This window comes from Saimiri boliviensis, chromosome 19, assembly GCF_048565385.1.
Source record: "Saimiri boliviensis isolate mSaiBol1 chromosome 19, mSaiBol1.pri, whole genome shotgun sequence".
Taxonomy (NCBI): Eukaryota; Metazoa; Chordata; class Mammalia; order Primates; family Cebidae; genus Saimiri; species Saimiri boliviensis.
Window position 1 is genome coordinate 30,366,703 of NC_133467.1, and position 135,959 is coordinate 30,502,661.

At 50.7% G+C, this 135,959-nt stretch overlaps 3 protein-coding genes, 39 non-coding genes and 2 pseudogenes across 43 annotated transcripts; 25 read left to right on the forward strand and 19 right to left on the reverse strand.

The window, feature by feature from the left end:
- Positions 1-14,505: 14,505 nt before the first annotated feature.
- Positions 14,506-26,262, forward strand: LOC101040447 (low affinity immunoglobulin gamma Fc region receptor III-A). Its single transcript, XM_003943373.4, has 5 exons — positions 14,506-14,639; positions 15,246-15,266; positions 15,599-15,856; positions 19,589-19,870; positions 22,096-26,262. Exons 1-5 carry the CDS (start codon positions 14,600-14,602, stop codon positions 22,272-22,274), a joined length of 780 nt encoding a protein of 259 aa, XP_003943422.4. The 5' UTR covers positions 14,506-14,599; the 3' UTR covers positions 22,275-26,262.
- LOC101051055 (uncharacterized) lies at positions 22,456-27,459 on the forward strand (annotated as a pseudogene).
- TRNAN-GUU (transfer RNA asparagine (anticodon GUU)) lies at positions 24,949-25,022 on the reverse strand. The gene has a single exon. It is a non-coding gene; the product is annotated as a tRNA-Asn (tRNA).
- Positions 27,460-31,257: 3,798 nt separating the features above from the next.
- Positions 31,258-31,329, reverse strand: TRNAD-GUC (transfer RNA aspartic acid (anticodon GUC)). The gene has a single exon. It is a non-coding gene; the product is annotated as a tRNA-Asp (tRNA).
- A 1,245-nt stretch (positions 31,330-32,574) lies between these two features.
- TRNAG-UCC (transfer RNA glycine (anticodon UCC)) lies at positions 32,575-32,646 on the reverse strand. The gene has a single exon. It is a non-coding gene; the product is annotated as a tRNA-Gly (tRNA).
- A 678-nt stretch (positions 32,647-33,324) lies between these two features.
- Positions 33,325-33,407, forward strand: TRNAL-CAG (transfer RNA leucine (anticodon CAG)). The gene has a single exon. It is a non-coding gene; the product is annotated as a tRNA-Leu (tRNA).
- Positions 33,408-37,085: 3,678 nt separating this feature from the next.
- On the reverse strand, positions 37,086-39,629 carry HSPA6 (heat shock protein family A (Hsp70) member 6). The gene has a single exon (XM_003943398.4). It carries the CDS (start codon positions 39,351-39,353, stop codon positions 37,422-37,424), a length of 1,932 nt encoding a protein of 643 aa, XP_003943447.2. The 5' UTR covers positions 39,354-39,629; the 3' UTR covers positions 37,086-37,421.
- A 426-nt stretch (positions 39,630-40,055) lies between these two features.
- TRNAG-GCC (transfer RNA glycine (anticodon GCC)) lies at positions 40,056-40,126 on the forward strand. The gene has a single exon. It is a non-coding gene; the product is annotated as a tRNA-Gly (tRNA).
- Positions 40,127-45,686: 5,560 nt separating this feature from the next.
- Positions 45,687-54,631, reverse strand: FCGR2A (Fc gamma receptor IIa). 2 transcript variants are annotated; one of them, XM_003943372.4, is made up of 7 exons: positions 54,527-54,631; positions 54,074-54,094; positions 53,496-53,753; positions 49,944-50,198; positions 49,082-49,204; positions 47,911-47,948; positions 45,687-46,342 (listed from the first exon to the last, which is right to left on the reverse strand). In XM_003943372.4, exons 1-7 carry the CDS (start codon positions 54,609-54,611, stop codon positions 46,169-46,171), a joined length of 954 nt encoding a protein of 317 aa, XP_003943421.2. In that variant the 5' UTR covers positions 54,612-54,631; the 3' UTR covers positions 45,687-46,168. The 2 variants fall into 2 exon arrangements, with proteins under 2 accessions (XP_003943421.2, XP_010329541.2); XM_010331239.3 differs by lacking the exon at positions 49,082-49,204.
- A 19,891-nt stretch (positions 54,632-74,522) lies between these two features.
- On the reverse strand, positions 74,523-74,605 carry TRNAL-CAG (transfer RNA leucine (anticodon CAG)). The gene has a single exon. It is a non-coding gene; the product is annotated as a tRNA-Leu (tRNA).
- A 548-nt stretch (positions 74,606-75,153) lies between these two features.
- On the forward strand, positions 75,154-75,225 carry TRNAD-GUC (transfer RNA aspartic acid (anticodon GUC)). Its single transcript has one exon. It is a non-coding gene; the product is annotated as a tRNA-Asp (tRNA).
- A 635-nt stretch (positions 75,226-75,860) lies between these two features.
- TRNAG-UCC (transfer RNA glycine (anticodon UCC)) lies at positions 75,861-75,932 on the forward strand. The gene has a single exon. It is a non-coding gene; the product is annotated as a tRNA-Gly (tRNA).
- A 300-nt stretch (positions 75,933-76,232) lies between these two features.
- Positions 76,233-76,304, forward strand: TRNAE-CUC (transfer RNA glutamic acid (anticodon CUC)). The gene has a single exon. It is a non-coding gene; the product is annotated as a tRNA-Glu (tRNA).
- A 3,903-nt stretch (positions 76,305-80,207) lies between these two features.
- Positions 80,208-80,278, reverse strand: TRNAG-GCC (transfer RNA glycine (anticodon GCC)). Its single transcript has one exon. It is a non-coding gene; the product is annotated as a tRNA-Gly (tRNA).
- A 1,592-nt stretch (positions 80,279-81,870) lies between these two features.
- On the reverse strand, positions 81,871-81,953 carry TRNAL-CAG (transfer RNA leucine (anticodon CAG)). The gene has a single exon. It is a non-coding gene; the product is annotated as a tRNA-Leu (tRNA).
- A 548-nt stretch (positions 81,954-82,501) lies between these two features.
- On the forward strand, positions 82,502-82,573 carry TRNAD-GUC (transfer RNA aspartic acid (anticodon GUC)). Its single transcript has one exon. It is a non-coding gene; the product is annotated as a tRNA-Asp (tRNA).
- Positions 82,574-83,147: 574 nt separating this feature from the next.
- On the forward strand, positions 83,148-83,219 carry TRNAG-UCC (transfer RNA glycine (anticodon UCC)). Its single transcript has one exon. It is a non-coding gene; the product is annotated as a tRNA-Gly (tRNA).
- A 300-nt stretch (positions 83,220-83,519) lies between these two features.
- TRNAE-CUC (transfer RNA glutamic acid (anticodon CUC)) lies at positions 83,520-83,591 on the forward strand. Its single transcript has one exon. It is a non-coding gene; the product is annotated as a tRNA-Glu (tRNA).
- Positions 83,592-87,507: 3,916 nt separating this feature from the next.
- TRNAG-GCC (transfer RNA glycine (anticodon GCC)) lies at positions 87,508-87,578 on the reverse strand. The gene has a single exon. It is a non-coding gene; the product is annotated as a tRNA-Gly (tRNA).
- Positions 87,579-89,180: 1,602 nt separating this feature from the next.
- On the reverse strand, positions 89,181-89,263 carry TRNAL-CAG (transfer RNA leucine (anticodon CAG)). Its single transcript has one exon. It is a non-coding gene; the product is annotated as a tRNA-Leu (tRNA).
- A 548-nt stretch (positions 89,264-89,811) lies between these two features.
- On the forward strand, positions 89,812-89,883 carry TRNAD-GUC (transfer RNA aspartic acid (anticodon GUC)). Its single transcript has one exon. It is a non-coding gene; the product is annotated as a tRNA-Asp (tRNA).
- Positions 89,884-90,518: 635 nt separating this feature from the next.
- On the forward strand, positions 90,519-90,590 carry TRNAG-UCC (transfer RNA glycine (anticodon UCC)). Its single transcript has one exon. It is a non-coding gene; the product is annotated as a tRNA-Gly (tRNA).
- A 299-nt stretch (positions 90,591-90,889) lies between these two features.
- Positions 90,890-90,961, forward strand: TRNAE-CUC (transfer RNA glutamic acid (anticodon CUC)). The gene has a single exon. It is a non-coding gene; the product is annotated as a tRNA-Glu (tRNA).
- A 3,915-nt stretch (positions 90,962-94,876) lies between these two features.
- On the reverse strand, positions 94,877-94,947 carry TRNAG-GCC (transfer RNA glycine (anticodon GCC)). Its single transcript has one exon. It is a non-coding gene; the product is annotated as a tRNA-Gly (tRNA).
- A 1,606-nt stretch (positions 94,948-96,553) lies between these two features.
- TRNAL-CAG (transfer RNA leucine (anticodon CAG)) lies at positions 96,554-96,636 on the reverse strand. Its single transcript has one exon. It is a non-coding gene; the product is annotated as a tRNA-Leu (tRNA).
- A 496-nt stretch (positions 96,637-97,132) lies between these two features.
- TRNAD-GUC (transfer RNA aspartic acid (anticodon GUC)) lies at positions 97,133-97,204 on the forward strand. Its single transcript has one exon. It is a non-coding gene; the product is annotated as a tRNA-Asp (tRNA).
- A 616-nt stretch (positions 97,205-97,820) lies between these two features.
- On the forward strand, positions 97,821-97,892 carry TRNAG-UCC (transfer RNA glycine (anticodon UCC)). Its single transcript has one exon. It is a non-coding gene; the product is annotated as a tRNA-Gly (tRNA).
- Positions 97,893-98,191: 299 nt separating this feature from the next.
- On the forward strand, positions 98,192-98,263 carry TRNAE-CUC (transfer RNA glutamic acid (anticodon CUC)). Its single transcript has one exon. It is a non-coding gene; the product is annotated as a tRNA-Glu (tRNA).
- Positions 98,264-102,167: 3,904 nt separating this feature from the next.
- On the reverse strand, positions 102,168-102,238 carry TRNAG-GCC (transfer RNA glycine (anticodon GCC)). The gene has a single exon. It is a non-coding gene; the product is annotated as a tRNA-Gly (tRNA).
- A 1,589-nt stretch (positions 102,239-103,827) lies between these two features.
- On the reverse strand, positions 103,828-103,910 carry TRNAL-CAG (transfer RNA leucine (anticodon CAG)). The gene has a single exon. It is a non-coding gene; the product is annotated as a tRNA-Leu (tRNA).
- A 541-nt stretch (positions 103,911-104,451) lies between these two features.
- On the forward strand, positions 104,452-104,523 carry TRNAD-GUC (transfer RNA aspartic acid (anticodon GUC)). The gene has a single exon. It is a non-coding gene; the product is annotated as a tRNA-Asp (tRNA).
- Positions 104,524-105,167: 644 nt separating this feature from the next.
- Positions 105,168-105,239, forward strand: TRNAG-UCC (transfer RNA glycine (anticodon UCC)). Its single transcript has one exon. It is a non-coding gene; the product is annotated as a tRNA-Gly (tRNA).
- A 298-nt stretch (positions 105,240-105,537) lies between these two features.
- TRNAE-CUC (transfer RNA glutamic acid (anticodon CUC)) lies at positions 105,538-105,609 on the forward strand. The gene has a single exon. It is a non-coding gene; the product is annotated as a tRNA-Glu (tRNA).
- A 3,321-nt stretch (positions 105,610-108,930) lies between these two features.
- TRNAG-GCC (transfer RNA glycine (anticodon GCC)) lies at positions 108,931-109,001 on the reverse strand. Its single transcript has one exon. It is a non-coding gene; the product is annotated as a tRNA-Gly (tRNA).
- Positions 109,002-110,595: 1,594 nt separating this feature from the next.
- TRNAL-CAG (transfer RNA leucine (anticodon CAG)) lies at positions 110,596-110,678 on the reverse strand. The gene has a single exon. It is a non-coding gene; the product is annotated as a tRNA-Leu (tRNA).
- A 547-nt stretch (positions 110,679-111,225) lies between these two features.
- TRNAD-GUC (transfer RNA aspartic acid (anticodon GUC)) lies at positions 111,226-111,297 on the forward strand. The gene has a single exon. It is a non-coding gene; the product is annotated as a tRNA-Asp (tRNA).
- A 619-nt stretch (positions 111,298-111,916) lies between these two features.
- Positions 111,917-111,988, forward strand: TRNAG-UCC (transfer RNA glycine (anticodon UCC)). The gene has a single exon. It is a non-coding gene; the product is annotated as a tRNA-Gly (tRNA).
- Positions 111,989-112,287: 299 nt separating this feature from the next.
- TRNAE-CUC (transfer RNA glutamic acid (anticodon CUC)) lies at positions 112,288-112,359 on the forward strand. Its single transcript has one exon. It is a non-coding gene; the product is annotated as a tRNA-Glu (tRNA).
- A 3,926-nt stretch (positions 112,360-116,285) lies between these two features.
- Positions 116,286-116,356, reverse strand: TRNAG-GCC (transfer RNA glycine (anticodon GCC)). The gene has a single exon. It is a non-coding gene; the product is annotated as a tRNA-Gly (tRNA).
- Positions 116,357-117,149: 793 nt separating this feature from the next.
- Positions 117,150-117,232, reverse strand: TRNAL-UAG (transfer RNA leucine (anticodon UAG)). Its single transcript has one exon. It is a non-coding gene; the product is annotated as a tRNA-Leu (tRNA).
- Positions 117,233-117,750: 518 nt separating this feature from the next.
- On the forward strand, positions 117,751-117,822 carry TRNAD-GUC (transfer RNA aspartic acid (anticodon GUC)). The gene has a single exon. It is a non-coding gene; the product is annotated as a tRNA-Asp (tRNA).
- A 684-nt stretch (positions 117,823-118,506) lies between these two features.
- Positions 118,507-118,578, forward strand: TRNAG-UCC (transfer RNA glycine (anticodon UCC)). Its single transcript has one exon. It is a non-coding gene; the product is annotated as a tRNA-Gly (tRNA).
- Positions 118,579-119,675: 1,097 nt separating this feature from the next.
- LOC120360300 (U4 spliceosomal RNA) lies at positions 119,676-119,814 on the forward strand. The gene has a single exon (XR_005576856.1). It is a non-coding gene; the product is annotated as a U4 spliceosomal RNA (small nuclear RNA).
- Positions 119,815-123,685: 3,871 nt separating this feature from the next.
- Positions 123,686-124,045, reverse strand: LOC120360156 (non-histone chromosomal protein HMG-17 pseudogene; annotated as a pseudogene).
- Between the last annotated feature and the right edge of the window lie 11,914 nt (positions 124,046-135,959).

Below are 135,959 nucleotides of genomic sequence, written 5' to 3' on the forward strand. Positions count from 1 at the left end.
GAGAAATGCAAATCAAAACTACATTGAGATACCATCTCACGCCAGTTAGAATGACGATCATTAGAAAATCTGGAGACGACACATGCTGGAGAGGATGTGAACAAATAGGGATACTTTTACACTGTTGGTGGGAGTGTAAATTAGTTCAACCATTGTAGAAGACAGTGTGGCGATTCCTCAAGGACCTAGAAATAGAAATTCCATTTGATCCAGCAATCCCATTACTGGGTATATATCCAAAGGATTATAAATCGTTCTACTATAAGGACACATGCACACGAATGTTCATTGCAGCACAGTTTACAAAAGCAAAGACGTGGAACCAACCCAAATGCCCATCGATGACAGACTGGGCAGGGAAAATGTGGCACATATACACCATGGAATATTATGCAGCCATCAAAAACAATGAGTTCATGTCCTTTGTAGGGACATGGATGAACCTGGAAACCATGATTCTCAGCAAACTGACATTGGGGCAGAAAATCAAACACTGCATGTTCTCACTCATAGGCAGGTGTTGAACAATGAAAACACATGGACACAGGGAAGGGAGCACTACACACTGGGGTCTGTTGGAGGGAAATAGAGGAGGGACAGCAGGGGGTGGGGATTTGGGGGGGAATGGCTTGGGGAGAAATGCCAGATATAGGTGAGGGGGAGGAAGGCAGCAAATCACACTGCCACGTGGGTACCTATGCAACAATCTTGCATGTTCTTCACATGTACCCCAAAACCTAAAATGCAATTAAAAAAAAAAAACTTGCCTCGTCACTGGAAATAGATCTGCTACAAGGCATCAGCAAACAAGGAATCATTTCTTTGGCTTCCAGTTAATTTCCTAAAAGCACAATTTGTTCAAGTCTAATTGCCCTAATTCTAGCGCAGATTTCTCCTTCCAGTTATCCAGCTGATATTGACCACTCACCTGCTGTGTCCACAGGTACCTCAAACCTAGAATATCCAAACCTGAATTTACCATCTTTCCCCAACCCCTTCCAGCTAAGCCTCTTTCCATCATATTCCCCACCTCAGGGAATGGCACCTCCTAAGCCAGGAATCTGGATGCCATTGTGATTCCCACCTTCTCTTTTATAACCCACATCCAATTGTGCCAGTTCTCCTTGCTAAATATCTCAACCCCTACCACCATTACCTTAGTCTGAGGCCATCTTCATCTACCGCCATGACTACCACAGGGGACCAATTCATCTTTTTGCTGCCAGTCTTACTCCTTCAACTTATTTACAAGCAGCAACCAGAGTAATAGTATTAAAGTACAAATTATGTTACTTTCCTTCTTCAAATAATTTGATGGCTCCCTACACCCTCAGGACAAAGCCCAAACTCCTTAATGTGTTCTGTAAAGCACTGTGGTAACAAGACCCATTTACTTCACTGCAGCTTCATCTCCCGAACTACAGTCTTCATATTTGGAATACAATAAACTCTGCTCTAGGGGAGACTCTTTTATCTCAGTAGACATTACCTACTTTAGAGGCCTGTTCTGGCTTCCTAAAATTGAAAGGTTCAAGAATGTTTAGCTATTTCCATCTTTAAGGTACTTCTGTCTTGATTTTAAGTCGTAATCAGAAAGGAAAGATACACGAGAAAAAGTCAGCAATATAAAATAAATGGTTTAAGACCTTCACATTTTTATGTCACTTCTTTTGTATCTCTTTTTGTTGGATTCTAAGGAGAGTTGTAAGGAGAGTCAAAAAGCAGGGAGCTAAAAGGCATTAGTAAGCCCTCTCGAGCCAGGCAAGTTGTTAAGCAGACAACTCTTCTCAGAATAGAAGCAAATCTGTTTCACAAGAATCATAGAGTGAACCACAAGAATCACGCTATCAACACACCAGAGGATAATAGAATTGAATCTTGGGTAACTGAAGGAAAAAGGATTTCTAAGTTTCGAATAAACAAAAAAGAAGGAAAGAAAAGAGACCAGGTGTGGTGGCTCATGCCTGTAATCCTAGCACTTTGGGAGGCAGAGGCAGGTGGATCACTGGAAGTCGGAAGTTCGAGACCAGTGGGCCAGCACGGTGAAACCCCTGTCTCTACTAAGAATACAAACTAAGTTTTCCTTTTGGTGTTACCTTTTATTGTTCTAGTAGATTCTGAAGATTTTGCACACGAGCAAAAGCATGAGTTTAGTTTTTATAACTTTTAACTCTTAGAAGTATAATTTCCTAGCTCTGCTAGAAAATCCTTTTGGCTTCCCAAAGCTGCCTCCATTAGGATTTTTAGAAGACAAAGCCTACTACGTTCTGCAATATATAGAAATTACCACTGGAAGCCAACATTCAGAATTAGAGAATATTTAATACGGAAAGAGCTAGATATAATTACCTCACTTTGCGAAGAGGAAACAAATTTAGAGAAGAGAAGTTCCTTGACAACTGACCCTTCTCAGACTGAAACCAAAACTGAGGTTTCCTTCCTCCTTGACTAGTATTCTTCCCATAACACATCACCATCACCCTGTTTTTGAAACTTTAAAAATTTGCAAGTTTGAAGGACATGTGTAAGCATGTCGCGATGTGAGATAACATAGGCAGGGCATTTGAAACTCACTCTTAGCTAAAGCATAAAATTTTGCAAAGTTCTTATATGTCAACAGGTCATCGTATTTTATAACCACTGTCAAAGTAAACAGGTGCAGCTTAAGGCCATCCCACAAAATCTGTTTCAGTCCCTTGCAGTTTTTTCCCTTGCTGTCTGTCTGTCTCTTCCTGCGTTTTTTGGAAGTGCTCTCTCCTTGTCCCGTGACTGCCTTTGTATGGTGTATTGTGAGGAGTGTCTGTTTCTAGGCCTCTCTGTATAGCCCTTACTCTGCATGCATTTTCCATCTGTTTTTAAGACTCTGCGTTTGTAAACCTGGGTGTCTCTCTCAGTTTTGTGGGTGTGTGTGTGTGTGTGTGTGTGCACGCGCGTATGTGTGTGTGCGTGTCTTTTTGTTTGTTTGTTTTACTGTCCCGGTAACTGTGTCTTTCTGAGTTTTCCCTCACTGGTTTTCCTCTACCCTCCACCCCACTCTGTGTCTTCGCGTCTCTAACTCCGCCTGTTCTCCTCCCTTTTCCTTTATATTGCCCGTTTCCTTTCCTATTTCTTTCCTTCACTTTACTAGACACATAATGGTGAATATTTTGTTTTGTTTTGTTTTTGAGACAGGGTCTCGCTCTGTTGCTCAGGCCAGAGTGCAGGAGCACGATCACAGCTCACTGCAGCCTCCGTCTCCCAGGCTCAAGTGATCCTCCCACATCAGCCTTTTAGTAGGTACTCAGTAAATACCTAGGGATGCATTAGGATGCCCTTTGGATGAAGGTAACAAGCCCTGACTTATGTTGGCTTAAACAGCAAGGAAATTTTCTCGAAATGTTAAGAATTAGAAGCTCAGTGATGTCACCAAGACCGTGTTTTATCCCTCCACTCTGCCATCCTTGGCATTGACCTCAGACCGACTGCCTTCAAAATCTTAATAATAGCTGCCAGCAGAACGGAGGACAAAATGAGCTCTTGTTCACATCCAATGGGAGAGAGAGATCCTGTCTCCCAAACATGGCCCTCCCCTCTACCAGACTGGCCCACTTAGGACAAAGTTCCCTCTTCTCCAACTTAACCAATAAAAGCCAGGGGAATGCTACCAGCTCCCCCCAGTAGCTTAGCTCAGTCAAGATCCATGTCTGCATATGAGGATGATTCCTGAATAGAATCAAGGTTATATTAGAAGGGAGGGAGAGGGATGGGTATCAGGTTAGTACATCATATTCTATTTGCTGTTAACTGAGTTATAGCAATTGTTGAGTTGGAAAAAACTCAGAACCTAATATGGATTCAAGTTCGAGAAATCCTTGTTTCCTACATGCAACAGCATTGCTCTGTAGCCCTGAGCTAAGATGGTGTCATGAAATACAGTCTTCTCGCTATTTATAATCGTAAGCAAACTCTTGGACCCGGGAGGGGATAGTTGGGTAATGTCTGTCTGGCATACTTCTTTCTAGTTAGTACCAACTACCTCCCTTCTTTTTGTGATTGTTCTTGGAATAGGATAAAAATCCTTTCCTTCGCTGTATTTTACAGTCTCCTCTTCCCCCAGGCCTTTTCTTTTTCTTTTTTTTTTTTTTTGAGATGGAGTTTCGCTCTTGTTACCCAGGCTGGAGTGCAATGGCGCGATCTCAGCTCACCGCAACCTCCGCCTCCTGGGTTCAGGCAATTCTCCTGCCTCAGCCTCCTGAGTAGCTGGGATTACAGGCACGAGCCATCATGCCCAGCTGATTTTTTGTATTTTTAGTAGAGACGGGGTTTCACCAAGTTGACCAGGATGGTCTCGATCTCTTGACCTCGTGATCCACCCGCCTCGGCCTCCCAAAGTGCTGGGATTACAGGCTTGAGCCACCGTGCCCGGTGCCTTTTCTATTTTAAAGGATTTTGCTCTAGTCACCACAACCCCAAAGAATCAAGAACTCTTTAAAATATATTAGAGTAGCTAGTTGTGGCTGGGCGTGGTGGCTCAAGCCTGTAATCCCAGCACTTTGGGAGGCCGAGGCGGGTGGATCACGAGGTCAAGAGATCGAGACACTCCTGGTCAACATGGTGAAACCCTGTCTCTACTAAAAATACAAAAAATTAGCTGGGCATGGTGGCGCATGCCTGTAATCCCAGCTACTCAGGAGGCTGAGGCAGGAGAATTGCCTGAACCCAGGAGGCGGAGGTTGCGGTGAGCCGAGATCGCGCCATTGCACTCCAGCCTGGGCAACAAGAGCGAAACTCCGTCTCAAAAAAAAAAAAAAGAGTAGCTAGTTGTGGCAGCATTAAAATGTAGCTGCAAATTCTTTGACACTCTCTCCATCAAGCTATGAGGCCTACATCGCCATCCTTTACCCTTGAATCTGGGTAGGCTTATAATTTCTGATGATTAGAGTACAGCAGAAAGTGAAGCTGTATAGCTTCCTAAATGTTAGAAAGTCTTAAAAGCTGGCCATGGTGGCACATGCCTGTAATCCGAGCTACTCAGGAGACTGAGGCAGGAGAATTGCCTGAACCCGGGAGGCAGAGGTTGTGGTGAGCCGAGATCGCGCCATTGCACTCCAGCCTGGGTAACAAGAGTGAAACTTCGTCTCAAAAAAAGAAAAAAAAAACTCCTGGCAAACCGTAGGACAAAATGAGCCCTCATTCACATCCAGTGAGAGAGAGAGAGAGAGAGAGAGAGAGAGACCCTCTCTTCCAAATACGGCACACCCCTCTACCTATATTTATGTAAATGTTATAGGTTAAACATTCCACAGCAAAGAAAGCACGGTTTAGCAACGAGAGGAAAAGAGACAGGAGAAAAGGTTAACACAACAGTCCACGAGGATCTAAGAAGACCGAAGGAGTCCTGGTCTGGCTCTGGCTGTCCGTTGGTCTTGCAAGGAAGACTCTGAGGTGGCAGAGCCTTCGCTGGCAGATGCAAATTATTACCATGAGTCACTGCAAGGCAGTGTCAGCTAAGACAACCGTTTCAAGCTGCTGAAGGCCTAATCTTTTAGTCACAGAGTCCTCTGGTAAGAACTGGAAGTTGGAAGAGTGTGCTTGTTTGTGGCCTTATTTGGTTGGATGCAGTCTTTATCTTTTATAATTTGTTTCTTAAAACATCTTATTTTTATTGGCCAAGTGCCCTATGAAGTATAAAATGGAGTCTTTTTCTAAGATGGAGTTAGTTATGTCAAGGGTGCTGTATACAGTCTTCATCCTTTTTCCTGGCATACAACTCCTAAAATCCTTAGAGTCTCCAAAGTGATGTCTTTTGGTGTGCTAATGAGGTGACTGATGGCTAGCAGCTCTTAGGCAGCTTCATAATAGGGGCTGGTCACAAGAAAGACCATGGCAAGGTCAGAGGGTTGGGGCTTTCAGCCCCACCCTCCAAACTCCATCTGCGAAGTGGAGAGGGTCTGAAGGTTGAATTGATTGCCAATGGCTAATGAGTTAATCAATTATTCCTAAGTAATAAAGTTCCCATAAAACCCCAAAAGGACAGAGGTTGGAGATCTTCCAGATAGCTGAACACATGGAGGTTCTTGGAGGGCGGTGCACCAGAGGGCATGGAAGCTCCAAGCGCCTTCCCACATGCCTTGCCCTATGTACCCTTTATCTGTATCCTTTGTAATCTTCTTTATTACAAACTGAGAAATGTAAATGTTTCCCTGAGTACTGAAAGCCACTCTAGCAAATTAATTGAACCCAAGATGGGGATTGTGGGAACCCCCATTTATACCTGGTCAGTCAAAAGCGCAAGTAAAACAACCTGAGACTTCATCCTAGAGTATCCGAAGTGTCTTGTGAGACTGAGTCCTTCACTTCTGTGACCTGATGCTATTTCCAGTTAGATAGAGTTGGAATTCAATTGAATTCGAGCAGAGGTCCCCAATCCCCAGACCTGTAGTGGTCACTGACCTCTTAGGAACTGGGCTGCACAGCACAAGAGTGGCGGGTGAGGAGCAAAGCTTCGTCTGTATTTACAGCCATTCCCCATAGCTCACATCACCGCCAGAGCGCCTCCTCCTGTCAGATCGGCAGTGGCACTGGATTATCATAGGAGCACGGACCCTATTGTGAACTGCACGTGCAAGCGATCTAGGTTGCATGCTTCGTATAAGAATCTAATGCCTGATGATCTGGCACTGTCTCCCATCACCCCCAAATGGGACTGCCAAGTTGCCAGAAAACAAGCTCAGGGCTCACCCTGATTCTACCTTATGGTGAGTTGTAGAATTACTTCATTAAATATTAATATAGAAATGGAGTGTACAATAGATGTAACGCACTTGAATCATCCTGAAATCATCCCCCACCCCCTACCGTTGTCTGTGGGAAAACTGTCTTCCATGAAGCTGATCCTTGGTGCCAAAAAGGTTGGGGACCACTGGATCCGAAGACACACAGTTAGTACCCACTGTTGAATTGCTTGCTTGCCGGTGGAGAGAAATCCCCACTATCTGTCAGAATCGTGTTGTGAAAGCAGAGTGGGAGGAACGGAGTTTGTTTATTTTACAGTTACAGCAATAGGTAACTGGAATTCTACTCCTGGACTATACCAAAGACTGCCAGGCCAGCCTACCTTTCTCCCAGTCCTCCTGACGCCCTGTCTTGGATAAGCTCACTGAAGGCCCACATACCTTCATTCTAGCATTTCCTCAATCCGGTTGAGCTGCTTTGGAGGTACCACAGGTCGTAGGACCTCCCTCCACTCCTGCTCAGGACTGCTTTCAGCAGGCTAGTCAGACAGCGGTTGGCACTGAGTACAATTGGGGAGATGTTACCGGCACTAAGGACTGCTCCAGCTACAAATCCATAGTGACCCACCTTAGCTGGGCCCTTGGCATTGCTTGGCAATCCTTTTACAATTGTTTGGAATTCTTGGTAATTCTTGTACATACAAACAGTCAGCTCCTTCTCCTATGCACCACAATGGTCATTCTCAACTGTGGTGTTCTCAAACCACCGACCACAACTGTTACCCACTGTTTCTCGACAGGTGTCTTTGACTCTTCCTTATCAGGACCATCAGATGTGGATGTCACTTAACATCTGAAAATAGATTTGCATATGTAACCCCACAGCTCCTGCCTTCAGGTCAGAGAGAGAGAGGGAATCCATATTCAGTTCACAGCCAACTCCCTGTCCATATCCCATTTCCATCTCCTGAGGACCCACACTTGCTTCACTAGGTATCCCATCCCTGTTAGGCATCCAACTTCTCCCACCTTGCTGGCTTCTTCCCAAAGACCTGTAACCAAGCTCAAATATTTCACTTAAAAGAAAACAAAAACTCCCATTCTTTTGAACCTGCCTTTGCAGGATTGTGTCTGAGACAGTCAGAGAGATGCTTCTAAACTCCAAGCTGTCCTTGTTCATTCTTGGGTATAGGCTGAACGAACTTTGGGAGAAATTTAGTTTATAGTTTGTGGTTTAAAGCAAAGACAATAACAGCACTTTTCCAGGGCAGATCTCCTTCTTTCCTGAAGACCAGATTGCCTTCGTAGGACTAACATTAGCCACAGTACTGGAAATTATGGCTTAGGAGTCATGCAGCTGGAGGCTACAAGATTCTGACCCTCCCTGAACACTAAGATCAGTGCTTGAGATATTTTGCAGACCTTGTACTTGATGGATCAGCTGGTCCCACCCAGATCAATAAACTGGCTCATCTGATCTTGTGGCCCCCACCCAGCAACTGACTCAGTGCAGGAAGACAGCTTCAACTCCCTGTGATTTCATCCCTGACCAATCAACACTCCTGGCTCACTGGCTTCCCCTCCCACCCACCATGCTGTCTTTAAAAACTCTGCTACCCGAATGCTCTGAGAAACTGATAGGAGTAATCGTGAAGCTCCAGTCTCCGGCATGGCCAACTCTGTGTGAATTACTCATCCTCTATTGCAATTCCCCTGACTTGATGAATCGTCTCTGTCTAGTTACCATCTTCCACTTCTCCTTTCTTATTGTGTCACTTAGGGCTCTGGGGGTTACGAGCAACTTTATCAGAATCTAGATCTATTAAGTAAAAGAAAGAAATGTATTGGATGGAAGCTGGAGGAGGTCAGCCCATCTCACTGCTGTGACGACTGGGACCCAACCATCTCCCTCTCCTAGAAGTGAATCGCCCTTTTGAGTAAACAGGTGTCACTTATTCAGGATTCAGCTCAGAAGAAACTCTAATGGGCTGAACCCGGGTCATGTGCCTATCGTCTATCTGCCTGTATCAGTTTGCTAACACTTGTATAACAAAGTACCACAGACTGTGTGGCTTAAACAACAAAAATTTATTTTATTTTTTTATTTTTTTTGAGACAGAGTTTCACTCTTGTTACCCAGGCTGGAGTGCAATGGTGCAATCTCGGCTCACCGCAACCTCCGCCTCCTGGGTTCAGGCAATTCTCCTGCCTCAGCCTCCTGAGTAGCTGGGATTACAGGCACGCACCACCATGCCCAGCTAATTTTTTGTATTTTTAGTAGAGACGGGGTTTCACCATGTTGGCCAGGATGGTCTCGAGCTCTTGACCTTGTGATCCACCCGCCTCGGCCTCCCAAAGTGCTGGGATTACAGGCTTGAGCCACCGCGCCCAGCCTAAAAATTTATTTTCTTACAGTTCTTGAGGCTGGAAAGTCCAAGATCGAGGTACTGACAGGGTTTAGTCTTCTTATCTTAAAAAAACAAACAAACAAACAAACAAAAACTTTTATTTTAGATGTAGGGGTACATGTGCAGGTTTGCTATACAGGCAAACTCCTATCATGGGGATTTGTTGTACACATTATTTCATCACCCAGGTACTAAGCCTAATACTCAACAGTTACTTTTTCTGATCCTCTCCCTGTTCCTACCCTCCACCCTCAAGTAGGTCCCAGCGTGTCTGTTGTTACCCTTTGAGTCCACAGGGTTAGTTTCTTCTGAGACCTCTCTCCTTGGCTTGGAGGTATCCGTCCTGTCCCTGTATGTGTCTGTGTCGCAATTTGTAAGGACACTACTCATATTGGATTAGAGTCTGCCTAATGATTTTATTTTAACTTAATTACCTCTTTAAAGGCTCTGTCTCCATATATAGTCACATCCTGAGGTGTAGGGGGTTCCACATGTGGACTTCAACATATGAACTGGGAGAGAGACACAGTTTAGTCCACAATGGTGCCCCAAGATGGGGAAAGGAAGATCTGGACCCTTGGGGTTCCGTAGTAGAAAGCAATCACTGCTTTCTATTAAGTGCTCACAGTGAGGCTTCTCCAGGGGAGAATGAGATGCTAATAAGAAGGGGAGGAGGAGATCCCGGACAGCCAGGACGTGTGCACTATTCCTTCATAACGGAGATTCTGAAGAGGAGAAGTACTTCATTCAACACTTTTCATTCCTGCTCCGTCTTCAATCAAAAGCTGTTAAGCGTCTGTTTCTCAGCCCCGACCCCTGAAATTGCTGAGGCAAAGGTAATTAACAATTCCTTGATTGCCACGTTTCAATGTGGCAATTGCCATATTTCAATCAAACTCTTGTTTGAATTTTTTTCTGCAACGTTAGTAATGTTACTGTTGTCTATGCCCTCCTTGAAGATCTGTTCCCATTAAACTTCCTTGTTCTCACTTCTTCAGCTCCGCCTACCCAAAATCCTTTGTCAGCTATTTTTCTTGGGCACACTTCCAAAATTTTTGCATACCAAGTTTCTGTTACTGACTCTCTCCTCTTCTCCTCTTCCTCTCAATCCCTCCTTCCTTTCCCTCACTGTCCCCCTTTATTTCTCACTTAATACTCTTACAGTTGGAGAGACCTTATCCATACTTCATCTTAACCTAGGATCTCTGGACGGGTTCAGATACAGCTTCTTAAATTATAGGAAACATAATTTGTATACTCGCATCCTTTCTTGGGAGAGGGCCCAAAGCTTTTGTCAGAAGTTTGAAACCTCAACCGTGTTGGTGTCTCCTAAATTGTGTCTTTTGTCAAGACCTGTCTTCTGAGTTCCAGGGCTATGTGTCTCACTGCCATCTTCACCTGAAATCTTTACAGCTACCTCAAACTCAATAACATTAAAAGCTGAGATCACTTTCCCTCCCAAAGCCTGCTCATCTTCCCATTTTTCTTTTGTCCATGAAAGGTACTGCCATCCTCCTTATCACCCAAATTAGAAATCTGAGCATCACCCAGACCTCTCCCTCTTCGTTACCCCCCATAGCCAATCATTCACCAAGTCTTGTGCATTCCTCCTTCCTAACTTCTCTCCTAGACACTTTCATTGCATATCCACTTGTTAAACAGAGTAGCTCTTGTCTCTTAACTAGAATGCTGAAATAATCTTCCAACTTTTCCCTCTGCCTTCTATCTCTCTCCCCTCTAACTCATTCCTTGGACTGCTATCAGAGTCATTTTTATAAAATGTAAAACAGGCCGGGCGTGGTGGCTCACGCCTGTAATCCAAGCACTTTGGTGGCCAAAGCAAGCAGATCACCTGAGGTCGGGAGTTCAAGACCAGCCTGACCAACGTGGTGAAACCCCATCTTTTTAAAAATAAATAAATAAAATAAAATGTAAAACAGATCTTGTGACTCCCCAGCCTAAAGCCTTTTTATTAGTTCCCATTAGCTTTTAGAATAAAATATGTACTGTTTATCCTGACATACAAAACTCTTCATGATAAATATTAATTGAGTTCCTAATACGTGTCTGCCCTTGTGCTAAATGTTGAGGGTACATTGGTAAACAAGGCGAATAGATTCCCTGCTCTCCAAGACCTTTCAGTCCACAAATGCGACGAGTTTACAAAGAAGAAGCACGAGCTCCGAAAGGAGTTGGGATGGGGGTGGGGGTCACAACCTAATTTAGAAAACTGAGGAAGGTCTCAACCTCCCATCTTGCATTTACAATCAGCAGTAATCAGCAGGTGTGGTACCAAATATGGAACCAATAATTTAATCTGCATCATCTCATTTAAGCCGTGAGTGCCGTTATTGTTAGCCTCACTTTACAGATAAGGAAACTGAGGCCTAGAAGGTTCAATAAGTGACGGAGTTAGGATTTCACCCAGACGCATGTGAGACCCAGACATCTGAACCCTTTTGGAGCCTGTGCTCCTCTGTCCTCACTACCCTTCTGGAACTACGCCCAGCTCTGCAGACACAGCAGCCTGTTTCACTCCAAGTCTTTGCTCATGCTGCTCCTCTGGCCTGGAATGCCTGTTTCCTCAAAAATCTTCCTGCTGAATCTTTTGTGACCTAATTGAAGTGTTCTCTCTTCCATGCACACTCCTCCCCCAGAGAGAATTAGCCACTGTCTTCTTTGTGCAGGCACAGCATTTCATAAATACTCTCACAGTCCCTCTAGCACTTCGGCTACTTATCTGATGTTCTCCCCCTAAGAAACTAGAAGTCCTAGGGGATGACAATCAACTGACGTCCGCAGTCAGAAACTTCTGCTGTGCCTGGCCTTCCAATGAGAAAAAGAGAGAAGAGGAGGGGAGGGAAGAAAAAGGGAAAGAGAAGAAATAAAAGCAAACACGAAGACAAGACAAACACTTCAGTATATGATATCTCAAGACCATCCGCTCCTTTGTAAAAATTTTGCTTTTTACTTTTTTTCCCCCAAGAGTCAAGGTCTCACTCTGTTGCCCAGGCTGGAGTGCAGTAGCATGAACATAACTCACTGTAGCCTCTAACTCCCAGGCTCCAGTGATCCTCCTGCCTCAGCTTCCTGTGTAGCTGGGACTACAGGCATGCACCACCCCATCCGGCTATTATTATTGTGACTATTTTGGTAGAGACAGGGTCTTGCTATGTTGCTTAGGCTGGTCTCAAATTCCTGGCCTCAGGCAACCCTTCCACCTCACCTTGGCCTTCCAAAGAGCTGGGATTACAGTAAGCCACCACAGGCCAAAATTTTGCATTTTATCCATCACTGTAAAATTAAACCTTACAACTCCAACAGCACTCAAAATTGTTCAACAACGACTTGATGAAAGCCCCCTGAAAGCTTCCCAGTCTGTTTCGGTCCCTCTCTCTCCTCCTGTGCTCTCTCTCCTCTTCTTCCTATCTAGCCCACCCTTTTGGCAGCTAAGAATTCCTCCCTTCATTGGAGAGCCACAGACAAAAGAGGAGTCAGATAAGAAAATAAGACCTCAAAGAGGGAAAACAAAGTGAAGGCCTTGCATCAGAGGTCATGTGGCAGAAAGCCACTTGGATATCTGCAAAGAGGAGAGAATTGAGAGATACCCACCTTTTGCCTCAGAGGCCATCCTTAGCCCTGAAGGCATTGTTTCTGCTTAAGGTTTCCCAGATAAGCTTATGAAGTGTTACAACAAGGAGCTTTCAGTTTCCAAATACTTCTCTGGGTTTTGCAAAATGTAAATGAATCACTCGAGAAGGAGCACTAGAACAGCTGCTGGTTCATTACCCTTGTCCATGCCAGCATCTAATCCAAGGGCCTGTGGAGGAGGGGCTGCTGCAAGACTCTGTGTCAGAGGAGAGGAGTGGGTGTGTGGATGGCAATGGGAGAATCAATTAACTCCACCCAGAAGCTAAATAAAACACACAAACAAAAAACAAAACCTGGGTAGTGGTTTTTATGTGATTCTGGTATAGAAAGAGCATTCGTCCAAAGCAAAGGTCAGCGGGCACCTGTGCCAGCCCCTGCCTCCATTCCACCCCTGACAAGCATCAGGTGCCCACACCTGCCTGCTGCCCACCTCCTGTGCTTTTCTAAGCTGGATGAGACCTGTCCTAGATGTCCAGGAACCCCCTGGGAGAGTGGCACTATCAAGCAGAGTCATCTGATTTTCTGTCTGAGACCCTCACTAGTGTAAGAGTAAACAATGTGTGGGTATGGGGGAGCATCTAGAGGGAAGAGAAGAGGTTAACAACCCTCCTGCTTCCTGGCCACCCCACTCCATCTTTTATGATAAGGAGCCCTGGAGCCCTGGCTACCAGGCTGACAGACCAGCCCAGATCCAGTGGCCCCGAGGGACCTGAGCTAAACTGCACTAGCGTTGCTCTGCAGGACCCAGGGAACAGAGAAGGTAAAGAGTTGCTGTCCTTGCCCCTCCCCACCCCCACCTTTTCTGCGATCCTTTCAGCCTTTCTTTTTTTTCTTTTCTTTTTTTTTTTTTTTTTTTTTTTGAGACAAGAATCTTGCTCCATCTCCAGGCGCCAGGCTGGAGTGCAGTGGCTTGACCTCGGCTCACTGCAACCTCCGCCTCCCAGGTTTGAGCAATTCTCCTGCCTCAGCCTCCCAAGTAGCTGGGACTGCAGGCGTGCATCACCATGTCCAGCTAATTTTTTTTGTACTTTTAGTAGAGACAGGGTTTCACCATGTTGGCCAGGATGGTCTCGATCTCTTGACCTAATGATCCGCCTGCCTCGGCCTCCCAAAATGCTGGGATTACAGGCGTGAGCCACTACGTCCGGCCCCTTTCAGCCTTTCACTGGTGACTCGCTCTCCCAGGGCCCATTTCTCTTCCCCTACCTGGATTTCTTCTAGCCTGGGAATCTAATAATCAAATCACCCTAAAAAGTCAGTGGCACCTGTGGATTACATATCCCGGAGCATATGCATTTTGAATTTTGAATTTTGAAAGAAACTATGGGTAGAGATAATACTGAGGAAGAGACATGGCTAATGGTCTGAAGATTCAAAAGGACCACTTTCTGCAGGCAGGCCCTCCGCTGGAGAGAGACGAGCCTGGGCCAGGCAGGAGAGTGAGAAGTTCTGGGGTAGAATGAAGAGAGCCCTCAGGGAATATTCCTCGAGTGGATCCAAACTCAGGAGATGGGGGCAATCATCCAGGGTATTCTCTGGCACATTCTGCATGTGCCCCCAGATGCTCAGCTGCAGACCTCTGGGGAGCAAAGAGGGCAGACCCACCCATCTCACCTCCAGGCTCTTTCCTTCCTGTTTCTGCCGTAAGGTGGGGCTCACTTGCCAGACTTCAGATTCACAAGTCAGATGATGTTTCAAGAAAAGGAAGCTGGTGGGTGATGGGTGAAGGGGTTAGGGGAAAGGCTATTTACTTCCTCCTGTCTAGTCAGCTTGGTCCCTTTAGGGCTCCAGATAACTGCAGTGACTTGTTCGCTCCAGTGTGGCATCATGTGGCAGCTGCTCCTCCCAACCGCTCTGCTACTTCTAGGTAAGTCACGGGTCTCACTGGTTGAGGGAGAAGTTCTAAATGCCTTGGGTTCAGCAGAGACCTCTTTTCAAGCAAGGGATGGGACCCCTCACCACATCTATAGCCCTGGATTGAGCTCCTAGGACAAGCCAAAATGAGGCTAGAAACGAGGAGCATGCTGGTTCCGATTGGTGCATGCTCAGGAGTGGGCCACTTGATCCCTCTGGGTCTCAGAATCTCTATGTGGAATTGAAGAGCTTGGACTAGATGGTCCATAGGGTCTGTCTCTTTCAATCTGACATTTCAGGGTTTTCCTCTATGATTGTTAATTTCTTCCTTTTCTGGTAGGGATGTGGGTTGAGGCTGTTTCTGTGGCTTGGTTCAGGGAAATTCAACCTGTACTCTTAATTTGTGAGTTTGCACAGGGAGCAAGGGGAAAGGGAACAGTGTTGAAATGGGGATTTGGGTTGACAGTGGGGCAGGAGCCATAGACACTGCAAACCAGAGAGCAGATAGCAGGAAGGTTTCCACCAGAAATATTCTGATTCCCTGGCAGGGGAGGGCTGGGGAGTTTTAAAATCAGTATTTGCTCTTACTCAGTATTTGATTCACTCTTTTTTCTTGCAGTTTCAGCTGGCAGGCGAGCTGGTGAGTCAGCCTCATGGTCTCAGATTGACTCTGTGAGGCACACATGGGGATGATGGCCGTAAGATATTGGGAAATGCTTGCTGCATGGGAAAATGCTGATGTGGGGTTCTCAGGGATAGTTCCTCCAACACAGCAGGGCTTGGCCCTATGCTTTTCTGGCCAGTTTTCCTCAAGATGCTGAACAGGCCAAAAATGGGACCAAGATGCTCTAAGACTGAGTGAGCAAGCGTGGGTTTACAATGGGCTCATTTTGGCTTTGAGGCTCCCTGGGAATGCCAGTGTAGAGCCTGCTCCTCTCCCTGTCCTCACCCCACATTTTCTTGGCTCCTCAGAAGATCTTCCAAAGGCTGTGGTGTCCCTGGAGCCCCAATGGAACAGGGTACTAGAGAAGGACAGTGTGACTCTGAAGTGCCAGGGGACCTCTCTTCCTGAGGACAATTCCACACAGTGGTTTCACGATGGGAAGCTCGTCTCAAGCCAGGACTCAAGTTATTTCATTGCCTCTGTCACAGTCAACGACAGTGGAAATTACATGTGCCAGACACGCCTCTCCACATGCAGTGACCCGGTGCAGCTAGAAGTCCACACTGGTGAGTTGGTGAAGGGGAAGAGGAAAATCACCAATAAAGGGTGAAAAAAAGGGACCTCAAATACTTGGGAAGAGCCAGAGGTGATATTCTTAGAGATGAAAGCTAACATGAGATGATCTGTGGTCCCACTGAGTGGTATCAGAGTTGTCGTCCTCTAAGCAGGCAAAATGTCAAAGCCTGTCAGACAGTAGATACAGGACTGCTGCATTGCAATATTCCAGGAATTGTATGAAATGCATACAATGTGAATGTGTCATCTGAAAGGTAGGCCATGGCATAGATGCTCAGTAATATTTATTTATTTATTTGTTTTAATTTATTTTATATTTTGAGATGGAGTCTCGCTCTGTCACTCAGGCTGGCATTCAATGACACGATCTCGGCTCACTGCAACCTCTGCCTCCTGGATTCTAACAATTCTCCTGCCTCAGCTTCTCAAGTAGCTGGAATTACAGGCACCTGCCACCACACCCAGCTGATTTTTGTATTTTTAGGAGACATGGGGTTTCACCATGTTGGTCAGGCTGGTCTCAAATGCCTGACCTCAGGTGATTCAACTGCCTCAGCCTCCCAAAGTGCTGGGATTACAGGCATAAGCCACCACGCTAATAATATTTATTGAATAAGTTAATGAATTTGGTTTTAGAACTTCAATCTCCTTCTCACTCTTGGGCATGTAATACCCTAAGCTACCTCCCAAAGCAATCCTAATAGCCTAGCATCATATGTTTCTCTCTCCCCATCAATGCCATACTCGTTTTTTTTTAAAGAAATAATTTTTACTTTTTTATTTTATTTTTAATCTAAAAATATTTAATACCATAGACTTCCCAATCAATGCCATACTCAAACTTATACTTAAGCATAAATTTGGCAATGTGATATCTCTTCCAATGGCGGTATATACATGCTCAGCCTGCACATTAATCATGCAATGAAAGTCTTTGTGTACTATTAACAGAATATAGCGGCCGGGCGCGGTGGCTCAAGCCTGTAATCCCAGCACTTTGGGAGGCCGAGGCGGGTGGCTCACGAGGTCGAGAGATCGAGACCATCCTGGTCAACATGGTGAAACCCCGTCTCTACTAAAAATACAAAAAGCTAGCTGGGCATGGTGGCACGTGCCTATAATCCCAGCTACTCGGGAGGCTGAGGCAGGAGAATTGCCTGAGCCCAGGAGGCGGAGGTTGCGGTGAGCCGAGATCGCACCATTGCACTCCAGCCTGGGTAACAAGAGCAAAACTCCATCTCAAAAAAAAAAAAACAAAAACAGAATATAGACATCAGACACAGGTGGGAGAGATATTTTGAAGGCAGGGGTCTTTCCTGGTGTCCCTGCAATCTTACCACACAGACTGGCCCCTGCAATGTCACCTGCAAACCTAACTCTACTTCCATGACGGCTCCATTCGTACGATGTTTATGGGTGGAACAAGGCTTGGGAAAAGAAGGGCATAAAGAGGTGGATCTGCAAGAGAGCTTCATGGAATTGAGCCTCTGAAACTAATTGTGGTGGCTCTTTTGCCTCTGACTGTACCACCCAGCTCACACGGTCTTCACTCTCTAGAGCTACAAGAAGGAATGTCCATTTCTAGCTAGGTAAGAGATGTCCACCTACAACCAAATAAAATGGGAAATTACCAAGAGGAAGCAATAGAAAAATCAATTCTAGGAGTTATTAGTTTGCCTTGAACTTGGCTCTAGAAATTGGCTTTAGAAGTATAGCCAATCAAGGCTATATTAAACCAAGGCTATATTAAACTGTGACCATGAGAATTAGCTTCACCAGGTAAACTTCTGAGCATTCTTTAGGACCCATTTCATTTATGTCTGCCTCTGAGAAGCATTTTTTGGTTTTTTTTTTTTTTTTTTGAGACGGAGTTTCACTTTTGTTACCCAGGCTGGTGTGCAATGGCGCGATCTCGGCTCACCGCAACCTCTGCCTCCTGGGTTCAGGCAATTCTCCTGCCTCAGCCTCCCGAGTAGCTGGGATTACAGGCACGCGCCACCATGCCCAACTGATTTTTTGTATTTTTGGTAGAGACGGGGTTTCACCATGTTGACCAGGATGGTCTCGATCTCTTGACCCCGTGATCCACCCGCCTCGGCCTCCCAGAGTGCTGGGATTACAGGCGTGAGCCACCGCGCCCAGCCCCTGAGAAGCATTTTTCACTTCTTTCAGGCAGAATGTCTTTATTCCAATCTAGCTGTCCCTGCCGTCCTTTCTTCTTGGCCTGTTGTAGCACTCATGATATTGTATTGTGATTATTTCTGAATATTTGTGTTTCTGTGTCTAGACTGTAGATTACTTAAGGCTGAGAACCATATGTCTAGTCATCTAGGTATCTCCAGTCCACACAGTGTGCCATACATAGTGAGTACTTGATGAAATATCACTTGAAGGAATATCTATATGGACATTCACTGAGTCCATGACAGGAAAGATTGGACCAAGAATGTTCTTCCAAAGGCCACCAGACTATATACTAACCATGACATTAAGCTAATAATGATTCATCTCTCTGCTGAAAAAGTGGATAGATAGGCACATGGCTTCTTTTGATAAATGATATGTCTTCATAGGTAATAAAAATTACTTTCTGTTTAGCAAATCTTTGTGGTAGAGAATCATGACCAACACATGTCCTACCAATTTTGTTTAGCATCAGGCAGTAGATTTTTAAAATTATAGTAATTCAACCTGAGAATGTAGATTTTAAAAAATAAAAAATAAAATGACAGTAAATTTTGTTTTGTTCTTATTACAAAAGTCATTTGGGGTCAATTTCAAAAATATATAAAAGTAAACAGGGGAAATTTTAAATGTCCTTCAGTCCCACTCCTTCAGAGAAAACCCCTGTTAATACGTAAGTACATATCCTTCTTTTATTCTGTGCATAGTACTTTTTAAAGTATTTTCAGTATTATGCTTTTTTAACTTAACATTGTCTCATGAATATTTTCTTATGCTATTATAATATTTATCTGCAATATCATTTTTTAAAAATTATTCAGGTCCTCTCCCAACCATGACTTCATGTCCTCTCTTTGGGAAATCTGATGATTGTGAGAAAAAGCTCTGATGATATATGAATTTTCTCTCTTGAAGGCATGCTCAGTAATAAAGATGGTATCACTGAGGCCCCGTGACACCTCAGAAACCACCAGTTGCCACGCTGAGCACTACCATGTCCTTCCCCTCCCGATGTTTACGTTGAATTCTCCTTCACAATTTCTGCAGCCACTCCGTGGCCATCATCACCTTATTCCTGACTGCTGCAAGAGTCTTTCAATATTCCTTCAATTGTCTATACCTTTGGAAATCTACCTTTTCTCTAATAGGGCAAATCATCATTTTCAAATGCACGTTTTACTCTGATCTAGAACTTGCTGTGAACCCTTATTACCTGCCACAGCAAATCTAAGTCTAGCACTTAAGGATCCTGCAGACATGCTCGGCACTGGTTCTCACTTAACATCATCACTTACTCCCTCTGCTCTGGGTTGATCTTATGTGTGTGTGTCCCTCTTCCCCATTAGACAAAGGTCTAGGTGTGACTTGAGTTCTCTTGCAGGGACCCATCAGCTCTTCCCCAAAGGGAGCTATGCAGGTTTGGCTCCCAATCTGGCTTTCCCTTATGTCCCAGGATCTGGGTGGTACATGGCCCCTTCACAAAGCTCTGCACCAAGAGCTGAGGCCTCCTGGGCCTGGGGTGTCTCTTTGTCTTTCAGGCTGGCTGGTGCTCCAGGCCTCTCATTGGATGTACAAGGACCAGGCCTCTCAGTTGGTTTACAATGAGGGAGACCGTATTCACTTGAGATGCCACAGCTGGAAGAACACTCCTCTGCATAAGGTCACATATTTACAGAATGGCAAAGGGAAGAAGTATTTTCATCAGAATTCTGACTTCTACATTCCGAAAGCCACACCCAAAGACAACGGCTCCTACTTCTGCAGGGGGCTTGTTGGGAGTAAAAATGTGTCTTCAGAGAGTGTGAACATCATTATTCTGGGTAAGAAATGTGCCATCCTGGAATGTCCAGGGACGCCTGTGTGTGGAGCCGGCACTCACATTGGGAAGATGAGTTGGAAGGAGATTCCCGATTCTTATACCCACTTCCTCATAGGTGGTTCCCTCCTGGTGATCAGCAGGAGGTCCCTGATTGCTGGGTAGGTTTGCAGCTCTGTTTCAGTCCATTCTTTTGGGATAGCTAAGAGGTGTCATTCACTCTGCAGTGTGACCACAGGAGCAGAAGCCACATTTCCTCCCCAATAAATACCTCTGTCTTTCCTTACCCTAATCACACCTGCGATGTCATAGGTTCCTATGCTGGCCTCTTTCTTATTCAAGCCTTTTAGTCATGATACAAACTGGCAGGAGCCCCTCACAGAAAAAGCCCAACACCTGGGTTCTGGCTCTGCAGCTAATTAACTGTCTGACCAGAGGTGAGCCACTTAGTCTCTCTGAACCCCAATTTCTTCTTCTGTAACAAAGATAAGCTGACATTTATTGGGCATCTTTCGGTGTGGCAGACTCTGCTAAACAATTCTTTTTGTTGTTTGTTTGTTTGTTTGTTTTAGTTTTTGAGATGGAGTCTCACTCTGTCACCCAGGCTGGAGTGCAATGGCAAGGTCTCAGCTCACTGCAATCTCTACCTACCAGGTTCAATTGAGTATCCTGCCTCAGGCTCCCGAGCATCTGGGATTACAGGCACCTGCCACCATGCCCGGCTAATTTTTGTATTTTTAGTAGAGACAGGGTTCACCATGTTAGCCAGGCTGGTCTCAAACTCCTGACCTCTGGATCAGCCCGCCTTGACCTCCCAAAGTGCTGGGATTACAGGCGTGAGCCACCCGCCCGGCCCCTAAACAATTCTTTACATGCACCTGGTTTGACTATCATAGAGGATCTTCACAACATGAGACAGGTAATATTGATTCCATTTTACAGATCAGGTAACTGAGAAACAAAAATAAATAAATAAGTTGTCCCTAAGGTCACATCAGACACTTCAAAGCCTGTATATTTAACCATTAAGCAAAAGATTTGAACAAGCACTCATATCCTGTGATCTCATTAAGTCATCCACAAATCCTCCCTAGGTTCTGCAGCACCAGCCTCCAGAATCAGAGCTCTGGTTTGGTGTGCCTGGACCTGCCGGTTTCACACAACTTCTATCTGTAGCTAGTCCAAGACATAAACTGTAAACAGTTTGCATGTAGAAAGGCAGAAAAACACCTTTTGAGATTTTGACATTACAATGCCATAATGTGTCCAAAAATAATTTCATTACACTTTAAACTGAAAGTAAATACTCTCAAGCGCAAACGTCTTTTGAGAGTTTGACAATACAATGTCATAATTTGCACAAAAATAATTTCATTACACTTTAAACTGAAAGTAAAGACTCCCAAGTGGTTAGGGAAAGAGAGAGCAAATGAAGCAAATGGGGTAACATGTAAATAATGAGTGGATCTCGATATTGAGGATATATGAGAGTTATTTATACTATTCCGGTCTTTTTTTTTTTTTTTTTTTTTTTTTTTTTGAGACAGAGTCTTGCTCCGTCACCAGGCACCAGGCTGGAGTGCAGTGGCATGATCTCGGCTCACTGCAGCCTCCTACCTCTCAGGTTCAAGCAATTCTCCTGCCTCAGCCTTCTGAGTAGCTGGGACTACAGGCGCTTGCCACCATGCCCAGCTAATTTTTCCATTTTTAGTAGAGACGGAATTTCACCATGTTGGCCAGGATGGTCTCGATCTCCTGACCTCGTGCTCTGCCCGCCTCGGCTTCCCAAAGCGCTGGGATTACAAGCGTGAGCCACCGCGCCTGGCCTCTGGTCATTTTTTAATTTGAAAATACATCAAAATCAAGAGTTGAAAAAATGGAAATGCAAAATCAACAAATGTGTCCCAGTTTCTAGACAACAGCATTGTCTGACAATTTCCTGACTGTCACACAAAACCCAGCTTACAACCTAACTTGCTAAGGCTCTCCGTCACATCTCTGTCAAGCAAGCAGAAGCCTTTACTAAGTGTTTGGTGAGCTGTACTCTGCTCAGATAGCACTAAGATCAGGAGCTAACGGGAGGAAGCAATACTTTCCCCCAGACTACTCCACCATTCTTACCGCATGGCTCTTGGCAGTTGTCAGACTCTCTGCTGGTGACCTCGTTTTTTGTTCCAAATATCTGCCTTGGTGACTGTCTTTTTTTCCTCTCTCCACTTCTCCTAATAGGGTCATCCGCATCACCAGTCTTTCTACCTGGGTACCAAGTCTCTTTCTGCGTGGTGATGGTACTCCTTTTTGCAGTGGACACAGGACTGTATTTCTCTGTGAAGAGAAACATTCGAAGCTCAACAAGGGACTGGAAGGACCATAAATTTAAATGGAACAAGGACCCTCAAGACAAATGACTCCCATCCCATGGGGGTAATAAGGGCAGTGGCAGCAGCTTCTCTGAACCTTTCTCTGGATTTGCAACCCCATCATCCCCATTAGGCCTCTCCACGAGCAGCAGGAAACATAAAACTCAGAGCCCAAGTCCCTTACCCAACTTTCGACTCTTCCTTGGTCTCCAGTGGAAGGGAAAGGCCCATGATCTTCAAGTGCCAGCAGGGAAGCCCCAGTGAGTAGCTGCATCCCTAGGAATTGAAGTTTCAGAGCTACACACCTTTTCTATCCCAACCATTCCCTCACTGTAAAGCAACGATACAGGCTACGGACGGTAATGTTGAAACATACAAAAACTGTTCCTATTATAAATTACCCAGTTTATGGGGGAAGAAATGAAAAATAATTATTCCTAAATAAATGAATAGGTAGAATTAACGGTTGAGGCAGGGCCATATAGAGTGTGGGAGCTGCTGGGGATCCAGGGAATTCAGTGGGACCAATGAAAGGATGGCTGAGAAAGAGCAGGGTAGTCCAGGATAGACTAAGGGAGGTGTCCCCACGCACCCAGAGATAGACAAGGCTGTCTTCCTAGAACATTAGCCATTGTGGAATTAACGAGGAATCGTAAGGGTGAGGTAGAATTGAGTCTTCCAGGGGAATCTATCAGAACTGAACCATCTGCTAGTTATAATGATGAGCCCTCTTAATGCCAGGAGCAGAAAATGGTCCTAGGAAGGCGACTGAGGATTGTAGTGGGGTGGGGTGGAAAAGAAAGTACAGAACAAACCTTGCGTCACTGTCCCAAGTTAAGCTAAATGAACAGAACGATGTCAGGGTCAGAGTGCGAAAGCCCGAGAAGAGCGAGCCACCCACAAGCACACAGGAAGGAAAGCGAAGGAGGTGAAAATGCTTTTTTTGGCCAGGGTAGAAAGAATTAGAGGGTAAGGGCAGAAACTGTAAAACCACCCTTTCTGCTTCAATACATAATTGCGGTGTAGCTTTGTTCATTTCATTTATTAAACAAATGTTGGATAACCAATGCTAAATGTACTACTGAGCTTCACTGAGTTACATTATGAAACTTTCAAATCCTTCATCATGTCAGTTCCAATGAGGTGGGGATGGAGATGGCAATTGTTGCTTATGAAAGAAAGCTTTAAGCTGTCTCTTCCTGTTTTGGAAGTTTTAAGCGCAACATTTCTCTGTTAGAATAAAGCATATTACAAGATCTTGCATGCCACTCTTAGACAGAAGACAGGAAAACCATGGTAATAAATTATAAATGATAAAATCCTTTCTTCTTCCCTTAGTCCAAGACTGTAACAGAGATTGATTTGGATTGGTGAAAAACACTCCCTCATCCCAGCAACCATCTCACCACAACTGATATGAATTAACCAGCTTGCTTTCCAAAATTAGCCAGCTTGCTGAGACAGTTGTGTGAAGGGGGCTTCTTACGGGAAGTGTGGGATAGGAGGGTGAATAGGAATTAGAGAGTTTTAGAGCATTAGGGCAGATAGGAGAAGACAGCTACGTAGTAGGTAGAGGCCTGGGCAGAGGTAGAGGGCCAGCCTGACTGTATGAACTATGAGCTATATACACGACGATTCGAGCTAGAGTACACACATAAATTAAATGTTAGATAAGATTCAGACATGAGACAAGTGCATTTGGAAACCTTGGACATTCAAGTCACATTTATTTACTACCGACAATGTGCAAGCTTGCGTTCAGGTGCTGAAGATATCAGATGAACAACACAGGGTCATTCCCTGGGGAAGCTTTATTTCTAATGAGAAAAACAAATAGGACGAGAGTGAAGAAAGAGCTGCAGAAAAGAGGCTTGATTTGGGGGGTGTGGTCATGAAGGATGAGTAGGAGTTTGCCAGGCAAAGAAGAGAAAGGGCCAAGGTCCATGGGCAAAGATTCGACAGCCAGAGTGTGAGTTCAAGAAAGCAGTTTGGTTCTGTTGTTTACAGCGTCGGTGAGGGAGAGGAAAGAGTTTTCAGGGCCAGATCATAAAGGGCATTGCCTTCCAAACTAAGGATATTGTCTCAGTCCGTGCAACACTTGAGGGAGTTTAATTAGATCAGGTTTGTACTGTATAGTATTTTAGAAGGATTCTCTGGCAACTACTTGAAGGATGGACGGGTCGGGAGAGTTGAAAACAGGAAGCCATCTAGGGGCAAGGTAAGATGCAGTAACCCAAAGGGAGCAACGAGGAAGTAACCGGCGTTGAGGCTGGAGAGGAAGGTGCCTAATCAGCAAGGTATTTAGGACGTTGACTCTCCAAGAATTGTCAGCCAGTAGGACGCCGCATGACTAAGGACCAGGTTTCTCACATAGTGCCCGTTTTCTGAGTTAGGAAATAGGAAGGCAAGGCAGGCACAGGTTTGGTGGAAAGATGAACAATTCATTTTGAGATTTTTAGTAATTTTCTTCCTTTGGTCGGTAAATTTTGTCAGTTTTAGAACATAATTGCAGCAGCTAAGCAGCTAAAAGTTCTAACTGCAACCCTAGTCGGCAAAACCAAAAACGTCGGAATTACCCGTGCTGCACTAAAGCGGAAGAGGACACTAGGAACCACCCATCGCGGGGGTCGGCTGTCAAGGTTCCCCGCGGTTAGCACTTAGCAACGCAAGTGGTTTTTCGGTCACGGTTTCAAAAGCCCGAGGTTCACAAAAGCATCCTCTCCGTCCCTGGGTGGGATCGAACCACCAACCTTTCGATTAACAGCCGAACGCGCTAACCGATTGCGCCACAGAGACGGGCGTTGACAGGTTTTGCTGCCAAGTTACTTCACTGAAGAGAAAATGTTCAGTGCACGTCTTCCAAAAAACAGACTGATGTTGAAATCTGTAAGACAATCAGCTTTCTGTGCTCCGGGGCGCCGCTCATCGCTCTGAGCGAGGCAGGTCTTTTCTCCGCGCTAGCACTTGCGTGGATCTGGAGCTTTCACCAGAAGAGGCTGAGAAAAGGAGAGCAGAAGAGGATGCAGGAACAAAGGATGTTTGGGGAATCCAAAATGGATGCTATCTGTGGGTTCGGGGGTTCAGTTGGTTTGGTTAGAGAAGTACGACTTTGAGGTGTTTTTTTTTTTTTTTTTGCCTGTGTAGACAATTGATGTATGCCTGTGCACACGTTTAGTGCTGACTCATAATAAGCTTATTATCGTGAACATTAAAAATATTTTCTTAGGCCGGGCGCGGTGGCTCACTCCTGTAATCCCAGCACTTTGGGAGGCTGAGGCGGGCGGATCACAATGTCAAGAGATCGAGACCATCCTGGCCAACATGGTGAAACCCCGTCTCTGTTAAAAAATACAAAAATTAGCTGGGCATGGTGGCACGCGCCTGTAGTCCCAGCTACTCGGGAGGTTGAGGCAGGAGAATTGCCTGAACCTGGGAGGCGGAGGTTGCAGTGAGCCGAGATCGCGCCACTGCACTCCAGCCTGGCGCCTGACGACAGAGCAAGACTCTCTCTCTAAAAAAAAAAAAAAAAAATTCTTATGTGTCCAATCACGTCCGGCAGAATGTGATATCTAAGTAAGGAAGTTTGGCAGAATGTGATATCTAAGTAAGGAAGTTCGGTATTACAAAATTAGTCTTCAATCCTTGCTGTTTTGAAAGGTTTCTACCGGCATATTAGACATGCAGACAAAACACGGAGCTTAAAGCCTGTAATATTCCAGCTTGGAAATAAAAAATAAAAAATATTTTTTAAAAATTGCCTACAACTTAAGGACTTTCATGCCGACATATCCAGATCCAAATATCTGAGGACAGAGCCCCCTAATTCCACCACCATCGACCTAGGGCACCTGGTCAATGCTGTGTCTAAAAAGCCATTTTCTGTGTTGCCCAAGACCCAGGCCCCCTCCGTATCCTCCACACAGAATCGTTTTTCTTTCTGCACTGCCATCCTCTCTCATCAGTGGACTCCAGTTTAGATGCAGGTGGAAGTTTTCAATGATGTTCAGTGAAATGAAAAGATACGCAAACATCAATATGCATATACCGAAATTATATGTGCATATGTTTATGTGTATACATATTTTATATTTAATGTGAAATACATATATGTGTATTGTATGTATAATAAGTAAATAAATAAATAAGTTTGCCAAATGACCTTTAGGGTCTTTTATTTATGTATTTATTTATTTTTGAGATGGAGTCTCACTCTGTCGCCCAGGCTGGAGTCCAGTGGTGTGATCTTGGCTCACTGCAACATCCACCTCCTAGGTTCAAGTGATTCTCCTGCTTCAGCCTCCCAAGTAGCTGGGATTACAGGTGCCCACTACCACACCTGGGTAATTTTTGTATTTTTAGTAGAGACAGGGTTTCACTGTGTTGGCCGGGCTGATCTCAAACTCCAGACCTCAGGTGATCCACCCACCTCGGCCTCCCAAAATGCTTGGATTACAGACATGAGCCACCACGCCAAGCCTAGAGTCATTTCTTCTATAGTTTAAATTTTTGTTTTTGCTCTTTTGCTCAGACCTGTGGAGTCAGCAATAGAGGCAAGTGTTGTGGACTGTCTACCACCTGGAAGCTCCATAGACACCGATTGGATCAGAAGTGGCATGGTAAAAGGTACAAGAAAGCCCATTTGGGCACAGCCCTGAAGACCAGCCCTTTTGGAGATGATTCTCATCCAAAGGGAATTGGGCTGGAAAAAGTAGGGATTGGAGCCAAACAGCCCAATTCTGCCACTGGAAAGTTTGCTAGGGTCCAGCTGATCAAGAACAGCAAGAAAAATCACAGCCTTTGTACCTGATGATGGTTGCTTGAACTTTATTGAAAAAAAGCTATGAAGTTCTGGTTGCTGGATTTGGTGGAAAAGATCCTGCTGTTGGTGATATTCCTGGAGTCCATCTTAAAGTTGTTAAGGTAACCAGTGTCTCTCTTTTGGCCCTATCAAAAGCAAGGAGGAAAAACCAAGAATGTCAGTTTTAATGGTGAAAACCCGATAGTAATAAGTTATCATTTGCCAAAAAAAGTTTTTTTTAAATGTCCTTTCTTTTTTAAAATTATAATGACAGATGATAGTTTTCACAGCTATTTGTTTTATGAATTTCCTAACTTGGCAAAATGAAAAGCTGGCAACCCTATAATAGTAACCAACTTTTTTGATGTTATTAGAGACAGAATCTTGCTCTATTACCTAGGGTGGAGAGTGCTGGCATGATCATAGCTCACTGCAGCCTGAAACTCCTGAGCTCAAGCAATCCACTCGCCTTGGCTTCCCAAGTAGCTGAGATTACTGGCTTGAGCCACTTTGCCCACTCAGCAACCAACATTATGGGGAAATTTTGTTCATCTGTGAAGTTCAAGTTTAGAACCACCACTCTGTGCTTTATCTCCATTTTTGGACTGGCAGCAGAAACTAAAAGTTATTAGTTTCCAGTTGATTGTGAATACACATAGATTTTCTATGCTTCATTTTACATGTGTGTGACAGCAATCCAAAAGCAGGAAAGAAAAAAAGAATTTTTTTGGAGTGGGAGTGGACAGAGTCTCTGTCACCCAGGCTGAAGTTTGTGGTGCTGTCTTGGCTCACTGCAACCTCCATCTCCAGGGTTTAAGCGATTCTCCCACCTGAGCCTCCTGTGTAGCTGGGACTACAGGTGCGTGCCACCACACCCAGCCTATTTTTGTATTTTTGGTACAGATCCACCCATCTCAGCCTCCCAAAGTGCTGGGATTATAGGCTTGAGCCACCGTGCCTGGCCAAGTCCAGTAAGTGTCAATATGTATCATGGAACAGTACTGCATGAAGCACATTTTCTGAACATAAGAAATTTAACTCCGAAATCAATGACAAAAATAACTTTTAAAATACTTCATATATTTGGAAATTGTTTTAAAAAATTGTGGAATGCAGTGAATACGGTTATAATGGGGAAATGTACAGCCAGTGGCTATTCTGATTGGTCAGTGCTGTATCTGTTAATTCCTCCACAAAAAGAATTATCTTCTGGGTTTTGCTTTTGGCTTTCCCTAGACATCCCAAAAATCCAGCCTCCATACATCAGCTGGCCACGGGGAACTGTAGGTGGCCACTTCCAGAAAAGCCACTCAGTACATCCCAACCTGAAGCATTAAATGAATTCAGCTACAGCTGGTGTTGGTTATAGGTCCCTGTCCCTATATGTCTCCCAAAACAGGAGAGCCTGAGCCCTGATCTACTTAGCGATTGCCCCGTGTCAATCTGGCCCCACATGGCTGTGGCTAGCCTCTACCAGTCAGTACTACCCTTTGGTTCTTCTTGCTTGTGGGACTGCAGCCTCCATGAGACCTCAGTACTAAGAGTCAGGAAATATCAGGGAGAACAAGCAGGCAGTAACAGGTTACACTGAAGGCATAAGCTAGATGCCGTGGCCTCCACTGGTACAGATGGTCCTCTTGTTACAGGATGGGGACTGTGGGGCAGATGAGAGCATAAGGGAGGTTTGGAGCTAAATGGTGGCTGAGGTGCAGATGTCCCTTCTTCCCATCCCTGTTGAGTTTCACCTCCATTTGATGGAATAAAACTTTTTAAAATCTCAAACATCATCCCACTATAGGCATTAACAACATTCATTTTAGCAATAAAAAGGAGAATTAAGCCGGGCGCGGTGGCTCAAGCCTGTAATCCCAGCACTTTGGGAGGCCGAGGCGGGTGGATCACGAGGTCGAAAGATCGAGACCATCCTGGTCAACATGGTGAAACCCCGTCTCTACTAAAAATACAAAAAAAAAATTAGCTGGGCGTGGTGGTGCATGCCTGTAATCCCAGCTACTTAGGAGGCTGAGGCAGGAGAATTGCCTGAGCCCAGGAGGCGGAGGTTGCGGTGAGCCGAGATCGCGCCATTGCACTCCAGCCTGGGTAACAAGAGCGAAACTCCGTCTCAAAAAAAAAAAAAAAAAAAAAAAAAGGAGAATTAATGCTTGCTCATTGCCAGGGACCATCCTGGCAATGTTTATATGTTTGTAATATATGTTTATATATTCATCCATGTGAAGATTATAATTATCATCGTTATCCTCTTTTACCGATGAGGAAATTGAAACAAAGAGAGCCAAGATTCAACCACAGGAAGCACAACAGAGCCGAAGGACTTAATCATCACACTGTGTTGGCTCATCCAGCCTGAATGGTTAGTATCAATCTAATTATAAATGTCATTCCAATAAATGACTTTTGTGTAATAGAAGATAACAGATATGGAAACCTTCAGACAATATTTTAAAGGTTAGAAAATTTGTGAATATAATTGCTGTTAGTTCATCCAATGACAAAGAACCAGTATCATAAACAGCATGTTACGAAAAAGTTTCAACTCATTCAGACTATAAGTCACCTAATGACTATCAGTTTTTGGGAAAATTATCAAAGGAGTTTGATTCCCAGGCAATTGAATCCCTGCCTCTCTCCCATGTAACTCAATTGCAAATCAAACTCTCACTCTAGTACATCTGAGCTTTTTGCCAGCAGAGAGAGAGGCCCGAATGGGTTGCTTACTATGAGGCCAGTTTAGAGGTTGTCTGGAAAGGGGAAAGAATGTGCTTAGTTTGTGGGCTGCTTTGGAGAATGTGTCATTTGGCCGGGCACAGTGGCTCACGCCTGTAATCCCAGCAATTTTGGGAGGCCGAGGCGGGAGGATCACCTAAGGTTAGGAGTTTGAGACCAGCCTGACTAACATCGTGAAACCCTGTCTGTACTAGAAATACAAAAATTAACCGGGCATAGTGGCGGGCGCCTGTATTCCCAGCTACTTGGGAGGCTGAAGCAGGAGAATCGCTTGAACCTGGGAGGGGGAGGTTGCAATGAACCGAAATCATGTCACTGCACTCCAGCCTGGGCGACACAGGGAGACCCTGTTTCCAAAAAAAAAAAAAAAAAATGAGAGAGAGAAAGAGAGAGAATGCGTGATTTAGCTTGGCCTGGGACCTTGGTCCCGGACTACTGAGAAAGCTTGCCTCCCGGCCTTGGCCTACGACCTTGGCCGGGAACTAATTAGGGGCTGAAGTGATGATTTATAGAGGCTGGGGAGATTGGCCCTAGACCTATTAATAGCAGAAGTGAAAGCTTGGCCTGGACCTTAGGCCAGGACCAGTTAGGGACTGAGTGATGATTTATAGCGGATGGACACAGTTTTAAAAAAGGAAAGGAAAGTGCTTACTGGAACCCACTGGAGCTTACTGTGCCTCTGCCTAGGGAAGAAGAAGCAGCTTTTTCCTGAGAGCCCGAGGACTGTGCAAAGGACAAAAGCATTTCTGTGCCAGGCTTTGTTCCCTTATCTGAGTACGCCGGAGGTTTGTGCAAGTTTTTAATCTAAGTCAGAGGTTCTCCTGTTTGTGCAGCCACCGGCATGTTCTCAGGCACAACTTCCCATGCTCATCCCCTTATGGGCGCCCGGAGCTTGACATTTTCCCAGGCCGCCTTTTTGTTATGTGAGAATGCGGCGCTGACCCGTGGGCTGGCGGCTCTCCAGAGACCCTTTCCTTGCTAACTAACTCCTTTCAGTCCCCCTTAGGAGTGGAGACCCTAACTGCTGTGAGGGAGATTGGGTGTCGATTTTTTTTTTTTTTTTTTTTTTTTTTTTGACTATTTTTTGTCGTGTGGGGAACAGCAACTAAGGTTTTTTGGAGGGGCAGGTTGAAGGGTTTTTGGAAAAAAGGGGTATTTATTCGTGGTTTTATTGCATTACCATTTGGAGCTTGATAGCCTTTAGGCGAGAGGAAACAATTTGGGTTACAGCATTGGGTATGTAAGACCTAAACATTAACACAAGCCATCTAAGAAAAAGAAGTTTCAGGAGCTAACTAGGTTTAAAATCAAGACTGGAATTTATTTTTAAAAAAAAGGTGGGGGGGGATTGTAGCTAACTGGGACTGGAGTTTGTGTTTCTTTTTAATATATTAATGATTTTAATTTGATTTTTAAGCACTTGAATTTTTTTTTTTTTTTTAACTTGACTGGAAGAGTCAGAAGAAAAAGAAAAAAGGAACTTTGTATCTCCCCGTCGGGGAATCGAACCCCGGTCTCCCGCGTGACAGGCGGGGATACTCACCACTATACTAACGAGGACGACTGGAAGTGTACGTCTGAAAATTTTCTTTTCGAAAAAGGTATTTCCAAACTACCAGCATACTTTGAGCAGAAGTTGCTGGCTATTAGCAAAGTGATGCTTTTATTCTCCAGACTCGCACACTACAATAGAAACATAAAAATTTGAGTCCAATATGTAATTTAAAATTTTCTAATAGTCACGTTAAAAAGTAAAAAGAAAGGGGTGATAATTTTAATAGCAAATCTTATTCTTTAACCCAATATATGCAAAATATTACATGTAATCAATATAAAAACATGAATTGGTTATATATTTTTTCTTACCTAGTCTTCAAAATTGCTATGTATTTATTTTACACTTAAAGACAGCACATTTCAACTAGGAAAGGAAATTCTCATCGGAAAAAAAAATCTGTTTTTAGATTTCATAAAATTTGCAATTGAAAAAGTAGATTCAATAGGTAAGTTGTTCCAGATGCTCTGAAACCTTCTCCAGGGGTTGAATTATTAGGTATCCGTTTAACATGTTCCACTTATTTACTAATTTTATTTATTTCAATTGGTTTATTAAACTAAATTTGAAAATGCAGTTTCTTAGAGAAACTAGCCAAGTTCAAGTGCTCAATAGTTCGTGGCTACCGTGTGAACCTCGCGATAAAGGCACTTTAAGAGGCCATTTCTGAGGCTAAGACTCATCCCAGGATTCAAATGATCCCAAAGATTACTCAAGAACTGAAAGTTTACAAAGGAAGGAAAGGAGAAAAGAAGAATCAGAATCTAATCCCGTCAAAAAAAAAAAAAAAAAAAAAAAAAAAAAAAAAAGCCTGGGTTTACAAGAGGTTAGGGGAAAGATAGGAAGCGAGTACAGAAAGTGAGGTATTGCGGCAGTTTTGTTGAGGTATAAAAAATGAGTTCAGGCCGGGCGCGGTGGCTCAAGCCTGTAATCCCAGCACTTTGGGAGGCCGAGGCGGGTGGATGACGATCGAGAGATCGAGACCATCCTGGTCAACATGGTGAAACCCCGTCTCTACTAAAAATGCAAAAAATTAGCTGGGCATGGTGGCACGTGCCTGTAATCCCAGCTACTCAGGCGGCTGAGGCAGGAGAATTGCCTGAACCCAGGAGGCAGAGGTTGCGGTGAGCCGAGATCGCGCCATTGCACTCCAGCCTGGGTAATAAGAGCGAAACTCCGTCTCAAAAAAAAAAAAAAAAAAAAAAAAGAGTTTAGCGCCCGCTGCAGGTCCCGTAGAAGAAAATCTAACTTGCGTTGGCCGGGAATCGAACCCGGGTCAACTGCTTGGAAGGCAGCTATGCTCACCACTATACCACCAACGCGGCTGAACAGCCCGTCTTAAAAATCTGTATATGAGAGAAGCAAAGCGCATGCGTTTCCCGGCAGTTTTAGCAGGGTCTTCTGCTCACGATACTAAGGTTAAGCATGCAAAGCCCTCACTCCAGGAGAACGATTCCGATTCCTTTGAATCGGCCCCGCCCGCCAACGGCAGGGAGCCGTGTACGCAGAAGCCATTGACTACCGGAGCCGGCGGGCGGGGCTGGCTCACAGCCCACAGAGAAAGCCGGAGTTAAGCACAAACGGGGGATTTTCCTCCGCCGTTTCTCTCACACTCGCTCTCCTCGCGTCCCGCCGCTCCCGGGTCCGCAGCTCCTCAAGACTCCGCACTGGATCCGCCGGGTGTCGGATTCAGCAACGGCGATTGGTGCCGAGGATCTGAGCGAGACGGGCCGACACAGGATCTGCCTTGACTTAGCTTGACCCCTCAACCTCGAAGAGTTGCCAGGGAAAATGGAGCCTTAAGGTTTCGTTTGGGTAGTGAGGAAGCAAGTAGGAAAGAGGAAAGAGCTGTCGGGGACTGGTTTATTTTTGGCGCTTTGCGACAGGGTTCAGAGAGAGTGTTTTATTTGAAACAATTAATAGGCAAGTTAATAGGACCTGACATGCACCGTCAGTATATGATAAAATTAGGGGAAATTAGGAAGGGTACTTCGGCGTGTGTCAGGATGGCCGAGCGGTCTAAGGCGCTGCGTTCAGGTCGCAGTCTCCCCTGGAGGCGTGGGTTCGAATCCCACTTCTGACAAAACGAGCTTTTTGCGTTCTTTTCTTCCGGATTTGAATCAACCAGCAACTGTTTGAATTCTTAGAGAAGGAATTTTTAATCGATCGACACTGCGTTTTATCCTGCGTATCTAAATTTACGAAAATTATTTGTGCTTCTCTGCACTTGTACTAAATCTATTTTTTCTGTATTGTAGGTTGGAGTCTTTGTTTATGAAATCAGGGAGCACTTGAGACTAAGATTTATCCTTAACTGGCATATTTTGTTGTTGTTAAACTTCGGACTCCAGCTTCCCAGTGTCAAGGTATTCATTCCTTTATTCGACAACAATGTGGTGAGCCCTTTGTGTGCCTCAAGCACTCTAACGCAGGCAGATAGCATCTCCTTTGACTAAACGAGAGAAATCACTCAACTCAGGATCTTTTAATTTGCCGTACTGTACTTAGTCTGAGTTTTTTAAGCTAATGCAGTAGTGTCAAACTTTGGTAAGGATCAGATTCTCCACCGCCTTGCCCCCAACCTTTTTTTTTTTTTTTTTTGAGACAGGATCTCACTGTGTACCCCAGGCTGGAGTACAGTGGTGCGATCTCGGCTCACTACAGCCTCCGTTTTCCGGGTTCACGCAGTTCCCGTGCCTCAGCCTCCCATGTACCCGGGGCTCACGCCGGTAGTTCCAGCTATTCAGGAGCCTGAGGCGAATCCCTTGAGCCCAGGAGGCAGAGGTTGCAGTGAGCCGAGATCGTGCCACTGCACTCCAGCCTGGGGTACTGAGTGAGACCCTGTCTCAAAAAATAATAAAAATAAAATAAAATCTGAACAAAATTTAGTTATTAATATTATACCAACGCCAATTTCTTAGGTTTGATTAGTATATCATGGTTACATAAGATTTTAACAGTAGGGGAAGCAGGAAGCATATAGAGTAACTTTATATGGTATCTTTGCAACACATCCCTTCATCTAAAATTACTGCAAAATTAAAAATTATTTTAAAAAACCAACAACTTGAAAGTGGTTGCCTGTGAGGAGTAGAACCTGGGAATGGGTCAAGAAACTGCTTGTACCAAGAATCGATTTTTTAATAATCGGCATGTGTTCTGATTTACTTTGCTCCAGTTTTTTTTTTTTTTTTTTTTTTTTGGAACTAGGTGACATCGTTGTGATTACAATAATGAAACTAAGACTATGTACAACGTAAGGATTTTTAGATGCCTAGTATACAAGAAACAGTCCCTAGAGAAACTAAAACAAAATAATCAACAGCCATTTAAAAGTAAGTGAAGTTTTTTAAATCTCTCTATAGAAAAATAGATTGCACTCAAGTGGGAGGATCTGAAATGTCACAACTAAATACGACAAAAATCTTTCTTCTTATATTCTGTGTTGGGTTTTTTAAAAGGGGAAAGAGGCATGCTATCAAAACACTAAGAAACTATATAAAAGTGAGTACCATCAATCCTCTTGAGAAGTACAAACAGGTCGAGGGTGTCAATGTCGGGAGCTGGGAGGAGATTCAGGAAAGGGAGACTGTAATGGAGGGTATATGCATCTCTCTCTCTCTCTCTCTCTCTCTCTCTCTCTCTCTCTCTCTGTGTGTGTGTGTGTGTGTGTGTGTGTGTGTGTGTGTGTGCAGTTTCTTTCATGTGAAGCCAGATTGCGTAAAACTTGGGCCAGGGCCAGGAAAAGAGGGTATTTAAAAATGGACAATAACACACAGCCAAGGACAAGTGTGTTATTAGTCTAACCTTCTCTCCATCTTTAAAAAAAATCAGCCTACGAAATGTAATGTATAACGTAGCATTGTTCTAGTCAAGCTCTCCCATAATTTCTGAGATAAAAATAAATTTATACTATGGACTGAATTGATTGGGCACTAACACAAATTTATCCTTTTGATTATTTTGTTTATACCAACAAAGCAAAGGCAAATATCCTTGCTTTTATATTGTCATTGACTCAACTGGCAGTAAACTTGTGACTAAGGATATTTCCCAGGTTCAGTCACTTGCTATAAAAAACACACAACTGATTACTAAATGAATAACGTAGATATGCAATAAAATGCACACTTTTTTCCATGGGGCTCAACATCCAACTGTATTCCAAAAGAAAATATCATATATATATATATATATATACACACACACATATATGTATGTATACACACCACACATGCACACACGTGCACACACACACACACACACATATATATGTATATATATATATATATATATATATATATATTTTTTTTTTTTTTTTTTTTTTGAGATGGAGTTTTGCTCTTGTTACCCAGGCTGGAGTGCAATGGCGCAATCTCAGCTCACCGCAACCTCCGCCTCCTGGATTCAGGCAATTCTCCTGCCTCAGCCTCCTGAGTAGCTGGGATTACAGGCACGCACCAGAGACAGGGTTTCACCATGTTGACCAGGATGGTCTCGATCTCTGGACCTCATGATCCACCCGCCTCAGCCTCCCAAAGTGCTGGGATTACAGGCCTGAGCCATCGCGACCAGCCCAATTTCAAAATATCTAAGGGAAGGTCTGGTAATAAGTGGAATTATATAAGGTGGAGTTATGTAAGGTGGTAATAAGTGGAGTTATGTGAAGTTATTTATAAGGTGGCATGCTCAGGCTCTAGAATCAGGCAGGACAGTGTTCTTCATTCCTGCCCTCCTTTCCCATCCCCGCTTAACAGCTATGTGTCCTTGAATAAATTGTTTAATCTCTTTGAACCACATAATCCTCATCTTCAGAAAGAAGATAGTATTCCATGATGCTGCAGTAAAGATTGTTAGATTGTGTATATCAAATACCTGGTACATAGTTGATGCTCAACTAACAACTAGTAGAAATTGCTAATGTTTGTTAATAGTATATTACATGCCTGACATTCTTCTTTGCCTCTTACATATATTAATTAATTGAACCCTCACAACAATCTGGAGGTTGGTGCTGTTATCATCATCATCCCCACTGCAGGGAAGGGGAAACTGAAGCTTGGAGAGTTTAATTTGCACAGTATATAAAGTGGCAGGGCTGAAAATCTAGTCTTGTTCCAACATCCTCATTATGCTACACTGTTGCTGTTATTGTTATTATTATCCTAGGACCCATAGGCAGAAACCAGATGGGATCATACTATTTCTCTGACATAGATAAAGTCAATAGTAACTTTAATCGTATCACCACACCTACTTCCTCTGACATATACCATCCTCCAGAGTCCAGGACTCAGGGTCTTTTCTCTAAAAGAACAGTGGATAAAGTGACATGATTAGGAAGAGCTAATAAACATGTAAACCATTTGTCAGTTTTATTAAAACACCTAGACTGACAAACCGACCAGGCTCCTATGATAAAAATATAGAATTTGTATCATAGGATCACACATGGAAACCTTGCCACTACTTAAGTTTCTCCTCATTCTCTGCTTTTCCAATTCCACGTCTCTCCCTCTCTCTTCCGGCATTGTAAGTCTCAATCCTCTCCTCTTTATCAGCGCTCACTCCAGTACTGTTCCAGTGTGTTGGCCTCAAACTCTTCTCCAAATCCTGCTTTCCCTTATAGAAATCATGTACATGGCCTCAGGAATATTCTTCACTTTCCTCTTCCAGCACCCACCCCAACATTTTCTGCTTCTGAAAGCCTAGTCCCTTCATGTACTTGTGTACTTTGATTGGTTGGAATCAAAAGCAAGAAGGAGTTTTAAAAGTTTATTTAGGTCTATAACTATATTTCACTTAACAAAATTCATACATGCAAGTAACAGAATACACAAAATATAGGCGAAAGCAATGTTAAAGTGCTACACAAATGTTAATAAATTAAGGACTTTTAATTTGAAGCAGAAGAGGATGAACCCCTCTCTCACCGAAAATTCAAGACTTCAGTTATGAAACATCCTGAGAAGAAAGCTCTAGCTTTGGGGGGAAGATTCCCCAGCCCTTCATCTATGAAGGGCAGGATCACAGAAACAGTCTAGAAGGCCCACATCATAGCCCTTACAGTCACAGCTGACTTATCACAAAGGGCCATTCAATCAACCTCCTCAATGATGGGGCCAGTGCTGGGGTCCCCCTGGCGGGCTTGAGCACCACAACTGCTGCCCCCAGGGACACCAGGCCCCCCATAGAGCCTGGTGAAGACCGGGCGACAGATTTGCTCCAGCTCCCTCTTCTGATTCTCATACTCCTCCTTCTCTGCCAGCTGGTTGTGCTCCAGCCAGGCAAGGACTTCCTGACATTTGTCTTGCACTTTGCACCTGTCCTCTTTGGGAATCTTGTCCCTAAGGCTTTCCTCTTGCAAAGAACCTTTCACATGGAAGACATGGGCCTCCAACGAGTTTTTGGCAGCCACTCTGTCCCTCTGGGCCTCATCCTCAGCCTTGTATTGCTCGGCCTCACGAACCATCCTGTCCACCTCCTCCTTGCTCAGCCGGCCCTTGTCATTGGTGATGGTGATCTTGTTAGCTTTACCTGTGCTCCTGTCAGTGGCTGTCACGCTCAGGATGCCATTAGCATCAATGTCAAAGGTCACCTCTATCTGGGGGACTCCACGTGGGGCAGGGGGGATGCCACTGAGTTCAAAGCGCCCCAGCAGGTTGTTGTCCTTGGTCATGGCCCTCTCACCCTCATACACCTGGATGAAGACCCCAGGCTGGTTGTCGGAGTAGGTGGTGAAAGTCTGGGTCTGCTTGGTGGGGATAGTGGCATTCCTCTGGATAAGCGTAGTCATCACCCCACCTGCTGTCTCCAGCCCTAGAGACAGGGGAGCCACATCCAGCAGCAGAAGATCCTGCACTTTCTCACTCTTGTCCCCCATCAACACGGCCGCCTGCACAGCGGCCCCATAGGCCACAGCCTCATCAGGGTTGATGCTCTTGTTCAGCTCCTTGCCGTTGAAGAAGTCCTGCAGCAACTTCTGCACCCTGGGGATGCGAGTGGAGCCCCCCACCAGGACGACGTCATGGATCTGGGCCTTGTCCAGCTTGGCATCCCGCAGGGCCTTCTCCACCGGCTCCAGAGTGCTGCGGAAGAGGTCCGAGCACAGTTCCTCAAAGCGGGCACGAGTGATGGACGTGTAGAAGTCCACGCCCTCGAACAGGGAGTCGATCTCCAGGGTGGCCTGGGTGCTGGAGGACAGGGTGCGCTTGGCGCGCTCACAGGCTGTGCGCAGCCTGCGCAGGGCCCGCTTGTTCCCGCTCAGGTCCTTCCGATGCTTCCGCCGGAATTCTTCCACGAAATGGTTCACCAGCCTGTTGTCGAAGTCCTCTCCACCCAGGTGGGTGTCTCCAGCAGTGGCTTTCACCTCAAAGACACCGGCGTCAATGGAGAGAACGGACACGTCGAAGGTGCCCCCACCCAGGTCAAAAATGAGCACGTTGCGCTCTCCCGCGCCGCGCCGGTCCAGCCCATAGGCGATGGCGGCCGCCGTGGGCTCGTTGATGATCCGCAGCACGTTGAGCCCCGCGATGGCGCCCGCGTCCTTGGTGGCCTGGCGCTGCGAGTCATTGAAGTAGGCGGGCACGGTGATCACGGCGTGCTTCACGGGCTGGCCCAGGTACGCCTCGGCCGTCTCCTTCATCTTGCTCAGCACCATGGACGAGATCTCCTCGGGGTAGAACGCCTTGTCCTCCCCGCGGTAGGACACGCGCACCTTGGGCTTGCAGCCCTCGCTCACCACCTGGAAGGGCCAGTGCTTCATGTCCGCCTGCACCGTGGCGTCCGCGAACTTGCGCCCGATCAGCCGCTTGGCGTCGAACACCGTGTTGTGCGGGTTCAGCGCCGCCTGGCTCTTGGCCGCGTCCCCGACCAGCCGCTCGGTGTCGGTGAAGGCCACGTAGCTGGGCGTGGTGCGGTTGCCCTGGTCGTTGGCCAGGATCTCCACGCGGCCCCGCTGGAACACGCCCACGCACGAGTAGGTGGTGCCCAGGTCGATGCCCACCGCCAGCTCCCGTGGGGCCTGCATGGCTGCCGCTTCCCGTGGACGCTCCGGGCCGTGGAGGCTGCCGCCGCTCAGCAGTCCAAGGGCGCCCCGCCGTGGGCCGTCCCGCGATTTCTCTCCAGCCAGCCAGGCGCGGATCTGCTCGGTTTCGCTTCCACGGGCTTTTTATCCGCTTGCGCCTCCTCCCGCCCGCGCCGCCGCGAACCTTCCCGCACCCTCCCGGCCGGCCGAGAGCCGCCCGCCCGCCCAGGCTGACTCAGCGGGACGGCGCCGCGCTGACGCCGGGAGAAGGTTCGGGCGGCTCGGGGCGCGAGCCCGGGAGCTGAGCGGCGACGCCAGCCCCGCCCGCCTCTGACTCAGGGCTGCCGAGAGAGACGCGGGGAAGGTTCCAGCTCCTCCCGGCGGGCGCCGGCGCCGCGCGGCTGCGGCAGAGGCCGCGAAGGCGGCAACTTGAGAGGAGGGTCTCTCCGGGGCTGTGGGAGGTCGGATCCCCGCGGCTCACCGGCCCGCGGGCTGCCTTGCAGGGCCGCTGCGAGTCCAGAGGCTCAGGAGGGCCGAAAACATGTTACCATGCCAAGACAGGTGTAGCAGACATATATACATGTATCTCAGAACAGTTTTATCTTGAACAAAATATTTTCGAAATCGCGATTTAAGCGTTGCTTGTCGAGTGGTCAGAGATCGTAAGCCTTAAGACATAACACTGCAAGGAGGTTTTCGGCGGTAGCATTGGTGGTTCAGTGGTAGAATTCTCGCCTGCCACGCGGGAGGCCCGGGTTCGATTCCCGGCCAATGCACGAGCGAAGTTTTTTTCCCCGATTAATTTCATTTCTTTTGCTTAACCTTTCCGATTAACTTCAGTTCTTTCTCCAATCTAGGGTTAATGACTCTTGAGTAAATGAAACCAGGTGGCCGAAGACTTTAGGTCCCTCAGTTTTGTTCTGTCTCCTTTTACCACTTTCCTCAGAGGAGACGTGAGACATCGCTGTAGCCCTAGGACGGGAGAGACCTCGCCGCTCAGTCCAAGGGAGAACGCAGCACCCGGGAAAGGAGGACGCAGATGTCCCTCGTGTTCTCCCCAGCGCTTGCATCCCCGAGGAGCCTCCTCTCCAGAGGCCTGGTGGAGAGGCACAGTGTGCGTTTTTCTCTGTGGCTTAAAGTGGGTTACAAGCCGGAGACCAGGACTCAGCTGGAGAGTAACTACTACAGGCCCCAGTCCAACCTACCTCCTAAAGGCTGGAGGACGCCATGGGTTCACTGGGCGGTAAAGTCACACTGTGTTCCATCAGGCCTGTGACTTTGTGAATTGAGGCTGTTTCCCACTTTAATCCAGCACATTTCGTTCAGATCTTCTGGTGTTCGTGTTTCTACTGAAAGCCAAAATAAGGAGTTATTTCTGAGACTTCTGAAGGCTGAAAAATCCTCACACAAACAATTTCCTGTCACCTCCCCGTTGGGGAATCAAACCCCTCTCTCCCACATGACAGGCAGAGATGCTCACCACTGTAGTAGCAAGGATGGCAACTGTAATGGTTGGCAGCTGAAGAGCGTGTGGTATATTTTGGTGTTATAATTTAGGAATGTATTAGAGAAAATTAAAAGTTGGCTTTTACTTCACATTACTTGCTTGATTCAAAGGAAACTTCCATTTGTAAAACAAGAAACTAAAAATCCTTACTCCATAGGTGACTGTTTTTTCCTTTTGACAGGTTAGAACCCACTAGGAAGTTCCAGGGACCCTATTAGAGGGAGGCAGGAGTCCAGAAATAGAGGTTAGTCCTGTTCCTGGGCTGGGTTTCTTGGTCAGTCCAAGAGCACCAGTGACAGCTGGTAGAGTTTGCTGCTTGAGAGATCAGCGGTACTGGTAAGGTGATCAGTCCAGGAAAAAAAAGGAATGTTTGAAGAAATGTGCAATAGATGACTTCCACAGTGGAAAATCAAACCGTCCTCAAAAAGGAGTAACCGATTTCATAACTCCAGGAGGGGAAGAAACTGTCAGATTTAAATTCACTCACCCTCAGTGTCAAAGTTGGCCACACCTGGATGCCAGAGTCAAGATGTTTGCCAACAGTCTGCAAGAGACGGGTCTTCACCTCAGCAGGGAAAAGTTGGCCCAGCCGGGGGATCTGTGCCCTGGCTTGTTCAGGGACTGCCTTAATGTGGGCTCCTCCAACCTTCTCTTCCAGCCCCCAGCCACCTCAAAACCGCACTTACCCACTCACCTCCAAGAATTACGGTTATAGCCCTAATGCAGCCTATGACTGTTACCATGGCATCATACAGGCATGCTGCCAATGTAATTCACTGCTTTTTAATTGATCTCTTCAGAGAGGTTCAAACATAGCATGGAGTGCTTATGCATGCAGTACAGTTTGGTTCTGTTTGTTTTCCTTAAAACAAAAGAGCCACTGCAGGATTGTTGGAGTTTTTTGTTTCATTTTATTTTATTTTATTTTTTCTGATTCACTCTGTCCCTTAGTCTGGAGTACAGTGGTGCAATCACAGTTCACTGCAGCTTTGAACTCCTGACCTCAATCAATCCCACCTCCATCCTCCAAAGCTCTGGGATTATAGGCATGAGCCACCGAAGCTGGCCTGGTAAAAGTTTTATACATACACTTAAATATATCCACTTATGTTTAGTAGCTTAGTTTGAATAGCTTTAAAAGTAGAACCAACCTTAAAGTAATGACTTAAATAGACATTGTAAAGTGATGCAATGCTCACAACTCAATATTGAGTACAAAAAAAAAGCAAGCTGTATATATTAGTCTGTTCTCACACTGCAAATTAAGACATACCAGAGACTGGGCAATTTACAAAAGAAAGAGATTTAATGGACTTACAGTTCCATGTGGCTGGGAAGGCCTCACAGTCATGGTGACAGTGAAAGTCATGTCTCACATGGTGGCAAACAAGAGAAGAGAGAGCTTGTGCAGGGACAGTCCCCTTTTTAAAACCATGAAATCCCATCAGACTTACTCACTATCACAAGAACAGCATGGGAAACATCTGCCCCATGATTCAGTTACCTTCTACTGGGTCCCTCCCACAACACATAGGAATTCAAGATGAGATTTGGGTGGAGACACAGCCAAACCATTTCACTGTAGAACTAAATTTATAATATAATCCAAACTGTATGTATATAAAGGTCAGTGACATCCACTACCTGTATGTCCTTGAACAAGTAATTTCACCTCTCTGGGCCACAGCTTCCTCAATTTTAAAATGAAGATATTGGACTATATTGTTTCTAAGGAGTTCCCAGTTTAAAAGTCTCTGATTTCAAACATTGAAGAATTTATTCATTCTGCACATATTTACTAAGCGCTTTATCATGCACCAGACACTAACCTGGGTTCTGAGTATGTGGTAATGAACAAAACAGACAAAGGCTTCTCCTGGAGCTCACATTCTAAGGAGAGGAACAGGGAAGTCAGACACAAAACAAACAGGTAAACATATATTAATAATACAATGGAGAAAAATAAAGCAGGAAAGGGACATTAGGTGTATGGAAGGGGAGATGGGTTATACTAAATGATCAAGGAGACCTCACCGATAAGGTGACATGTGAGTAAAGACCTATAGGACATAATGAGGCATGATGTGAGTCTGTGAGAAAGAACATTCCAGAAATAGGAAATGAAATAGGCTCTGGGCAGAAGTATCATTGGCATGTTCAAGGAAGAGCAACAGTGACCCAAAGCAAGCAAGGAAAAGCAGCAGGAGATGAGGTCTGAGAGTGAAGAGCAAGATCATCAAGGTCCTGTGGCATCTTGTAGAACATTGCAAAGGCTCTAGCCTTTACTCCAATTGCAAAGGGAAGCTAATTAATGTATGATTTTGAGAAAAGAAGTGACAAATGTGACACATAATTTTAAAAGATCACAACAGCTGTTGCGGTGAGGAGAGGCTATAGGAGGGCAAGGGTGAGTGCAGGGAGGCCAGTCAGGACGCTATTGTGGTAATTCAAGTAAGAAATAAATAGCGGTGGCCTGGACCAGGCTGGTGGGAGTAGAATATCAAGAAGCGGTCAGATTGCTGGGGGCATTTTAATGTAAAGGCAGGATTTACTAAGGTTTTGTATATTTGAGGAGTCTCTGTCCAGGTGATACAGTTTGGCTGTGCCTCCACCCAAAATCTCATCTTAAATTGTAATCCCCACGTGCCAAAGGTGGGGCCAGGTGGAAGCAATTGGATGATGTGGGTGGTTTTCCCCATGCTGTTCTCATAATAGTGAGTGAGTCTCACGAGAGCTTATGGTTTTATAAGCGTCCAGCACTTTCCCTGCTCGCACTCACTCCGTCCAACCACCATGTGAAGAAGGTGCCTGCTTCTCCTTTGCCTTCTGCCATGATTTTAAGTTTCCTGAGGCCTCCCCGGCAATGAGGAACTGTGAGTCAATTAACCCTATTTTCCTTATAAATTACCCAGTCTCAGGTATTTTTTCATAGCAGCATGAGAAAGGACTAATTCATAGAGTCTGGAAGCTAAAGGGTGGGTGGAAGCTCCATAGCCTCCTTAAAAATCAGTGTAAATTATCCAACAGAGGAAGCTGCTAAATTTCAAATGCAAGAAAAAGTTTGTGCAATGATGTTGTGTCCCCAGGAAATGGAAGGCTTTTTAAGGGCACTCACCAAACTGTCAAGGAAACTGTCGGTCATGTTTCTAATCAGCCTAGAATGGCGTCTCTGAGGTTACATTCATCTGGTAACTACACTGGGAAAATAGCAGAGCAGGACATGTCAGCTATCTCCACTGACCACTAATCTGAAGTTTGCCTTTCTGAGAACTTGTATTGCAAAACAAAGTGAGTGTTTTACTTGCCATAGGAGAAAAGGGAAGAAGACATGCAGACAAGAATACAAGTTCATTTGAAGAAGAGTATTCAGTTTCAGGAAGAGGGGCACTCACCCTACACTCCAAATCCCCACCTCTCCTCTCCCCCACATCCTATCCATTACTACCTTCTCAAAATTTTCATCAGTGAAAAGAAACTGACCCCAGATAGCTCAGTATACCCCAACCAACACAGCCCTGAAAACGTAAACAGAATGTTGTGGTTATAATGTTTTATTACAAAAATAATATATGATCATTATTAAAAAATAAAGAAAGAAAATAGGTCATTAATAATTCCATTACCTTGAAACAATCACTTTCAATTTGTTATTAGAGATTAGTCTATTTTAACATTTCTGAAATCATATAGACTTACATGATTGTTTTCATGTAACCTGCGACATAAGCATTTCTCATGTTGCTACGATCTATTAATTGTATTGGCTATGTGGATGTGGAACAGAAGATTCTTGATATCAAGAGGGCTGAGGCGCAGAAGGTGCACTCGGTCATCTGGGACCGTATTATCTGTGGCTTTCAGGACACGGAGCTTCAGGGACTCAGATGACTCTGGAAGAGTTCTTCTCTTTTGGAACTGCAGCAACCCCTCGTCTTCCCCAAGGGGAACTTAATCCAGGAAATAATAAATCCTCACCTCTCTAATTCTCTTCTAATTCTCTTCTCAAATCCCAGGCAAGACAGTGGAGACTTAATGTGGTTCTGGTAATTGAGCTGTTCTTCTGGAGCTTCGGACTGTATACACAGTGAATAGGTGATTTTGTTCTCAGCTTGGAAAAGGCAGAAACTAGCTGTAGGGTTCCACAGAGAGGGCATAGGAAAGAAGATGTTTAAGAGGCCAGGCATGGTGGCTGATGCTGGTCATCCCAGCACTTTGGGAAGCCAAGGCAGGCAGATCACTTGAGGCCAGAAGTTTGAGACCATCCTGGCCAACATGGTGAAACCCTATCTCTACTTGAAAAAAAAAATACAAAAATTAGGTGGGCATGATGGCACATGCCTATAATCCCAGCTACTTGGGAGGCTGAGGCACAAGAATCACTTAAACTTGGGAGGCGGGGTTTGTAGTGAACCAAGATAGCACCACCGAACTCCAGCTGGGCGACAGATTAAGACTGTTTCAAAAAAAAAAAAAGTTAAAGTAAAAATTTGAGGAACAATATACTTTTAAAAAGTAATTTGAGGCCGGGCGCGGTGGCTCAAGCCTGTAATCCCAGCACTTTGGGAGGCCGAGGCGGGTGGATCACGAGGTCAGGAGATCGAGACCATCCTGGTCAACATGGTGAAACCCTGTCTCTACTAAAAATACAAAACATTAGCTGGGCATGGTGGCTCGTGCCTGTAATCCCAGCTACTCAGGAGGCTGAGGCAGGAGAATTGCCTGAAGCCAGGAGGCGGAGGTTGTGGTGAGCTGAGATCGTGCCATTGCACTCCAGCCTGGGTAACAAGAGCGAAACTCCGTCTCAAAAAAAAAAAAAAAAAAAAAAGTAATTTGAGTAAGGAGCAATTCATGAATTGGAGTAAGGAGCAATTCATGAATTGGGCAACACCAAACCAAAAGAAGTTTAGTGTTCCAGTGGCAAAATGTCACAGGCAAGTATTTATTGGGAAAATGTGGAAGCACAATAAAGACATTTAATTGATTTTCAATTACATAATTGTTTGGGGGGGCGGGTGTCTTGTTAGAAAGTCCTTAGCCACATAATTATATCTTAGTAGGCTGCTTGTAATTGGCTGGGGTTGTCTTATTTCTAACATAAACAGTTAAGTTTTGACTATGCTTCTAGTATGACCCCAGTGAATTTTGCTTATGTTTGTAGTTTAAGCAAAGTTAAAGCTATTTCTAAGGCCCAGGTGGTTTTGTTTGCTCAGGAATTTTTCCAGTCTCCATTTCAGTTTTGCTTTAACAATTCCCCTCTTTTTGTTATCCACTCAGCAAGCTGAGACTGTGACCACATGGCACCACGTTACTCTCAGTGATTACTGTTGACATAGTTGTTGGAAGGAAGAGTCAGGTAGAGGTTCTTATCGTCTTCAGCAGGTGCCCTGGGGTTCAGAGTCATGTAGCCGCCGTCAACCGTTTCATAATCATTGTTGGTTTCTTGATGTTGTCTCGCTCTGATGGCAATCATTTGACGTCCAAGTGGCTGCAGGAAAGCATTTAAAACTCATAAGGGACTTCAATGCACCAGGGAGGTAACTACAATAACTATAAGGAGAATAATAGCCAAGGATTGAAAAATTCCTCTGAGCAAAGATTCTCGAGAGCCAAGACTTAACCAACTGAATAAATTAATGAATATAAATAAATATTAGGTAATGAAAAACTCATATTTGTTCTTTAAAGTCTTTTAAACTTTAGGAGGCTATTGTTTTGGACTAAGCTCCTGCACTAGCCCCAAACAGAATGGATTAAAAATCAAAATAGAATCACCCATGCTAAAGTTTTAAGTCACCAAACAGAAATTATATTGTTATCTGGCCTTTAGAAAAATCAGGAGAGAGAGAGATAACAACCTAATTTCCCAAACAGGCCGATTTCAATTGGCATGTTTTAATTCTTACAAAAAACTAACCTGATGTTAATCAACTAGTTATTTATTATTCTGTTTCCCTATTCCTCTCTTTTGCAACTTTAACCAACTTTAAAATAGCCAATCCACTTTAAATTCTTTGTTTCTGCTTTCTTCAGACCTTTTTCTGTCTTTGAAGCCAACCTCCTCTGCTGTAACTCACTGGAAACCTTTTTCTAATTTAAGGAGGCAAGTGTTGCCCAGTCCTAGAATCACCATAAAGCCAATTGAGATTTTTAAGTATTTCTTTTGACATCAGTGGGAACACAAGCTCCTCCTTGTTAAGCTGCGAAGGTATCAAGAACTTCTATTTTAGTGTGTTGTTGAGGCTAACTTGGCTCATTTTCTATTGTATTGCTTCAGAGGAATTCAGGGTATTAGTCTATTAAAAAACTGAAGTTAATATTTGGAGCAAATTATGATCTTAGTTTTTGAGTTTAGAGGGCAGCTAGGTGAAACAATTTCTAGGTGCAAGTTTGAAGCAAGTTTAAATGGTGTACTGAAGATGGCAGTTGCAATGTGATGTGATTTTCTGGTTTGCAATTTGAATGTCTCTGGTTATATCATTAAATATTCTGGTAAACTTTCTCAGTGACTCATATAGCAGCAGGCATTGAGATTGTCCTTACGTGCTCTGTTGTTGTGACTTTTCTGAAGCTTACAGACACCCGTTTCAGTTTGCAGAGCTTTGGAAAAGGGCAGTTTTAGTTTTTAATTGAAAAAAAATTCAGGAGTCAATCCAGTTTATAGGGAGATAATAAAACCTCAAAGAAAATGAACAGGCCTAGAATTCGACAATGAGTGCACAATAGTTTTCTACTAAAATATAATTGTTTTATTCTGGTGAAAAATATTTTCATTTTCCATTTTTACCAAAAATTAAAGTTGTTTGTTTGTTTGTTTGTTTTTCAAAAAATAAATCTAAGTATTACCTATTTTCGGTTAAAATCCAACTTGAATTTCACTTGCGTTTGCAGTTTAAGCAAAGATAAGGCTATTTCTAAGGCCTGGGTGGTTTTGTTTGCTCAGGAGTTTTCAGGCCCAGTCTCCATTTTAATTTTGCATTAACAAAGGCAGAAGGTGAGGAAACAGGGGAGAAGGGATGGGGTGGGGAGGAAAAGGAGGTGGCTGGGATTACTCACCTCAAATTGGGCAGCCTTCACAGGATCAGTGGAACTGGCTGTGGGGGAAAAGAAAAAGATTATCCAGGGCACCGCAAGGGCCTGCCCATGCTGATGCTGAGGCTGCAAAACCATAACTAGACTCAAGGCAAGGACTGCTGACCCCTTGACACAGTCCTGTAAGGCCAAGGGCTAAGTAAATATGGCTTCATGTACCCACCCTTGGGGTCGCCCAGCCACAGCCTTCCCCACGGGCCACACTGGCAGAGGGAAGCAGTCACTTGGGCCACATTCTTTTCAGGGAATTGCTCTGAGTTTTCCTAGAAGCAAACCAGGCAGCTTGGGGATCTGAGATATTGGGGAAGAGGTAGGGGAGGGGTGTTCGGCATCAGAGTGAAGGAAAGTCCAGATTTTTGCTGAGCATATCAGGGAGAAAAGGATGAGGGCCATTTCCACATTGTTCAAATTTAGTGCATCTTTGTTGGAACTTTGAAGAATATGCTATTCCATGACATTAAAAAGGAAGACAGAATGAGAGTGAGAAAGAAAAAGAGGGAGGGAGGGACGGAGAAAGGAAGGAAGGAAAAGGCTTTCTCTGGTTAGTGTTCAAAACATACCTAATTGCCTCAAGGAAAGAAGAAAGGAAGGAAGGAAGGGGGGGAGGGAAGGAAGGAGGGAAGGAAGAGCTTTCTCTGGTTAGTGTTCAAAACACATCTAATTGCCTCATGATTTTGCCGTGAACTGACTTAGCCAGTGTGAAAAGCAGCCTCAGTGTCTGAAAGCCACATTTCTCAGGCAGTTGGGAGGAGTCTGAGACAATGCATCTAGCCTCTTCTTTCACCCCTTGAACACAGAGTCTTTACTGCCATGCTCCAAATTCTACAGCAAACCATATTCTGAATTCCCATTCTAATACAGTCCCCAACAATCCCAGCAACCCAGCTTGCCTTTTGGGAAACAATTTTTAAAAAATCATTTGTGCAGCCCTAGTGCCCAGCTGCATAAATGCCTTGTGAAATGTGCTTACACCAGTGTAGACAGAACCACACAGCAAGGTGGCTAATCCAGTTGCTTGGACTTTTTTTTTTTTTTTTTTTTTTTTTTTTTTTTCCAGATCTTCTGGCAATGTCTGGGTTTAGGGCCTGGGCCAAGTGGAAACTGATAACAAAAGGGACCAGGAGGAGCTACTAACCCGAAATCCGCTTTTTCCTGCAGTAGATCAAGGCCACTACAGTAGCAATAATGGCCACTACAGCAATCCCAGTGACCACGGCCACAATGATCCCCATCCGCGAAGAGCTGCTCACTCTGGGCACTAGGGAAGACAGAACTCAGGACGGGTAGCACTCTCCTTGTCCCATCTCCCCCCTCCTCCAGTGCTATGTCCCAGTGCTTGTCACTCAAAGCTCTTCTGTGTCTGAGTCACTCACCAATGCAAGACTCACCACATCCTGAGCTGCACCTGCACAGGGTTTCTGTGGCTGGACTTGTGCTTCCTCCCTACCCAGGTTTCTCCACCAAACTAATAAAAGTGCGCTGGTGAGCATGCAGGAGCAGAGAGAAGAGTTCCCCTTAGCCCTCCGGGGCAGTGGGGGAGGGTGGCCCCATAGCTTCCCATAGCTGGAGGGATCATTACTCTATGGAGCACAGCCCTGAACAGTCCATGACATGCCAGGCCTTCTGGAGCGAATGGCTATACCATGAGTCATGAGGAGAAACGAGGGGAACCTCAGCTCTTAAGAATGCCCAGGAGCTTAGGGACCCTCTGCATCAATGAGGGAACTCTGCTCCGCTGCCATCTTTAGTCTGGGGCCTGCATTTCAAAGTGGAACAACAGCCTGGCCACCTATTACTTGAAACCTGAGGGCTCCAAGCTCCGGCCCTTACTCCCGCTCATTGGCCAATACTTAGCCGAGTCTCCACAACTCTCCTCTTTGCTCCAGGACCCAATTTTGCTGCTGTGGCCTTTGTCAGGTCTCCATGTAGGCCCATGTGACCTTAGCCCTTGTCCAGCCCCTCCTCTCTCTCCCTACATCTTGGCAGACTCCCCATACCTTGGACAGTGATGGTCACAGGCTTGGAAGAGTGCGGCGTGTGGCCTATGTTTCCTGTGCAGTGGTAATCACCACTGTGACTGTGGTTTGCTTGTGGGATGGCGAAGCTTGTGTCCAAATGGGAAAATTTCTTGGATTTTCCATTCTGGAAGAATTTAACTTTGACCAGAGGCTTGTCTTTCCAGCTGTGGCACCTCAGCATGATGGTTTCTCCCTCGTGGAACTCCAGCCTAGGGGTCTGGATCGCCAACCACTCTGAAAGACACAAATACGAGAAGAAAATGTTGTAAGGTTAGACTTCAAGGGTTTTTCAGTCTCATTCTCAGAGGTACACTACTCACAGAACTTGACATGATGTCTGGCAGTGAGACACGAAGATGCTTCACGACAGATGTGAGCATTCTCCTAGAGGCAATATATGCTATTTATATCTATGGGTCCTCTAAAACACAGAAGTTTTCAGAAGTTTCAAAGATGTAGAACAGATATTTAAAACAATTCTGAGGAATTTAAAATACCATGTTTGAGCAGATAAATGAGTGCATTTCAGTAACTACAGAGGTTACTAAACAGGACCTGAAGCCATCCCCAGTTTTTGTGGTCTGGGGATTACTAATTTAATGATAAATTTTGTACAAGCTTTGGGAAGTGAGGGTGGGCAGCCACCAACTGTATTTGCAATAAAATAGAGCCTCTTTTTCCCTCTTTTTTCCACATATTGTTGCTGGGTTTTGTTTTTTGTTTTTTTTTTTTGAGACGGAGTTTCACTCTTGTTACCCAGGCTGGAGTGCAATGGCGCGATCTCGGCTCACCGCAACCTCTGCCTCCTGGGTTCAGGCAATTCTCCTGCCTCAGCCTCCTGAGCAGCTGGGATTAAAGGCATGCGCCACCATGTCCAGCTAATATTTTGTATTTTTAGTAGAGACGGGGTTTCACCATGTTGACCAGGATGGCCTCGATCTCTCGACCTCGTGATCCACCAGCCCTGGCCTCCCAAAGTGCTGGGGTTACAGGCTTGAGCCACCACACCCAGCATTTGTTGCTGGTTTTTTTTTTTTTAAAAAAAGACCCTTAATCATACCTCACCCGCCCTGTCTTAGTCTGTCTTAGGCTGCCATAACAAAATACTATACACTGGGTGGTTTATAAACAGCAGAAATTTATTTCACCCTGTTCTGGAGGCTGAGAAGTCCGAGATCAGGTACTTACAGCTTCTTTGGTAAGAGCCTACTTCTTGGTTCACAGAACTGAGGCTTCTTGCTGTGTCCTCACATGGTAGAAAAGGCCTTTGAGCTCCCTTGGCCCACTTTTATAAAGGCACTAATCCCATTCACAAGGGCTCTGCCTCATGACCTAATCACCTACCCAAAGGCCTCACCTCCTAATACCATCATCCTAGGGGTTGCTATTTGATTAATTCACATCATATGAATTTTGGGGACACAGAAACATTCAGACCATACCACACTCTCAATCTTCCATCCACATAAGAAATGAAAAGGTATGACTTTTGAATTCACACAGGTGAATTCAACATTCAGTTGTGACTCTGAATAAAAGGAATTCAAGAAAAAATTTAAACTTAAAATCACTTTTTCCTTTTTGCCTACAAACATCCTCACTCCCAGTAATTCCTTCCCTTCATTGATGGCAGAGTAATCAGATTCCAAAATTCAGCTACCTCAGAAGACAAATCTATTAACAAAGTTTCAATAAACCTAATTAAGAACAAAATCAAATTGCTCTATCATAGAAATACATATAATTTATTCTATCTTATTTAAATAAAAATTTATTTAAGAAAACAGTATTCTATATATGAAAGGCCAGGTACCGTTATTGAGATGGCATAAAATAGAAACTAAAGGAAGGATTGGGATTTTGGCTGTGCTCTTGGGTCTAATCAGCTTCATTTCTTTGTACAATGGATGGGTGGGACCAGGTAGTTTCTCTGTAAGAACACTTCAGATCTCAATTTTTTTTTTTTTTTTTTTTTTTTTTTTTTTTTTTTTTTTTTAAACAGAGTTTTGCTTTTTTGCCCATGCTGGAGTGCGATGGTGCGATTTCAGCTCACTGCAACCTCTGCCTCCCAGGTTCAAGGGATTCTCCTGCCTCAGCCTCCTGAGCAGCTGGGATTAGAGGCATGTGCCACCACACCAGGATAATTTGTATTTTTAGTAGAGACAAGATTTCTCCATGTGGGGTCAGGCTGGTCTTGAACTCCTGACCTCAGGTAATCCACCCACCTCAGCCTCCCAAAGTGCTGGGATTACAGGTGTGAACCACTGCACCCAGCCCTCAATTTTTATTATCTATATTTTTTTCATTTTCATAGGAAGGGTTAGAAGTACTATCAGCTGTTTCTGGGAAGCCAATACAGAGAGGAACTATGATGTCATGGGCAGCTTCTGAGGTTGACTCAATGTTTATTCCGCTTCATCAACAGAAAATGAATCCATTGCCAGGATCTCTCTGCTACAGCAGCAGCCTTAAGGACCACAAAACATCACCTTATCTGTGAACAGGAGAATCAAAAACACTGAACGTTTACCTGTGACCATCGCTGGGGTTTATGCACCAAGAGTGCAGCTCAAGTAAAAACGATAGAAATGTGCTTGTATTTTCAGACACTGGAAGCAGGTAGAAAGAGTATCGAAGCCAGGCTTGGTGGCTCACGCCTATAATTCCAGCACTTTGAGAGACTGAAGAGGGAAGATCACTTGAGGCCAGGAGCTCAAGACCAGCCTGGGCAACATAGTGAAACCCTGTCTCTATAAAAAGAAATAAAAATAATTAGCTGGGCATGGCGGGTGGTGTGCACCTGAAGTCCCAGCCACTTGAGGGAAAAGAAAGAAAGAATATTATGTTCTGGGAGCATTTTGTCTACAGTCTTTTTAACTGAACACTGTCAAATATTGACATAAACCTAAATCAGATTATGTTACTCCTTTAATTAAAGCCATCTCAACTTAGGAATAAAAGTCAAAATAATTGCAGCAGCCTACCAGCCTCTGCTTGACCTCCCCTCACCCTCTCCTCACCCCTGACTTCATCTTCCAGGCTGAATTCTGCACTCCAACCTCCTCACACCTGTCTGGCAGCCTTCCGCCTTAGGGCCTTTACAGGTCTAGTCCTTCCAACCTCTCTGCTTTACCACACAGCCTCAGGCGAAAGGTCGTTTTTTTTAAAGTAGGGATTTCCTTCTGCTTCTCTCACACTCAGCTGTCTGTGGCCTTGTAACCCTCTTGCTCAATCAAGACTGAGGCAAAAACAACCTAACATATACTGAGGAAATTACCAGCAGTTCCTCCCTCCCCCACCACACATGCTGAGCAAAGTGGGTGGGTGAAATGGGGAATGGATGAGATCAACAGTGCTTCCCAGTTGATGAGATAAGGGGGACATGTGAAGTGAATACTCGTATAAGAGACTAACTGGAAACAGTGGCTTCCAGTAAGCAAGCTACCCCCCTTTCCTGTAAACCTCTACCTGTAAACAGATTTCAACCGTCCTGGCCCTCCCAGGTCCACCCCAGGACCTTCCTCCACTGACCGGAAAGCACAGTCAGATGCACGGGATCGCTGAGGCTGGTCCGGCCGGTCTGGCACCTGTATTCCCCGCTGTCATTGTTGTTGGCCTTGAAGGTATAGCTGGGCTGCATTTGGGTGGGGATGAGATTCCCATTGTGGAACCACTGAGTGGAGTCGCTCTCAGGGCTGTCAGCCCCCTGGCACGTCAGAGTCACCGAGTCCTCCTGGAGCACGTTGATCCAGGGGGGCTCGAGCTTCAGCACAGCCTTCGGGGGAGCGGCTGAGAGGCAGAGAGTGGAAAGGGATGTAAATAAATAACCCTGAAGGTACTGTGGATGCCAAAGGAACTCCCAAGGGAGGTTAGGCACCAAAGAATCCTACTGTAGACTCAGTTCAAGATCTGTACTTGGAGCAGCCTCGTTCCCTTGGGTCTTCAGTGGATCTAAGAAGCAAATCCCAGACCGCTAACATAGGGGAACTGCCCATGCTGAACCCAAGCCTGATTCTCAGTGGCACAGGCATATCCCCCCCAGAGTAAACACAGCATCATATTATGAGGAAATAACACTGTCAATACAGGGACGCAAAGAGCATACTCACCAGCTTGACTGTCTGCAGAAGCTGTAAAACAGAAGGCAGTGGGTCAACACTGAGCAGAAGATGGCTGCAAATTTAGCGGCATATGTGAATGGGGCCGGGAGGTGAGCTTAGACTCCTCCTTCTCCAGAACCCATCTCAAGGTCCTGTCTTCAGTTATTCTCTTATATGAGTATTCACTTCACATGTCCCCCTTATCTCATTCCCTGTCCCTCCTCATGGCTACACCGTACACATGAATGTTTGGTGCAGAATGGACTTCCCAGGTACTATGAAACTAGCTCTGAGTTCTGACCTTAGGAACCACTGGAATACTTAAGAATTCAGGGTTCTTTCTCCTCTTTCAATCTATTGTCTGCTTCCAGGGCTCAGGCCTGCTCCTTACCACACTGACGCGTGGAGTCCCGGCAGTAGGAGTGGCTGAAATTGCCCTACTTCGGAATGACCCTCACTCACCCAGCAGCAGCAAAACCGTCAGTAGTTGAAGCAGCCACAGGTTGCCAGGACATACGTTCTGAGACATTTGGGTCTCCATAGTCATCCCTCACTGTGCCAAAGTCTAGTGGGGTTTAAGAGAAGAGCTTAGAAAAGAGGAAGGAAATGGTTTCATCTTCTTGTGCAACTGTCATCAGTCCTCAATTCTGTTTCTGCTAACCAATCAGGAACAATTCCAGGTAGGAGTTGAGTCGGCTTTACAGATAAATGTATTATGTACCCCCTTGCGTCCTTGTGAAAACTCCGGGAAGGGGTTGCTGTTGTGCTGGCCAGTATACTTCTTGTTAGAGTATTCTTTTTTTGTTTGAGGTAATTCCTGGTCAAAATCTCATCCAGGCTGGGCGCGGTGGCTCATGCCTGTAATCCCAGCACTTTGGGAGGCCGTGGCGGGTGGATCACGAGGTCAAGAGATCGAGACCATCCTGGTCAACATGGTGAAACCCCGTCTCTACTAAAGATACAAAAAATTAGCTGGGCATAGCGGTGCGTGCCTGTAATCCCAGCTACTCAGGAGGCTGAGGCAGGAGAATTGCCTGAACCCAGGAGGCGGAGGTTGCGGTGAGCCGAGATCGCGCCATTGCACTCCAGCCTGGGTAACAAGAGTGAAACTTCGTCTCAAAAAAAAAAAAAAAAAAAATCTCATCCAAAAGGCATTAGAGCAGTTTGCTTCCAACAGGAGCCAAAAACGACCAGCAATGCAGCCTGCTGGAGAAGTGGGTGCCAGAGCCTGAGAAGAAGATAATGTCCAGCTATTTTTACCCAAAGTAGAAAATCACCTTGTTGGCCAGGCACAGTGGCTCAGACCTCTAATCCCAGCACTTTGGGAGGCCAAAGTTGGAGGATCACCTGAGATCAGGAGTTTGAGACTAGCCTGACCAACGTGGCGAAACCCCGTCTCTGTTAAAAATACAAAAATTAGCTGGGTGTGGTGGTGGGCACCTGTAATCCCAACTACTCAGGAGATTGAGGCAGGAGAATCGCCTGAACCTGGGAGGCAGAGGTTGCGGTGAGCCAAGATCGCACCATTGCACTCCAGCCTGGGCAACAGAGTGAGACTCCGTCTCAAAACAAAAAAGAAAAAGAAAATTACCTTGTTTTTCACAATAGTTTCTCCTACTGAAAGTCTCTTTCCTTGAAGCTGAAACCTTTTCTCCCCCAGAAACTGTAAGTGGTTTTCCCTCTATGTTTTCCATTACAGAAATTGTGAGGAACTGCCCATGCAGAGCAGTTGATTTACACACACATTTATATATTTCAAAAATGGAACACAAATAATAGGGTTATAAATTGGCGAACACTTTTGAAGGGGATTTAGACACTATTTATTAAAAATTTGAAATTTGTAAGTCTGTCACCTAATAATTCCATTTCAAAAAATATATCCAATAGAAGCACTTAAATGTGAAAAAAAATCAACAAGAGTATTCATTGCAGTATTGTAATATATAAGGAGAAATGTCAAGATTAGAAGATAATAGAGACAGTTCAAGACCTTCTGGGGTAACAGAGTGAGATCTCATCTCTATAAAATTAATAAAAAATAAAATGAGGATTTTATTTATTAAATAAATAAAATTTATTATTTTTATAAACTTAATAAAATAAAATAGAAACTGCCTTATAGAGTTGTTTTGAAGGTTAAATAATGTCAGGTAAATTAATTGTATAAAGTACTTATAATAGACACTAACAAAAATATCAGAAAATGTGATATTTTCTGATAGTTTAAATAATTTAATTACTATCTTTATGCCAGTCTTTTATGGATGGGCCTATGAGAAGACAGTGATACCCCTGTATTTAGATGGTGGTATTTTACCTGAAAAGGGTGGTCATTCCCAGTGTCTAAAGAAGAATGTTTCCCAGAGCAGAGATTCCAAGGGAAATACCCACACACTGAACATTAAATGTACACTTCATTACTACACAGGCAAAAGAATGTTATGCTCACATATGCAGTTGCAATGGAAGCAGAAAACTGTTCTCAGGTCATCTATACTCTGCTCATCCAAGAGATATACTATACCCCACCTCAGTCCAACTGTAAAATTTCAGGACAATGATTTTGTACCTAAGGCAGCCTTTAAAATACACACATATGTTTAAACTTTTCTTAAAACTTTGTTGTTGTTGTTGTTTTGAGAATGAGGTCTCGCTATATTGCCCAGGCAGGTCTTGAACTCCTGGACTCAAACTATCCTCCTGCCTCTGCCTTCTTAAGAGCTGGAGTTATATATAGGCATGAACCACAGAGTACAGCACTTTTCCTAGAACTTTTCTCAGCACTTTATAGCAGTATATCCTGCCCAATCACCAAGACCACATCCTGAGTGACTTCTGGGGACTCTCTGTGGCAGGGACTTAAACCTTCTGGGTAGTCAGAGAAAGCTATTCTTAGAAGGAGAAATTTCCTAGAAATCAGCCACAAATAATTGTAGATTTTTCAGACTTTTCATAATACTTTGTATTCCTCATTCCTAAGTAGCTATTGTACCCTCCGTGACTTTTATATTTTTTAATAATTTCTTTAATTTGTTTGTTTTTCATTGCCATTTAGTAAAATCTCTTGAGAGTCCCAGCCTGTTCTTGGGAAGTCAAGAGAAGGGATTTTTGTCCACTCTTTGGCCAGAACGTTGAAAGAGAATTGGCATATTCCCCAGAGACCTATTATGACAGGGTCAGTGGTTATTAAATAAGAAGATTCTAGAGGGAAATTGTGATGTGGGACTGAATCAAAGCCTCTAGGTCAACCACCCCCTCCCATTGCACAGCAAAGCACGAGGTGCACTGTGCTGTTGGAGTGTGGAAGTAGGCATTTCCTTTCACCTAGACAGTGCCATAGCACTCACATTCCCAGGGCATCTATCTCTGGCTTATGTTCTCAAAAGACAGTTCGCCTCTTCAGGTTGTTTCATTAACAAAATCTCCTCTTTGAGATGACTGGGATGCCAGCACCCACACAGAATCAATAATGTCAAGCCAGCTCAAGAAAGGCTACTCCTGCTTGTTTGTTTGTAGGAGTTCCTTCCTTAGTGGAGTTCTAGTTTGACCCCAAGGGGGAGGAAGTCTATATTTAGGATTTTATTAAGTTACTTTTCAGATTGAATCCAGTTGAGGGAGAAAGACTGGCACATCAGAGGGATTTACCACTGAAGCAGAGCTAAAGAGATGTTGTGGAGTAATAAAACAGGAAACACAACCTGTAATCAGCTTAAGTGGAAATAAATGGCAAACTGTGGAAACGTGATCCCTTATGCACATTCCCTCCTCCGCTCCCAGGCGGTGGCTGTGGGTATTAAAAGAGACAAGGCAAGTAAAAGCTACAAAGTCTCTGCTCATAAGTAAGAAATAAATGATAATTTGGGGTCACCCCAAAGACAATGTCATTAGAGGATATTGTGTTTGAGGCCTTGAGAACTGAGGGGAAATCTAAAATTAGAAATAATACTGCTTCAGTTTCCCGGAATATCAGAAAAGCCATTTTTTTAGTACTAAAGTAGATAGGAAACTATTCATTACTACACAACAAAGAACTCAGGAGAATCGGGATTTAAGACACAGAGAAATTTGATATTAAGAAGTTCTGGCAAATTCAGCCTGCTTGGACTTCTGAGCAGTCAATAGCTTCTTCCAAAACTCCAGCTCCAGCTTTGCCTTCCCCCTTACTCTACTTTTACCTCTCTATATTAATATTTTCCTCTCCCACAACAGCATCTGAACCTGGACGTGACCCCTAGTTTTCGGCTTGTTACTACTCACAATGTGCTGTGAGTGCATCATAGTCTTACCACACTACAGGTAGAGACATGACAGAAATTGGAATTCAGACTAGAAGAATGGAAGAAAAAGGCATTTTTAAGGAAGAAATATAAAAGGGAACCCAGTAAAAAGTTAAATGGTGTGTCAAAAGCCATTTTTTCCCCTTCTAGGGAAAATTAAGAAAGGGTATATTTTTTTAGAGAAAAATGTGTGCGTGTGTATGTGTGTATGTGTATATGTTTATGTATCTGTGTGTGTGTGTGTGTAAATTTGACCTAGCAGAGTACCATGACTCCTCTCATTTAGTAGAAGGGCCCAAGATTTTATTTTTGTTTTTTGGGTTTTTTTTTTTTGTCTGTTTGTTTTTGCTATTAAGAAAGGAAGCCAATAGAATTTGCAAAGAACCTAAGAAGATTAGTTGTTTTTGTAGGCTTCATAGACAGGCTTTGTAAAGGAACAGTTCTTGAGAGAAGAAATATGTACTTGAATTTAATATATAAATGTATGATAGACAGGAGAAGAGGAGTTCACTCCAAGAAGGTTCAGGGCCCTCATGCACACGCATCTCCCGGTGACTTGTTTTGTTATTTCAGGTTAGTGGACAGAACTGTAGCAATTCCTTTGTAGGAGAAAATCCTACCAGGCTTGGATTTTTAACAATCCTGCTGTAAGTTTTCCTAATCACTTACCCCAACACATTTTCCAGAACTTATAGAAATTCTATTCAGCATCCAGATCTCAGGAGCATCATTCCTGTGGTGTTGAAGAAGGTTTCCAGCTTAGTGAGAAAGGTCTACAAGAGTTTATGGCTTATGATAATCTGTGAACAAGGTCAGGAATAAAAACAGTATGGCTTACAAAAGCAAAGATATAAAGTCTTCACCCATCTCCAGAAGAAGTTCATATATAGTAAACTCTCCCTAAGGCAGGAGGGTTGAAATGTGTCTGAGCACATCAGCCAATGGAAAAGAATATCTCCTTCCATTATTATATTGGGTGTTGTTATTTTTTGTGTGATCAGACATGCCTCTGACCCATTAGAATGACAAAGTGCAAACAGAGCCTCAGAGGGTGTCCTCAGGTATAACTATAAGAATTGCCTGGGAAACAGCCTCAGAGCTCCCAGGCAGCAGATTTTCATTCATTCAGCAATTATTTATTGGGTGCTTACCAGGTACTAGACTGTTCTAGATGCCTCAGATACATTTGTAAATAAAACAGATGAAAATCCCTACATTCAGAGAGTTGGATTCTATTGGAAAGAGACATAAAGTAAACAATAAACCCATTAAGTAAGCAAATTATATAATATATGAAATGATACAAAGTATGGGAGAAAAAAAGCAGGGAAAGGGGATTCGAACTGGAAGCGGATTGCAATTTTAAATAGTGTAACCGTTGAGCAAAGATTTGAAAGATGACGGGAACTGAGCTCGAGGCTATCTAGTGCAAGAATATTTCTGGCAGACGGAACAATCAGGCAAGGAACTGAAACTGCTTTATGCCTGGAATGTTCTAGGAGTTGTTTGGAGTGAACTTGAGGGAGGGAGCGAGCAGTAGGAAATGAGATCAGAGAGGAAAAATACACAAGACCTTATAAGCATCATGAGATTGTTCACTGACACCAATGAAATAGGGAACTTTCGGGAGATTTTGAGCATGCGAGTGACATGATCTGACATGTTTTTAAAGCACCATTCTGATTGCTGTCTTGAGAAAAGACTGTAACAGGGCGAGGGCAGAAGCAGTGAGACAGGTAGGTCACTGTTGCAGTCAGCCAGGCATGACAAGACGGAGGCTAGCACTAGGGTAGCAGTACAGAGGTGGTAGGAAGTCTACATCCTATGTATATTTTAAGACAGAACAACCGGGCACAGTGGCTCACACCTGTAATCCCAGCACTTCAGAAAGCCAAGGTGGAAGCATTGCTTGAGCCCAGGAGTTTGAGGCCAGCCTGGGCAACATAGCAAGACCTCGTCTCTACAAAAAAATCAAAAACATTAGCCACCAATGGTGGGACTACTTCTGTAGTCTCAGCTACTCAGTAGACTGAGGCTGGAGGATTGCCTGAGCCTGGAATGTCAAGGCTGCAGTGAGCTCAGGGGGTGTGCAGTGCAGTGCAGTGATCACACCACTGCACTCCATCCTGGGTGACAGAGCAAGACTCTGTCTCAAAAAATAAAATAAAAATGAAAATGAAAATAAAATGAAGATAAAACCACCAGAATTTCCTGAGAGATTAAATATGGGAAGGGAATGAGTCCAAGATCTTTCATCTAAATGTCTTGGTTGTTTATTGCACCACAAAAAACCACCCCAAAACTTAATGGCTTAAAACAACCAATTTCTTCTGATCTCTTATGCTTCTTCTGTGGGTTGACTGGGCTCAGTTGGGCATTCTTGTTTGGGGTCTTTTATGCTCCTGCAGTCAGACAGTGGCAGAGTCTTATGCAGATTTGAATGCAGGAGATGACCTGGGAGAATAATGCTTCTTGTGTTGATTGGCATAAACATGGGTAAAGGACATCATGATATATTCAAGATGAGTAATGGCAGCGAAGCTATGAGAGTTGGCATGTAGAGGACAGTGGTAATCTGGGGCTCCCTCTTGATCCCTGTTAACAAAAGACTGGTTGTGAGTCCTGAGTTAATTCTGTGTGTTTACTCTCACCGATGGAGTTGAGGTTGCCTAGAGAAGCCAAGCATTCATTACTCCAAATACATGGCCTTTCTTGACCCTAATTAAGTGAGTTAGGGTAGAAGTCCTGGGTAATCTAATTACTAATTAGAAGGGTTCATGGATCCCTGCAATTACTAATTCCCCAAAGAGGCCAAGACCAATCTTGGCCTCTTTGGGGAATTAGTAATTGCAGGGATCCATGAGCCCCACATGTTGGGCACCAGAATGTAGGGAACCAGCCCCACATCACCCGTGGGTACCTGAGTTCGGTGGGACAAAGGAATGAGAAAAAGACAGATTAAGAGAGATAGTGGGACCAGGGGGCCATCACTCATTACTTTGGAAGAGACAGTGAAGGCCCTAAGCTGTGATCATCCACACTATTTATTGATTACAATCACTTTGATCTATTATAGGGTAGGGGTGGAGTGATGGTTGAGTCAATCGGTGAGCCGGAACTGGTGTGTGATTCTAAGAATTGCTAACTGGTGGTTTGGGAGTTTCACAAAACAAGAACGTGTGGTTATCTTTAACTTATTATCTATGTACAGCTGGTGGAACACAGATCTTAAAAGGAGCATACAAGTCTGGCTACGTTATAGTGCTACGAAGGGGTTTTATGTCCTTGAGCACAATGTTTATGGTAACAGAGCTGAGGTCACCCTGCACCAGAACATGAGGCATGGAGAGGCCTTCCTCCTCAGAGGCCTCCTGCGGCCCTCTGCAGTTGGTTGTTCCTGGTTTATGTGTTACTCATAACCAATTTATGTAGGCACTCTGTAAGTCCTTTCTCCTTTGCTGCTTTTCCCAACAAGTAACTTTGTACATTGTCTTCCTCTAGAACTTTGCTGTCTAATACAATGGGAGTCACCAGCCACATATGACTATTGAATTGTGGTTAGTCCCAACTAAAATGTGCTATAAGAATAAAATATACACTGGCTTTTGAAGACTTAGCATTTAAAAACATGAATACTAAATATCTCATTAATATTTTATACTAATTACATGTTAAAATATTATTTTGAATATATTGGTTACATAAAATAGTAATAAAATTACTGTCTTGGTTCTTTTTACTCTTTTTAATGTGGCTACTAGAAAATTTTAAAATATATATGTGATTTATGTGATGTATGTATTGGACAGAGCTGCTCTTATACCCTTGATGGGATATAAGACATCTGGAAACTCATGTGTGAGATCCCTCTTAACCCTTCTTAGAAGCATTGCACTCCTTCCCCATATGATCAGAGTTTCATGATCTCATCTCTCTTAGAGTCAGAAATCCTAGAACCCTCAGGCTTCTGAGAGTTCCAAGCTTGAATGCCTTTGCCCCTGCTCCCAGGTTTTTTGTAGGTAGAGGTTTGCAAACAAAATTTCTTTATTTTGCTGTAACCTGTTCACTCTCACATGTGTAACAGGTTGCTCAACACTGTCTTAACAGTCTCTTCATCACAGAAGATTAAAATCTCTTTGTAATCTATTTTTGGATTATTTCATTAGTATAACCTCAATTGTTTGTATTACCACAATCCATCTTAATAGCTACAGTTATCCTTTACCATAATGAAATTGTTCTGCTACAGTTTGGCTCCTAGGGGTTCAAACTGATGTTACCTAAATAAGCACCAGAACATTCCTATTCTCCCTGGATGCAAGAGTACTGAAGTGCCGCATCTTGTTTCAAACGTTTGAATTTATGATAGATTTTACAATAGGCTTATGCATTGCCACAAACAAGGAAAGAAGAGAAAAATGTGGAGGGTGACATCTGATGACAGCTAATTCCAGCTGCTGACACTAGAATTTAAGGGCAGAAAGTTTATTTGTAAATCACATGAGTACAACATTGAAATCCAGCTACTTCATTTTACCAATGAGGAAACCATGACTCAGACAAGAATTGTGAGTTGGCCCAAGGCAAACCTCGCCCATGCCACTATACCTCATTGTCTGCATTCACTCATCTACACTGCCTACTCAAGACTTATATTTTATTATGTCCGAGTATCTAATTGTCTCTGTTGTTAGTTTTTCCATAATTCAAGAGTAAGATCTTCAGAATGAAAGTTTCTCTAGGGCAGAAATTCTAATCTAATAGATTCATGCTACTTTTTTGTTGAATTGGGCAATTGGGCACAAGAAGACAAGAATACTCACATTTGTTGAGCATCAGACTTTATTATAATTACTTATTTTTCTATTTAACATCAGCTATCTATCTAACATCAGCTTCTCTAAAGTGATATTTGGGGGTAAATTTCCCCCAAAGATTAGTTTTTTTATATTGCCTCATTAGAAGAGAGGAGGAGAAAGTTCTTGCAGGCCAGAACTTTACTTAAAGAACACACAGTGGCTGGGCGCGGTGGCTCATGCCTGTAATCCCAGCACTTTGGGAGGCCAAGGCAAGCGGATCACAAGGTCAGGAGATCATGACCATCCTGGCTTACAAAGTGAAACCCCATCTCTGCTAAAAATGCAAAAAAATAGCCAGGTGTGATGGTGAGCACCTACAGTCCCAGCTACTTGGGAGACTGAGGAAGGAGAATAGCTTGAACATAGGAGGTGGAGGTAGCCCTGAGCCAAGATCGCACCACCGTACTCCAGCCTTGGGCAACAGAGCAAGACTCTATCCACCTGCCCCCCATCAAAAAAAGAGCACACAGCATCTTCATCAACTTCTAAATCAATCAACAATTTAGTCCCTAAAGTTTAACACCATTGCATACAATCAAGATGACATTTGCCTAGAAAATTGTCAAAGCAACTGGTACTAAAATGCTCATCATGGCTCAGAGAACAATGTTTATGTTCCCATTGATTGACTGATTTTTGAACAATACAGATTGTGTTTAGTTCTCTACCCCTAGTATCAAAATCAAGCAGGTCAGCCCAATTGATATGGTTCTATGGGGTCACGGATGGATGGATGGATGGCTATTGGTATGTTGATAGCAAAACTATCTATGGCAAAAAATTAAAAATAAACTTAAAAAATCATAGCTTTCTAAAAGTGTTTTTTAAATCTCTGTGGCTGAAGGTGCATACATTTTAAGTACAAACGAAGAATTGTGTTCAGGAGAGAGTATTGGGTGTCAAAGCCAGATCATTTTTCCAAATAGATTATTAAGAAACCCTAAGAGTTTGAGAGTTGGATTACAAACCAGTGGAAGAGTATCAAGGTAAATAATGAAGGCAATACCAGTTGCTGTTTGCTGACTATAGATTGACTTTCTATAGTAACTGGAGTTGTGAAGTAGATAGGCGTCACCACATCAAGCACTTGGAGAAGAAACCACTTCCTGTCAAACCTGACAGCATAAACTTGTTGCTAAATATACCTCTAGACCAGTGCTGTCCAACAGAGATATGAGAAATTCAATTTTGCATTTTTAAAATTGATTTTAATAATATATTTTATTTAACCCAATGTATTAGTGTTCTAGAGCTGCCATAACAAAGTACAATAACTGGGTGGCTTAAACCACAGAAATGTATTATCTCACAGTTCTGGAGGCCAAAAGTCCAAGATCAAGGTGTCAGTAGAGTGAAGGTGCTAGGGAGAGATCTGTTCCAGGCCACCTTCCTGGGTTCTGGTAGCTGCTTTGCGTACGGCAGCAGAGCTCCAACTTTTTATGGTGTTCTCTTTGTCTATATGTCTGTCTTTCTATCCAAATTTCCCTTGTTAAATTAGGATGCAAGTCATATTAGATAGGGGCTCGCTCTACTCCAGTTTGACCTAATCTCAACTATGTAGAAAGCAGAGATCTCATTTCTAAATAAGCTCACACTTGCAGGTACTGGGAGATAGAATATCAACATATGTACATTTTATTGTACATCAAGTACAAGTCAATAAAGCTGTAAGAGGAAGTTAATCATAAAAATATTTAAATACTACAGAAGGACAAATGACAGAAATTCCTACTCATCATATCATATCATGAATTTCAGGGGGTTATATGAAAAATACATACACATGATTTATTATCATCTATATGATTATACTTTGATTCCATTTGCTTTTTTAATGAACTACTTATATTAGTTATCTATGACTGCATAATAAATTACTTCAAAACTTACCAATTTAAGCTAACAAATACTCATTATGTCACAGTTTCTGTGGGTCAGGAATCCAGGAGCAGCTTAGCCTAGCCTCGTGGTTCTGGCACAGGGTCCTCATGAGGTTACAGTCAAGCTGTTGGCTGGGGCTGCCATTATTTGAAGCTTCAACTGGGGCTGGAGAACCCTATTCCAAGCTCATTTAGATGGTTGCTCACTTAGGTAGCCTTAGCTCCTCCACATGTGGGCCTTTCTGTAGGCTGCCTGTATGTCCTACAAAACATCTACTGGCTTCTTTGAAATAACTGTGTGTTCTCTCAAAATGACACTTCGCTTCCCTGGAACGTAAATTATGAGAGAGACAGAGAGAAAGAGGGACAGGGAGCCTAAGTGAAAGCCATGGGCTTTTAAAACCTAATCTTGGGAGGAATGTACCTTCGTTTTTGCCATATCCTATTTTCACACAGACAAATTATGATATGATGTGGGAGTGATCTGCAGGGAATGTGGACAGAAGGTGTGATAATCAGAGGCTGTTTTAGGGGTTGACTACCACAAAAGTATAACTGGCGTATGTACTTACCTACTCCTCCCTCATCCTTTTAAACTGCCACATAGCATTATGTAGCTCATAAATAGGCTCTTAACTATAAATATGTGACTTATTTCCTAATTTTCTATAATAGAGACAATGAAGCAATGAAGATACAACATTGCGAATGGTTGCAAATATTTGAGTAAGATAAATATCTAGATTGGATTTGTTAGGGTTAAGAATAAACATTTAAAATGTAGATACATTCTTCCAAATTTTTATTTAAAAACTTTGTAGTGTTAGAGTAGGCAGACAGTCAGAAATGAGCAGGCAAGGGAGCCCCCCTGGAAAAAGAAGTCCTGGAGATTCTACCCACTGCAGTCAGTGCCTCCCACTGACAGCCAACAAAAGGACATTTGGCCTTGTGCTTAGGCTCCGCCAGCCTTGAAGGGGACTTATCAGGACCTAGCTGGAGATAATCATGCTAGGAATTTCCCGCGCTGGTGAACACAGTCCTCCAGAAACTTGCCTAGAGTATATTTTGCTCATTTTAATAGTAAAAACACACCCCTAGGTGGAGATTTTAAATGTTAATTCGACCTGCACCATGTATATCAGTGTGTACAACCACGGAGCATGCATACCCAAAGGGACCTCCTGAAACATGCTTGCAAGTGACATGCCCTCAAGCCTTTTTATGAATAATTATATAAGATTCTCATAGAGAGGGTCACCCAGCACTACCTGCTGCTGGTTCCTTCTTTTGAGCAACGTGCTCTGACTCATCTTTCAGAGTGTAATATCTAATTAAATAGACACTGCTACCACAGTTTTTTCTGCTAGGTCAGGTTGGAGATGTTTTCTATTCCTCTCTAGGAATGTACTTTGTCTTTCTTCAGTAAACTCTACTGGGCCGGGCGCGGTGGCTCAAGCCTGTAATCCCAGCACTTTGGGAGGCCGAGGCGGGCGGATCACAAGGTCAAGAGATCGAGACCATCCTGGTCAACATGGTGAAACCCCGTCTCTACTAAAAATACAAAAAAATTAGCTGGGCATGGTGGTGCATGCCTGTAATCCCAGCTACTCAGGAGGCTGAGGCAGGAGAATTGCCTGAACCCAGGAAGTGGATGGAGGTTGCGGTGAGCCGAGACCGTGCCATTGCACTCCAGCCTGGGTAACAAGAGGGAAACTGTCTCAAAAAAAATAAAAAATAAATAATAAATAATAATAATAATAAACTCTACTTATCATGTAGAGTTTATTAAACTCTACTTATTATGTAATAAACCTTGTTATGTGTCTCTTGGCTGAATTCCTTCTTCCAAGTTAAGAAGAACCTAGGATTCCCATACCTGCCAGTAACAGTCCTATAATTTCACATTCAGAAAAGAAGGATGATAGTGACCATTTTCTCAGACCTTCAGCAACACTGCACTACCAAATATTTAAAATAATAATAATATCAAAGGCTAAAAATATCACAAATTAGAAGTTTGCATAGATGGATGGACATGTGATAAAGGATATATAATAGGATGTTAAAGACAAAATCTAGATGGTGAATTTACAGGTTTTATTAGTTTCCCAGGACTGCTTCAACAAATTAGCACAAACTGATTGACATAAAATGACAGAAATGTATTCTATCACAGATCTGCAAATTAAAAGTGTGAAATCAAGATGTCAGCAGGACCATGCTCCCACTAAAGTCTTCCCATGCTTCCCACTAAGGAAGAACCCTTCTTTGCTTCCTGCTGCATTCTGCTAACTCCCAAATATCCTTGACATTCCTTGGTCTTTGGCAACATGACTTGAGTCTCTGCCTTCCCTTCAGATGGCCTTCTTTTCAGTGTGTTTCTGTGTGTCCTCTCCTGGTTTTTACATAGATAACATTTACCTTCACTTTATCCACAGGCTGTCCACCAAGCTGCAAATGACAAAACACACTTGCAGAATATTTTGCAAGAGTGATTGCAGAAATATCTGATTAAAGACTAATACATCATCAATATCCCAAAAATGAGTATGGAAGATTTCTCATTTTACTATAAATATATGCAAATTAAATAAAAATTTTGAAACATAAATGAGAGTACACAACCTCAATTTTATTTTTTTTGAGATGGAGTTTTGCTCTTGTTGCCCAGGCTGGAGTGTAATGGCACAATCTTGGCTCACCACAACCTCTACCTCCCAGGTTCAAGTGATTTTCCTGCCTCAGCCTCCCAAGTAGCTGGGATTACAGGCATGCATCATCACAGCTGGCTAATTTTTCATATTTTTAGTAGAGACAGGCTTTCTCCATGTTGGTCAGGCTGGTCTCAAACTTCTGACCTCAGTTAATATGCCCACCTTGGCCTCCCAAAATGCTGGGATTATAGGCGTGAGCCACCGCACCTGGCCACAACCTCAATTTTTTCTTTTTTTAAATTATTTTATTTTATTATAATTTTAAAAAATAAAATAGAGACGAGGTTTCACCATGTTGGTCAGGGTGGTCTCAAACTCCTGACCTCATGATCCACCTGCCTAAGGCTCCCAAAGTGCTGGGATTACAGGTGTGAGCCACCGCGCCCAGCCAACCTCAATTTTTTATACATACAGTTCAGGATCTTGAACCAGTGAGACAGCCAGAGCACTTGATGGCATAAGTGTCAACCTCAAAAATCAAAGATTCTGACAGGTGGCCAAAGCAGTAGACAAAGATGCCCTCAGCAGAAATAAGTCACCTTTCAGTCACAAAGATTTCGCTAGTAGAAGGATTGCCATGGCAAAGTCCTGGCCAATTATTTATATGTATAAGTGTCTCTTTGTGTATATACATCCATTGTTAGTGGGCATGTTGTTCTTTGTGCGAAAAACATAGAAATCCTCTCAATGAGGCATCTTGTTGGCCCTTTGCCAAAACACTCTAGTTTTCTAATTCTCCCTTTTTGTTCCCCTCTACTAGAGACCAGGCTGTATGCCCCATTTATGAATAGGAAAACTCAGCAACAAGGAGGAAAGTGTCCTCTGAAACCAAATTTAGTCCCAATACTGTTCCATCAGCAGGAAACCTGCCATTCAGTCCCTAAGATCTTTTAAGACACCCATTCTTCCTCCAATTAAAATGGTACTTAAATAATAAGGAGATTTTATGTCTGGAAGTTAACCACAATCACTGCATAAGAATAAATGCTTTCGTCCAGGCGGCAGATTATAGAAGTCAACCGAGTACATTCCCTCCATTAATGGGCCTTGCCAAATACAACTGTTACATAGTCTTTCCTGAGATCCATCTATCGGGGAGCCACACAGATCAAACAAGTCTAGGATGTCAAAGGGAAATCACAAGCAGAGGAATAGAGTCACATGGGTGAGTGTGACTAACTCCATCACTTGAGTTCTCTGGATCCACGGCTGCAGGTCATGCCTGCATCCATGGGTGGCACCTTTAGTGGATGCTGGGACCCAGGGAACCAAGGAGGGAAAACAGTTGGGGGCAGTCCCTCATGATCTTCCTCTCTACCTTGGGCCACTCCAAAGGAAGAAGGGAACAAAGGACTCCTTTTGAGTGCCTTCTGAAGCACTGAGACTCCTTTGACCCTGAAAGTCTGCTTTTGCACAAGGGCAAGTTCCTCATATTAGATCTTTTCAAGCATTGCCCAATCAACTCAGTTCTTTTAGCAGTCATATCTGGCAGGCCCAAAGGGAATGATTCCCCAAAACTAGAGAAGCAACTTCTGGGGAAGCATCTGAGGCAGCAATTGAGTGTCCTGGCCCTTTTTATCCCCCCTACTCAGGGCACCCTCCAACGTTGGCATCAGCTCCTCCAGTTTCACCATCTCCACAACTCCTCACCCTCCCATTTTTGCTCTTACCACTACAGGAAATGCCCAACAAAGGTGATGCCATCTTATGGTTTAAGTTCCTTTCTCATTGCATGACTTTAGGCAAATAAAGAGAGACAGACTGATTTTCTGATGACCCTGATAGGTATATAGAAGCTTTCCAAAATTTAACTCCAGTGTCTGACCTATAAAGGGATGTTACACTGCTCTCAAGCCAAACCCTAATCACAGCTGAAAAACAGTCAGCTCTACAGACAGCAGAGAAGTTTGGAGGTGTGCAATATGTCTCCTATAGTAGGCGAAAAAGGAAAAGAGAAAATAGGGAAGGCAAGGAAATAAGGGAATTATCACTGCCAATAAGAAGAGAGGTGGTACCTGTTGACAACCCTGAATGGGACTCCAATGACTCCAAAGATGAATGGAAAAGGCAACACTTTTTAATGTGCATACTGGAGGGCCTACAAAGAACTAGGGCCAGACCTCTTAATTAAACTGTTCATGATAGACAAAAAGCCAGATGAGAATCCCTCAGCCTTTACGGAAAGGCTGAGAGATGTGCTAATAAAACACACCTCCTTATCACCTGATTCAGTCAAGGGACGGCTCATCCTAAAGAACAAGTCTGTGACACAGGCAGCTCCCGATATTAGAAGGAAACTGCAGAAGCAGCCTATAGGACCATATAGGACCTTGCAAAACCTTGGGAAACCTCCTGAGGGTGGCCACCTTGGTCTTTTACAATAGGGTCCAGGAAAAGGCCCAGGAGAAGGAGAGAGAACACAAGAGAAAGACAGAGTCTCTAGCAGCTGCTTTGCAGGCTTGCAAAGTCCAGGATCCCCAAGGTGCATCCACTAGTTGTTACCAGTGTGGCAAGTCAGGGCACTTTAAGAAAGACTGTCCAGGCTGCAAGAAAAAGCCACCTCAACCCTGTCCAGCTGGTATTAGGGACCACTGGAGATTGGACTGTCCCCAGAGATGAAGGTTACTGGGGTCAGAACCAATCTCACAGATGGTCCAACAGGACTGATGGGTCCCAGAGCTCAAAACCCTGGCTTCAGAGGTTCAAACTTCCATTACTGCTCAGGAGCCCCAGGTGATTCTGGAAATTGAAGGAAGGAGAGTGGACCTCCCTCTGGACACTGGATCCAGTCTCTTTCTTCTCCTTTGCAATCCGGGTCTCCCTCTTCCCATAGCACAACCATAATGGGAGTCTCAGGAAAGATTCTAACCTTTTTCTCAGCCCATTACTTAGTTAAGGGGACCTATTATTTATGCATGTCTTCTTAATCGTGCCTAAAAGTCCCACTGTTTTATTAGGTAGAGACATTTTAGCTGACATAGCAGCCAGCATCCTTATAGCCCCAGAAGAAACTCTTTGTCTCCTTCTGGTGGAAGCTAATATTAATACAGAAGCATGGGCAACTGAAGGAAGAATAGGTCCAGGGTTAACCACTAGGCCAATCCAGGTCAAAGGATTTCTTTCTACTTTTCTTAACTAGAGACAATATCACTTAAAGCCAAAAGCTAGGAAAGGACTAGAAGCCATTATTAATAACCCAAAAATGCAGGAACTCCCCAAACCCTGTAAAAGCCCCTGCAACACCCCAATATTAGGAGTACAAAAGCCCAATGGGGAATGGAGATTAGTTCAGGACCTCTGCATCATTAATGAGGCCATAGTCCCAATTCATCCAGTGTCCCTAATTTCTATGCCTTGCTAACTCAAATACCTGAGGGAACTAAATGGTTCAGAGTCCTAGATCTAAAGAATGCCTTTTTCTCTATACCATTACACCCTAACTCTCAATACCTGTACCTATTTCCCTTTGAAGATCCCTCTGGCCAAACCACTCAGTTAACATGATGGTACTCCCTCAGGAATTTCAAAACAGTGCTCACTTGTTTGGAAAGGCACTATCAAAAGACTTCTCTGAGTTTTCTCATTCTCTGGTCAGTATCTTGCAATATGTAGATGACATCATACACTGTGCCCCAACTGAAAAAGCTTCTCAGGAAGACACAGAAGCTCTTCTTAATTTCCTAGCTGACAAAAGATATGAGGTTTCAAAATCCAAGTCCCAGCCCTGCCAAACCTCAGTAAAGCACCTGAGTTTAGTGTTGTCTGAAGGGACCAGAGCATTAGGGGTAAAAAGGATAGAACCCATTTCCTACCTCCCCTTTCCTAAGACCCTCAAGCAACTAAGAGAATTTTGAGACATTACAGGATATTGCAGACTATGGATATGAGACAGTTCACCCCTGATAACACCTCAGAAAAGAAATTCAGGTGGCTAAAACTCATTTCCTAACCTGGGAACTTGAAGCTCGAAAGGCCATTAAGCCAGCTAAAACAAGACTTACTTAAGGCACCAGCCTTAAGTCTTTCCATAGGGAGGGCCTTCAAAACTTACATATTAGAAAGAAAAGGAATGGGACTGGGAATTTTAACTCAAACCGGAAGACCAGCTCAGCAACAAGTTGGCTATCTGAGTAAGAAACTTGATTGGGTAGCTAAAGGATGGCCAGCGTGCCTCAGGGTAATTGCAGCAGTGGTCTTACTGGTAACAGAAGCTATCAAACCCTGGGAAATGGCACAACTCTCTGTATACCTTCACATAATGTAGCAGAATTGTTGTCCTCTAGGGGAAACCTTTGGCTGCCAGACAGTCGCTCTCTCAACATCAGACTCTGCTGTAAAAAGAGTCTACAGTCCAAATCAAACCTTAATGTAAAATAAACTCAGTCACTATCCATCCTGAGGAAACTTGGTAGAGACCTCTGTGAGCTGTATTCAGGATGCACATTCACGTCTCAGGCACGTGTCTGGGAATGAGATAAAAAGAGGTCTCAGCTGCAGAAGCAAGACAGGAGCAAGGTAGGATCCTCGACACAAACAGTGGGTGGGAGGCGGTTAGCTCGGGAGGAGAGTTTACTCGTGCGGTGGTGTGTAACTGAGAAGAATGTGACACGTGATGTGTCACTCCTACAAGTCCCACTTCCTTGGTACTAGATGGGAAACCATGCCATTATTTTCTGGAGCTGGGAAGCCAGTGACGGGAAGAGACAAAGAGGTAGAAAACTGAAGAGAAAATCTGGGGCCAGTGGGCCCAAGCTCGTGCTGCCTGGCGGCATTCCTCGAAGTGAAATGCGTGGGGCAGTGGCGGTGGCAGGACAATGAAGAGAAGCAGGACCAGGAGGCTGCCAAAGGCTGGGGTATGGCGCGCTCTTGAGTTCGGAAGGGCTGTTGTTACCAAGGTAAAGTACGGGCGGTGGCGTCATCCATTAGTCCAGAGAGGGGCCGGGGAGCAGGCAGAGGCGGATCGCACGTGGGAGCAGGGGCAGGAAACGTTCTACCGGACCACAGCCTAGGCAGGCGGCAGAGGGGTACGCAGCTTTGCATTGATGCTGCAGCACCAAAACGGGACGTCGAACTGCATGGGCCGGGAATTCAACCCGGGTCTCCCGCGTGGCAGGCGAGAATTCTACCACTGAACCACGAATGCACCGATGGAAGACACCAAGCGAAGCTGGCACCGCCTCAATCGCCACAAGCCGCCAGTAACTGCAAGCATCCTGGCGCGAACCTATGTCCCACTGCAGCGTCCAAGAGAGGCTGTCGGGATGGGGCGAGCAGAAGGGGAGGCTGACCACACCGCACGTCGAGGGACTATAGGCATACGCGCAGAGGGACAAAGGCAGACTCGTCCCATCTTGCACTTTCTCTGCTGCCGGGGTCGCCAGGATAAAGAGCAGCCCTGGCCCTCGCCCGATGGCCTAAGTGGGCAAGGTGCGCTGTGGCGGGCCTTGCTGAGCGCGGATCCCCGGCCCAGACCCAGAGTCCTTTTCCCGCCGGGCTGGCCCAACGCCGGGGTTGGGGGTGGGGGTGTCAGCGAGAGGGGGCGGTGAAGGGGCACCGGTCTCGCAGCCGCTGCATGTGGCTCAGAAACGTCGACCAGGTCCGTGGGAGCCTCGCTTCTGCGCTCTGAACCGGCCCCCTACCCCCGCACTGGCTCGTACACGGTGCGGGACCCCCACGGGCCGGTAGGGAGGCCACAATGCAGCAGAGGAGCGCCTTGGCCGAGCCGCAGCTGCTGACCCGGGAGAACGCGCTCTGGGTGTGGCTGGGTCGGCCCAGGTCGCGGTTTCCCACGTGGAAACGAGGGGCGGCGCAGAGCTGGTCCCGGCGGGGCCTGGCCGCTGTGGGCCGGTGACGGGGATCTAAAGCTTCCGCCGGGATTCCTCGTGGGCAGTCTCTCCGGGTTTGCGCTCGCCTGCCCGGCTGTGTGCAGAGATCCCGCCGCCTCTGGCCCGCAGGCGTGCGGGTCGCAGCAGAACCGCCGGCAGGCAGGTTTTAGCGGTTAGGGCCCCACAGGGAAGGGAGCACAGTTAGCGCGGTGGGATCGGCAACCTGGGTCGGGTGTCCGGAGAATGGAATGGACAGGCGGGGGCCGAGGGGTTGGAGACAAGGACAGGACGTTGGATGGCGGGCCTCTGGCTGCAGAAGTGCGCGGGGCTCCAGCAGCGAGTCGCTGCTGCTCGGCGGGCAGATGTTGGAGAGTGCAAACGGGCTGGCAGTGCGCTCCGGACGCCTCTGTGCAGCGCAGCGGCGATTCAGGGCGGTGGGCCGAGGGCGGTGAGCGGTCGGTGGTGGGCGCTGGGCGCTGGGCGCTGGGAGGAAGGAGGGAAAAAGAGGAAGTCGAGAGAGTCAGGGCTGTGTCCGTTAGGGCGAGTGAGGAGAAGGCCGACGGGGGAGACCGGCAGGAAAGAGCCAGGAAGGGGTTCGCGGTCCCTCGGTGTGTTAGGGCCAGGTGAGGGCGCGTGAGGGGGTGCGGAGTGCGTCTGCCGGAAGGAAGGGCAATCGGTAGAGGGTCGCGAGCGCTGGCGCACAGTCCTGGGAAATTTCTGTGACTGCCGGTGCTTGGGTGGGCAGGCAGGAAGAACGGACGTGCCTGAGAAGCAGCTGCGCTTTGGAGGCTTGCTGGAAGGGGGCTGGAGTTTCGGAGCGTGGGCGGGAACCGGGTCGAGGTGGTCCCGGGTGGCGGTGGGCGTTGCCCTCCGGCGGGTGGGCGGGCCAAAAGGTCCGCTTGTCAGGAGTGGGATTCGAACCCACGCCTCCAGGGGAGACTGCGACCTGAACGCAGCGCCTTAGACCGCTCGGCCATCCTGACGGCGCGCGGTGGCGCGTCGCGGTTCGCGTGTCTGGGAGCCGGCGCCCTTGGCCGGTGCGTTCGGTGCGCAACCGACGGAGCGCTCGGGCGGAGCGGGCACCAAGCGAGCCCAGCCGGCTGGCTCTGGCGTGGACCTCCTGGCGTCCCCACCCCTGACCCAAACGGACCGCGGGGTGCCGGCCGCCCCTGCACGCCCCCGCCCCCGCGCCTCCGCCGGCCGGACCCCCGCAGGGCGCGCGCCCACGACGTCCTAGGATCAGCGGCCTGGCGGTTTCGCCCGCGCCTCTTCCCGACCGGCGCGATCCCCGCGTTGGAGACAGCAGACAGGGCGCACGGGGAGGTTCCACGCCGCTCAGGTAGCTGTGGGAATCCCGCTCGGGATCCGGGTGGGATCGCAGGGTGCTTTGTTGGGTGTCGGCAGGTTGCGGGTGGTGGGTCGCGGGCGGGCACGTGCCGGACCCCTGCGGTCGGTCGTCGGAGGGGATCCAGGCGGGGCTCGGTGCCCGCGGACGGAGTGGGGTCTGTCGTCCCGGCGGCCGTCGCCGTCGTCCTCGTTAGTATAGTGGTGAGTATCCCCGCCTGTCACGCGGGAGACCGGGGTTCGATTCCCCGACGGGGAGGCAGCAGTCCTTTTTGGGCCGCCGCCTGGGGCCCAGCCTGTGTGCCCACCCTATCCTCCCTCCGCCCCCCAGCGAGCCCCAGGGCGCCATCTCGGGCCTGGACTGCCTGTCCCCTTGGCCCCTGTGGCCACTTGGCTTCATGGCCTCTTTGGCCCCCTTGGCCTCCTGCACCTCCTGCCTTTTCTTGTCGCCGGCCGCTTGGTCGCCACGGCGTGGCGGCCTCCTCTCGCCCTCACGGCGCCCAACGAGCGGCCCGCCCAAAGTGGCTGTCGGAAGGGGCTCCCTGCCTCGCACGGGGCCCGGGCCGCGGTGGGAGGGGGAGGAGTGAGGACCCTGTGGGCACGCAGCGGCTGTGGCCACGCCGGGCACCTGGTAGAGAAGGGCTCTGGCGGCCCCGGGCGGCGAGGGAGAGAGAGCGCCCCCAGAGTCAGGCAGGCAGGCGGTCCGACAGGAGCAGCCACGCTCCGGTGGGGCGCGGGGCATCCTTGGGCGGCGCTGTGGCAACGCGGAGGGCGACGGCCGGGCGATCGGACGGACAGAGGGACGCAGCGGCCATCCGGGCCTGGCCCGCCTTAGGCGGCGCGCTCGCTCGCGGGAGTCCCGGGCGGGCGTGGCGTGGCTGCCCGCGCCGTAAGGCGTTGGTGGTATAGTGGTGAGCATAGCTGCCTTCCAAGCAGTTGACCCGGGTTCGATTCCCGGCCAACGCAGCGGCCCACCTTTTGCGGGGGCGGGGGTCTCGGGCCGCGGAGCCCGTGTGGTGGCCGGTCTTGGCCTCCGGCTGCACGCGTGTGCGCCCGGGGCAGGAGGTGGCGGTGTTTGCAGGGCGGGCTGCGAACGGGACCAGAGCCGCTGGGGCGGTCGGGTGGCGGCGGGCCCAGCGTCGGCCGTGGGCTGGCAGTGGGTGTTTGTTTTAAACCCAAGCAGGGGACAGGCGCCAGGCTAGCGCCCAGTGCCGGGGCCACAGGCACTGGGGCCAGGAGGCGCAGTCCTGGACGGGACTCCGAAGCTCCCTGGTGGTCTAGTGGTTAGGATTCGGCGCTCTCACCGCCGCGGCCCGGGTTCGATTCCCGGTCAGGGAAGTCCTCCTTTTTTGGCTCCGCCGTCCAACTGCCCGACGCTTTCATTCCTCTGGTTTTAGCCACCAGCCTGGCTTGCTTCTCCCGCACCGCAGCCACGACCCCTGCGTCCTCCCCCTGAGGCCCAGAGGCTTCCTCCACCCATTTGTCCTTTCGGCTTCGCTGGCGCCACCTGCGCCACATCAGCTTCACAGCTCTTCCTTGACGGATGCTCGCCTCTCTCCCACTCTCCCTGGGTGGCAAAGCCCACTGGCCAGGACAGGCTTTCTCCCCCGTTGTCGCCAGCAGACCCGCCGCTGACGCCGACGCCGCCGCAGCCAACAACACAAAGTCTCAGTGGCGTCTTGCTGCGGAATGGGCCAGGACTCTCCAGCAGCGAGGCTTCTGCCAAGCCAAGCCCAGGGGTTGGGGGGCGGGGGGCTCACGGGCCACTTCGCTGTCATCTGTGGGGGATGTGCACCTCAGGGTTTGGCCACCTGCAAGGGCCGCTCATGCCAGCCAGCGAACTGGCTTTTCCACGGCCTGCCAGGTCCTGAGCGGGCCGGAGTCCCTGATTGAGCTCCACGCAAGTCAGCGGCTTTGATAGGGATGGCAGTGAAACTTGAGGCGAGACCGCGGGCCAGCCGTGGCGCCGGGGAGGCAGAGCTGTGACAGTCACTCTTCCAGCACGAGTATGATTTTCTTCGTGCGGACGGGATATCGATGGGATTCCTGTGATCTGTGGGAACACGTGTAGACTGCGAAGTGATGGATGATCAACTGAGGGGATGTAGGGCATCCGTCTCGTCGGTATGTGCCAGCTCTCCCTGTTGGGAACATCACAGGCGCTGTCTTGCAACTCTTTGGAAACGCACACTCGTACGTCCTCGTCACCTATGGTCGCCCTACTCTGCGATGGAACATTAGAACATATTTTTTCCGTGGAACCGCGGACTCGTGCCCATTTCCTCCAACCTCTCTTCACCCCAGTCTCCCACACGCCCTCTCCAGCATCTGGCTCCCATGGTTCTGTGCTCTACCTCCACCAGGTGGACTTTTTGAGCTCCCACGATAGGAGTAAGGACCTGCCCTCTCTGTCTTTCTCTTCCCGGCTCACTTGACGTTGCATCCGGACCTCAAGCTCCATCCGTTTTGCTGCAAAGAAGAGGATTCATTCTGTTCCAAGGCCAAGTAGTATTCCCTGCTGTTTATATGCCACATTTCTTTAATCCGTTTCCCAGCTGATGGACTCTTAGGTTGATGCCATGTTTCTGCAATTGTGAACAGCGCTGCATTAAACATGGGGGTGGGGGTACCCCTCTGATATTCAGATTTCCTTCTGCCTTGGATAAATAGGGCTCCGTGGGATTGCCGGCGGCAGTGGTAGCTCTACCTGGAGTTGTGTGTGTGTGAGAGGGTGGAGGAGACGGAAGGGTAGGGTTGAGGTGCGGTTTGGTTTGTTAGGTTGTTGTGTTTCCTTTGGACAAATCTCCATGCTGCTTTTCAGGGTGGCCGTCCTTATTTACCTTTCCGCCGACGGTGGCTAATTCTTCCCTTTTGTCCACCTCCTGGTCGGGATGGGTTATTTTCCCTGCGGGTTTAATGATAGTCATCCTAAGCGGGGTTCACGACTGCTCCTCATGCTTTTCGCTGCCATTTCCTTGACGATTGGCGAGGCTGAGCATTTTCTCTTCATACACCCACTGTGTGGGCAGTTCCTATGTGTTCTCTGCCCACTTTTCAACGGGATCAGATGGCGTGCACATGGCCCGGCGGGTGCCTATTGGTGTTTGTTTTGGGGGGGGGGGGCGCGCGTGTGTGTACACATGCTCCCCGTCGCTGTTGAGATGTTTGAGTTTCTCGCCTGTTCTGGATGTGACGATGGCGCTTGAGAGAGGTCCCGCTAGTTAGACCAACCTGGCCACGGGCGTTGAAGCGTGGAGATGCAGGAGCTGGTGGGAAAAACCCAGCAGCCAGGCTGACCAAAGTGCATGTGGAAAGTTGAGGTTCAGGATAGACTTGTAGCGGATATTGGTTTCCCATCTCTTCACCTACGCTCTCTAACTTCTCCCCAGCTGGCGAGGAAAACACGGAGATGGCGCGTATCCCAAGCGCCTAGGTGTGCTGTGGAATTTCTTCCCACCCCCTCCTTAGCACAGATCTGCCCATTTGTCCCAGCCTCTGTCCCGCCTGGTATCGATCTGAGTGCTTGGCCGATCCACCAAGTCAATGGCAGAGCTCAGTCGACTCCCTGCCGAAACTTTCCTTGGGGGCAAAGTAGAGGTCCCACCGACCGCCCAAGCCTGTCCCTTGATATTCGGGGGATCTTGGCAAAGTCGGATCGCCTGCCGAGACCAGACGTGTCGGGGAGAGAGGGGCTTGGTATTCCCACGGGAGGCGGGCTTGCTCGCCAGCGAAATGTGGGTGTGACGAACAAAGCTGTGCGTTCCCGTTGCTGGCAACCACCCCGGCACGGGACTAGGGGCTGACACCAAGGAAAGGACAGAAGCATGCCGACCGCGGACTGGGAGGCGGGAGCAGGAGTCCAGGGTGTCCGGGTGGTGCACCGGCTGGCTGCCACGGTCTGGGAACCGGGCGGTCCAGTCAGACGGAGGTCATGCCGATGCCTGGGGCGCTGCGGCACATCGTGGGCGGCCTGTGAGGTCTGAGGGATCCCTGGTGGTGGCGGAGCTGGTGTGTGTCTGAAGAGCCTGAAGGAAACCAGGACTGGGGGATGTGAGCGTGTGAGAGAGAGGCACTGGCAGCCAGAGGGAGAGTTGGCTGTGCCAGGGTGTGTGTGTGTTTGTGTGTGTGTGTCTGTCTGTGTAAGAATTCGTGGGGTGGAGGGAGATAGAGCTGAGGGAGGGAAGGCTGAACCTGGAGTCTGAAGGAGTCGATTCTCAGCGAGTTGGTATCTCTGGGCTCTAGTCTCGGCAGGAACAAAGTGGTGTGGTCAAAGAGGACCCTCAAGTGGGGGAGACTGGGATGCCATTGGGCCAGGCGGTCATAGTATGGAGTGGGGCTGGTGTGAAGTGGCAAGCAGCCAAAGGTCGAACAGACAGCGTGACAGAGCGACTGGGGGCCATGTCTCAGGTCCCAAATGAGTAGGCAATGCACCTGGACCACAGACATTAGTAAGCCGCCTTCAGGACGCACATTTACATCTTGGGCATGTATGTGTCCGGGGCTGAGATGAAAAGAGGTTCTAGCGACAGCAGCAAGGCAGGATCCTGGACTCAGGTGGTGGATTGGGGTTACGTTGTGAGAGGTGAGATGGCGATGGGGGTGCAGCGTGAGCCTCACGAGGAGAGAGAGTATGGAGCTTCTGGAACACGGTGAATGGAGGCTGTGCACATGCCACGGGTTTACTGCTGTGGTGGCATTTAGGACTGTGTGACCCCTCCCCCCCCAATAGGGGAACGTGATGTTTCTCTCCTCCAAGTCTCGACTTCCTCGCTACTGGAAGGGCACCCATGGCATGATTTTCTAGAGGTGGAGAGTCCACGATGGAGACAGAGTCAGAGGAGAGAGAGAGAGAGAAGAGGCAGGTAGTGGTGGTGAAAAGCGAAGAGAAGAGGTGGCGCCCACGGGCACAAGCTCGTGCTGCCTGGCGACATTCCTTGAAGTGAAATGTCTAGGGCAGAGGCGGTGGCATGGCAGTGAAGAGAAGCAGGACCAGCAGGCTGCCAAAGGCTGGTGTGTGGCACGCTCCTGGTTTTGGAGGGGGTGTTGTTACCGAGGTGGGGTAGGGCAGGGTGGCCTCATCCATTAGTCCAGAGAGGGGCGGGGGAGTGGGCAGAGGCGAATCCCGCGTGGGAGCAGGGCCGGGCAGGACAGGCTCCAGCGCCCAGAGCATAAGCCGGCGGCGGAGGGGAGCACGGCTAAACGTTTATGTTACTGCTGTGCCACCAAAATGGGACGTCGCACTGCATGGGCCGGGAATCGAACCCGGGCCTCCCGCGTGGCAGGCGAGAATTCTACCACTGAACCACCCATGCACCGGCGGAAGGCGCCGACGGTAGCTGGCACAGGAGCGCTGGCGACCAGCCGCCCTTCGCCGGTCACATCGTGCGGCGGGTGTGTGTCCCACTGTAGCGTCCACGAGAGGCTGGCCCTATGGGGCGAGCATAAGGGGAGGCTCCCGTCACGTCACGTCGAGGGACCCTGGGCGCAACACGCCGAGGGAGAGAGGCCGACTCGTCCCATCTTGCACTTTCTCTGCCGCCGGGGTCGCCAGGAAAAAGAGCAGCCCTGGCCCTCGCCCGATGGCCCAAGTGGGCAAGGTGCGCTGTGGCGGGCCTTGCTGAGCGCGGATCCCCGGCCCGGACCCAGAGTCCTTTTCCCGCCAGGCTGGCCCTCCGCCTGGGTTGGGGGTGGCGGTGTCAGCGAGAGAGGGCGGTGAAGGGGCACGGGTCTCGCAGCCGCTGCGTGTGGCTCAGAAACGTCGACCAGGTCCGTGGGAGCCTCGCTTCTGCGCTCTGAACCGGCCCCCTACCCCCGCACTGGCTCGTACACGGTGCGGGACTCCCACGGGCCGGTAGGGAGGCCACAATGCAGCAGAGGAGGGCTTTGGCCGAGCCGCAGCTGCTGACCCGGGAGAAGGCGCGCTGGGTGTGGCTGGGTCGGCCCAGGTCGCGGTTTCCCACGTGGAAACGAGGGGCGGCGCAGAGCTGGTCCCGGCGGGGCCTGACCTCTGTGGGCCGGTGACGGGGATCTAAAGCTTCTGCCGGGATTCCTTGTGGGCAATCTCTCCGGGTTTGCGCTCGCCTGCCGGGCTGTGTGCAGGGATCCCGCCGCATCTGGCCCGCAGGCGTGCGGGTCGCAGCAGAACCGTCGGCAGGCAGGTGTTGGCGGTTAGGGCCCCACAGGGAAAGGAGCACAGTTAGCGCGGTGGGATCGGCGACCTGGGTCGCGTGTCCGGAGAATGGAATGGACAGGCGGGGGCCGAGGGCTTGGAGGCAAGGACAGGACGTTGGATGGTGGGCCTCTGGCTGCAGAAGTGCGCGGGGCTCCAGCAGCGAGTCGCTGCTGCTCGGCGGGCAGATGTTGGAGAGTGCAAACGGGCTGGCCGTGCGCTCCGGACGCCTCTGTGCAGCGCAGCGGCGATTCAGGGCGGTGGGCCGAGGGCGGTGAGCGGCGGGTGGTGGGCGCTGGGCGCTGAACGCTGGGCGCTGGGAGGAAGGAGGGAAAAAGAGGAAGGCGAGAGAGTCAGGGCTGTGTCCGTTAGGGCGAGTGAGGAGAAGGCCGACGGGGGAGACCGGCAGGAAAGAGCCAGGAAGGGGTTCGCGGTCCCTCGGTGTGTTAGGGCCAGGTAAGAGGGCGCGTGAGGGGGTGCGGAGTGCGTCTGCCGGAAGGAAGGGCAATCGGTAGAGAGTCGGGAGCGCTGGCGCACAGTCCTGGGAAATTTCTGTGACTGCCGGTGCTTGGGTGGGCAGGCAGGAAGAACGGACGTGCCTGAGAAGCAGCTGCGCTTTGGAGGCTTGCTGGAAGGGGGCTGGAGTTTCGGAGCGTGGGCGGGAACCGGGTCGAGGTGGTCCCGGGTGGCGGTGGGCGTTGCCCTCCGGCGGGTGGGCGGGCCAAAAGGTCCGCTTGTCAGGAGTGGGATTCGAACCCACGCCTCCAGGGGAGACTGCGACCTGAACGCAGCGCCTTAGACCGCTCGGCCATCCTGACGGCGCGCGGTGGCGCGTCGCGGTTCGCGTGTCTGGGAGCCGGCGCCCTTGGCCGGTGCGTTCGGTGCGCAACCGACGGAGCGCTCGGGCGGAGCGGGCACCAAGCGAGCCCAGCCGGCTGGCTCTGGCGTGGACCTCCTGGCGTCCCCACCCCTGACCCAAACGGACCGCGGGGTGCCGGCCGCCCCTGCACGCCCCCGCCCCCGCGCCTCCGCCGGCCGGACCCCCGCAGGGCGGGCGCCCAGGACGTCCTAGGAGCAGCGGCCTGGCGGTTTCGCCCGCGCCTCTTCCCGACCGGCGCGATCCCCGAGTTGGAGACAGCAGACAGGGCGCACGGGGAGGTTCCACGCCGCTCAGGTAGCTGTGGGAATCCCGCTCGGGATCCGGGTGGGATCGCAGGGTGCTTTGTTGGGTGTCGGCAGGTGGCGGGTGGTGGGTCGCGGGCGGGCACGTGCCGGACCCCTGCGGTCGGTCGTCCAAGGGGATGCAGGAGGGGCTCGGTGCCCGCGGTCGGAGTGGGGTCTGGCGTCCCGGCTGCCGTCGCCGTCGTCCTCGTTAGTATAGTGGTGAGTATCCCCGCCTGTCACGCGGGAGACCGGGGTTCGATTCCCCGACGGGGAGGCAGCAGTCCTTTTTGGGCCGCCGCCTGGGGCCCAGCCTGTGTGCCCACCCTATCCTCCCTCCGCCCCCCAGCGAGCCGCAGGGCGCCATCTCGGGCCTGGACTGCCTGTCACCTTGGCCACCTTGGCCTCCTGCACCTCCTGCCTTTTCTCGTCGCCGACCGCTTGGTCGCCACGGCGTGGCGGCCTCCTCTCGCCCTCACGGCGCCCAACGAGCGGCCCGCCCAAAGTGGCTGTCGGAAGGGGCTCCCTGCCTCGCACGGGGCCCGGGACCCGGTGGGAGGCGGAAGAGTGGGGACCCTGTGGGCACGCAGCGGCTGTGGCCACGCCGGGCACCTGGTGGAGAAGGGCTCTGGCGGCCCCAGAGACAGGCAGGCAGGCGGTCCGACAGGAGCAGCCACGCTCCGGTGGGGCGCGGGGCAGCCTTGGGCGGCGCTGTGGCAACGCGGAGGGCGGCGGCCGGGCGGTCGGACGGACAGAGGGACGCAGCGGCCATCCGGGCCGCGCCCGGCTTAGGCGGCGCGCTGGCTAGCGGGAGTCCCGGGCGGGCGTGGCGTGGCTGCCCGCGCCGTAAGGCGTTGGTGGTATAGTGGTGAGCATAGCTGCCTTCCAAGCAGTTGACCCGGGTTCGATTCCCGGCCAACGCAGCGGCCCACCTTTTGCGGGGGCGGGGGTCTCGGGCCGCGGAGCCCGTGTGGTGGCCGGTCTTGGCCTCCGGCTGCACGCGTGTGCGCCCGGGGCAGGAGGTGGCGGTGTTTGCAGGGCGGGCTGCGAACGGGACCAGAGCCGCTGGGGCGGTCGGGTGGCGGCGGGCCCAGCGTCGGCCGTGGGCTGGCAGTGGGTGTTTGTTTTAAACCCAAGCAGGGGACAGGTGCCAGGCTAGCGCCCAGTGCCGGGGCCACAGGCACTGGGGCCAGGAGGCGCAAACCTGGATGGGTGTCCGAAGCTCCCTGGTGGTCTAGTGGTTAGGATTCGGCGCTCTCACCGCCGCGGCCCGGGTTCGATTCCCGGTCAGGGAAGTCTTCCTTCTTTGGCTCCGCCGTCCAACTGCCCGACGCCTTCACTCCTCTGGTTTTAGCCACCAGCCTTGCTTGCTTCTCCCGCACCGCAGCCACGACCCCTGCGTCCTCCCCCTGAGGCCCAGAGGCTTCCTCCACCCATTTGTCCTTTTGGCTTTGCTGGTGCCACCTGCGCCACATCAGTTTCACAGCTCTTCCTTGTCGGGTGCTTGCCTCGCTCCCACTCTCCCTGGGTGGCAAAGCCCACTGGCCAGGACAGGCTTTCTCCCCCGTGGTCGCCGGCAGACCCGCCGCCGCCGCCGCCGCCAACACAAAGTCTCAGTGGCGTCTTGCGGCGGAATGGGCCAGGACTCTCCAGCAGCGAGGCTTCTGCCAAGCCAAGCCCAGGGGTGGGGGGCGGGGGGCTCACCGGCCGCTTCTCTGTCATCTGTGGGGGATGTGCACCTCAGGGTTTGGCCACCTGCAAGGGCCGCTCATGCTAGCCAGCGCACTGGCTTTTCCACGGCCTGCCAGGTCCTGAGCGGGCCGGAGTCCTCGACTGGGCTTCACGCAAGTCAGCGGCTTTGATAGGGATGGCAGTGAAACTCGAGGCAAGACCGAGGGCCAGCCTTCGCGCCGGGGAGGCAGAGCTGTGACAGTCACTCTTCCAGCACGAGTATGATTTTCTTCGTGCGGACGGGATATCCATGGGATTCCTGTGATATGTGGGAACACGTGTAGACTGCGGAGTGATGGATGATCAACTGAGGGGATGTAGGGCATCGGTCTCGTCGGTACGTGCCAGCTCTTCCTGTTGGGAACATCACAGGCCCTGTCTTGCAATTCTTTGGAAACGCACACTCCTACGTCCTCATCACCTATGGTCGCCCTACTCTGCGATGGAACATTATAACTTATTTTTTCCATGGATCCACGGGCTCGTGCCCATTTCCTCCAACCTCTCTTCACCCCAGTCTCCCACGGGCCCTCTCCAGCCTCTGGTTCCCGTGGTTCTGTGCTCTACCTCCACCAGGTGGACTTTTTGAGCTCCCACAATAGGAGTAAGGACCTACCCTCTCTGTCTTTCTCTTCCCGGCTCACTTGACTTTGCATCGCGACCTCAAGCTCCATCCGTGTTGCTGCAAAGAAGAGGCTTCATTCTGTTCCAAAGCAAGTAGTATTCCCTGCTGTTTATATGCCACATTTCTGTAATCCGTTTCCCAGCTGATGGACTCTTAGGTTGATGCCATGTTTCTGCAATTGTGAACAGCGCTGCATTAAACATGGGGGTGGGGGTACCCCTCTGATATTCAGATTTCCTTCTGCCTTGGATAAATAGGGCTCCGTGGGATTGCCGGCGGCAGTGGTAGCTCTACCTGGAGTTGTGTGTGTGGGAGGGGGTGGAGGAGACGGAAGGGTAGGGTTGAGGTGCGGTTTGGTTTGTTTGTTAGGTTGTTGTGTTTCCTTTGGACAAATCTCCATGCTGCTTTTCAGGGTGGCCGTCCTTATTTACCTTTCCGCCGACGGTAGCTAATTCTTCCCTTTTGTCCACCTCCTGGTCGGGATGGGTTATTTTCCCTGCAGGTTTAATGATAGTCATCCTAAGCGGGGTTCACGACTGCTCCTCATGCTTTTCGCTGGCATTTCCTTGACGATTGGCGAGGCTGAGCATTTTCTCTTCATACACCCGTTGGTGGGCAGTTCCTATGTGTTCTCTGCCCACTTTCCAACGGGATCAGATGGCATGCACATGGCCCGTCGGGTGCCTATTGGTGTTTGTTTGGGGGGAGGGGTGCGCGCGCGCGTGTGTGTACACATGCTCCCCGTCGCTGTTGACATGTTTGAGTTTCTCACCTGTTCTGGATGTGACGATGGCGCTTGAGAGAGTTCCCGCTAGTTAGACCAACCTGGCCACGGGCGTTGAAGCGTGGAGATGCAGGAGCTGGTGGCAAAAACCCAGCAGCCAAGCTGACCAAAGCGCATGTGGAAAGTTGGGGTTCAGGATAGACTTGTAGCGGATATTGGTTTCCCATCTCTTCACCTATGCTCTCTAACTTCTCCCGAGCTGGCGAGGAAAACACGGAGATGGCGCATATCCCCAGCGCCTGGGTGTTCTGTGGAATTTCTTCCCACCCCCTCCTTCGCACAGATCTGCCCATTTGTCCCAGCCTCTGTCCCGCCTGGTATCGATCTGAGTGCTTGGCCGATCCACCAAGTCAATGGCAGAGCTCAGTCGACTCCCTGCCGAAACTTTCCTTGGGAGTAAAGTAGAGGTCCCACCGACCGGTCAAGCCTGTCCCTTGACATTCGGGGGATCTTGGCAAAGTCGGATCGCCTGCCGAGACCAGACGTGTCAGGGAGAGAGAGGCTTGGTATTCCCACGGGAGGCGGGCTTGCTCGCCAGCGAGATGTGGGTGTGTGTCAGTGCGTGACAGTGACGGACAAAGCTGTGCGTTCCCGTTGCTGGCAACCACCCCGGCACGGGACTAGGGGCTGACATCAAGGAAAGGACAGAAGCATGCCGACCGCGGACTGGGAGGCGGGAGTAGGAGTCCCGGGTGTCTGGGTGGTGCACCGGCTAGCTGCCAAGGTCTGGGAACCAGGCGGCCCAGTCAGACGGAGGTCATGCTGATGCCTGGGGCGCTGGGACACATCGTGGGCGGCGTGTGAGGTCTGAGGGATCCCTGGTGGTGGCGGAGCTGGTGTGTGTCTGAAGAGCCTGAAGGAAACCAGGACTGGGGGATGTGAGCGTGTGAGAGAGAGGCACTGGCAGCCAGAGGGAGAGTTGGCTGTGCCGGGGTGTGTGTGTGTGTGTGTGTGTGTGTGTGTAAGAATGCGTGGCGTGGAGGGAGATAGAGCTGAGGGAGGGAAGGCTGAACCTGGATCTGGAAGGAGGAGATTTTCAGCGAGTTGGTATCTCTGGGCTCTAGTCTGGACAGGAACGAAGTCGTTGTGGTCAGAGGACCCTCAAGGGGGGAGACTGGGATGCCGTTGGGCCCGGCGGTCAGAGTATGGAGTGGGGCTGGTGTGAAGTGGCAAGCAGCCAAGGGTTGGACAGACAGCGTGACAGAGCGACTGGGGGCCATGTCCCAGGTCCCAAAGGGGTACGCAATGCACCTGGACCGCAGACATTAGTAAGCCGCCTTGAGGACGCACATTCACATCTTGGGCATGTATGTGTCCGGGGCTGAGACGAAAAGAGGTTCTAGCCACGGCAGCAAGGCAGGATCCTGGACTCAGGTGGGTGGACAGGGGTTAGGTTGTGAGAGGAGAGATGGCGATGGGGGTGCAGCGTGAGCCTCACGAGGAGAGAGAGTGTGGAGCGTCTGCAACCCGATGAATGGATGCTGTGCACATGCCACGCGTTTACTGGCGTGGTGGCATTTACGACTGTGTGACCGCTCCCGCCCCCCAACAGGGGAACGTGAAGTTTCTCTCCTCCAAGTCTCGACTTCCTCGCTACTGGAAGGGCATCCATGGCATGATTTTCTAGAGGTGGGGAGCCCGCGATGGAGACACAGTCAGAGGAGAGAGAGAGAGAGAGAGAGAGAGAGAGAGGTAGTTGTGGTGAAAAGTGAAGAGAAGAGTTGGAGCCCGCGGGCACAAGCTCGTGCTGCCTGGTGGCATTCCTTGAAGTGACCTGCGTAGGGCAGAGGCGGTGGCAGGGCAGTGAAGAGAAACAGGACCAGGAGGCTGCCAAAGGCTGGTGTGTGGCACGCTCCTGGGTTTGGAAGGGGTGTTGTTACCGAGGCGGGGTAGGGCAGGGTGGCCTCATGCATTAGTCCAGAGAGGGGCGGGGGAGTGGGCAGAGGCGAATCCCGCGTGGGAGCAGGGCCGGGCAGGACTGACTCTAGCGCCCAGAGGGTAAGCCGGCGGCAGAGGGGAGCACGGCTATACGTTTACGTTAGTGCTGCGGCACCAAAATGGGACGTCGCACTGCATGGGCCGGGAATCGAACCCGGGCCTCCCGCGTGGCAGGCGAGAATTCTACCACTGAACCACCCATGCACCGGCGGAAGGCGCCGACGGTAGCTGGCACAGGGGCGCTAGCCACCAGCCGCCCTTCGCCGGTCACATCGTGCGATGGGTGTGTGTCCCACTGTAGCGTCCACGAGAGGCTGGCCCTATGGGGCGAGCAGAAGGGGAGGCTCCCGTCACGTCACGTCGAGGGACCCTGGGCGCAACACGCCGAGGGAGAGAGGTCGACTCGTCCCATCTTGCACTTTCTCTGCCGCCGGGGTCGCCAGGAAAAAGAGCAGCCCTGGCCCTCGCCCGATGGCCCAAGTGGGCAAGGTGCGCTGTGGCGGGCCTTGCTGAGCGCGGATCCCCGGCCCAGACCCAGAGTCCTTTTCCCGCCGGGCTGGCCCTCCGCCTGGGTTGGGGGTGGCGGTGTCAGCGAGAGGGGGCGGTGAAGGGGCACGGGTCTCGCAGCCGCTGCGTGTGGCTCAGAAACGTCGACCAGGTCCGTGGGAGCCTCGCTTCTGCGCTCTGAACCGGCCACCTACCCCCGCACTGGCTCGTACACGGTGCGGGACTCCCACGGGCCGGTAGGGAGGCCACAATGCAGCAGAGGAGCGCTTTGGCCGAGCCGCAGCAGCTGACCCGGGAGAAGCCGCGCTGGGTGTGGCTGGTTCGGTCCAGGTCGCGGTTTCCCACGTGGAAACGAGGGGCGGAGCAGAGCTGCTCCCGGCGGGGCCTGGCCTCTGTGAGCCGGTGACCGGGATCTAAAGCTTCCGCCGGGATTCCTCGTGGGCAATCTCTCCGGGTTTGCGCTCGCCTGCCGGGCTGTGTGCAGGGATCCCGCCGCCTCTAACCCGCAGGCGTGCGGGTCGCAGCAGGACCGTCGGCAGGCAGGTGTTGGCGGTTAGGGCCCCACAGGGAAAGGAGCACAGTTAGCGCGGTAGGATCGGCGACCTGGGTCGGGTGTCCGGAGAATGGAATGGACAGGCGGGAGCCGAGGGGTTGCAGGCAAGGACAGGACGTTGGATGGCGGGCCTCTGGCTGCAGAAGTGCGCGGGGCTCCAGCAGCGAATCGCTGCTGCTCCGCGGGCAGAAGTTGGAGAGTGCAAACGGGCGGGCCGTGCGCTCCGGACGCCTCTGGGCAGCGCAGCGGCGATTCAAGGCGGTGGGCCGAGGGCGGTGAGCGGTGGGTGGTGGGCGCTGGGCGCTGAACGCTGGGCGCTGGGAGGAAGGAGGGAAAAAGAGGAAGTCGAGAGAGTCAGGGCTGTGTCCGTTAGGGCGAGTGAGAAGGCCGAAGGAGGAGACCGGCAGGAAAGAGCCGGGAAGGGGTTCGCGGTCCCTCGGTGTGTTAGGGCCAGGTAAGAGGGCGCATGAGGGGGTGCGGAGTGCGTCTGCCGGAAGGAAGGGCAATCGGTAGAGGGTCGCGAGCGCTGGCGCACAGTCCTGGGCTATTTCTGTGACTGCCGGTGCTTGGGTGGGCAGGCAGGAAGAACGGACGTGCCTGAGAAGCAGCTGCGCTTTGGAGGCTTGCTGGAAGGGGGCTGGAGTTTCGGGCCGTGGGCCACTGCTCAAGACGAGAACCGAGGCGAGGTGGTCCCGGGTGGCGGTGGGCGTTGCCCTCCGGCGGGTGGGCGGGCCAAAAGGTCTGCTTGTCAGGAGTGGGATTCGAACCCACGCCTCCAGGGGAGACTGCGACCTGAACGCAGCGCCTTAGACCGCTCGGCCATCCTGACGGCGCGCGGTGTCGCGTCGCGGTTCGCGTGTCTGGGAGCCGGCGCCCTTGGCCGGTGCGTTCGTTGCGCAACCGACGGAGCGCTCGGGCGGAGGGGGCACCAAGTGAACGCAGCCTGCTGGCTCTGGCGTGGACGTCCCGGCGTCCCCACACCGGACCCAAACGGACCGCGGGGTGCCGACCGCCCCTGCACGCCCCCGCCCCCGCGCCTCGGCGGGCCGGAGCCCCGCACAGCGCGCGCCCACGACGTCCTAGGAGCAGCGGCCTGGCGGTTTCGCCCGCGCCTCTTCCCGACCGGCGCGATCCCCGCGTTGGAGACAGCAGACAGGGCGCACGGGGAGGTTCCACGCCGCTCAGGTAGCTGTGGGAATCCCGCTCGGGATCCAGGTGGGATCGCAGGGTGCTTTGTTGGGTGTCGGCGGGTGGCGGGTGGTGGGTCGCGTGCGGGCACGTGCCGGACCCCTGAGGTCGGTCGTCCGAGGGGATCCAGGCGGGGGTCGGTGCCCGCGGTCGGAGTGGGGTCTGGCGTCCCGGCTGCCGTCGCCGTCGTCCTCGTTAGTATAGTGGTGAGTATCCCCGCCTGTCACGCGGGAGACCGGGGTTCGATTCCCCGACGGGGAGGCAGCAGTCCTTTTTGGGCCGCCGCCTGGGGCCCAGCCTGTGTGCCCACCCTATCCTCCCTCCGCCCCCCAGCGAGCCCCAGGGCGCCATCTCGGGCCTGGACTGCCTGTCCCCTTGGCCCCTGTGGCCACTTGGCTTCATGGCCTCTTTGGCCCCCTTGGCATCCTGCACCTCCTGCCTTTTCTTGTCGCCGGCCGCTTGGTCGCCACGGCGTGGCGGCCTCCTCTCGCCCTCACGGCGCCCAACGAGCGGCCCGCCCAAAGTGGCTGTCGGAAGGGGCTCCCTGTCTCGCACGGGGCCCAGGACCCGCTGGGAGGCGGAAGAGTGAGGACCCTGTGGGCACGCAGCGGCTGTGGCCACGCCGGGCACCTGGTGGAGAAGGGCTCTGGCGGCCCCGGGCGGCGAGGGAGAGAGAGCGCCCCCAGAGTCAGGCAGGCAGGCGGTCCGACCGGAGCAGCCACGCTCCGGTGGGGCGCGGGGCAGCCTTGGGCGGCGCTGTGGCAACGCGGAGGGCGGCGGCCGGGCGGTCGGACGGACAGAGGGACGCAGCGGCCATCCGGGCCGCCCCCGGCTTAGGAGGCGCGCTCGCTCGCGGGAGTCCCGGGCGGGCGTGGCGTGGCTGCCCGCGCCGTAAGGCATTGGTGGTATAGTGGTGAGCATAGCTGCCTTCCAAGCAGTTGACCCGGGTTCGATTCCCGGCCAACGCAGCGGCCCACCTTTTGCGGGGGCGGGGGTCTCGGGCCGCGGAGCCCATGTGGTGGCCGGGCTTGGCCTCCGGCTGCACGCGTGTGCGCCCGGGGCAGGAGGTGGCGGTGTTTGCAGGGCGGGCTGCGAACGGGACCAGAGCCGCTGGGGCGGTCGGGTGGCGGCGGGCGCAGCGTCGGCGTGGGCTAGCAGTGGGTGTTTGTTTTAAACCCAGGCAGGGGACAGGTGCCAGGCTAGCGCCCAGTGCCGGGGCCACAGGCACTGGGGCCAGGAGGCGCAAGCCTGGTCGGGACTCCGAAGCTCCCTGGTGGTCTAGTGGTTAGGATTCGGCGCTCTCACCGCCGCGGCCCGGGTTCGATTCCCGGTCAGGGAAGTCTTCCTTCTTTGACTCCGGCGTCCAACTGCCCGACACCTTCACTCCTCTGATTTTGGCCACCAGCCTGGCTTGCTTCTCCCGCACCGCAGCCACGACCCCTGTGGCCTCCACCTGAGGCCCAGAGGCTTCCTCCACCCTTTTGTCCTTTTGGCTTCGCTGGCGCCACCTGCGCCACATCAGCTTCACAGCTCTTCCTTGTCGGGTGCTTGCCTCGCTCCCACTCTTCCTGGGTGGCAAAGCCCACTGGCCAGGACAGGCTTTCTCCCCCGTGGTCGCCGGCAGACCCGCCGCCGCCGCCGCCGCCAACACAAAGTATCAGTGGCCTCTTGCCGCGGGATGGGCCAGGACTCTCCAGCAGCGAGGCTTCTGCCAAGCCAAGCCCAGAGGTGGGGGGCGGGGGGCTCACGGGCCGCTTCTCTGTCATCTGCGGGGGATGTGCACCTCAGGGTTTGGCCACCTGCAAGGGCCGCTCATGCCAGCCAACGAACTGGCTTTTCCACGGCCTGCCAGGTCCTGAGCGGGCCGGAGTCCTCGACTGGGCTTCACGCGAGTCAGCGGCTTTGATAGGGATGGCAGTGAAACTTGATGCGAGACCGAGGGCCAGCCTTCGCGCCGGGGAGGCAGAGCTGTGACAGTCACTCTTCAAGCATGAGTATGATTTTGTTCGTCCGGACGGGATATCGATTGGATTCCTGTGACATGTGGGAACACGTGTAGACTGCGGAGTGATGGATGATCAACTGAGGGGATGCTGGGCATCAGTCTCGTCGGTATGTGCCAGCACTCCCTGTTGGGAACATCACAGGCACTGTCTTCCAACTCTTTGGAAACACACACTCGTACGTCCTTGTCACCTATGGTCGCCGTACTCTGCGATGGAACATTAGAACATATGTTTTCCGTGGAACCGCGGGCTCGTGCCCATTTCCTCCAACCTCTCTTCACCCCAGTCTCCCACACGCCCTCTCCAGCCTCTGGTTCCTGTGGTTCTGTGCTCTACCTCCACCAAGTGGAGTTTTTGAGCTCCCATGATAGGAGTAAGGACCTGCCCTCTCTGTCTTTCTCTTCCCGGCTCACTTGACGCTGCATTGCGACCTCAAGCTCCATCCGTGTTGCTGCAAAGAAGAGGATTCATTCTATTCCAAGGCCAAGTAGTATTCCCTGCTGTTTATATGCCACATTTCTGTAATCCGTTTCCCAGCTGATGGACTCTTAGGTTGATGCCATGTTTCTGCAATTGTGAACAGCGCTGCATTAAACATGGGGGTGGGGGTACCCCTCTGATATTCAGATTTCCTTCTGCCTTGGATAAATAGGGCTCCGTGGGATTGCGGGCGGCAGTGGTAGCTCTACCTGGAGTTGTGTGTGTGGGAGGGGGTGGAGGAGACGGAGGGGTAGGGTTGAGGTGCGGTTTGGTTTGTTTGTTAGGTTGTTGTGTTTCCTTTGGACAAATCTCCATGCTGGTTTTCAGGGTGGCCGTCCTTATTTACCTTTCCGCCGACGGTAGCTAATTCTTCCCTTTTGTCCACCTCCTGGTCGGGATGGGTTATTTTCCCTGCGGGTTTAATGATAGTCATCCTAAGCGGGGTTCACGACTGCTCCTCATGCTTTTCGCTGGCATTTCCTTAACGATTGACGAGGCTGAGCATTTTCTCTTCATACACCCACTGTTGGTGGGCAGTTCCTATGTGTTCTCTGCCCACTTTCCAACGGGATCAGATGGCGTGCACATGGCCCAGCGGGTGCCTATTGCTGTTTGGGGGGAGGGGGTGCGCACGCGTGTCTGTACACATGCTCCCCGTCGCTGTGGACATCCCCTGTTCTGGATGTGACGATGGCGCTTGAGAGGTCCCGCTAGTTAGACCAACCTGGCCACGGGCGTTGAAATGTGGAGATGCAGGAGCTAGTGGGAAAAACCCAGTAGCCAGGCTGACCAAAGCGCATGTGGAAAGTTGGGGTTCAGGATAGACTTGTAGCGGATATTGGTTTCCCATCTCTTCACCTACGTTCTCTAACTTCTCCCGAGCTGGCGAGGAAAACACGGAGATGGCGCATATCCCCAGCGCCTAGGTGTGCTGTGGAATTTCTTCCCACCCCCTCCTTCGCACAGATCTGCCCATTTGTCCCAGCCTCTGTCCCGCCTGGTATCGATCTTAGTGTTTGGCCGATCCACCAAGTCAATGGCAGAGCTCAGTCGACTCCCTGCCGAAACTTTCCTTGGGGGCAAAGTAGAGGTCCCACCGACCGCCCAAGCCTGTCCCTTGATATTCGGGGGATCTTGGCAAAGTCGGATCGCCTGCCGAGACCAGACGTGTCGAGGAGAGAGAGGCTTGGTATTCCCACGGGAGGCGGGCTTGCTCGCTAGCGAGATGTGGGTGTGTGTCAGTGCGTGACAGTGACGGACAAAGCTGTGCGTTCCCGTTGCTGGCAACCACCCGGGCACGGGACTAGGGGCTGACACCAAGGAAAGGACAGAAGCATGCCGACCGCGGACTGGGAGGCGGGAGGAGGAGTCCAGGGTGTCCGTGTGGTGCACCAGCTGGCTGCCAGGGTCTGGGAACCGGGCGGTCCGGTCAGACGGAGGTCGTGCCGATGCCGGGGGCGCTGCGGCACATCGCGGGCGGCGTGCGAGGTCTGAGGGATCCCTGGTGGTGGCGGAGCTGGTGTGTGTCTGAAGAGCCTGAAGGAAACCAGGACTGGGGGATGTGAGCGTGTGAGAGAGAGGCACTGGCAGCCAGAGGGAGAGTTGGCTGTGCCAGGGTGTGTGTGTGTGTGTGTGTTTGTGTGTGTGTGTCTGTCTGTGTAAGAATGCGTGGGGTGGGGGGACATAGAGCTGAGGGAGGGAAAGCTGAACCTGGAGTCTGGAAGGAGTAGATTTTCAGCGAGTTGGTATCTCTGGGCTCTAGTCTGGGCAGGAACGAAGTCGGTGTGGTCAAAGAGGACCCTCAAGTGGGGGAGACTGGGATGCCGTTGGGCCCGGCGGTCAGAGTATGGAGTGGGGCTGGTGTGAAGTGGCAAGCAGCCAAAGGTCGGACAGACAGCGTGACAGAGCGACTGGGGGCCATGTCTCAGGTCCCAAAGGGGTAGGCAATGTAACTGGACCGCAGACATTAGTAAGCCGCCTTGAGGACGCACATTCACATCGTGGGCATGTATGTGTCCGGGGCTGAGATGAAAAGAGGTTCTAGGGACAGCAGCAAGGCAGGATCCTGGAGTCAGGTGGTGGATGGGGGTTAGGCTGTGAGAGGCGAGATGGCAATGGGGGTGCAGCGTGAGCCTCAGAAGGAGAGAGAGTGTGGGGCGTCTGGAACACGGTGAATGGACGCTGTGCACATGCCACGCGTTTATTGACATGGTGGCATGTAGGACTGTGTGACCACTCCCCTCCCAACAGGGGAACGTGAAATGTCTCTCCTCCAAGTCTCGACTTCCTCGCGACTAAAAGGGCATCCATGGCATGATTTTCTAGAAGTGGGGAGCCCACGATGGAGACAGACTCAGAGGAGAGAGAGAGAGAGAGAGAGAAGAGGGAGGTAGTCGCGGTGAAAAGTGAAGAGAAGAGGTGGGGCCCGCGGGCACAAGCTCCTGCTGCCTGGTGGCATTCCTTGAAGTGAAATGCGTAGGGCAGAGGCGGTGGCAGGGCAGTGAAGAGTAACAGGACCAGGAGGCTACCAAAGACTGGTGTGTGGCACGCTCCTGGGTTTGGAAGGGGTGTTGTTACCGAGGTGGGGTAGGGCAGGGTGGCCTCATGCATTAGTCCAGAGAGGAGCGGGGGAGTGGGCAGAGGCGAATGCCGCGTGGCAGCAGGGCCGGGCAGGACAGGCTCTAGCGCCCGGAGGGTAAGCCGGCGGCAGAGGGGAGCACGGCTATACGTTTATGTTAGTGCTGCGGCACCAAAATGGGACGTCGCACTGCATGGGCCGGGAATCGAACCCGGGCCTCCCGCGTGGCAGGCGAGAATTCTACCACTGAACCACCCATGCACCGGCGGAAGGCGCCGACGGTAGCTGGCACAGGGGCGCTGGCCACCAGCCGCCCTTCGCCGGTCACATCGTGCGGTGGGCGTGTGTCCCACTGTAGCGTCCACGAGAGGCTGGCCCCATGGGGCGAGCATAAGGGGAGGCTCCCGTCACGTCACGTCGAGGGACCCTGGGCGCAACACGCCGAGGGAGAGAGGCCGACTGGTCCCATCTTGCACTTTCTCTGCCGTCGGGGTCGCCAGGAAAAAGAACAGCCCTGGCCCTCCCCCGATGGCCCAAGTGGGCAAGGTGCGCTGTGGCGGGCCTTGCTGAGCGCGGATCCCCGGCCCAGACCCAGAGTCCTTTTCCCGCCGTCTGGCCCTCCGCCGGGGTTGGGGGTGGGCGTGTCAGCGAGAGGGGGCGGTGAAGGGGCACGGGTCTCGCAGCCGCTGCGTGTGGCTCAGAAACGTCGACCAGGTCCGTGGGAGCCTCGCTTCTGCGCTCTGAACCGGCCCCCTACCCCCGCACTGGCTCGTACACGGTGCGGGAGCCCGACGGGCCGGTAAGGAGGCCACAATGCAGCAGAGGAGGGCTTTGGCCAAGCCGCAGCTGCTGACCCGGGAGAAGCCGCGCTGGGTGTGTGGCTGGGTCGGCCCAGGTCGCGGTTTCCCACGTGGAAACGAGGGGCGGCGCAGAGCTGGTCCCGGCGGGGCCTGGCCTCTGTGAGCCGGTGACCGGGATCTAAAGCTTCCGCCGGGATTCCTCGTGGGCAATCTCTCCGGGTTTGCGCTCGCCTGCCGGGCTGTGTGCAGGGATCCCGCCGCCTCTAACCCGCAGGCGTGCGGGTCGCAGCAGGACCGTCGGCAGGCAGGTGTTGGCGGTTAGGGCCCCACAGGGAAAGGAGCACAGTTAGCGCGGTAGGATCGGCGACCTGGGTCGGGTGTCCGGAGAATGGAATGGACAGGCGGGAGCCGAGGGGTTGCAGGCAAGGACAGGACGTTGGATGGCGGGCCTCTGGCTGCAGAAGTGCGCGGGGCTCCAGCAGCGAATCGCTGCTGCTCCGCGGGCAGAAGTTGGAGAGTGCAAACGGGCGGGCCGTGCGCTCCGGACGCCTCTGGGCAGCGCAGCGGCGATTCAGGGCGGTGGGCCGAGGGCGGTGAGCGGTGGGTGGTGGGCGCTGGGCGCTGGGCGCTGGGCGCTGCGAGGACGGAAGGAAAAAGAGGAAGGCGAGAGAGTCAGGGCTGTGTCCGTTAGGGCGAGTGAGGAGGAGGCCGACGGAGGAGACCGGCAGGAAAGAGCCGGGAAGGGGTTCGCGGTCCCTCGGAGTGTTTGGACCAGGTAAGAGGGCGCGTGAAGGGGTGCGGAGTGCGTCTGCCGGAAAGAAGGGCAATCGGTAGAGAGTCGCGGGCGCTGGCGCACAGTCCTGGGTTATTTCTGTGACTGCCGGTGCTTGGGTGGGCAGGCAGGAAGAACGGACGTGCCTGAGAAGCAGCTGCGCTTTGGAGGCTTGCTGGAAGGGGGCTGGAGTTTCGGAGCGTGGGCCACTGCTCAAGGCGGGAACCGAGGCGAGGTGGTCCCGGGTGGCGGTGGGCGTTGCCCTCCGGCGGGTGGGCGGGCCAAAAGGTCTGCTTGTCAGGAGTGGGATTCGAACCCACGCCTCCAGGGGAGACTGCGACCTGAACGCAGCGCCTTAGACCGCTCGGCCATCCTGACGGCGCGCGGTGGCGCGTCGCGGTTCGCGTGTCTGGGAGCCGGCGCCCTTGGCCGGTGCGGTCGGTGCGCAACCGACGGAGCGCTCGGGCGGAGCGGGCACCAAGTGAACGCAGCCGGCTGGCTCTGGCGTGGACGTCCCGGCGTCCCCACCCCGGACCCAAACGGTCCGCGGGGTACCGGCCGCCCCTGCACGCCCCCGCCCCCGCGCCTCCGCCGGCCGGACCCCCGCGCCTCTTCCCGACCGGCGCGATCCCTGCCTTGGAGACAGCAGACAGGGCTCACGGGGAGGTTCCACGCCGCTCAGGTAGCTGTGGAAATCCCGCTGGGGATCCGGGTGGGATCGCAGGGTGCTTTGTTGGGTGTCGGCGGGTGGCGGGTGGTGGGTCGCGGGCGGGCACGTGCCGGACCCCTGCGGTCGGTCGTCGGAGGGGATCCAGGCGGGGCTCGGTGCCCGCGGTCGGAGTTGGGTCTGGCGTCCCGGCTGCCGTCGCCGTCGTCCTCGTTAGTATAGTGGTGAGTATCCCCGCCTGTCACGCGGGAGACCGGGGTTCGATTCCCCGACGGGGAGGCAGCAGTCCTTTTTGGGCCGCCGCCTGGGGCCCAGCCTGTGTGCCCACCCTATCCTCCCTCCGCCCCCCAGCGAGCCCCAGGGCGCCATCTCGGGCCTGGACTGCCTGTCCCCTTGGCCCCTGTGGCCTCTTGGCCCCATAGCCCCTTTGGCCCCCTTGGCCACCTTGGCCTCCTGCACCTCCTGCCTTTTCTTGTCGTCGGCCGCTTGGTCGCCACGGCGTGGCGGCCTCCTCTCGCCCCCACGGCGCCCAACGAGCGGCCCGCCCAAAGTGGCTGTCGGAAGGGGCTCCCTGCCTCGCACGGGGCCCGGGACCCGGTGGGAGGCGGAGGAGTGGGGACCCTGTGGGCACGCAGCGGCTGTGGGCACGCCGGGCACCTGGTGGAGAAGGGCTCTGGCGGCCCCAGAGACAGGCAGGCAAGCGGTCCGACCGGAGATGCCAGGCGCCGGTGGGGCGCGGGGCAGCCTTGGGCGGCGCTGTGGCAACGCGGAGGGCGACGGCCGGGCGGTCGGACGGACAGAGGGACGCAGCGCCCATCCGGGCCGTGCCCGGCTTAGGTGGCGCGCTCGCTCGCGGATTCCCGGGCGGGCGTGGCGTGGCTGCCCGCGCCGTAAGGCGTTGGTGGTATAGTGGTGAGCATAGCTGCCTTCCAAGCAGTTGACCCGGGTTCGATTCCCGGCCAACGCAGCGGTCCACCTTTTGCGGGGGCGGGGGTCTCGGGCCGCGGAGCCCCTGTGGTGGCCGGGCTTGGCCTCCGGCTGCACGCGTGTGCGCCCGGGGCAGGAGGTGGCGGTGTTTGCAGGGCGGGCTGCGAACGGGACCAGAGCCGCTGGGGCGGTCGGGTGGCGGCGGGCGCAGCGTCGGCGTGGGCTGACAATGGGTGTTTGTTTAAAACCCAAGCAGGAGACAGGCGCCAGGCTAGCGCCCAGTGCTGGGGCCACAGGCACTGGGGCCAGGAGGTGCAAGCCTCGACAGTTGTCTGTAGCTCCCTGGTGGTCTAGTGGTTAGGATTCGGCGCTCTCACCGCCGCGGCCCGGGTTCGATTCCCGGTCAGGGAAGTCTTCCTTCTTTGGCTCCGACGCACTCACTCCTCCGGTTTTGGCCACCAGCCTGGCTTGCTTCTCCCGCACCGCAGCCACGACCCCTGTGGCCTCCACCCGAGGCCCAGAGGCTTCCTCCATCCTTTTGTCCTTTTGGCTTCGCTGGCGCCACCTGCGCCACATCAGTTTCACAGCTCTTCCTTGTCGTGTGCTCGCCTCGCTCCCACTCTCCCTGGGTGGCAAAGTCCACCGGCCAGGACAGGCTTTCTCCCCCGTGGTCGCCAGCAGACCCGCCGCCACCACCGCCGGCAACACAGAGTCTCAGTGGCGTCTTGCGGCGGAATGGGCCAGGACTCTCCAGCAGCGAGGCTTCTGCCAAGCCAAGCCCAGGGGTGGGGGGCGGGGGGCTCACGGGCCACTTCGCTGTCATCTGTGGGGGATGTGCACCTCAGGGTTTGGCCATCTGCAAGGGCCGCTCATGCCAGCCAGCGCACTGGCTTTTCCACGGCCTGCCAGGCCCTGAGCGGGCCGGAGTCCCTGATTGGGCTCCACGCGAGTCAGTGGCTTTGATAGAGATGGCAGTGAAACTTGAGGCGAGACCGAGGGCCAGCCGTGGCGCCGGGGAGGCAGAGCTGTGACAGTCACTCTTCCAGCACGAGTATGATTTTCTTCGTGCGGACGGGATATCCATGGGATTCCTGTGATATGTGGGAACACTTGTAGACTGCGGAGTGATGGATGATCAACTGAGGGGATGTAGGGCATCCGTCTCGTCGGTATGTGCCAGCTCTCCCTGTTGGGAACATCACAGGCGCTGTCTTCCAACTCTTGGAAACACACACTCGTACGTCCTCGTCACCTATGGTCGCCCTACTCTGCGATGGAACATTAGAACATATTTTTTCCGTGGAACCGCGGGCTCGTGCCCATTTCCTCCAACCTCTCTTCACCCCAGTTTCCCAAACGCCCTCTCCAGCATCTGGCTCCCGTGGTTCTGTGCTCTACCTCCACCAGGTGGACTTTTTGAGCTCCCACGATAGGAGTAAGGACTTGCCCTCTCTGTCTTTCTCTTCCCAGCTCACTTGACGCTGCATTGCGACCTCAAGCTCCATCCGTGTCGCTGCAAAGAAGAGGCTTCATTCTGTTCCAAGGCAAGTAGTATTCCCTGCTGTTTTTATGCCACATTTCTTTAATCCATTTGACAGCTGATGGACTCTTAGGTTGATGCCATGTTTCTGCAACTGTGAACAGCGCTGCATTAAACATGGGGGTGGGGGTACCCCTCTGATATTCAGGTTTCCTTATGCTTTGGATAAATAGGGATCCGTGGGATTGCCGGCAGCAGTGGTAGCTCTACCTGGAGTTGTGTGTGTGGGAGGGGGTGGAGGAGACGGAAGGGTAGGGTTGAGGTGCGGTTTGGTTTGTTTGTTAGGTTGTTGTGTTTCCTTTGGACAAATCTCCATGCTGGTTTTCAGGGTGGCCGTCCTTATTTACCTTTCCGCCGACGGTGGCTAATTCTTCCCTTTTGTCCACCTCCTGGTCGGGATGGGTTATTTTCCCTGCGGGTTTAATGATAGTCATCCTAAGCGGGGTTCACGACTGCTCCTCATGCTTTTCGCTGGCATTTCCTTGACGATTGGCGAGGCTGAGCATTTTCTCTTCATACACCCACTGTGTGGGCAGTTCCTATGTGTTCTCTGCCCACTTTCCAACGGGATCAGATGGTGTGCACATGGACCGGCGGGTGCCTATTGGTGTTTGTTTGGGGGGAGGGGGGCTCGCGCGTGTGTGTACACATGCTCCCCGTCGCTGTTGACATGTTTGAGTTTCTCACCTGTTCTGGATGTGACGATGGCGCTTGAGAGGTCCCGCTAGTTAGACCAACCTGGCCACGGGCGTTGAAATGTGGAGATGCAGGAGCTGGTGGGAAAAACCCAGCAGCCAAGGTGACCAAAGCGCATGTGGAAAGTTGAGGTTCAGGATAGATTTGTAGCGGATATTGGTTTCCCATCTCTTCACCTACGCTCTCTAACTTCTCCCCAGCTGGCGAGGAAAACACGGAGATGGCGCGTATCCCAAGCGCCTAGGTGTGCTGTGGAATTTCTTCCCACCCCCTCCTTCGCACAGATCTGCCCATTTGTCCCAGCCTCTGTCCCGCCTGGTATCGATCTTAGTGCTTGGCCGATCCACCAAGTCAATGGCAGAGCTCAGTCGACTCCCTGCCGAAACTTTCCTTGGAGGCAAAGTAGAGGTCCCACCAACCGCCCAAGACTGTCCCTTGACATTCGGGGGATCTTGGTAAAGTTGGATCACCTGCCGAGACCAGACGTGTAGGGGAGAGAGGGGCTTGGTATTCCGACGGGAGGCGGGCTTGCTCGCTAGCGAGATGTGGGTGTGTGTCAGTGCGTGACAGTGACGGACAAAGCTGTGCGTTCCCGTTGCTGGCAACCACCCCGGCACGGGACTAGGGGCTGACACCAAGGAAAGGACAGAAGCATGCCGACCGCGGACTGGGAGGCGGGAGGAGGAGTCCAGGGTGTCCGTGTGGTGCACCAGCTGGCTGCCAGGGTCTGGGAACCGGGCGGTCCGGTCAGACGGAGGTCGTGCCGATGCCGGGGGCGCTGCGGCACATCGCGGGCGGCGTGCGAGGTCTGAGGGATCCCTGGTGGTGGCGGAGCTGGTGTGTGTCTGAAGAGCCTGAAGGAAACCAGGACTGGGGGATGTGAGCGTGTGAGAGAGAGGCACTGGCAGCCAGAGGGAGAGTTGGCTGTGCCAGGGTGTGTGTGTGTGTGTGTGTTTGTGTGTGTGTGTCTGTCTGTGTAAGAATGCGTGGGGTGGGTGGAGATAGAGCTGAGGGAGTGAAGGCTGAACCTGGAGTCTGGAAGGAGGAGATTTTCAGCGAGTTGGTATCTCTGCGCTCTAATCTTGGCAGGAACGAAGTCGGTGTGGTCAAAGAGGACCCTCAAGTAGTGGAGACTGGGTTGCCGTTGGGCCAGGCAGTCAGAGTATGGAGTGGGGCTGGTGTGAAGTGGCACGCCGCCAAGGGTCGGACAGACAGCGTGATAGAGCGACTGGGGGCCATGTCTCAGGTCTCAAGGGGGTAGGCAATGCACCTGGACCGCAGACATTAGTAAACCGCCTTGAGGACGCACATTCACATCTTGGGCATGTATGTGTCCTGGGCTGAGATGAAAAGAGGTTCTAGTGACAGCAGCAAGGCAGGATCCTGGACTCAGGTGGTGGATGGGGGTTAGGCTGTGAGAGGCGAGATGGCGATGGGGGTGCAGCGTGAGCCTCAGGAGGAGAGAGAGTGTGGAGCGTCTGGAACACGGTGAATGGATGCTGTGCACATGCCACGCGTTTACTGACATGGTGGCATTTAGGACTGTGTGACCCCTCCCCCCCAACAGGGGAACGTGATGTTTCTCTCCTCCAAGTCTCGACCTCCTCCCTACTGGAAGGGCATCCATGGCATGATTTTCTAGAGGTGGGGAGCCCGCGATGGAGACAGAGTCAGAGGAGAGAGAGAGAGAGAAGAGGGAGGTGGTCGTGGTGAAAAGTGAAGAGAAGAGGTGGCGCCCGAGGGCACGAGCTCGAGCTGCCTGGCAGCATTCCTTGAAGTGAAATGCGTAGGGCAGAGGCGGTGGCAGGGCAGTGAAGAGAAACAGGACCAGGAGGCTGCCAAAGGCTGGTGTGTGGCACGCTCCTGGGTTTGGAGGTGGTGTTGTTACCGATGTGAGGTAGGGCAGGGTGGCCTCATCCATTAGTCCAGAGAGGGGCGAGGGAGTGGGCAGAGGCGAATCCCGCGTGGGAGCAGAGCCGGGCAGAATAGGCTCTAGCGCCCGGAGGGTTAGCCGGTGGCAGAGGGGAGCACGGCTATACGTTTACGTTAGTGCTGCAGCACCAAAATGGGACGTCGCACTGCATGGGCCGGGAATCGAACCCGGGCCTCCCGCGTGGCAGGCGAGAATTCTACCACTGAACCACCCATGCACCGGCGGAAGGCGCCGACGGTAGCTGGCACAGGGGCGCTGGCCACCAGCCGCCCTTCGCCGGTCACATCGTGCGATGGGTGTGTGTCCCTCTCGTGGACTGTAGCGTCCACGAGAGGCTGGCCCTATGGGGCGAGCATAAGGGGAGGCTCCCGTCACGTCACGTCGAGGGACCCTGGGCGCAACACGCCGAGGGAGAGAGGCCGACTCGTCCCATCTTGCACTTTCTCTGCCGCCGGGGTCGCCAGGAAAAAAAGCAGCCCTGGTCCTCCCCCGATGGCCCAAGTGGGCAAGGTGCGCTGTGGCGGGCCTTGCTGAGCGCGGATCCCCTGCCCAGACCCAGAGTCCTTTTCCCGCCGTCTGGCCCTCCGCCGGGGTTGGGGGTGGGCGTGTCAGCGAGAGGGGGCGGTGAAGGGGCACGGGTCTCGCAGCCGCTGCGTGTGGCTCAGAAACGTCGACCAGGTCCGTGGGAGCCTCGCTTCTGCGCTCTGAACCGGCCCCCTACCCCCGCACTGGCTCGTACACGGTGCGGGACTCCCACGGGCCGGTAGGGAGGCCACAATGCAGCAGAGGAGCGCCTTGGCCGAGCCGCAGCTGCTGACCCGGGAGAAGGCGCGCTGGGTGTGGCTGGTTCGGCCCAGGTCGCGGTTTCCCACGTGGAAACGAGGGGCGGCGCAGAACTGGTCCCGGCGGGGCCTGGAGTCTGTGGGCCAGTGACGGGATCTAAAGCTTCCGCCGGGATTCCTCGTGGGCAATCTCTCCGGGTTTGCGCTCGCCTGCCGGGCTGTGTGCAGAGATCCCATCGCCTCTGGCCCGCAGGCATGCGGGCCGCAGCAGGACCGCCGGCAGGCAGGTGTTGGCGATTAGGGCCCCACAGGTAAGGGGGAGCACAGTTAGCGCGGTGGGATCGGCGACCTAGGTCGGGTGTCCGGAGAATGGAATGGACAGGCGGGGGCCGAGGGGTTGGAGGAAAGGACAGGACGTTGGATGGCGGGCCTCTGGCTGCAGAAGTGCGCGGGGCTCCAGCAGCGAGTCGCTGCTGCTCCGCGGGCAGAAGTTGGAGAGTGCAAACGGGCGGGCCGTGCGCTCCGGACGCCTCTGGGCAGCGCAGCGGCGATTCAGGGCGGTGGGCCGAGGGCGGTGAGCGGTCGGTGGTGGGCGCTGGGCGCTGGGCGCTGGGAGGAAGGAGGGAAAAAGAGGAAGGCGAGAGAGTCAGGGTTGTGTCCGTTAGGGCGAGTGAGAAGGCCGAAGGAGGAGACCGGCAGGAAAGAGCCAGAAGGGGTTCGCTGTCCCTCGGTGTGTTTGGGCCAGGTAAGAGGGCGCGTGAGGGGGTGCGGAGTGCGTCTGCCGGAAGGAAGGGCAATCGGTAGAGGTTCGCGAGCGCTGGCGCACAGTCCTGGGAAATTTCTGTGACTGCCGGTGCTTGGGTGGGCAGGCAGGAAGAACGGACGTGCCTGAGAAGCAGCTGCGCTTTGGAGGCTTGCTGGAAGGGGGCTGGAGTTTCGGAGCGTGGGCGGGAACCGGGTCGAGGTGGTCCCGGGTGGCGGTGGGCGTTGCCCTCCGGCGGGTGGGCGGGCCAAAAGGTCCGCTTGTCAGGAGTGGGATTCGAACCCACGCCTCCAGGGGAGACTGCGACCTGAACGCAGCGCCTTAGACCGCTCGGCCATCCTGACGGCGCGCGGTGGCGCGTCGCGGTTCGCGTGTCTGGGAGCCGGCGCCCTTGGCCGGTGCGTTCGGTGCGCAACCGACGGAGCGCTCGGGCGGAGGGGGCACCAAGTGAACGCAGCCTGCTGGCTCTGGCGTGGACGTCCCGGCGTCCCCACCCAAACGGTCCGCGGGGTACCGGCCGCCCCTGCACGCCCCTGCCACCGCGCCTCCGCCGGCCGGACCCCCGCACGGCGCGCGCCCACGACGTCCTAGGATCAGCGGCCTGGCGGTTTCGCCCGCGCCTCTTCCCGACCGGCGCGATCCCCGCGTTGGAGACAGCAGACAGGGCGCACGGGGAGGTTCCACGCCGCTCAGGTAGCTGTGGGAATCCCGCTCGGGATCCGGGTGGGATCGCAGGGTGCTTTGTTGGGTGTCGGCGGGTGGCGGGTGGTGGGTCGCGGGCGGGCACGTGCCGGACCCCTGGGGTCGGTCGTCCGAGGGGATCCAGGCGGGGGTCGGTGCCCGGGGTCGGAATGGGGTCTGTCGTCCCGGCGGCCGTCGCCGTCGTCCTCGTTAGTATAGTGGTGAGTATCCCCGCCTGTCACGCGGGAGACCGGGGTTCGATTCCCCGACGGGGAGGCAGCATCCCTTTTTGGGCCGCCGCCTGGGGCCCAGCCTGTGTGCCCACGCTATCCTCCCTCCGCCCCCCAGCGAGCCGCAGGGCACCATCTCGGGCCTGGACTGCCTGTCCCCTTGACCCCTGTGGCCCCCTTGGCCCCATGGCCCCTTTGGTCCCTTTGGCCCCCTTGGCCTCCTGCACCTCCTGCCTTTTCTGGTCGCCGGCCGCTTGGTCGCCACGGCGTGGCGGCCTCCTCTCGTCCCCACGGCGCCCAACGAGCGGCCCGCCCAAAGTGGCTGTCGGAAGGGGCTCCCTGCCTCGCACGGGGCCCGGGCCCCGGTGGGAGGCGGAGGAGTGAGGACCCTGTGGGCACGTAGCGGCTGTGGCCACGCCGGGCACCTGGTGGAGAAGGGCTCTGGCGGCCCCGGGCGGCGAGGGAGAGAGAGCGCCCCCAGAGTCAGGCAGGCAGGCGGTCCGACAGGAGCAGCCACGCTCCGGTGGGGCGCGAGGCATCCTTGGGCGGCGCTGTGGCAACGCGGAGGGCGGCGGCCGGGCGGTCGGATGGACAGAGGGACGCAGCGGCCATCCGGACCTGGCCCGCCTTAGGCGGCGCGCTCGCTCGCGGATTCCCGGGCGGGCGTGGCGTGGCTGCCCGCGCGGTACGGCGTTGGTGGTATAGTGGTGAGCATAGCTGCCTTCCAAGCAGTTGACCCGGGTTCGGTTCCCGGCCAACGCAGCGGCCCACCTTTTGCGGGGGCGGGGGTCTCGGGCCGCGGAGCCCGTGTGGTGGCCGGTCTTGGCCTCCGGCTGCACGCGTGTGCTCCCGTGGCAGGAGGTGGCGGTGTTTGCAAGGCGGGCTGCGAACCGGACCAGAGCCGCTGGGGCGGTCGGGTGGCGGCGGGCGCAGCGTCGGCGTGGGCTGGCAGTGGGCGTTTGTTTTAAACCCAAGCAGGGGACAGCGCCAGCCTAGCGCCCAGTGCCGGGGCCACAGGCACTGGGGCCAGGAGGCGCAAGCCTGGACGGGACTCCGAAGCTCCCTGGTGGTCTAGTGGTTAGGATTCGGCGCTCTCACCGCCGCGGCCCGGGTTCGATTCCCGGTCAGGGAAGTCTTTCTTCTTTGGCTCCGCGGTCTAACTGCCCGACACCTTCACTCCTCTGGTTTTGGCCACCAGCCTGGCTTGCTTCTCCCGCACCGCAGCCACGACCCCTGCGGCCTCCACCTGAGGCCCAGAGGCTTCCTCCACCCTTTTGTCCTTTTGGCTTCGCTGGCGCCACCTGTTCCACATCAGCTTCACAGCTCTTCCTTGTCGCGTGCTCGCCTGGCTCCCACTCTCCCTGGGTGGCAAAGCCCACTGGCCAGGACAGGCTTTCTCCCCCGTTGCCGCCATGGAACCGCGGGCTGGAGCCCATTTCCTCCAACCTCTCTTCACCCCAGTCTCCCACACGCCCTCTCCAGCATCTGGTTCCTGTGGTTCTGTGCTCTACCTCCACCAGGTGGACTTTTTGAGCTCCCACGAATGGAGTGAGGACCTGCCCTCTCTGTCTTTCTCTTCCCGGCTCACTTGACGCTGCATCGCGACCTCAAGCTCCATCCGTGTTGCTGCAAAGAAGAAGATTCATTCTGTTCCAAGGCCAAGTAGTATTCCCTGCTGTTTATATGCCACATTTCTTTAATCCATTTCCCAGCTGATGGACTCTTAGGTTGATGCCATGTTTCTGCAATTGTGAACAGCGCTGCATTAAACATGGGGGTGGGGGTACCCCTCTGATATTCAGATTTCCTTATGCTTTGGATAAATAGGGATCCGTGGGATTGCCGGCGGCAGTGGTAGCTCTACCTGGAGTTGTGTGTGTGGGAGGGGGTGGAGGAGACGGAAGGGTAGGGTTGAGGTGCGGTTTGGTTGGTTGTTAGGTTGTTGTGTTTCGTTTGGACAAATCTCCATGCTGCTTTTCAGGGTGGCCGTCCTTATTTACCTTTCCGCCGACGGTGGCTAATTCTTCCCTTTTGTCCACCTCCTGGTCGGGATGGGTTATTTTCCCTGCGGGTTTAATGATAGTCATCCTAAGCGGGGTTCACGACTGCTCCTCATGCTTTTCGCTGGCATTTCCTTGACGATTGGCGAGGCTGAGCATTTTCTCTTCATACACCCGTTGGTGGACAGTTCCTGTGTGTTCTCTGCCCACTTTCCAACGGGATCAGATGGCGTGCACATGGCCCGGCAGGTGCCTATTGGTGTTTGTTTGGGGGGTGGGGGCCGCGCGCGCGTGTGTGTACACATGCTCCCCGTCGCTGTTGAGATGTTTGAGTTTCTCACCTGTTCTGAATGTGACGATGGCGCTTGAGATAGTTCCCGCTAGTTAGACCAACCTGGCCACGGGCGTTGAAGCGTGGAGATGCAGGAGCTGGTGGCAAAAACCCAGGAGTCAGGCTGACCAAAGCTCATGTGGAAAGTTGGGGTTCAGGATAGACTTGCAGCGGATATTGGTTTCCCATCTCTTCACCTACGCTCTCTAACTTCTCCCGAGCTGGCGAGGAAAACACGGAGATGGCGCGTATCCCAAGCACCTAGGTGTGCTGTGGAATTTCTTCCCACCCCCTCCTTAGCACAGATCTGCCCATTTGTCCCAGCCTCTGTCCCGCCTGGTATCGATCTGAGTGCTTGGCCGATCCACCAAGTCAATGGCAGAGCTCAGTCGACTCCCTGCCGAAACTTTCCTTGGGGGCAAAGTAGAGGTCCCACCGACCGCCCAAGCCTGTCCCTCGACATTCGGGGGATCTTGGCAAAGTCGGATCGCCTGCTGAGACCAGACGTGTCGGGGAGAGACAGGCTTGATATTCCCACGGGAGGCGGGCTTGCTCGCCAGCGAGATGTGGGTGTGTGTCAGTGCGTGACAGTGACGGACAAAGCTGTGCGTTCCCGTTGCTGGCAACCACCCCGGCACGGGACTAGGGGCTGACACCAAGGAAAGGACAGAAGCATGCCGACCACGGACTGGGAGGCGGGAAGAGGAGTCCAGGGTGTCCGGGTGGTGCACCGGCTGGGTGCCAAGGTCTGGGAACCAGGCGGCCCAGTCAGACGGAGGTCGTTCCGATGCCTGGGGGGCTGCGACACATCGCGGGCGGCGCGTGAGGTCTGAGGGATCCCTGGTGGTGGCGGAGCTGGTGTGTGTCTGAAGAGCCTGAAGGAAACCAGGACTGGGGGATGTGAGCGTGTGAGAGAGAGGCACTGGCAGCCAGAGGGAGAGTTGGCTGTGCCAGTGTGTGTGTGTGTGTGTGTGTGTGTTTGTGTGTGTGTGTGTCTGTGTCTGTGTGTCTGTGTGTCTGTGTAAGAATGCGTGGGGTGGGGGGACATAGAGCTGAGGGAGGGAAGGCTGAGCCTGGAGTCTCGAAGGAGTAGATTTTCAGCCACTTGGTATCTCTGGGCTCTAGTCTGGGCAGGAACGAAGTCGGTGTGGTCAAAGAGGACCCTCAAGTGGGGGAGACTGGGATGCCGTTGGGTCAGGCGGTCAGAGTATGGAGTGGGGCTGGTGTGAAGTGACAAGCAGCCAAAGGTCGGACAGACAGCGTGACAGAGCGACTGGGGGCCATGTCTCAGGTCTCAAGGGGGTAGGCAATGCACCTGGACCGCAGACATTAGTAAGCCGCCTTGAGGACGCACATTCACATCGTGGGCATGTATGTGTCCGGAGCTGAGATGAAAAGAGATTCTAGTGACAGCAGCAAGGCAGGATCCTGGAGTCAGGTGGTGAGTGGGGGTCAGGCTGTGAGAGGCGAGATGGCGATGGGGGTGCAGCGTGAGCCTCACGAGGAGAGAGAGTGTGTAGCATCTGGAACACGGTGAATGGACGCTGTGCACATGCCACGCGTTTACTGGCGTAGTGGCATTTATGGCTGTGTGACCCCTCCCCCCAACAGGGGAACGTGATGTTTCTCTCCTCCAAGTCTCGACTTCCTCCATACTGGAAGGGCATCCATGGCATGATTTTCTAGAGGTGGGGAGCCCGCGATGGAGACACAGTCAGAGGAGAGAGAGAGAGAGAAGAGGGAGGTGGTCGTGGTGAAAAGTGAAGAGAAGAGGTGGGGCCCACGGGCACAAGCTCGTCTGCCTGGCGGCATTCCTTGAAGTAAAATGCGTAGGGCAGAGGCGGTGGCAGGGCAGTGAAGAGAAACAGGACCAGGAGGCTGCCAAAGGATGGTGTCTGGCACGCTCCAGGGTTTGGAAGGGGTGTTGTTACCGAGGCGGGGTAGGGCAGGGTGGCCTCATCCATTAGTCCAGAGAGGGGTGGGGTAGTGGGCAGAGGCGAATCCCGCGTGTGAGCAGGGCCGGGCAGGACAGGCTCTAGCGCCCGGAGGGTAAGCCGGCGGCAGAGGGGAGCACGGCTATACTTTTACGTTAGTGCTGCGGCACCAAAAAGGGACGTCGCACTGCATGGGCCGGGAATCGAACCCGGGCCTCCCGCGTGGCAGGCGAGAATTCTACCACTGAACCACCCATGCACCGGCGGAAGGCACCGCCGGTAGCTGGCACAGGGGCGCTGGCCACCAGCCGCCCTTAGCCGGTCACATCGTGCGGTGGGCGTGTGTCCCACTGTAGCGTCCACGAGAGGCTGGCCCTATGGGGCGAGCAGAAGGGGACGCTCCCGTCACGTCACGTCGAGGGACCCTGGGCGCAACACGCCGAGGGAGAGAGGCCGACTCGTCCCATCTTGCACTTTCTCTGCCGCCGGGGTCGCCAAGAAAAAGACCGGCCCTGGCCCTCGCCCGATGGCCCAAGTGGGCAAGGTGCGCTGTGGCGGGCCTTGCTGAGCGCGGATCCCCGGCCCAGACCCAGAGTCCTTTTCCCGCCGGGCTGGCCCAACGCCGGGGTTGGGGGTGGGGGTGTCAGCGAGAGGGGGCGGTGAAGGGGCACGGGTCTCGCAGTCGCTGCGTGTGGCTCAGAAACGTCGACCAGGTCCGTGGGAGCCTCGCTTCTGCGCTCTTAACCGGCCCCCTACCACCGCACTGGCTCGTACACGGTGCGGGAGCCCCACGGGCCGGTAGGGAGGCCACAATGCAGCAGAGGAGCGCCTTGGCCGAGCCGCAGCAGCTGACCCGGGACAAGGCGCGCTGGGTGTGGCTGGTTCGGCCCAGGTCGCGGTTTCCCACGTGGAAACGAGGGGCGGCGCAGAGCTGGTCCCGGCGGGGCCTGGCCTCTGTGGGCCGGCGACGGGGATCTAACGCTTCCGCCGGGATTCCTCGTGGGCAATCTCTCCGGGTTTGCGCTCGCCTGCCCGGCTGTGTGCAGGGATCCCGCCGCCTCTGGCCCGCAGGCATGCGGGCCGCTGCCGGACCGCCGGCAGGCAGGTTTTGGCGGTTAGGGCCCCACAGGGAAGGGAGCACAGTTAGCGCGGTGGGATCGGCGACCTGGGTCGGGTGTCCGGAGAATGGAATGGACAGGCGGGGGCCGAGGGGTTGGAGGCAAGGACAGGACGTTGGATGGCGGACCTCTGGCTGCAGAAGTGCGCGGGGCTCCAGCAGCGAGTCGCTGCTGCTCCGCGGGCAGAAGTTGGAGAGTGCAAACGGGCAGGCCATGCGCTCCGGACGCCTCTGGGCAGCGCAGCGGCGATTCAGGGCGGTGGGCCTAGGGCGGTGAGCGGTCGGTGGTGGGCGCTGGGCGCTGGGCGCTGGGAGGAAGGAGGGAAAAAGAGGAAGTCGAGAGAGTCAGGGCTGTGTCTGTTAGGGCGAATGAGAAGGCCGAAGGAGGAGACCGGCAGGAAAGAGCCAGAAGGGGTTCGCTGTCCCTCGGTGTGTTTGGGCCAGGCAAGAGGGCGCGTGAGGGGGTGCGGAGTGCGTCTGCCGGAAGGAAGGGCAATCGATAGAGGGTCGCGAGCGCTGGCGCACAGTCCTGGGCTATTTCTGTGACTGCCGGTGCTTGGGTGGGCAGGCAGGAAGAACGGACGTGCCTGAGAAGCAGCTGCGCTTTGGAGGCTTGCTGGAAGGGGGCTGGAGTTTCGGAGCGTGGGCCACTGCTCAAGGCGGGAACCGGGTCGAGGTGGTCCCGGGTGGCGGTGGGCGTTGCCCTCCGGCGGGTGGGCGGGCCAAAAGGTCTGCTTGTCAGGAGTGGGATTCGAACCCACGCCTCCAGGGGAGACTGCGACCTGAACGCAGCGCCTTAGACCGCTCGGCCATCCTGACGGCGCGCGGTGGCGCGTCGCGGTTCGCGTGTCTGGGAGCCGGCGTCCTTGGCCGGTGCGGTCGGTGCGCAACCGACGGAGCGCTCGGGCGGAGGGGGCACCAAGTGAACGCAGCCGGCTGGCTCTGGCGAGGACGTCCCAGCGTCCCCACCCCGGACCCAAACGGTCCGCGGCGTGCCGGCCGCCCCTGCACGCCCCCGCCCCCGCGCCTCCGCCGGCCGGACCCCGGCAACGCGCGCACCCACGACGTCCTAGGAGCAGCGGCCTGGCGGTTTCGCCCGCGCCTCTTCCCGACCGGCGCGATCCCCGCGTTGGAGACAGCAGACAGGGCGCACGGGGAGGTTCCACGCCGCTCAGGTAGCTGTGGGAATCCCGCTCGGGATCCGGGTGGGATCGCAGGGTGCTTTGTTGGGTGTCGGCGGGTGGCGGGTGGTGGGTCGCGTGCGGGCACGTGCCGGATCCCTGCGGTCGGTCGTCCGAGGGGATCCAGGCGGGGGTCGGTGCCCGCGGTCGGATGGGGTCTGTCGTCCCAGGGGCCGTCGCCGTCGTCCTCGTTAGTATAGTGGTGAGTATCCCCGCCTGTCACGCGGGAGACCGGGGTTCGATTCCCCGACGGGGAGGCAGCAGTCCTTTTTGGGCCGCCGCCTGGGGCCCAGCCTGTGTGCCCACCCTATCCTCCCTCCGCCCCCCAGCGAGCCCCAGGGCGCCATCTCGGGCCTGGACTGCCTGTCCCCTTGGCCCCTGTGTCCCCCTTGGCCCCCTTGGCTTCCTGCACCTCCTGCCTTTTCTTGTCGCCGCCCGCTTGGTCGCCACGGCGTGGCGGCCTCCTCTCGCCTCCACGGCGCCCAACGAGCGGCCCGCCCAAAGTGGCTGTCGGAAGGGGCTCCCTGCCTCGCACGGGGCCCCGGCCCCGGTGGGAGGCGGAGGAGTGGGGACCCTGTGGGCACGTAGCGGCTGTGGCCACGCCGGGCACCTGGTGGAGAAGGGCTCTGGCGGCCCCGGGCGGCGAGGGAGAGAGAGAGCCCCCAGAGTCAGGCAGGCAGGCGGTCCGACAGGAGCAGCCACGCTCCGGTGGGGCGCGGGGCATCCTTGGGCGGCGCTGTGGCAACGCGGAGGGCGACGGCCGGGCGGTCGGACGGACAGAGGGACGCAGCGCCCATCCGGGCCTGGCCCGCCTTAGGCGGCGCGCTCGCTCGCGGGAGTCCCGGGCGGGCGTGGCGTGGCTGCCCGCGCGGTACGGCGTTGGTGGTATAGTGGTGAGCATAGCTGCCTTCCAAGCAGTTGACCCGGGTTCGATTCCCGGCCAACGCAGCGGCCCACCTTTTGCGGGGGCGGGGGTCTCGGGCCGCGGAGCCCGTGTGGTGGCCGGTCTTGGCCTCCGGCTGCACGCGTGTGCGCCCGGGGCAGGAGGGGGCGCTGTTTGCAGGGCGGGCTGCGAACGGGACCAGAGCCGCTGGGGCGGTCGGGTGGCGGCGGGCGCAGCGTCGGCGTGGGCTGGCAGTGGGCGTTTGTTTTAAACCCAAGCAGGGGACAGGCGCCAGGCTAGCGCCCAGTGCCGGGGCCACAGGCACTGGGGCCAGGAGGCGCAGTCCTGGACGGGACTCCGAAGCTCCCTGGTGGTCTAGTGGTTAGGATTCGGCGCTCTCACCGCCGCGGCCCGGGTTCGATTCCCGGTCAGGGAAGTCTTTCTTCTTTGGCTCCGCCGTCTAACTGCCCGACGCCTTCACTCCTCTGGTTTTGGCCACCAGCCTGGCTTGCTTCTCCCGCACCGCAGCCACGACCCCTGCCTCCTCCACCTGAGGCCCAGAGGCTTCCTCCACCCATTTGTCCTTTTGGCTTCGCTGGCGCCACCTACGCCACATCAGCTTCACAGCTCTTCCTTGTCGGGTGCTCGCCTGGCTCCCACTCTCCCTGGGTGGCAAAGCCCACTGGCCAGGACAGGCTTTCTCCCCCGTTGTCGCCAGCAGAGCCGCCGCCGCCGCCGCCACCAAAGACACAAAGTCTCAGTGGCGTCTTGCCGCGGAATGGGCCAGGACTCTCCAGCAGCGAGGCTTCTGCCAAGCCAAGCCCAGGGGTAGGGGGCGGGGGGCTCACGGGCCACTTCGCTGTCATCTGTGGGGGATGTGCACCTCAGGGTTTGGCCACCTGCAAGGGCCGCTCATGCCAGCCAGCGCACTGGCTTTTCCACGGCCTGCCAGGCCCTGAGCGGGCCGGTGTCCCTGATTGGGCTCCACGCGAGTCAGCGGCTTTGATAGGGATGGCAGTGAAACTTGAGGCGAGACCGAGGGCCAGCCTTGGTGCCGGGAAGGCAGAGCTGTGACAGTCACTCTTCCAGCACGAGTATGATTTTCTTCGTGCGGACGGGATATCGATGGGATTCCTGTGATATATGGGAACATGTGTAGACTGCGGAGTGATGGATGATCAACTGAGGGGATGCAGGGCATCCGTCTCGTCGGTATGTGCCAGCTCTCCCTGTTGGGAACATCACAGGCGCTGTCTTCCAACTCTTTGGAAACACACACTCGTACGTCCTCGTCACCTATGGTCGCCCTACTCTGCGATGGAACATTAGAACATATTTTTTCCGTGGAACCGCGGGCTCGTGCCCATTTCCTTCAACCTCTCTTCACCCCAGTTTCCCACATGCCCTCTCCAGCATCTGGTTCCCGTGGTTCTGTGCTCTACCTCCACCAGGTGGACTTTTTGAGCTCCCACGATAGGAGTAAGGACCTGCCCTCTCTGTCTTTCTCTTCCCGGCTCACTTGACGCTGCATCGCAACCTCAAGCTCCATCCGTGTTGCTGCAAAGAAGATTCATTCTGTTCCAAGGCCAAGTAGTATTCCCTGCTGTTTATATGCCACATTTCTGTAATCCGTTTCCCAGCTGATGGACTCTTAGGTTGATGCCATGTTTCTGCAATTGTGAACAGCGCTGCATTAAACATGGGGGTGGGGGTACCCCTCTGATATTCAGATTTCCTTATGCTTTGGATAAATAGGGATACGTGGGATTGCCGGCGGCAGTGGTAGCTCTACCTGGAGTTGTGTGTGTGGGAGGGGGTGGAGGAGACGGAAGGGTAGGGTTGAGGTGCGGTTTGGTTTGTTTGTTAGGTTGTTGTGTTTCCTTTGGACAAATCTCCATGCTGCTTTTCAGGGTGGCCGTCCTTATTTACCTTTCCGCCGACGGTGGCTGATTCTTCCCTTTTGTCCACCTCCTGGTCGGGATGGGTTATTTTCCCTGCGGGTTTAATGATAGTCATCCTAAGCGGGGTTCACGACTGCTCCTCATGCTTTTCGCTGGCATTTCCTTGACGATTGGCGAGGCTGAGCATTTTCTCTTCATACACCCACTGTTGGTGGGCAGTTCCTATGTGTTGTCTGCCCACTTTTCAACGGGATCAGATGGCATGCACATGGCCCGTCGGGTGCCTATTGGTGTTTGTTTGGGGGGAGGGGTGCGCGCGCGCGTGTGTGTACACATGCTCCCCGTCGGTGTTGACATGTTTGAGTTTCTCACCTGTTCTGGATGTGACGATGGCGCTTGAGAGAGGTCACGCTAGTTAGACCAACCTGACCACGGGCGTGAAAGCGTGGAGATGCAGGAGCTGGTGGCAAAAACCCAGCAGCCAAGCTGACCAAAGCGCATGTGGAAAGTTGGGGTTCAGGATAGACTTGTAGCGGATATTGGTTTCCCGTCTCTTCACCTACGCTCTCTAACTTCTCCCGAGCTGGCGAGGAAAACACGGAGATGGCGCATATCCCCAGCGCCTAGGTGTGCTGTGGAATTTCGTCCCACCCCCTCCTTAGCACAGATCTGCCCATTTGTCCCAGCCTCTGTCCCGCCTGGTATCGATCTGAGTGCTTGGCCGATCCACCAAGTCAATGGCAGAGCTCAGTCGACTCCCTGCCGAAACTTTCCTTGGGGGCAAAGTAGAGGTCCCACCGACCGCCCAAGACTGTCCCTTGACATTCGGGGGATCTTGGCACAGTCGGATCACCTGCCGAGACAAGACGTGTCGGGGAGAGAGAGGCTTGGTATTCCCACGGGAGGCGGGCTTGCTCGCCAGCGAGATGTGGGTGTGTGTCAGTGCGTGACAGTGACGGACAAAGCTGTGCGTTCCCGTTGCTGGCAACCACCCCGGCACGGGACTAGGGGCTGACATCAAGGAAAGGACAGAAGCATGCCGACCGCGGACTGGGAGGCGGGAGGAGGAGTCCAGGGTGTCCGGGTGGTCCACCGGCTGGCTGCCACGGTCTGGGAACCGGGCGGTCCAGTCAGACGGAGGTCGTGCCGATGTCGGGGGCGCTGCGGCACATTGCGCGCGGCGTGTGAGGTCTGAGGGATCCCTGGTGGTGGCGGAGCTGGCGTGTGTCTGAAGAGCCTGAAGGAAACCAGGACTTGGGGATGTGAGCGTGTGAGAGAGAGGCACTGGCAGCCAGTGGGAGAGTTGGCTGTGCCGGGGTGTGTGTGTGTGTGTGTGTGTGTGTGTGTGTGTGTGTGTGTAAGAATGCGTGGGGTGGGGGGAGATAGAGCTGAGGGAGGGAAGGCTGAGCCTGGAGTCTGGAAGGAGTAGATTTTCAGCGAGTTGGTATCTCTGGGCTCTAGTCTGGGCAGGAACAAAGTCGGTGTCGTCAAAGAGGACCCTCAAGTGGGGAGACTGGGATGCCGTTGGGCCAGGCGGTCAGAGTATGGAGTGGGGCTGGTGTGAAGTGGCAAGCAGCCAAAGGTCAGATAGACAGCGTGACAGAGCGACTGGGGGCCATGTCTCAGGTCCCAAAGAGGTAGGCAATGCACCTGGACCGCAGACATTAGTAAGCCGCCTTGAGGATGCACATTCACATCTTGGGCCTGTATGTATCCGGGGCTGAGATGAAAAGAGGTTCTAGCGACAGCAGCAAGGCAGGATCCTGGAGTCAGGTGGTGGGTAGGGGTTAGGCTGTGAGAGGTGAGATGGCAAGGGGGTGCAGCGTGAGCCTCAGGAGGAGAGAGAGTGTGGAGTGTCTGGAACACGGTGAATGGATGCTGTGCACATGCCACGCGTTTACTTGTGTCGTGGCATTTACAACTGTGTGACCCCTCCCCCTCCAACAGGGGAACGTGATGTTTCTCTCCTCCAAGTCTCGACTTCCTCGCTACTGGAAGGGCATCCATGGCATGATTTTCTAGAAGTGGGGAGCCCGCGATGGAGGCAGAGTCAGAGGAGAGAGAGAGAGAGAGAAGAGGGAGGTAGTCGCGGTGAAAAGTGAAGAGAAGAGGTGGCGCCCGCGGGCACAAGCTCGGGCTGCCTGGCGGCATTCCTTGAAGTGAAATGCGTAGGGCAGAGGCGGTGGCAGGGCAGTGAAGAGAAACAGGACCAGGAGGCTGCCAAAGGCTGGTGTGTGGCACGCTCCTGGGTTTGTAGGGGGTGTTGTTACCAAGGCGGGGTAGGGCAGGGTGGCCTCATGCATTAGTCCAGATAGGGGCGGGGGAGTGGGCAGAGGGGAATCCCGCGTGGGAGCAGGGCCGGGCAGGACAGGCTCTAGCGCCCGGAGGGTAAGCCGGCGGCAGAGGGGAGCACGGCTATACGTTTACGTTAGTGCTGCGGCACCAAAATGGGACGTCGCACTGCATGGGCCGGGAATCGAACCCGGGCCTCCCGCGTGGCAGGCGAGAATTCTACCACTGAACCACCCATGCACCGGTGAAAGGCGCCGACGGTAGCTGTCACAGGGGCGCTGGCCACCAGCCGCCCTTCGCCGGTCACATCGTGCGGTGGGCGTGTGTCCCACTGTAGCGTCCACGAGAGGCTGGCCCTATGGGGCGAGCAGAAGGGGAGTCTCTGGTCACGTCACGTCGAGGGACCAGGCGGGGGCCGAGGGGTTGGAGGCAAGGACAGGACATTGGATGGCGGGCCTCTGGCTGCAGAAGTGCGCGGGGCTCCACCAGCGAGTCGCCGCTGCTCCGCGGGCAGAAGTTGGAGAGTGCAAACGGGCGGGCCGAGCGCTACGGACGCCTCTGGGCAGCGCAGCGGCGATTCAGGGCGGTGGGCCGAGGGCGGTGAGCGGTGGGTGGTGGGCGCTGGGCGCTGGGCGCTGGGAGGAAGGAGGGAAAAAGAGGAAGGCGAGAGAGTCAGGGCTGTGTCCGTTAGGGCGGATGAGGAGAAGGCCGACGGAGGAGACCGGCCGGAAAGAGCCAGGAAGGGGTTCGCGGTCCCTCGGCGTGTTTGGGCCAGGTAAGAGGGCGCGTGAGGGGGTGCGGAGTGCGTCTGCCGGAAGGAAGGGCAATCGGTAGAGGGTCGGGAGCGCTGGCGCACACTCCTGGGCTGTTTCTGGGACTGCCGGTTGGTGGGTGGGCAGGCAGGAAGAACGGACGTGCCTGAGAAGCAGGTGCGCTTCGGAAGCTTGCTTGAAGGGGTCTGGAGTTTCGGGGCGTGGGCCACTGCTCAAGGCGGGAACCGAGGCGAGGCGGTGGGCGGGCCAAAAGGTCCGCTTGTCAGGAGTGGGATTCGAACCCACGCCTCCAGGAGAGACTGCGACCTAAACACAGTGCCTTAGACCGCTCGGCCATCCTGAGAGCGCGCCTGCGTGGAGGCCTTCGCCCTTCCCCGGTGCGTCTGGTGCGCAGCCAACGGATCGCGCAAGCGGAGCCGGCACCAATGAACGTATCCGGCTGGCTCTGGGGTCGACGCCCACGCGTTCCAACCCCGGAACCGGTGGTCGTTGTTCAGGCCGCTCCAGCATGTCTCCGCCCCCGCGCCTCCTCCGGCGGGACCCCCGCAGGGCTCGCGCCCACCACGTCCTGGGTGCAGCGGCCTGGCGGTTTCGCCCTCGCCTCTTCCAGCGTTGGAGACAGCAGACACGGCGCATCGGGAGGTTCCACATCACTCGGGTAGCTGTCGGCGTTCTCCCGGATCCGGGTGTCATCGCAGGGTGTTTTTCTGGGCGTCGGGGTACATCGCGCCACCGGTGGTGGGTTGCAGGTCGTTCGCGGGCACGTCCCAGCCCCTGGGGTCCATCTTCGTAGGGGATCAAGTCAGGGCTTCGCTTCAGAGGTCGCAGTGGTGCCTGTCATTTGAGCAGCTGCCTCCATCGTCCTCGTTAGTATAGTGGTGAGTATCCCCGCCTGTCACGCGGGAGACCGGGGTTCGATTCCCCGACGGGGAGGCAAAGGTTGTTTTTGCGCCAGCTGCCTCGGATCCGGCCTGTTTGCCCACCCTATCCTCCCTCCGCCCTCCAGCTTGCCGCAGGGCGTCATCTCGGGCCTGGACTACCTGGCCCCTTGGTCCCCATGGCCCCATTTGCCCCCTTGGCCTTCTGCACTTCCTTTTTGCCGGCTGCTTGGTTACCACAGCGTGGCGGCCTCCTCTTGCTCCCATGGCGCCCAACGAGCGGCAGGCCTAAAGTGGCTGTCAGAAGAGGCTCCCTGCCTCGCACAGAGCCCGGTACCCGGTGGGACGCAGAGTGAGGACCCCTTGGGCACGCGGCGGCTGTGGCCCCATAGCGGCCGTGGCCCCTCCGGGCACCTGATGGAAAAGGGCTCTGGCGGGCCCCGGGCGGGGAGGGAGTCAGAGCGCCCCCAGAGGCAGGCGGGCAGGCGAGGCGGTGGGTGGTGGTGGTGGGGGGGTGGCTGGCCGTCTAAGCAGTAGCGCTTGCCTTGCACCGGTGGGGAACGGGGCGTCCTTTGGAGGCGCCGTGGCAAAGCGCAGCAGCAGCTCGCCGGGCGGATGGCCGGCCGGAGGGACGCAGGGACAGACAGACTCAGCGGCCAGTTGGGCTGCGTCGGGCTTAGGCGGCGCGCTCGCTCGTGGGAGCCCCGGGCCAATGTGGCATTTCTGACCGTGCCTTGCGGCGTTGGTGGTATAGTGGTGAGCATAGTTGCCTTCCAAGCAGTTGACCCGGGTTCGATTCTCGGCCAACACAGCGGCGCACCTTTTGCGGAGGCCTGGGAAAGTAGGCGGCAGTGTTTGGAGGGTGAACAGGACCAAAGCTGCGGGGACAGGTGGGTTGCCTCAGGCTCAGCCTAGGCGTCAGTGTGGGTGGGGGCGGTGGGTGGGTGTTTGTTTTAAACCCAAGCAGGGGACAGGACCAGGGTAGCACTCTGTGCTGGGGCCACAGGTGCTGGGGTCAGGAGGCCTAAGCCTGGTCTGGTGGACGACGCTCCTTGGTGGTCTAGTGGTTAGGATTCAGTGTTCTCACGCCTGACCCAGGTTTGATTCCCGACTAAGGAAGTCTTCCTTCTTTGGCTCCACCTGCCAACTGCCCGGCGCCTTCACTCCTCCCCTTTTGGCCAGCAGGCTGGCTCGTCAACGTGGGAGGATCACTTGAGATCAGGAACTGAAGACCTGCCTGCGAAAATAGTGAGACCCTCATGTCTACAAAAAATATAAAAATTAGCTGGCGTGGTGGCGCCTGCCTGTGGTCCCAGTTACCCAGAAAGCTGAGGCGGGAGGATTGCTTGAGCCCAGGAGTTTGACGCCGCAGTGAGCCAACGATCATCGCACCACTGCACTCAATCCTGGGAGACAGAGTGAGACCCTGTCTCACACACACACACACACACACACACAGTTACACTAACACATGTTAAATTTGTTGGATTATATATTTAGGTGTTGAGCACCTTTGGTTATAAAATATTTATGATTGCAAGAACAAGTTAATAACTAAAAACCCAAAACTTAAAAAAATTTACCAGCACTTTAAGCAATAAGCATTCTTAATTTAAAAATGTTTTACTTTAAAGATAATGGTACACTCATAAATTATTGTTAAAATCAGTAGTAGCATAGAAAAGTAACAATACTGATAGCCTGACACAAACTGATCAGAGGCCTTTATAAGAGACAACACTATTCTTAATAACCTATATAAATAAATATTAAGGCCAGGTAAAGTGGCTCTCACCTGCAATCCCAGCACTTTGTGAGGCCAAAGAGGGCAGAACACTTGAGGCCAGGAGTTGGTCACCAGCATGACCAACATGTGAAACCAAGTCTCTACTAAAAATACAAAAATATAGCTTTGCACAGTGGCAGTATCGTATCCAATGAGGTTTATCCGAGACGCAACTATTGCCAGTTGAAAACTTTTCCCAATACTTTGCCATGATGACTGGAAATATAGTTGGCATTGGCAATTTTTGGCAGTCTGTATAGGTACTGAATTTTAAAAAATTGAATAAACAAAAAATAACAAAATGGAAAAGAAATGCAAAAAAATTAGCCAGGCATGGTTGTGCACACCTGTAATCCCAGTTACTTGCGAAGCTGAGGCAAGAGAATCCTTAAACCCGGGAAGCAGAGTTTGTAGTGAGCCGAGATCATGTCATTGTGTCAAGAGTAAAACTCTGTCTCAAAAAAAATTTATTTTCTTTAAAACAGGTGTGTTCCTCCTCTTGCTTTCTGAGGACTCCCTGCTCTGTAACTGAGTAGTGGCTGATAAACTCTCTTAACGTCACTAGACTCTGTGACTCACCATAAATTCCATCTCGTGTGAGATCCAAAAACCCGTTGTTGGGGTCTGGGACAAGACCTCTTTTCTGGTGACAAAACGATGCTAATTCTTTTCTTTTCTTTTTTTGAGATAGCATCTTGCTCTGTTGCCCAGGCTGGAGTGAAGTGGTGTGATCTAGGCTTATTGCTTCCTTCACCTCCCAGGTTCAAGCGATTCTTCAGCCTCCTGAGTAGCTGGGATTATAGGTGTTTGCCATGCTTTAAGAAGCCTGGGATTCTTCTGCTGGAAAAATGTTTGTTGAGACAAAATGAGTTGGAGAAGGTTATTATTGAAGTGAAGCAGAATTGTTTTTACTAATCTGCTTATTACCCTCACCTTCACCCCCACCCCTACCCCCACCTTAACCTCTAACCCTAAACCCTAACCCCCTGACCCTAACCCTAACCCTACCCCAATCCCTAACCCTACTCTTTAGCCCTGACCCTTGACCCTGACCCCCAAACTCCGACACCAACCCTAACCTTAACCTCTAATCCTAACCCTACCCCTAACTTTAACCCTTTACATCTGCCCAGATTCTCCAGCAGAAGCAGGGACCCTTGGCTCCCAGCTGTGCACCACTGCATCTGGCACAGGACTCCATAGCAGTCTCCAAATAGGCACCTGAATGCCCACTGTGCCAGCCATGCAGTGGAAGCCCAGGGTGTATTCTCACCCCCAGAACCAGGGCCCAGTGCCTGCAGCAGGCTGATCAGGACCCACCCGAGGAGAGACCATGGCGTTGGTGCCCTTGGTAGCATGTCCACAGTGAAGACCAAAGTTTCATTCTCCTCAAGTCTGACCTGGGGAGATGTGGCTGCAGGCCATTTGAGGAAGGTGAGGCAAAAGCTTCCTGTCTGCTCCCCATATGCAGAGGGAGCAACTCCGACACTGGCTGTACTTCCACACATTATGTTCTATAAGTCTTGTTTTCAAAAGCATCCCTTGCTTGAGGCTTTGGCTGTTCATCATCATAGTGTGTCACAACATATTGTAAGATTTGGATTTGTTTCTGGAGTTTGATCTTCATATAGAGAAAGGAGAAATGCTTAGAGCCACCATCAGGACAGCTGGGATGAAAGCTGGGGATGGGCAGGTGCCTTTCATGTCACCCCAAGCCTGAGGCTGGAGGAAACATGTCCACCCCCTGTAAACACTTTTATTCATGTTTTAACTACTCATTTTTCTTACAGTGTTATAGTAGTCAAAATAGTATTTAAAAATGAAAAGTAGGCATATTAAAATTTGCAACATTATTTAAGTTTATATATATTATTTGTACCTCATCAACATTTTTTATTTTGTGGAGAAGGTCTAAGGCTAATGGGCTGTATTGTTGTAATAGTAGATAGAATAATGTCTGTTTTACCAACATTAACATCCTACATTACATGTATGAACCCTGAAAATCTGAGACAGGTCTCAGATTTTTTAAGGAGTTCATTTTGCCAAGTTTGAGGATGCCTGCACCTGTGATGCATCCTCATGAGGTCTGGACAACACGTGCCCCAGGTGGTAGGAGCATGGCTTGGTTTTATACATTTCAGGGAGACATGAGACATCAGTCACTATGTGGAGGATGTACATTGGTTCAGTTCAGTCCTGAAAGGTGAGACAACTTGAAGAGAAGGCCAGACAGGGGGCTTCCGTAGGTAGATAAAGATGAATGGTTTCACTCTTTTGAGTTGCCGATTACCCTTTCCAAATGAGGCAATCAGATATGCATTTATCTCAATGAGCAGATGGTGACTTTGAATAGAACGGGAGGGAGATTTGCCCTAAGCAATTCCCAGTTTGACTTTTCCCTTTAGCTTAGTGATTTTGGGTCCCCAAGATTTATTTTCCTTTCACAAGGTCTAACATGTTTTCCTATGAGGGATAATTATTCATTGTATATTTTATTACACAAATAAGGCACAGATGTTTTAAAAATCATCAACTTCATGGCTAGCTATATAGACAGAATTACATACAAGTTCAACTAAATTTGTGAAACATTCCAGAGTTTGGGTTTCCAATAATTCTTTGTGATTCTTTAAAAGGTAAAGTGATTCTTCCCCATAAAACATAGAAACATCTAAAATCTCCCAGAGAATCTCCTGCCATTTTCGTTTCTCTGGTTTCCTCATTGTCTGCAAAGCCTCTTCGAGGAGATTGACTTTGAATATCCTTTTACACTCTTCTGTTTTAGAAAACGTTGTGGTGCAACATTGAATCATGATGGTCGCAAGTTTGGTTCACATTCTTTCTTTCTTTGAATATTTTTTCCCAGTGGCCAATGTTTGATTCTGGTGTAGTACGGCTGAAAGGTAGGCACTGGAACAAAATAAAGACAAGAAGTACTTGGAATAAGGGATCCAGTCACAATGAATCAATTTGCCATTGGAACATATTTTTACAAAGTCACTCTTTTAAAAATTTTTAGCTATGAATTGAAACAGAGTCTGTAATGTTGCTTTTTTTTTCCTGGTCTAAGGTGAACAGCATTTTAGAGAAGGAACCCAGGACACAACCACAGCACAAGAAAAAATATGATAAATAAGTTTACACAAATGTAAAGCCCATACTCACGGAGTGAGGAGTTAGCTCCGCCTTCCTGATGGCTGAGCATCTACATCAATTATTTGGAATTCTTTTGCATAGGAGATTTCTATTCAACTTTATTTGCTTATTCACCTACATATACAAATATAGACACCTAGATAATTACCTGAAGCTTTAGTTAGCATTAAACACTACAGCATTATGTTGCACAATTCATTCCTGTGTTGGTCATTGGTAGCTCTTTTTTTTTTTTTTTTCCAAGCCAAACTGTATCCAGTTTTATTAAAGATACTTTCCATAAACAATCATGGTATTTCAGGCAGGACATGGGCAGACGATCATTAACAGTATACAACAACTTTCAAACTCCCTTCTTTGATGGACTACCAAAAATCAGAAAGCCACTATAAAACCCAACAAAGTCTTCATCTGATGCTCTGAACAGGGAAAGTTTAGAGTGAGGGTTGACATTTCACATTTAGCATGTTGTTTAACAACTTTTCACGAGCCGACCCTGACTTTCAAGAAGTGAAATGAAAATGGCAGAATTCATCTGAAGATCCACAACCTAGAAATGGAATCACTGCTCTTTTGACAGGTGCCGTCTCAGTGGCATCACTGGCAAGTCCAGATTGCCTGACACTGGTAACCAATGACTGGGGGTCAGGTCCCAACAGATGCCTGGGCTTAAGGGAGTTAAGTCTATGCTGAAAGATGGAACGGGAGAAGAGGACATGAAAGCGAATTTGTGTTTCCATACCAAGGCTTTTGTGTGCCAAGGTGGCCATGTGTGTCACAGTCAGGGAATCCCTCCTCCTGGGAGCCAAGAGGAATTCTCTCAAAACTAGAAGGGAAAGGTGTTTCCCCACATCAATCCAGCTTTGGAGACATTCTATTAGTGACATATGCCCCTTCCCCCAAAACAACAATGAAGTGTTCTGTGTGCTAACAACATAGCTTTAAAAAATAAAATAAAATAAAATAAAACAAATTCTGCATTTTTATAAAACTTGATAAAAAATAGTATTTCAAACTGTACAGTCACCAGAAGTACACAGTTATCAAAAGTGCACACACTTCACTTGGCATCTCCAGCACCTTCGGCTTTCTGTGCCTGGTCTGTTTTGGCATCTCCATTTTCTGCAGGGTTATTCCCTTCTTTGCCAGCATCAGCTTTTCCCTTTTTCCCTTTGGGTACCTTCTCTCCCTTCTTTGCAGGGGCCTTTTTAGGCTTGGGCTGTGGCTTTGGAGGAGCAGGTTTAGCAGACAACCTCGCGGATCTTCTCTGTGGTTCGTCCTTCACCTTGGCTTTATCTCCTTTAGCATCCCCTTCAGCCTTTCACTTGGGCATGGTGGCGACGGCGGTGGGACGTAGGCGCTGAGCGCGGGATGCAGTGGCGCGTGGGCAGCGGCGTGTGGGCTTTGGTTGGTCCGGGGGTTGCTCTCGCCTCTTCTTCTTCACACTGCTCCGGTAGCTCTTTTTATTGGCTCCAATTTTTTTTTTTTTTTTTTTTTACATATTTCAGTTCTGTGTTTTTTTTGTTTGTTTGTTTGTTTGTTTTTTTAGTACTTACTTTCTGATACTTCAAGGTTATCCTGGATCATATATTTACTGTCCCAGTTCTAGTATCAGACTGGGACAAAGTCTTCAAAGAGCCCGATTCATTTCAGAATGGTAGGAAAACTTATATCTGGCTGCTGAATGAGCACACTGTGTCTTGTCCCTCATTAGCAATGCTAGGTAGTATATGTGTGTATGTCACCTACCTATACACACCCAATTACAAAGGTTTTGATGTGGAACTGTATTACCTGTATTAAACTAAACATAAGTTTACATTGATGTTTTCACCTCTGAATCTTCACCACATGAATCTTTCTACCCTTCTCCCCTTGCTAATTTGTAACCTCCCAATACAGCAGTGATAGACCTGGTTCCTACCATCTACGACTTATGTAACTCATTGTTTTATTCCAGGTACAGATACTGTGGTTTTACAATTGTTCACAATTACCCCTGTTGGAAAGAACTTTATAAACTGGAATCCAGTGATGAAGTATAGTTCATTTGCCTCCAGCCTACAGATTCTATTCATTTTCAAAGAGACTTAGGTCAGCACCATTTTCCCTAAACCTTCCGTGAGTTTTTTCCCACATTTGTGTCTTAGTCCATTTTGTGCTTCCATAGCAGAATACCTGAGGCTGGGTAATTTGTAAATAAAATAGGTTCATTTGGCTCACAATGCCGGTGGCTGGAATGTCTGAGATTGGGCAGTAGCATCTGGTGGGGCCTCGGTCTTTTTCACCTCATGGTGGAAAGTTCAAGGGGAGCAAGGAGTGCACCAGAGATCACAGCAAGAGGGAAAGCAAGTGGGAAGCCCAGGAAACCAGACTCTTTCTGACTGTCTACTCTTGCAGGAATTAATCCTTTCCTGTGAGAGCAGACAGAACTCACTCCTATGGGAGGGCATTAATCTATTCATGAGGAATTGATCTCCATAATCCAAACACCTTCCACTAGGCCCCACCTCCACGCACTGCCACATTGGGGGGCCAAATTTCAACAAGAGTTTTTGCAGAGCAATCCACATCCAAACCATAGTAATTTGTAGCATACGTAAGTTATTTTTCACACTATGTATTCTGTGCTGGAATACTCCATATCCTGAATAATATTATTTAATTAGAATAGAGTTTGATTTTCCCATTTAGCTGTAAAATTTGGCATGTTTTGACAAATGCATAGTGGCAGGTATCCACTATTAAAGTATCATATGGAATCCTTTGACCCCCCCACCCCGTGCAGCCAAAGCCTTCCCATCTGTGTAGTTTCCCTTCTCCAGAATCTCATTAAATGAGATCACACTGTGTGGATTCTCCTGAGACTGTCTTCTTCTATTTAGCAATGTGCATGAAAGATTCATTCACGTCTTCGTGTGAGTTGATAGCTTTCACTCCTTTCTGTGGCTAAACAGTATCCATTTCATTAATGTACCACAACTTTGTTATGCATTCTGGGGAGCAGAGCAAAACCTTCCTCTTCTAACTTTGCTCCGGGGTTGGAGGCCTTTGCATTAAGTGACAATAGATACATTAGTAGGGGAGACAATACTTGACTTCTTCTTCCACAAGTATCCTCGTGGGACAAAATTCATCAGATAGCAGGATCCAGTTTTCAAAGATGTAAAAATAGCCCAAAGACAAGAAAAAAGACTAGAGTCTGATAACCCTCAAGGGCTATAGTCTTCTTATTTAAAAAAGAATTTTGAGACAGGGTCTGGCTCTATCGCCGAGGCTGGAGTGTAATGATGCAAGCTCAGCTCTCTTCACCCTCTATCTCCTGGGTACAAGCAAGTCTCCCTCCTCAGCCTCCTGATTAGCTGGGACTTCAGGCACATACCATCATGCCCAGCTAATTTTTGTACTTTTAGTAAAGATGGGGTTTCACCATGTTGCCCAGGCTGGTCTTGAACTCCTGGCCTCCCAAAGTGCTGGAATTATGGGCATGTGCCACCATGCCTGGCCGAGTTACAGTTTTCCATTGAAACAAACTTTTTCTCTATTGTAACCATCATTTTTGATCATAGATAATCAAAGTCAGATTATTCTTTTTTTTTTTTTTTTTTTTTTTTTTTTTTGAGACGGAGTTTCGCTCTTGTTACCCAGGCTGGAGTGCAATGGCACAATCTCGGCCCACCGCAACTTCTGCCTCCTGGGTTCAGGCAATTCTCCTGCCTCAGCCTCCTGAGTAGCTGGGATTACAGGCACGTGCCACCATGCCCAGCTGATTTTTTGTATTTTTAGTAGAGACGGGGTTTCACCATGTTGACCAGGATGGTCTCAATCTCTTGACCTCGTGATCCACCCGCCTCGGCCTCCCAAAGTGCTGGGATTACAGGCGTGAGCCACCGTGCCCGGCCTATTCTTGTTTTTAAAATAAGTGTAGTTTTGTTAGATTTTGCCCGATTATGTAAGTGCAGCAAGAACAAGAGCTGACCACGTAAGTGCTTTCAAGCTTCTTTGCTGGAAGTTTTCATAGAGAATCTCAGATTGGACTTTCAAAGGCCTTCTTGAGGCTAAAAGTCAAGCCCAGAACATACTATCCAATTTCAGCAGCAGTCCTAATAGCTTTGGGTGAATTCTTCTCTTCTTGAGGCCCCCAAACTATCCCCAAAACCTGGGCTTACAAGAAAATGACCTTCCTTAGTAACCTGTAAGGCGGTGAACACTGTAATCTAGGTATCAGGCTGGTTTTTCTCAGAGTGCTTTGTAAGGATGGGCTCCATAAAAGTCAACCTTAGTTCCTTAAAATTGCTGGTCATAACTGATCTTAGGGACACTACCTAAATATGATATTCCAGTAAAGGCCTTGATAATATAACCAAAGTTTCCAATTATGTCCTGTTCTAAGGTGAACAGATTCTTATTGGACTTCTGCTAACAACTATACTGTCATGAAAATAAGAGTATTCAGGCCGGGCGCGGTGGCTCAAGCCTGTAATCCCAGCACTTTGGGAGGCCGAGGCGGGTGGATCACGAGGTCAAGAGATCAAGACCATCCTGGTCAACATGGTGAAACCTCGTCTCTACTAAAAATAAAAAAAATTAGCTGGGCATGGTGGCGCGTGCCTGTAATCCCAGCTACTCAGGAGGCTGAGGCAGGAGAATTGCCTGAACCCAGGAGGCGGAGGTTGCGGTGAGCCAAGATCGCGCCATTGCACTCCAGCCTGGGTAACAAGAGCGAAACTCCATCTCAAAAAAAAAAAGAGTATTCAGTTAGAATTTCAAAATTTTGGAGAAATCAGTCAGAGAAAAAAGATAAATGCCTCACTGCTATTTACAAAAGTGTAATCTACTAAATTGTTGTGAGTTATAGTTAGTTTAGGAGAAAGAGATTTCTTAAATCCAGAAACTATAATATTAAAGAAACAGCAACGCTCAACAAAAGCGATAAAATTATAATCAATGTTCATCAGTTCATTCAGTGCCATGTAATCAATTCCAGTCTTGCTGAATCTTGGGTTAGCAGTGACATCACCCCATCAGTTTCTCATCTAGACTTCTGGAGAGCTTCACTGAGTCACGCGTATAGTCTTAAAGTTATTTAAGCAATATCATCAGAAGCCTATAACCAGAGTACCTGTCATAGTCTTTTCTGTGAGTCTCAGGGAGTCCTGTGTTGGAGACAAACATCCTGACCTGTAGCTGATTGCAGGAGGTTTCAGGAAAGCATCAGGGCTAAATAATATCTAAGTGACAAAGAGCATGAAATGGCTGTGATGAAAGATCTGATGAGAGTTTATTATACCACAACTAACAAGGGTATTCGATTTTGTCTGTGGCATGCAACATTTAAAATAATAATTAATATTATGACTCACAACACTATACCGGCACATAGTGTGGATGAGGAGGGCATTGACAGATTTCCAGGATCTTACATAATTTCTGAAAACATAAGATTTTACCTATATAAATGTAACCCAGGGAAGGTTAGGTATCTCTTTTTGTTTGTATATTTTGTATAGTTTTTCTTATAAAAAATACAAGCTGCTTTACTTGCAAAACTTGCCCTACTTTGTTCGCATACTTTGCATAGAGTTGTTTCTCGTTATTCTGCTATTTCTAGTAATTTAATTTATATATATTGATTATATTTTTAATACTTAGTAATCTTTATTTCCCAGAGTAAACTTGGAAGTAGACAATTTTAAATTGGCATATATTAACATTCTATAACAGATTAGACAATGTATGAGTACACGATCTCCCAACATCTAGAGGGATATAATTTCTCAGTGTGGTAGACAAAAATAATTTTTATTAACAGGCCAAAATATCTTTAGTCTCTCCATTAAAATAGGGGACAAAAGTATATAAAGTTGAATTTGTTATGTTCAATAATTAATGTTTTAGTATTGTATCTTATTTATAAATTATCTAGATGTTTAACGCAAATATTTTAGTTAGCTTAACTTTAAGGATAAAAATTACCAAAAGTATTTTGGAAACTATTATTAGGTAGATTTACTGTAAAAAATTATTATTGAAATAATGTTTTTAATAAAAATAACAACTTAATTAGAATCAAATCTATAAGCTTAAAGATTTTAAGTATCTAGTAAACATAATATTAGCTTATTTGACTAGAACTCAAGCAGAATAGAAATGTACGTTTGTTTTATATTCAATAGTGATAGCTCTGAAGACATAGTTGTTTTATTACACCAAAAATATTAAATCAATCTTATTTAGCTATGTTTTATCTAAATTGTATTAACTTGAAAAACATTTGTATCAGTTCCTACATTTCTAGGAGTTTGGGGAATATTTATTTAGAAATGCTTATTTTTTTTCCAAGCTAAGTTAGAATAGAGCACTTCTAGAGGATTTTATCAATGAATTTTGCATTGTTATCTGGAATTAAGAAAATATCACATATATATATAACATATGTTAATAGGCATAAAACACAAATAGAGATCTATAGCTTTCATCCTGAAATTTTAGCCGTAATTCAGGCATACATATTCTCATGGTTGATTTTAGAGATCTACTTGATTGGATTAAGAGATACATAGGTGGTAAAGCACAATTTCAACATTTCTACTCATTTGATTACTTGTCTCAGGCATCTAAAATAATTAACAAAATGACAATTTCTAGGAGTTCAGTGGGAGAGAATGGAAGGTCTTTTGAACTTTCTAACACTGTCAACTAAAGAATGACAAGGTTCATAACTTTGGAAAGGAGATATTTCTTTTTATTTATTTATTTAGAGAAGGTGTTCCACTCTTGTTGCCCAGGCTGGAGTATAATGGTGTGATCTTGGCTCACTGCAACCTCCACCTCCTGGGTTCAAGTAATTCTCCTGCCTCAGCCTCCCAATTAGCTGGGATTACAGATGTCCACCACCATGCCTGGCTAATTTTTTGTATTTTTGGTAGAGACAGGGTTTGACCATGTTGGCCAGGCTGGTCTCAAACTCCTGAACTCAGGTGATCCACCCACCTTGGCTTCCCCAATTGCTGGGATTACAGGCATGAGCCACTGCACTCAGTGAGAGATTTATTTCCTACAAAGGGTTGTAGCCTGCAGGGTAGTCCTTCTAACAGGCTAGGAAGCATAGAATCCAGCCAGAAGCCAGAAGCAGACACTTCAAGGGAGAGGTAAGGGAAACAGTAATTTATGCTGAGTGGCATGGCCAAATACACATATTTAATAAGCTCTAGGAGGAGTCCTGAATATTTATGAAAGGAGAAATGCATGCAATCACAGTTGAGTTTCTTACTCCTACATGGGTGCCATGTTCAAATAACGGCATTGTTAGCATGATCCCAGGTTGAAGTTTTCAGCCCTCTGACATTAAAAGCTGAAGCAGAGGACATGAAAACTTGCTCTGTGCATCCTCTGCATACTGGCCAGAACCTCTCTGTCATGGGTGGTCTCTTATCAGGCAAGAAAGGAGAGGCTGCTTCAAGCAATTGGTTCATATCAGTGGTGGAGTCTTTTGAAAGGGCTGGTTTCTCTTAAATTCTTTGGTGAGGTATCTGTTCAGATTTGTGTGCATCTTTAATTGGGCTGTTTTACTTAGTTTTAAGATTTTGTTATATATTGAATTCAAATTCTTTCTCAGATCTGTATTTTGCAAATAGTTTCTTTCAATATGTGGCTTGTCTTTTCATTCTCTTAACAAGGTCTTTTCCAGAGTATACACTTTTAATATTTAAAAAATCCGCTTAATTCTTTGTTCTGTGTGTATTGACACTTTGTGTTGCTTGTTAAAATTCATTACCGAACCCAAGAGCAGATAGCTTTTATTCCATGTTTTCTTCTAGAAATTGTATAGTTCTGCATATTTAGTGTAAGGATGATTTTGAGTGATTATTTGTATAAGTTGTAAAGTTTTCACCTACATTCATTTTATTTCCTATGGTTTCCAATGAATGGTTCCTTCCCTACTTTTGGGAAAGACACAGGATAGTGGGCTCTGTTAGAGTCGGTAGATAGCTAGACATGAACATGATGGGAAGGGTCTCCTAGAGGGACCATCCAAAATTTATATATTAGTAGCATCTCTAATGCTGGAGTGGATGGGCACTTGTCAGTTGTGGGTAGGAGGAAGAAGAGGTACCTATGCAGAAAGAAACACCCTAGAACTCCTCTTAGGATGCCCCAATCATCATTCACTCTACAGTTAAAATGTCAGAAAATTGCTAGCTGCATGCTGATAAGGAGGACAAAGAGGACATTCTTAAGAGGAACCTGGCACCATAAGCACAGATTAGGGCACAGAAGGAGATTCAAAAGAGATAGGCAGGCACAGGAGGTACAGAGGTGACCACTGTCGGGCTTTCCGGAGAGACGGGAAGGAGCCAGCCCCAGCAGTGGATTTGAATTGATCTCCACACATGTGCCTTAACCAACAGTGAGGAGGTCCCACAAGCCAAAGAGGGGCAAGTCGGGCACCTAAGTTAGGAGCAGAAAAACCAGACAGAGAAAACAGGTGGGGACTTGAGACAGAGGCAGGAATGTAAAGAAGTCCAAAATAAAATTCCCTGCACAGGACTCTTGGGCTGTTTTCCTGCACGATCAGCCTGCTCCTCCCTTGGGGCCTACCTATGTTTTCTACAATAAGCTCTTTACACTGTATTTATTTTCAATGAAATTATCTGCCATCTTTGTACTGTCTCTTGGTGAAAATCTTTCTTCCGAGTTAGACAAGAACTGGGACATCAACTCTTTCCTGTAATAGCTCCATTTCGGTTCGTATTTCCAGATCTGTGGGTGCTGAATAACTGGCACTCTGATTTTAAGTGGTGCAGAAGGAGGCCAGTAGGGGGCGCCAGCCATCACACTGGGAGGAAGAGGGCCCGGCAGTGTCCCAACTGCCAGCAGGGGGCGTGCTGCCACAACACTGAGCAAGAGGGTTCTGCAGTGTCCCCAGCTGCTAGCAGGGAGCGTGCTACCAATACACTGTGAGCAACAGGACCCTACAGTGCCCCAGCAGCCAGCAGGGGGCGTGCTTCCACTACATTATGAGCAAGATGGCCCTGCAGTGTCCCAGCTGCCAGCAGGCGGCATGCCACCACTACACTGTGGGCCAGAGGGCCCTACAGTGCCCCGAGAAGCCAACGGAGCACGCGGGCACCACACTGTAAGCAAGAGGACCCTGCAGTTCTCTGGTGGCCAGCATGAAACTACAAACAAGAGGGTCTTGCAGTGCCCCCAGTGGCCAGGAGGGGGCGTGCTGCCACTACACCGCTAGTAAGAGGGCCCAGCAGCACAGGCACCACACTGTGAGCAAGAGGACGCTGCATAGCCCTGGTTGCCAGCAGGGAGCATGTTGCCACCACACTGTGAGCAAGAGGACCCTGCAGTACCCGGCCGCCAGGAGGGGACACCCAAGCCCGCCTTTTCAGATTGCTGAGGCTCGGCCACTGATGGGCATCGCGTCACAGCGCCACCCTGTGTCACATCACGGTGGTCTGCAGAGTTGTGTTCTCAGTATAGACCTGGGGGGCACTTCGAGGGTGGAGCTGTGTCCTCCTCCAGGAGGACACCAAAAGCACAAACCACAAAAGGAAAAACAGGTAAGACGATTTCCTCAAGATTATTTTGGAACTTTATAATTTGACTGCCCTATTGGATTCTATCTTGAATGGGATCTCTAACCCCTTTTTTTCCTCTCATTTGGAACACCGGTATTTTTTCAATTCCTGTATTCCCATTGTATCTAGGAAGTAACTAGCTTGCTTTTGATTTTACAGCTTCATGGATGGAAGGGACTTGCCTTTTCACAGATGAGACTATGGACCGTGGACTTTTTAGTTAACGTTGAAATAAGACCTCTGGGACTGTTGAGAAGGCATGATTGGTTTTGAAATGTAAGGACCTAAGATTTGAGGGGTCAAAGTTAAAGAATCATAGGAATGTAGCTAAACATATAAAAACTTGGCAAACCCATAGTTTTTATGATGAAACAAACACATCATCTTTTATGTATAATATGTTTTAATGTTTTTTTAACCAATGAAATGTGAGTTTTGTGATTTTGATCTTACTATAGCAATGGTTTTATAAACAAACAAAAATGAATAATTCAGGATTGCAGAGATAGTAGACTATTAAAAGTAGTTTGGGTATTAAATTATTATGAAATAATTGTGTATTAAATAATTCTAAATCCAACAATTGTGATTGAACAGATCTGTAGGCATACATAAGTGTTGAGGTGAAAGTGACAAGCAAAGCAGTTATGTTGAACATTTATATCTGGAGGTAATCAATAGAGGAAGTGGCTGTGGACCTTCACCTCTGCATCACCTTTGTTTTTGTGCTGTAACTGAGTATCAAAAACAAAACAAAACACAACAAAACCACCCCTTATTTCTCAAAGAGAGAGAAAGAATATTTCCTTCAATTTAGGCATTCCTAAATTGCCACCTGATGGCCCCCGAACTCTTGGAGGAGGCCAAGGCAGAGCAGACCCTCAGGTGGACAGGCAATGCACTTGACCCTGAGGACATCAGGTACCCGGCCCCCCATCCACTCCTGGCGCCCAAGTCACTCCTGCAGCCTAGACGTGGCATGGGAGCAGCAAGTGACTGGACACCCCAGACCACGCCCACGCCCCCAGCTCCTCATGCTGGGCACCCCGGCGGCAAAGTCAGGTGGTCCGCCCTGCCAGCAGTCGCTCAGTCTCATCGGTGTGGATGCAGAGTGCCCAGCGCAGGGGCCCAGGATCCGGAGAGGTGTCCAAGAGTAGCGGACCCTCAGGCTAGAGGGGCTGTGTACTCGGCCACCCTGATGGTGACCCAAGCGAAGCTCCACCATCCCACACCAGTACCAGAGCTGTACCTGCAAACTGTGAATCCGGCATGGGCAGCAGTGGGGGCCGGTGGGGGAAGGAGCAACCCCTGACTTTCCATGCATCTCCCGCTCCGTGACACCTGCCAGGCAGACACCAGGGCCAGAGTCTCGGCGTTGAAGCCAGGCCATCCAGGAAGCCGCTCCAGTGCCGCGGAGTGCCTGTGCCAGACCCGGTCTCCCTTTGAAGGGGAATGGAGCGGCGGCATGGTCAAACAGGTCTCCCCCTCTTCCTTTATATGAGATGTATGTAAGGATTGATAATGTTCCATCAGGAGCTCATGTTTGTGATATGAAATGCGCGCCTGCAATCCTGCGCCTGTTGTCCTCTGGCAGGGCGAGCCCAAGAGAACCCTGAGCCCAGTGATGCCTGTCCCCAGCTGCAGCCCCACCTGCCTGCGCGCACCTGGGAGCGGCTTCCGGGAGCCGGGCGGCCACCGTGGCGCAGGCGCGCACTTAACGGCTTTGCGGGGCTCGTCTGGTCTGAGAGGTCGGAGGCTGCAAGTGTTGCTGCTGAAGGCTGTGGTGGACCCGGCTGGATCACGGATTCTGGGCTAGAAAGCAGATTTGGGGTCCTAGACTGGGGGTTGGCGCCAGGTGGGGGTGGGAGGAGCCAGAAGCTGGTTGCTGGGCATCTGAGAAGTCACCGCCTTGAAGAAGTTCCTCGGGTTCGGGAGCCAGGGGCCAAGGCAGAGCACAGCCTCAGGTCCCGGGCTCCATAGACCCCGTCTACACCGCTTCCCGGCACCGAATCCGGGACGCCGAACAGCGGAAGATCCACAGGGTGGCTGTCAGGGGCAACGCCGCGGAGGTGGAGCTGCCTTGCACACAGGAGCGGAGACCTGGACCCCCGGGACAAGCCGCACAGGTAGCGGGGCTCGGCCCGGGTTTGGAGGGTTCCCTAGGCCGGCTTCCCCCGGGACGGGGCCTTGGAGCCAAATGAGCCTCAGCTGCTGTATCCCTCCTCATTCCCCAGCTGGAGCACTTGGGGAATGTGAGTGATTTAACTCACTAAGTAAGGCATATGCAGTGTTGTTATTTGTAACGTTCACGTTTAAAATATGGTGTTTTAGACATTACAGGAGGTCCCTACTGAGAGAACTCATTCCCCTATCAAAAATACCGGGAGTCATTTTCAGTAGGCGAAAATTTTTTAGATAAAACTGCCCGTTTTACATAGATCGGTTCTTTACTGGAAGGTCTTAGAGGGAAACTTGGAAGTGGGAGGTGGGTTTTGTGTTCTTGAATGAGAAGACACATTTTTCTTAAAATGTGAGCTCTTTTTGTGTTTATCAGTTTTACATAAACCGAATGAAAATATCAAGGTTTTAACATTTTGGCACGACACCTGCTGCCTTTTACTATTGTGATAACATTTTAAATAATTTTATAATGGACCGAAAAAATGCTTCTCTAGATATTAAAACGTGCTATTAATTTGAATAATTAATTGTTTACTAACAGCTGAAAATACAGATAAAGGCATGGAGCAGAATAGGAAATCCAGAAACACTGAAATGGTATAAGACATATGTAAGGATTGATAATGTTCACAGATATAAATAGGAAAGGATGAATTATTTATGAAAAAAATGCCTGCTGTTTGAAGAAAACTAATGAAATTTTATATCACAAACATGAGTGCCTGATGGAACACAGATTGAAACTTTTACATATGCAAGTGAGAAAAGTATCAGAAGAAAACACAAATGCTTATTTTACAGGTATATTTTGTGTTGACAAAGCCTTCCTAAGGATGACCTCAGAGGCAGGCATTCTGAAGGTTGATTTAGCAAACTAAAAATTAAAACTGCCTGTGTATCAGAAAAAAAATGAGAAAGAAACATACTTGAAAAGTATTTACTATATTATATGTATATTCAGATGAGAAGTGTGTTTTCATTTTACAGGGAATAGTGATATGTATAGTACTGGTATGTATAGCATATATATTACATATATAATGTTATGTGTAAATCAGTTACATATACAAATTAGATGAAAAGTGCATCTTCATTTTATAGGAAATTCTTTAAAATCAAATAAAAACTCTAATAAAAGTGGTCAAAGAACTTTTTTGCAGATTTACAAATTACTTATGTACATAGGAAAGAATTCTTTGCGTTTCTGGTATAAGAATTTAAATTAAAAGAGGAATGAAACTGTTTTCTGTCCACAATATGTGTGAAGATGTTTTGTACTGCTGCTTAAGGTTTAAGTTGCTGATTACTTTTTAAATAGACAATTTGGTGGTAAGTACTACATTAAAAAAATGTGTATACTCTTTGCCCATCAATTCCATTATACTGAAATATCCTTAGGAAGTAGAGATACAGGCACTTGGTTTTTTGCAGACTTATTTTTAAAAGAACAGATAGAATGAATTCTATAAATAA

Excerpts from the sequence above, each read along its gene's own strand:
- LOC101040447 (XM_003943373.4), top strand. The coding sequence starts at position 14,600 with ATGTGGCAGCTGCTCCTCCCAACCGCTCTGCTACTTCTAG. Across the intron at positions 15,857-19,588 it reads GCAGCTAGAAGTCCACACTG|GCTGGCTGGTGCTCCAGGCC; the intron begins GTGAGTTGGTGA and ends TTTGTCTTTCAG. Across the intron at positions 19,871-22,095 it reads TGTGAACATCATTATTCTGG|GGTCATCCGCATCACCAGTC; the intron begins GTAAGAAATGTG and ends TTCTCCTAATAG.
- HSPA6 (XM_003943398.4), bottom strand. The coding sequence starts at position 39,353 with ATGCAGGCCCCACGGGAGCTGGCGGTGGGCATCGACCTGGGCACCACC.
- FCGR2A (XM_003943372.4), bottom strand. The coding sequence starts at position 54,611 with ATGACTATGGAGACCCAAATGTCTCAGAACGTATGTCCTGGCAACCTG. Across the intron at positions 54,095-54,526 it reads GACGGTTTTGCTGCTGCTGG|CTTCTGCAGACAGTCAAGCT; the intron begins GTGAGTGAGGGT and ends TCTGTTTTACAG. Across the intron at positions 46,343-47,910 it reads TGAAGGCTGCCCAATTTGAG|CCACTTGGACGTCAAATGAT; the intron begins GTGAGTAATCCC and ends GCTTTCCTGCAG.